Raw genomic sequence first — 144179 nt, forward strand, 5'->3', positions numbered from 1 at the left:
TTTGATAGCTGCTTTAGTATTTATAATTAGATAAATAATTTCGATTTACCAAATGGTTTACTAATAGGAGCTGAGAAACGAGTTAAATCCTCAAGTCCTTCAACTTCTCTTTGCTTCATTATTGCTGGTTGATTGAAACTGAAACCAAGCAGTCTATAGATAAATTAGGAAGTTTTAATCAATCCTAAGAACTCTGGCATCTCTTTCTCTGACTCTGAGAAAGTTTGAGGTGATTGATGTGAACAGCTCCTAGGAGGGAAGCTATTCAGAAAGTAAGGGGTTGCTGATTTTATATATATATATATAATTATATATATAATTGAACCGAGTCCTTCGGGAATAGGGCGGTATATAAATTCAATATAAGTTGAATTTATATACCGCCCTATTCCCGAAGGACTCGGTTCAATTATATATATAATTGCCTAGTACTGGAGACATGCCCAATGCAATCTCTGAATCCATTTTTAAAATGAACTAGTTGGGAACACAACATTTATCAGCCAAGTATTGGCACTATAACTGCAATGGAGTGTATTTCTTGCAAATCTGAGAAGCGTCTCCTTTTTTTTTCTTTAAAACCTAGCCTCTTTCCACTTTCCCTTTTCTTTTTTGTTCTTGTCTGTCACTTCCTTTCTGTCTGTTGTGACCACTACCCATCCTGCGGGCCACCCTTTCCAACCCAAGCTCCTTGCCCTATTTGTAGGTGACAATGGGGCTGCCTTGCCCTTCCCCTGGGAACCATGTCCATCAGAGATCCTCTCCACTATCTACGAAGTAGAAAGTGGTGCTGAAACACCTGGCCCAGACGAAGAGGACGGGAGCAGTTGCTTGCGTGCCGCCTCCCGAGAACAGGCTCTTCAGCTAGGAAACATCCAGGCTACAGTCGTACAGCAGCTAATCAGCCGAGCCCTGCTCTTCCCAACAGAAGCACCTCCTGGGGCTGTCAGTGGGAAGGGGGCCATGAACAGCGAAGCAGAGATTGGCAAATGGACAGAACTGATCTCCCCGTTGGAAGAATCTCGAGCCAGCATCACTTCGGTGACCAGCTTCTCCCCAGAGGACATGTCATCCCCACATGGGGACTGGACTGTGGTAGAGGTAGAATCGTTCCACTGATTATTTCCCCCTCCCCCCTCCCCCAAGTTATTAGTATATAGAAGAAGGCATTTTTTGGAGGTGAACCACTACTTTTCATCCAAGTGTATCTATTAATGTCCAGGAAGGGTCAAGTATTAGCTGACTGGGGATACTGCTCTCCCCTTCATCTTCAGCAGCTAATGGTATGGATAGTTAAGCACTTGTGAATCATGATTACTTTTGTCCCATGCCGTCTTAGCCCTTGAATTGTTTTTGGTTCAGCAGACTGACCAGCCTTCCACGTTTGGAACTTTCAGGGCATAATGTTTATTTCCAGAGGGTAAAGTCCATCTTTACTTAGTCGTAACATGTGATTGTGCCAATTATTGATATCACTATCTGTCAACATGATAAAAATAAAGCTCCCCCTCCCACGTATTTTGATAAACGCTACAGTGTTCTTCATTAATGAAGGCTATCAGTAACAGAAGATGCTAGTGGCCTTGATTACTGATACCTCCTTATGGAAAGCCATTGACATTTGGTTGTCAGGCTGCCAATATATGATTATTATTTTTTTTGTTATAGTAAACTTTCAAAACCAAATTCCCTGGCAAAGGTGTTTTACCTTGAGATTTTTTTAAAGGAAGTAGCACCTCAAAGATTGTGCCCATACAATACAATTAGGATGAGACCTAACAGATGAATTTAAACATTATCAAGCAGCCTGGATTTGCACAGTATGTTTGGTACAAGGACATTGATTAATTCAAAAAATAGCTTAAATGGGTTGTGTGAATGTAGCCAACATGGAAGAGAAATTTACAAATAAGGACATCTTAGTGTTTTTGAATGATTGGTGTATCTGTTATTTAGAATGTGGTCACTCTACTTCTCTTGCCTACTTCTATGAAGTGGACTTCTCAGCAATATATGCAACTTATACAGTGGCTGGAGACTTTGGACTCAAAGGGACATGTACTTTACCATCCTAAACAAGACTAGGTAAGAAAAGACTGCTAAATAATCAGTTTGGGAATTTTCTTCAAAGGTGCAGTTTACAGACCACTTCTGTCTGAAATGGAAAAGTTTAGAAAATGCAGGGACCAAGTTTTGTTTTGATGCAACTGATTCTTATACTTGTGCTAACCCAAGCTCCATGCTGATGCAGCAGTAGATTATTCCATTTTTTCCCCCTTTGTGCCGGTGGTTATGCCTGGCCAAGTAGTATGTGTGTCATTGTGAGGGGCTTTCCTGACTTGATTGTAAGCCAATGCAGTGGTGAGATGAGGAACATCTGGAACAACCCTTAAGTTGTGAATTACAATTCCAAGCAGCCTCTGAGAATTTGCATAACTGTTCGATGTTAGACATTTTTCAGTAGCATTCTAGAGAGTCAAAAATTGGCAGTGCAACCATGATAGTTTTTCTCTGGCATTTGTTAATAAGAGTGATATGAAACTATACAGCAGCTATGAGATGGTATCCAGTAATATGATTAGATAAACCGATTCCATCATACAACAACAATTGCTTAATGGTTCCCTTGAGCTGTGCCATTTTGTTGTTGTTGTTGTTACCACATTTGAGAGTCTATATTAAACTGCATAAATTCAGAGCAAAGATGACTATCTAAAAATTAGGCTGCCTTTCTAACCTACTACCAGAAAAACAATGTGAAAAAGCTTTTTCTAATTGCCATATTTAAGAGGTACTGTACTCATGAAGCCAATACTCCTTCTCTCCTGAAAAATGAAGCTTGTTTCTATAATGTGAAATGTTTTTAAAAATGTTCATCTCATTAACTCTGCTATCTTCCTATACCTGCCTTTCCAGATCACTTGTAGTTCCACTAGTTAACGCTGATATGGAGCCTTTATTGTCTGTAATGAAGTATTGATGTGTGCAACTTTTTTTTTGTAATGTAGCAAAGTGTGATATAGTATTTTTTAAAAATAAAAATAAACTTGAGGTTATTCTGTTGTCCTTCTTTGAAAATTGTTTGATTTTTAATAGTCAGAATGCAGTGCAAAATTGGTTACACTTTTAATGGCTCAGGGCCTTTTGAAACTACCTAAAACAAGGTAGTTAATTACTTAGCTAATTCTTGAGAAGTCACTTGGCAGACTAAAGTTCTGCTGTTGGACCAGAGTCTTGTTAAAATATACAGGGGGCACTTTTATATAGAAAACAAATGGCTAAGCTGCGATGGATGCAACTGTGTTTTAAATTCATAAAAATTCTAGATAGGTTTGAAGAAGTTAACAATCTGAATTTCCAATGCTAGGTACTCATGATTGCATAGACTTATGGCATCAGTCTTCTTCCATGGCTGAGATCTCTCTCTAGCCTTTTCCATTTAAGCTCCTGTACAATTGTAACAATGTCACTTGCTGAGCAAAAGTAGCCGAGATAGTTCTAATTCTTTAACTGGGATTAGTCCATGAACCAGAGCCTAAGGGCAAGTTTAAAAGATACTAAACACACTAAACTTGATACAGCATCTCCACCTCAGCCTGCTGATAGAAGATGAGCATCTTGAACTGCAGGAGGAATGGGCAGTACAGGGGGTCCTTAACTTGAGATCTTTTGAAGGTACAATGGACTCCACCAAAAGATACCACCCAGTTCTGAAGTTTCAATGTCCTACCACATGACCGCATTTTGGGCACTTGGCAGCTGACCCATCTTTGCAGCTGTTTGCAGTGCCACGCGGTCAGATGGCTGCAATTTACTTTTTTGCCAAAAAGGTTTTATTTATGATTTATGGCAAAAATGCCCCATTGGTGAACAATAGGTTTGCTTAACCCCCACAAAAAAGGTTGGGTTGGTGACAGGGGCAAACTGCTTTACAACCATCACAATTTATGACTCTAACAGGCAGGCTCCCATTTCAGTATAGACTATCTATACTGAAATGTTCTGATCTTTGCTATCCACTTTCTTATACTAAACTATATTGTAGTAAACCTTTGTCTGGGACCTAGAATAGTTTTCAGCCTTCTGTATGTGTAAAATCATGCAATAGGTGATATTCACATATAGCTTGCAAAACCTAAGTATTTTTGCATGTTCTACTTCTAATTTTGTGCTTTATTTCCAAAATGTATTCTTTAAAGCAGGGGTCCCCAACCCCTAGTTCATGGACCAGTACCGGTCCGCAGCATGCCAGCAACAGGTCCGCACAAACAAGCAAAGCCCCATCCGCAGGATGCAGGCAGCCCACAAAACCACACACCCTCCGGTCTGTGGAAAAACCTCTGTCCATGGAACCGGTTCCTGGTGCCCAAAAGATTGGGAACTTCTGCTTTAAAGCATGTAATATGCTATGCATGCTTACATAGCCTTTTAATCAATAGGTATTGTCAGGGAAAAGCTCTCTCTAGCAAAATAGGAAATTGTATCATGTTTCCCTATTTCTTGCCTTTTTTCTCACTAAAATCAAGATTGGGCATTATTAATTCTGAGCTGAGATACCCAGAAATTTTGGTTCAGGAAGACTACATCTATGTTTAGTCCATGAATTATAAGTCAGGTTCTGTTAAGGAAGATTGTTGCTATATCTGGCTGCTTAAAAACTGAATCCTCATAAACCAAAAAGTTTATTTCACACCAAGGGGTCATATTACCCAAAGTACTGTTCAAACACTAGAAGGCAATTTCACAAGATGGCTGCAAACACAACCCTACACCTGAAGGTGATCTCCTTTGGAAGCTTAACAGGCATGACATAAGTTGAAAGCTGAGAAATGAATTATATGTTTGAAGTGGAGTTTACCTTTTGAGGCACAGCAAAGGTATTTATTGGACATCTTTGCAAGAGATGGCATCAACCCTATTAATTGTCCATGCTGAAAAATAGAGTAATGAAGAGGAACATAATAGAGTTCTGCTGGATTATATCATAGATAGGCCCATATCAGCATTTTATTTTTGCAGGCAAGTGCTCCAAGACAATCTCCAACCTCGGCCACAACATCCAGTAATGAGAAATGTTCTGCTTCTGAGTTGGGAATTTCTTTAAGTTATTGGGCTAACAACAAGGGAGAATTCTAGTCTCTCTAAAGGTGGCGCATTTTAGGAAAGAAAATTCCACCAATTCATTGTACCATGTGGTAAAATAGTTTTGAACAGTACTGATTGTCCTGCATTGCAATTAGATGCCCCTGAGTAATTTGGGAGGGAAATGTCCATTTTTTTCTATCTCACATAGAATTAACTATTTTTGTCCTTCTCCAGTTCAATAAAAAGTTGCAATGATATCACCTTTCCAACGGAACAAAAGGATAACTCTTTTATCAAGCTGGCTACTTAACTGTTTTTGTAACAAGGTATAGCATGTTGCAGGGACATCTCATAAAACCCCCAAGTCAGTTAATATATGTCCAAAATATTTTTGCTGAAATAAAAAATACACCATTATATTAATTGGGATAACTTCTGCCAGTTCTGTATTTATACACAATGTGCACCAGCATCTGAATTTCTGTAGATAGCCATAAACTCCAGCGCACCCCTTTTTTAAATGACAGAAAGTGATTATTTTAAATAAAGGATGGGTTTTTTAAGGTGGAACCAAAGATGGACACTTAACAGGAACATCCAGATGAACTGGAGATAAAACTACTTATGACTAGATCCATATCTATCTATATGGGAATAAATTCTACTAAACCTGAGATTATCTGGGGTGGGGGGAGGAGAGGGGGAAATGGCAATAAGTGATAGATGGTCCTGAAATCAGCCAATTCCAGCCCTTATTTGCACGTGGAATACCTTATTCAGAAATTAATCTTAAGCACAGATGGGGCTCGTTAGATTCATGTTCCTAAAGAGACACGATCCACTCGTTTAGGAATGTGAGCTTGGATGGCATTGTGGCTTCATTATGAGTAGTCAACATTCAACCATGGTAGCCAGGATTCACATATCAAAAATGACCACCATCCAACCACCACTCCCCAAATACCTCTTTCAGCATTACCCTGAAATTAGAATGGTTTGGATGCAATTGTGCTGATCCGAGACTTAACCAATGCAAAGCAACCTTCGTTAAGTTTTTGAGCAGATAAAACATTTAAAATTTTCTACTAGTGATTACTATGTTTACAAAGGTGCTATAATGGAGATTTGCATAAACCATAAAGTAGCTTTCTCTGTGAAAAAAGTCAGTGAAATGAGTGAAAAAAATCAACACGTGCCCAACTCACAATTCGGTAACAAATCTTTCATCAAACCTATCATTTCATATTTTTCAAGATTTTTTACATTATGATCTGGGCACATGATGAAACTACAAAGTCATTTATCATGTGTGTGTGTGCATACATATATACACACAGAGACATACATATATATGTCTCTGTATATATACAGATGCAAGAAAAAGTATGTGAACCCTTTGGGATTACGTGGAGTTTTGCATGAATTGGCCATAAAATGCGCTCTAAACGTCATGTAAGTCACAACAATAGAAAAACACAGTCTGCTTAAAATAATACTCACAAACATTAGCTGTTGTCATGTTTTAATTGAACATAAGATGGAAACATTTACAGTGCAGGGTGGAAAAAGTATGTAAACCCCTAGCCTAATGACTTCTCCAAGAGCTAATTGGAGCCAGGAGTGAGCGAACCTTGACTCCAACCAGTGTGATGATATTGGATGTGTTGCTGACAGCTGTCCTGCCCTTTAAAAACACACACCTATTTTGGGTTTACTGGTCTCAAGAAGCACTGTCTGCTGTGAACCATGCCTCGCAGAAAAGAGCTCTCAGAAGACCTACGATCAAGAATTGTTGACTTGCATGAAGCTGGAAAGGGTTACAAAAGTATCTCCAAAAGCCTTGATGTTCATGTGTACACGGTAAGACAGACTGTCTACAAATGGAGAAAGTTTAGCACTGTTGCTACTCTCCCTAGGCGTGGTCGTCTTGTAAAAATGACTGCAAGAGCACAGTGCATAATGCTTAATGAGGTAAAGAAGAATCCTAGAGTGTCAGCTAAAGACCTACAGAAATCTCTGGCACATGCTAACATTTTTGTTGACACATCTACAATAAGAAAACATTAAACAAGAATGGAGTACATGGGAGGACACCACGGAGGAAGCCATTGCTGTCCAAAAATAATATTGCAGCATGTTTGAAGCTTGCAAAAGAGCACCTGGATCAGATATGTCAAACACAAGGCCCGGGGGCCAGATCCGGCCCGCGAAGTGGTTTCATGCGGCCCATGAAGCCATCCTGAAAACAGTGAGGGACGGCCCCCACTGCCTTGGCTCTGGCCCAGAGACCCTCCTCCTGCCAGAGACCCTCAGATCTGTCCCACTCCTGCCCAGGCCCCCATAGGCACCCTTGATGTGAACAATATAGAGCTGGCCATACGCACTCTAGCCACGCCCACCCAGTAGGCCATGCCCACCCAGGCCATACCCACCCGGCCCCCTGAGGGCAACTGCAATGCTGATGCGGCCCTCAGTGAAATTGAGTTTGACACCCCTGGATGTTCCACAGCACTACTGGCAAAATATACTGTGGACAGATGAAACCAAAATTGAGTTGTTTGGGAAAAACACAGAAAAAAAGGCACAGCACACCAACATCAAAACCTCATCTCCACTGTAAAACATGGCAGAGGGAGCATCATGGTTTGGGGCTGCTTTGTTGCCTCAGGGCCTGGACAGATTGTTGTCATTGATGGGAAAATGAATTCCATAGTTTATCAGGACATTTTGCAGGAAAACGTACGACCATCTGTCCGCCAACGGAAGCTCCGCAGAGGATGGGTGATGCAACAGGACAATGACCCAAAGCATACAAGTAAGTCAACAAAACAATGGCTTCAACAGAACAGAATACGCCTTCTGGAGTGGCCCAGTCAGAGTCCTGACCTCAACCCGATTGAAATGCTGTGGCATGACCTTAAGAGAGCGATTCACACCAGACATCCCAAGAATATTGCTACACTGAAACAGTTTTGTGAAGAGGAGTGGTCCAAAATTACTCCAGATCATTGTGCAGGTCTGATCTGCAACTACAGGAAACGTTTGGTTGAGGTTATTGCTGCCAAAGGAGGGTCAACCAGTTATTAAGTCCAAAGGTTCACATACTTTTTCCACCCTGCACTGTGAATGTTTCCATCTTATGTTCAATTAAAACATGACAACAGCTAATGTTTGTGTAGTATTATTTTAAGCAGACTGTTTTTTTCTATTGTTGTGACTTACATGATGTTTAGAGCGCATTTTACGGCCAATTCATGCAAAACTCCACGTAATCCCAAAGGGTTCACATACTTTTTCTTGCAACTTTATAAATATATGTATGTGCGTGTGTATACAGACACATATATTTTAAAAAGTGAACTGTCATCAATATATGATTATCGTATTTACATACTAGTCTTAAGTCTAAGAAAAATTCATGTATGTATCAACACAAAGTTTTTTACTCTTTCATTGCAGTTATGCCTTAAGCTGCTCCTTAAACGTTTAAGATACACCAGTACAATACTCATTCCAATTTGGCCTCACTGAGCTTTCAGATCACTATAGTGAGTCAGCTGTATAATTTTTTTTTCAATTTACCTTTTGCAGATTCTTTCATTGTGCATGGAATAGGTTAAGAGTGAACCAAGAGCTCCATATCTATTACCAAAAGGAGTGAGCAGGATCAAAAGCCACTCCAGCTCCTGCTGGATCAGCCACTGTTTCCTACACTGTATTGTGTATTACTTCTTGCACAGCAAGTTTCTAATAGACAAAATACAAGGGGTTAAGACTTGTTAGAACTTAAAAAATTTGGTTTTTTATTCCCAGCTCTGGACAAAAAAATAGGGCCTAATGCAATAGAGATCAATGTGTAGCCAGTATGTAAGCCCCTGAGGCACTTCTGTGCTAAAACATCAAGAACCTCTGTTATCAAAGTTCGAAGTATAAGTTTCTAGCCCTCGTGGGTCAAAGGGAAATGTTGAGAACATAAAATTCAGTGTGCTCATATCTGCATTCTTCCTGGTAAGCGAAATTGAAGTTTCCTTCTCTCTTTGCAATTATGTAGTTTTCTGTTCCTAATGCACAACTAAACAGAGTAGATATAAATTTTTCTCACTCCCAGTAAGATCCCCTTTACTTTCCTAATTTACACCAGTCGACGTGATCTGTTATGATTCTCCGGTGAGTTTTGGAAATGATGTTCTGTATACAGTCTAAGAACCTATTCTAAAGAGTTGTCTATAAAGTTCCCATTGTTTTTAATGCAAAACTGAAACTGACTTCCCATTGTGAAACAGTTGTTTCCTAGCCAACATTAAGTACAATATGTCTTCAAAACCATTGAGAATCTGAAATGGTGCATAATGTGCCCACCAGAATACCTCCATCACCTGATTTTTACAAGTTTACCAAGAATAATTTCTTAATATTGTACAGTGTCCTCTTGGCATTGCAATCTTCCTGCTTAAACAGGAAGAGCCCAATCCTAAGGACAGGAAAGCCATCACCTGGGTTACTGATAAGAGAAAAAAGTGGTTCTGGCCAACTCCATCCCCTATCCTTTTCTACGTCCCCAAAGCATTAATATTGGTGGTATGGTCTACTTATATAGTCCTTATATAAGAACACTCACTGCTAATGAAAATACATACACACGCAAGCACACAGTTATAACTCTCTGCTCACTGGAAAGAGCCCATCTATAAATCCTACATTTATTTTAGACTTTTTTGGTGATTATGTCAAGGTTACCGCGCTTTTATCCCACGGATTACAATACTGAAAATTAAGGTGGAACCCTTAAAGTCTATTCCCATCCATGGACTAGACAGAAGATAATCTACCACCACTTTCTTTCTTTCTTTTTTTTTTCCAAAACTTGATTAGCAGATGACACTTCTCCATAGAGCAGAACCCAAAATCTGGAGCCCTCTTGCACATTTTTGCCCTTTAAACATACAGTCATTTCAGCTGTTCCATTACCCTTTGTAGAGGGCTAAGGTATCTGGGAATACTAAATCATTTTTCCAGTTTAAATATTTATATTTTTAAAAAATGGGGAAGAAAAAAATAATAAAAAGCAATTGACTCTGGGCAACCACCATGAAAATTGGAAGAAAAGGCTACCTGAACAGAAAAGAGAATAAAAAGCTATTTGATTAAAACCTCCTGGCACCTCCAGCAAGCTCTTTTTCTTGCCAATCACCAAAAGAAAGGAGGGGCAATCAGGGCTATCGAATGCTACTGTTGGGGAGAGGGAAGGGAGAAGCCGTTTGGGTGCTGCTGAAGCATAAATCATTTCAGCTCAGGTGAAGATTGGGAAAAGGAGGAAAACCACATTGCCTCATCTTTCCCCCAAACAGACAATGCACTATGGTGAGTGAACAGCTTGGGGTCGGGTCAGACAGGCAAGATGAGAGAAGAAAGTGAGCTTTTAGCCCTCTGAACCCAGTCTTTTGGATCACCAGATAACCGGGATAAGGAAGCCATAAAAGCTGGGTCATTTCTGCCTCCCTCCTCTCACCGGATATGGTCCAAGCCCTTGCCTTTCCCAACGTTGTCTTGTTTTCACAGAGGCAAAGAAGGAAGGCTGAAATGGCTGAGACAGTAGCGTTGACAGAGTCCCTGTTCTCTCCCTCCCCCTCGCTAGCGTGGCCCGTTCTCCTCAGCACATGAAGGAGTCGTCTTCTTCAAAGTGGCACTGCTGGAGGACTTTGATGTGATACTCGTAGATCTTGAGGGCCGGTCCCAGGCGAATAGAGAGGCCAGTAAGCACATCAGTGCGCTGCATCAGCAGCAGAGATTTCCCATCAATCTCCTAGGGAGGGGGAGGGATACACAAAAACAGAACATCGTGAGATTAGTGCACAGCAGCATGCTAGGAAGAGGTTTCTGCCTTTCTATAAAGCAGGAAAAGAGTTCCAAGTATGGTTGATTAAAGCAACACTGAGGCATATATCCATGCATGCATACATACACACGTGCACTGCGTATACGTGTATCTCTCACCAGTCTGTGAGCTGAGAAAAGCCATTACAGAATCACCACCACCTAACTGGGAAGGAGCTTTGTAAGACATTTAGTCCCTTACTTTGCTTAGCACAGGAAATCTACTAAAGAAAATGTGTTCTAGAAATAGATATGGCTGCAATTACTCTCTCAATATATAGGTATTCTTAATTAGATTTTTATATCACCTTTATTAATCCTCCTTTAGTGACCATACTTGGGACCAGTACCTCTTTTGTTAAACAAAGCAGTCGCTAAGCAAAACTATGACTATGCTTATGGTCTTATTTCAAGTTTCCTTTGCTTTAAAGACCTGCAAAGATTGTCAATGCAGTTTTAGTTACTGGTACTTTTATCTCTGTCATAACTACAAACGGTTGCTAAATGAAAACTTTACCTGTATTTACCTTTTATTCACTTGCTAATCTCAAATGTATTTATAATAAAACTAAAAACAACCAACCCAACTGAACTGGCTTGGCCAACCCACCATTAGATAAAGTAAGGCAGGTGAGTGGGGCCCAATACACTTCCTAGCTGCTTGTCAGTGCTTCCCATTTTATTCCTACCCTCTTAAAGTAACCAGGCACCCCAGGTGTGCTGGCAGACTTTGCCAGTGTGGAAGTAAAATTCAATAATCAGTTCTACTGGCTTGTCAAAATGGAATTCAAATGTGCACCTATGATTCCTAAGCATCAAAATGGTTTAATTGCCCAATACCTAAATGTGAGATGCAAATAAGATCTAAAAGATCTAAGCTTTCAGAAAGCACAAAGCTTTTTACAAACTGAAATTTGTATTTTTGAAGAAACCAACAAAAGGCTATCTAACAAAGAGCATAGACCATAGTAAAGAATTAGGGAACATAATTGTGGATGGCTGAAGTCATCAGGAGGTGCAAAATCTCTCAATCTCTCTCTCTCTCTGAAAACATGTTTTGGTGAGAACTACCCAAAACCTGTCACAGCCTGAGCTCAAGAAAACTAGTCATGAAAAGGAGGACCATAAATGACAACGGGGTCTTCGTCCAGGGAGCGGTCGTTTTCTCATCTCAATTTTACCAAGTTTCAAAGTAAATCGCTGGTTTATCTCAGTAACCATATATGTCTTTTATGTCTTATTTTTTTAAAAAGAATAAGACATAAAAGACATATATGGTTACTGAGATAAACCAGCGATTTACTTTTAAGCAGTTGTCCTCTTGAAATACTGAGACTGGAATGGGTAGGAAACAGACAGAAACACTACTTGAAAGAAAGCCATATAACAACTGAAGTTTGGATGTACCCAGATGTACCCAGATTTTTAAAGCAATTTTCCCAAATGGGACCTAAATCCTGGAAAGAGTTCCAGCATATTCTCCATCAAAATGAGAGGCCAAGACTTTTAGGACCCATTTCGTAAGACTTTAGCTGAAGTGTAATCCTCCAATCCCTCTTCTTGGGGTTCTCACCTGCTCCTGAAAGGCTGAAGCTTGCTCAGCAAACCCAGCTTCTGTGAAATAATCCACAACGTCACCGACAGTCCATTCCACAGGGTCAGTAGGCTTCTCTTTCACTGAACTGGAGGAGGGGAGAAAAAGTGAAATTGAGATCAGAGGCCTTGCACGGCTTCTTCTCCATCATCATGAGAAGCCAGGGATTCCTCATCCGCACCAGATCAGGGATACTGTTCATGTGTGCATGTACACTCATACTGCACCGAAGGAATTCATCACAAGTGAATTGTACAGCATCTTTCTGTAGCAGTTTAAATCTGCCTTAAAGCATCCACTGCAGACGCAGAAAAATGCACCAATTTAATACCGGTACACATTTTATTTTATTTTTCAATCACACTTTCAGGAGAGATAATAATTTAAAGTAAAAATTAAGAAGATTAAATACCTCACATCAGAAAACTGTAAGAGTATCACAAAACTGACAACTAAATATAATGGCCTTAAAAACATTGGGAATATAAAAAAATTATTGGCCTGAAGCTGAAAGCAGCTGTTAAGGCTAATCTCTCTTGGGTCAATGTTCCACAACTGGGAATGACTGAAGATACACTCTTTGCTCGCAACTTTTCATTTTACCTTAGCGCTACCTAAAGGAGGCAATGTGAAGTTAAGTATATGTGAGACAGAGTGGCCAAATATTCTAGTCCTTAGCTCTAATGATGTCTAAAAGGCAATGTATAAAGTAGTTGGCACAGTACAGGTGCATGACAACTGTTAACATCCAGCCATGCTTGGTAAGTTTACAGCTGGACTTTGCATCAAATGCCGTTTCTGAACAGCAAGCCAAGACAGTCCAGTATAAGGTAAAGGTTCCCACGCACATGCGTGCTAGTCGTTTCCGACTCTAGGGGCCAGTGCTCATCTCTGTTTCAAAGCCAAAGAGCCAGCGTTTGTCCGAGGACATCTCTGTGGTCATGTGGCCGGCATGACTAGACGCCAAAGGCACACGGAACGCTGTTACCTTCCCACCGTAGTGGTCCCTATTTTTCTACTTGCATTTTTACGTGCTTTCAAACTGCTAGGTTGGCAGAAGCTGGGATGAGTGACAGGCGCTCACTCTGTTACGCAGCACTCGGGATTCGATCCGCCAAACTGCCGATCTTCTGATCGACAAGCTCAGCATCCTAACCCACTGAGCCACCGCGTCCCTATAGAGGGCAATAAAACAGACTGACCAGGGCACAGAGAACTGAAGCCGGGCTAGTCATGAGTCTCCTCCAACAACCGGAAGCAATCACCATATCAAGAGTTCTAGCATGGCATGACACTTTAAGGATAACAAACAAAACAACCCTAATGTGAATATTTCAACTCCACCGCTCTTGTTTTGCAATCTAAAAGGAAGATGAAGCCCACTTCCTTTAGCAACATCACATAGCCAAAGAGTCTATATAGCCTTTCTCCTCTTCAGGCCATCTTCTTCTCATACAACAGTTTCCCTTCCCAATTCAAGCCATATCAGACCCTTGGTATTGTTGCCGTTAGAACTGGCCAATGTGTGGTGGCACTGACCATTATAAGAGTAATGAGCAAGTGAGATATGACCAAGCTGTCCAAGATACCTAAGATATTTTCAACCTACATTAATTACTGAAAACACTGCTGTTTTTATAGATAAGTGATAGCAGCAGAAGATGGGTTCAAATATATCCACTTTTTCTTTACAATAATTAAACCAGGTATAATTGAAGAAGGGACGCGGTGGCTCAGTGGGTTAGGACGCTGAGCTTGTCGATCAGAAGGTCGGCAGTTTGGCGGGTCGAATCCCGAGTGCCGCGTAGCAGAGTGAGCACCTGTTACTCGTCCCAGCTTTTAGCCATGGCAAAAGAGATAAAACATATTGATATTGAATTCTAAGCAGTAAAATCTGCTCTGTAACCAGCTCAGATCCAAAGGCATTGTAAAAATAATGGAGGGGGCGGTCTCTTTGCAATTATAAAGCAAGATACATGGATTAATTTCTTGCACCAGTTTGCAAGATAACTAATTCTGTATACAAGAAACTCTTCTTCCTTCTTCTTTTTGCACATTATTGCATTACTTTAGCAGTTGCCTTTTTGTAATAATTGATTAGTTGCGTACCAGGAATCATCAGAGGTGAAGAGGGGAACAAAGCACTACTTGTTATTATCACTCTTAGTTTATTTCTGCATTCAATTATAGGATAATACAAATCTGTACATGGTGATGGAATACATCCCAGGTGGTGAGATGTTCTCCCACCTACGACGGATTGGCAGGTTCAGGTAGGTGTGTTCCCTCATCACTGCAAGGACGGGACTATGCTAGTAGGAATAGAGGAACTGGGTATTGTAGTTTTTATATTTGATTCCCTGGTATTAAAGAAAGAGCAAACGCAATAATCGTTTCCAGTTTCTTTAACTTTGTATTTGAGTAGATGTAGCTTGTCGGTCAGAAGGTCGGCAGTTTGGCGGGTCGAATCCCGAGTGCCGCGTAGCAGAGTGAGCGCCTGTTACTCGTCCCAGGTTCTGCCAACCTAGCAGTTCGAAAGCACATAAAAATGCAAGTAGAAAAATAGGGACCACTACGGTGGGAAGGTAACAGGGTTCCGTGCACCTTTGGCGTCTAAGTCATGCCGGCCACATGACCACGGAGACGTCCTCGGACAAGCGCTGGCTCTTTGGCTTTGAAACGGAGATGAGCACCGGCCCCTAGAGTTGGAAACGACTAGCACGCATGTGTGGGGGAACCTTTACCTTTTATAATTGAAGAATGGGTTGTGCGATATCTGCACAAAACTTACATGCAACTGAATGGTCTCCCATCTGCCTGGATGCCAGGTCTCCCAGGAGATGAGGGCACAGAGGGATCAGCCCCTGCAACAGCTGGTGACCCTGGAGAAAAAGCAGAGAAACAAACAGGGATAGGTCTTGTTCTGCATCAGTATAACTGGAACTGGACCAATCTGTGCTTGTGGTCCTTTAAACACAATGAAAAATGTCATTATAAAAAGAACATTTTAATTTCCAAGATAGCCAATGCCACTAACCGTATTCCTCCCTTTCACTTGCCCCCAGCTAATTCGAACCTATTCTAGAATGCCAATTAAAAATTCTTGAAACTGAATTAAATGATAGTCTCCATATTTATTGCAGATTTGAACATATACACTGACACACAATGCAAGCATGCAGTACATTGAATTATCATTCAATCCATGACAGAATTATTAGTGTTTAAATGACCCCCAATCTCAGATCTTTTGCCTTACTGCCTATTAGTTTTCCCAGAAAAGTCAAGTTTAGCCAGCTACTTCCCCATTTTCTGCTACTTCTTCCTGCCTAACTCATACCTGCTCTGTCTGGCTGCTGATAGGTGCTGCCATCTTTCTTGCTGCCTCCCAGATGGTGACAGGCACTTTCTCCAGGGCAAGAGGCCTTTGTGTGACATTGCTCATTTCCTTCATGCTGAGAATGCTCCAATCCTTTGTTCAAAGATGTTTCCTCTAGGGAGTGCAGGTCTCTGGGGGTGGCACTGCTGGGTGGGATGTCTTCCCCACCATGCTTGCTGTCCTTACAGTCACCGTTCACCTGGCCTGTCCCAGGTCTGCTGTAGTTGCTGATCTCAAAATCCTGTGCCACTTCTGAGCCTTCAGACATGGTGGAGACTTCATCCTCTTCTTCCTCTTCATCCTCGTCTTCTTCGCCTTTGATCTCCTCTCCTGCCCTCTGTTAATATCACAGAGAATAAATAAGAATAGCAAACAAATTTTAATTTGGCATTCTTCTGACATACTGGGATTTCACCTATCATGAAGGCAAGTACAACCATCACCTGGAAACAAGCACAACTACTGCTTTTGAGACACATCATTGCAGTGTTAATTAGTTTGGCTAAGACATCTCATATCTCAAACCCAAGCTGTTTTTGAGCCATTTTGTTTCAATTTCCTTTACTTGTATACAAGTAAAGGAAACCGATATTTCTGAGGGCAGTTGATGCAATCAGACTAAGTGGTGCTGGGATGGGAAACTTCTTAAATGTCTCCACTACTCTAGCAATGTGATTCAAAGCTCCTTGAAGCAGGAACGGGAAACTTTTTATCCAGGGAGCATTTCATGCTAGTAAATCACTGCCACCTCTATCTTCCACCTGCAGCTTTCATGAAAATCTGTGATCATTCTCATCAATTAAAGATTGCGAAAATAATACAAGAATACAAAAGGGGGCAGGATTTCCCCCCCTTATTGCTAATCCCTCCTTGCTGCTAACTGAATTGGATAACAGCTAACAAGGCTGCTAACTGAATTGGATAGAACATTTCTGAAGTGATTACTTCCTGAGCCAGACTGCATGATCTTTTCCTCCCCACCTCCAGCTTACCCATACTTGCATTCATTCAATACTACACCCACAACCTCTAGACTTTATTGGAGGTTACCAAATTCTTTAGGTCAAGCACAAACTGACTCTTTTGTTCTGTGTTTAGATGGAGCCTGGTACGACTGGAGTGGGGCTAGAAGGGGGCGCTCTTCTGGGCCCAATGTCCACCAACGGCAGCAATAAACTAACCTTACGGAAGGACCACACACAGGTGAGCTAAGAAAGAACCTAGTCCAGGGGTCGGCAACCTCGGCTCTTTTATGACTCGTGGACTTCAACTCCCAGAATTCCTGAGCCAGCTACGCTGGCTCAGGAATTCTGGGAGTTGAAGTCCACGAGTCATAAAAGAGCCGAGGTTGCCGACCCCTGACCTAGTCCTATGTCGGAAGAGTGTCGTCCACCAAGCCCCCCCCCCTCCCCTTCCCCCCCACCTCCCGCGAGTTGACCTTGAAGTTCTCTGAACGCCAAAAGCCAGCCCAAGAAAGAGTCTTGTCTCCCCACCTTTGCCGAAATACTTCGGCAATGTAGGTAGGAGGGAAGATTGCCCCGTTTAAAATCACGCACCAATCCTAGCGCCCCCCTCCAGTGCGACACGATTTGATTGGGCGCTGCCCTCAACTCTTCCTCCCAGACACACGCACACCTGCACGAGAGCCCACTGACAACATCTGTGGGGGGTGGGGGTGGGGGGGGGTGGTTGGGCGCCGTCCGCCCGCCCCCCCCCCAAACGGGCTGCTTTCTGGCGCCCACTGGCGGCCCTCCCCCCCCCCCCCGCCCAGCATTCGGGCACCCCCCCCTGCGCGCGCACTCTAATCGGTCCGTTTCCTTCCTGGAGAGCCTCACCTGTCCTCAGCCGGAGCGTCCCCTTCGGCCCACGCCAGACGCAAGCGCCGCCACCCGCTGTGGCCAACCCATCCCCCCCCCAGAGCGCGCCCCGGCGCCTCGCTCACCTTGTTCCTGTATGGTCTGGCGTTGGGGGCCCGGGCCTGCGCGCCTCTCTCCGCCCTGGGCAAAGCGACGCTGTTGCTGCCGCCGCCGCCGCCACCCAAGCGGGTTCTTTCCAGCCTCTCCTCTTGAAGCAGCCCCTGTGCTCGGCCTCGAGTCACTCGGCCACCCCCCGGCGCGGCGCTGTTCCCGCGCAAGTAGCGCACAATCTCTCCCAGAGTAACGGGGGGGGATTCCTCCTGGGCGGCGGGCGGCGGCGGCGGTCGCTCCCGTCCGGTCCGACGAGGCGGAGGAGGAGGAGGCGGCGGCGGCGGCGGCGGCGGCGCGGCTGGCTCTGCGCGAGGCGCAGCACGCTGGGAGGACCGGGGCGTCGCGGTGGCGGCGGCGGCGGCGGGAGCGCTGGGCGGGGAAGTGCGGGCCGGGCGCTGCGGGGCCGCCGGACTGGCGGCGGGCGCTCCGCCTCGCCGGGGAGGCTGGACCCGCGCGGCGTTGCGGTACGAGATGCTTCCCTTGTAGCTGACTCGGAGCACGGCGCGTTGCTGGATGAGCTTTTCCAGCTCGGCGCGGGTGCGCTCCGGCTCCGGGCCGTGCCGCCGGCGCACCATGCGGCAGATGCGCTCCAGGTCCGGGCGCGCCTTGCGAGAGCGCAGCGAGTCGATGGTGTCTAAGATCCACTCTTGGTAGCGGGGTGCCTCCTGGCCCGGGGGCGGCGGCGGGGGGCCGGCCATGGTCTTGCCGCCTCCCCCGGGGCTTTGCTGCCCCCGTGCGCCGCTCCGCCTTGGCCTCAGCCCTTGTCCGCGCGGCGCGAACTGGACCCTCCACCCGGCAGGCGCTGCTGCTGGCTGGAAGCGGCGGCGGCGGCGGCGCGCGGGCTGGTCCGGGCAGCGCGAGCTCCTCCCTTCCCTTCCCCCAGCCGCACGCGCCGCCGCCTCCAACACCGCCCGAGCGGGACCCGCAGCCGCTTAAGGAGGCGCTGTTGCCTCCCGTAGTCTCCCTACACTTGGCGACTTAAGGTGGAGCAGGAGAATTCTCGGGCTTCCTTAGCGGCCGCTCGGAGGGAAAAGACGCTCTCGGGCCGCCTCCGTCAAAAAGTCAGTCCCAATCCGACGAGAGAGGTCCGAGTCTGTTCTATTTATAGCGGCGGGCGTTTGCGCCGCGTCTTCCAGCGGGCAAGTCAAAAGGGAAGTTTTCCCTCCTAGCCTAGCCGTTTTTCTGCAGTGCTTTTGGCTTTCTCGTCCCACGCCCTTCGTTAGTCCAAATAACAAATCAGAAATCTATCCCCCGCCTCCTCCACAAGCCAAGCGATTCGGCAGCCCTTTTGTCGTCTTACTGTCATAGTTACTTCCTATTCCACGGAAGTTTCTGTTCTGTTGATGCCCAGACGAGTCCACCCCACCGCTGGATGAAATGAGATTCAATTTGGGAGTAAATACTGTAGACAAAGAATGGACTTACAAAAGGTCTGAACAGTTGACGCGGGCGAACTGCCTATCTTTTACAGAAAGATCTGCTGCCTTAAGTTTGTATTTTTCCCCTCTGGTGAACGTGGCCTTCATTTTCTAGATCTGAAGCATTTTTTTTTCCTATCTTGCATTTTGATTACTTTTCCTTAGGACCGAGGCCTAGATGCCTGGTATGAAGAGGCACGAAATAAAAGCGGCAATTTGTTTCTGATTACAAATATGACCACAAAGATAAAAGGTTTCTGTAAAAGGTTTTACTGTAGTGCTCAATTTCATATCCTGCTTCTAGCTTGAAAAATACGTGTTCACCCGTTACCCATTATTGATTTAACCACGGCTTACTGAATTAAAAAGTTTACTGTAACAGAATTAGAGTTACTTAAGTATAAATTAATCATACTGGTTGGGAATCCTACAACAAATTAAGGTAAAATATGGTTGGCTAGTTTGTATTTCAGTGTAGTGTGTAAACACAATCAGAGTAGATGTTTAGTGTATTACAGAAGTGAAACTATACAACTGCTGCATTTGTCAGTTATACATCCGTTCTACCAATCATCACATCTTCAAATAAGGAACCTATACAGAATTGATGACCTAAACAAAAACAAGATATTGAGAGATATGAATTAATTTTTTTATCATGTTAAGTCACAGAAAGTTGAATACTCTTTATCATTTGGTATATCAGGTTGGATACACAAGAGCAACTGAGACTTTCATGTATTAACTCTGTATTCAGTCTGTACTTCTTTGTAGCTAGCATTTTCCCCCCCAGAGGTAGAATTGCTGTTTCCTTCCCATCAAATGATGCAGTATCTTAACACTGATCAAGTTATATTAGCAGTTGGGGGACGAAACGGAAATTCACAAGTATCTCTTCTTAGAATTTCAAGCACAATTAAAAGACTACAGTATATAAAAACTGATACTCCAACTTAGTTGTTCAAACTTCACATGATATATATAGGTGGTCCATGTTCATTTTGGCCTATCAAGAATTGCTGACAAAATGAATATAAACGCTTAGGGCAGGGGTGTCAAATTCGCTGTGTCACGTGATGTGTTACAACGTATCGCAACTTTTTTTCCCTTGCCGGAGCTGGGATGGACATGGCTTCCACGTGACGCATCCAGCCCGCGGGCTGGCAGTTTGATACCCCTGATGTAGGGCTATTACTTAGATTCCCTCCAAATGGGGTTGGGCTAAAGCTCCAGCACTGAACTAATTTTTAGGCAACTTTATAAATGACCAAAATTCAGCATGCTGGTGAAAATTGAGAAAACTTGGAATTCAGTCAGAATTGCAGATCCAAAAGTCCATCAGCCTACAGTAAATTAAAACAATGCCATACAGGTAATCTTTGTTTAGCAACTGTCTCATTTAGTGACCATTCACTTACTATAATAATGAGAAAGTAGCTTTGTTGAAGATTATAAATACAGTCATGGTTTCACTTAGCAAAGGCTTTGCTTAACAACTGAGTTGCCAGTCTGAACTGTGGTTGCTAAAGGACTACCTGTAATTAAACATTTTATATTTATTTTCTGAATTGTGTCTCATTTTACTACCGATAGAACATGACTAGTAGAAAATAATAAAATAATTAAAATAATCTGATTTTATGCCACAAATAAGAAGACACTCTGTGATACTTAATAAATCTATGGAAGGCTCCTTTGCTGCATAATGATTATTACCAAATCTATCCACTGCAGGATGAATAGCTTATTTAGTGAAAGCTATAGACCCAGGGCTAGATGAATCAAAAGTTGGAATTAAGATTGCCAGGAGAAATATCAACAGCCTAAGATATGCAGATGATACCACTCTAATGGCAGAAAGTGAAGAGGAACTAAAGAGCCTCTTGATGCGGGTAGAGTGCAAAATTGGGCTTCAAACTCAACATTAAGAAAACCAAGATCATGGCATCCAGCCCTCTCAATTCCTGGTAAATAGATGGGGAAGAAATGGAGGTAGTGACAGATTTTATTTTGCTGGGCTCTAAGATCATCACAGATGGGGACTGCAGCCAAGAAATTAATAGACTATACACACCCTGCCAACAAAAGTGCGTATAGTCAAGGCCATGGTTTTCCCAGTTGCAATGTATGGGTATGAAAGCTGGACCATAAGAAAGGCTGAGCGCCAAAGAATTGAGGCCTTTGAACTATGGTGCTGGAGAAGAATCCCCTGGACTGCAAGGCGATCAAACCGGTCAGTCCTAGAGGAGATCAACCCTGACTGCTCTTTAGAAGGCCAGATGCTGAAGCTGAAACTCAAATACTTTGGCCACCTAATGAGAAGGAAGGACTCACTGGAGAAGAGCCTAATGCTGGGAAAGATTGAGGACAATAGAAGAAGGGGTTGACAGAGAATGAGGTGGCTGGATGGAGTCACTGAAGCAGTAGGCGTGAGCTTAAATGGACTCCAGAAGATGTTAGAGGATAGGAAGGCCTGGAGGAATGTCCATGGGGTCGCGATGGGTTGGACACAACTTCGCAACTAACAACAACATAGACCCACACCATGCTTGTCCAGTGCAGGTTGATCCTTTTTTAAATTTCCCAAGCTAGGGCTATGAGATGATTATTAATCCAATGTCATCTTACCATCTTACATACTTAAGAAAGGAGAAGAATCTGGATCTCTTCACTACTAGATTATTTCAATCAAAAGGCAGATCCAAAGTTTTCTTTCTGAAATGTGGATTTGGTACGCTGTGAAGTTTCCACAATAATTTTAATATAATTGCATTTATGCTACTAGAAACTGAATTATAGGAGTCAGGATTTAGCAGTTATGAGGGTTGTGAGCAACAGTGGTTACATCTCCACCTACACATAGGAAAAGGAAATGCGTCCCTATTCATAAGCTGATTCAGTGGCAGGAAGTGGTCAAGAATGAACTGCCTTTCTTTTTTTTTCCTTTTCAAAGATGGGAATAAATACATTTTTATCTTTAAATTACCAAAATATCAACTGAATTGATAGATTAACAGCAATTGTTCTGAAGGGTGCTGTAGGATTTTTTTGGTATTCTAATACCAGCATTTTTAATATTATTTTTTTCTCTGAACTCCAGAATCGTACCTAAATATTTGTTAGCAGTAAAACTTTTCCAAATATAAAGATGAACAATTTCACATTCCTCTATAATGTTCAAATCTGTTTAAACATAAATTAAAAAGTTCAACTCAAAGTCTTTTTCACAACACACACACAACCCCTATTATAAAGGTTTTAACAATTTTGATATTGTAATTTGGACATGTCAGTTTCTTAGTAGCTGCCCCTCCCAGCTCATTTTACAAAATAGGAAAACACTCAAGTTCTCAAAATGGTCTGAAAACTAGATAGTCTATTATAGTAAGGTACCATACATGAAACTGATTTGCATAGCACACAAATATGAGATAATCAGTAGCTTGGAAAAGCTGCTGGAATGCTGACCTGTTTCTTAGTTTTCAATACTGGCATCATTGCCTTTCTTTGTAATTTCTGGTCCTTATCAAGAATGATCCATCTTTTTCTTTTTTGAGCAATCATTGCACTAAGGAAGTAGTCTATCCTACACTGTAGCCCAGCTCTAACAAGGTCTATACAGCAACAGAATTAAGTGTAAGAAATACTTCAATTTCCAGACATAGGATGGTGTTCTTGAACTTGACATCAACAAAATGTGTTGGGATACAGCTTCCAAATTAGCATGGTCAGTTTCCAAAATCTGTAAGTCACTAGGCTCAGAAAAGTCGGAACGTGTCAGCTTCTCTTAAATTATTTTTGCGTATTTTTAAAATAATACAATAGCTTGTCACAGCTCCAGAAGCAAACTAGAATTAATTTTCCATAGTTTGGGGAAACCAGTTTCCTATTTTAAATTTTTTAAAAATGAGGGAACTGTGAAGAATCCAATAGGTATTATTTTCTCTGGTAAATCTTGTATATAAACAGCCAACCTGCTGCATTTACTGGCTGAGGTACACTGAAAGAGGAAGTGCACTCAGCTTTTCAGTACATCTCATTCTGTCCCATTGAAAACAGTCCCTCTAAACAAAAATTACAAAATTCAATTATTTAGCATATACAATTTAGCCTTCAATATGTTATGATTCTTTGTAATTTTATTATTGAGATATCTTAACCAGTGATAATGCCTTCTTTCATGGAAAGAGCTCTTCAAATAAAAATTAGAACCCTAAATGCAGATATTCAAAGAACTTGTAGAGTTTTATTTCCAGTTATGATTGTGAGTTTTCTTATTAACAGTTTTTACTACTAACCCATAGGAACTCAATTACTTTTGTTTTGAAAGTATTTTCCATTTTGTCTGCCTATTCTCAAGAGTTTGAATGGCTTTATTTAGTATTTGAATACATTGCACAACAGCATCTGCTTAAGCTGATGCCTGTCGGATGCATTGGACTACCACTCCCAGGATATTATAGGAACAGTACTCCAACATATTTAGAGGGTATTGAGTTGGAGGCTATCGTAGAACATTATGTTACTAGATACATGCCTTTATTTGCTCTGAATAAGGGTTTTTTTTAAAAAAATGCAAAAAGCGGAAGAGCTTTCCATGCACATTAACATGACAGTATGTATGAAATTCTAATATAGAAACTCAAGAATCACAATTCTGGGGTGCTCAAATAAATTTTAGGTAATGGACGTGTTGATTTCACAGCCATTTGATAAATTGCCTCTTTCATTATCAATACTCTCCAGATATAATTTAAAAGTTTCAAAATGTAATGTATATTTGATTATAAAACAAATGCATTTTTCAAAAAGCTAATAATTTTCATTGACTGACACTTAAAATTAAAACAGAGAGCATTTAATGGACATACCTTCAGTTATTTCAATTAATTTTAAAGCCTTATACAAAGGGAGTAGGCTGTATCAATGGTTAATGAAAACTGCATCATGTGAATTCCTAAAAGTTCCATAGCTTTTTATTTCATGTTATCTTTTAGCACCGGCCATCATTACTCAAACACCTTACTGTTGTTTCCCATCTTATCTAAAGTTTAGGAATTAAACTTTATTTTTTAAACAAAACTTTATTGGTAATAGTTTCAAATATGTTTACAACAATGCACACTGTTAAAGAGGAAGTAGGGTTTGTTTTTTCTCAGTGAAACAAGTTTTGTTGGATTACACAGAAGTGGTTTTTGCTTCTTCCAAGACTGGGAGCAGATGGCTTTAGTTCTACCTCTCCCCAACCTCACAAAAATGGGACTGAGGAGCTTCTTGGTGGGAAGGGATGATGAGAAGTAGGGGTTGGGGTGGCAAATAAAGCTTGTCTGATCCTAATAGCACTTCTGTGCAGATTACATCTTTCAATCTAAAGACGCCTGCTCTGCTCTCCAGCCATGGAAGGAGAACAGAAGAAACTTAACTGTGAATTTAGAAAGAGTGTACTTGGAGTCAGGTAGGTGAAGACAAAATACAAGGAGGCATTGCATTGGAAAGGTGAAGGGGAGTATCAGAAAAAATTAGGACAAAACAACAAGCCTTCCCTCCTCATTGTTTGAGTCCAACTCCAACTGCTTTCGTCTTTTCAGAGAAAAGACTCTAAACAGATGCCACTTTATATTTCCAATCTCAACAACAGACCAAAACTGGTCACTCCCTTGTCTGCATGGCACAAGTGAATGGGTTTTGTCTATTTTGTTTGTAAATCTCACCATCTTTATTATCAGGGTTAGGTTTGCCATCCTTCTCTTGTTATCTTAGCATAAAACTAGAGCAGGTGTATAGAGATCTTAAGGATTGGAGTAAAGGAGAGTCCACACCCACAGATCCATGTATCACCAACCTTGAGGTTTGAGCTGGAATAGGAAGACTCCTATCCAGCCAATGTGTCTTGCCAACATCTTTCACTACGCATGTACTTTATCCCCATTTTAATTGCTACTAAAGGGGACAAACCTCTTCTGACAGTGACAAGTAGCTCATCTTTCCCAAATTCTGCTTGTTTCTCATCCATTCAAATACTCCAGCAGTTACCTTAAGCAGTAGAACTGATCTTGGGATACATTTTGGAGGGGGTGAGGTTAGCTGAGGAGAAGGAAAAAGAATGGGTTTTGGAAATACACATTCAAACAGTGTTTCTTCCCATAATATTCCTGTTCCAGCTGCAGCCAGTCATTGTCCCCCTTCAGCAAGTGTGAATATTATTGCCTCTTTCTTTCCCAAAACCAGGGACAAAGATTTAAATCAAGTGTAGAAAGAAAGAAAAGAAAAGAAACCACATATTCTTCATGCTAAAATCCAGCTGTTTTTACAGAATTAAAATTCCTGCTGAATTTCATTTAACTGTGCTGGAAACAGAGCATATAAAAGCATTGCCCCCACCTAGACTGTTAAAACCTTTTTTAAGCCAGTCAACTATGTCTTTAAACTTTTTCTTTAAAGTTAATAAAATGAGCCTTGGAAAGGGATAGGGGAGGAAAGGGCTATTGATAAAAGGAAAGGGTAGTCTCACAGTGGGAGGCGAGACAATTGGGTTGTAACCCATTTAATGCTGGTCTAAACACCAAAGTGTTGTGTGGATGTGTTTACTTTCTGCCTTCCCCAATTCCCTTCCCTTTTTTTTTGCAATGCCCCATGAACCAAATCGTTAAGAGATGGTGATGAATTACAAAGTATTCCCTTTCCCTTAAAAATAAAAAGCCACCAAAAAACCAGGGACTGTCCAATTAGGGTTTGTGTATGGATTGGAGTCAATGTAAGCAGGAAGGGAATTTGTTTTAAAAACTGCCTGAGAGTGGCTGGGAGCCACCTTATAGCTTGCAGTGGATGGTGGATGGATGACATTCAGACTACTGTCTTTTCCACAGTTTCAAATGAATTCCCCTTTTCTCTCTTCTGCCCAAACAGATCCAGGTGAACCCCAACACTCTCCCACCTCCCAAAATTAACAAATAGGCAAGGAACTCTGGCCCTTGAGGCTGATCAAATCAAGCCCTTTCTTTCCCTGGGCACACAAAGCAAAGGGGGCTGGCCCTAAAATTCTGCAAACTCCTTGACGCATTTTTCAGTGATAGACACCCGGATCTCCTCTTCTTCATAGTCATCAAAGTTACTTGTGTCACCGGGTCCTTTGCACTTTGGTATAAAAGGAGCTTCCACCTGTGGAGGAGATAGCACAGTTAAGTATTATTATAATATGGGGACATGTCATCATGTGTTTATAATCAGTAGATCAATTATAACATGAGGCATGAAATAGGGCTACAAGTTTGCTTATTAATCTAAGTAATTTTCTCCCTCTTTAAAGAGGCACGTAAAGGACATAGTGATCTTGACGAAAGAGAAAGCGCAGGTCAATTCTGTTGGCATGGTGAGTGTCAGAGCCTCAACAACGGGTCTTAACAACTTTTACACTCAGATGAATCCAATGAATACTAGACTAAATGTATAGACCCAACAAAAAAACGCTTACCTGTTTATCTACAAAACAGAGTTAAAAGAGGCCCTGGTTCTCCATAGAACAGAATAAAACAAAAAGCTGCTTAAAGCTATTTCTGCTTAAGCTAGCTCACTCCTAATATTAATACAGGATTGGGAAAATTTGCTTAACTTGGTTCCTGCACACTCACTGATGTAAGGGACATGCTTTGTTTTCTTTAACCAGGTAAAGAGGTAAGAATTCTCCAGAAACAAGTGCATCATTATTTTGCTTCAGCTCAGTCGGAGCTCTGCCTAGCTCCTTCCATGTCTGCGGCTCAGCCATTTCTTCCCAAAGTAGAAGTTTATCAGCTGAGTCTCCCATTTCTTGTTTCTAGTTTAGGAAAAGTCAAATTAAAAATTCTCCAGAATTATTTGGGTTCTCCAGAATTACTTGGTTTTATATGCTTTGTTTTAACTAACCACAATATGTGGATTAAGATACTGTGTTTTGTAAATTATAGATTTGGGTTAAGTTAATTAAAAAAAATAAAATAAAACAAAACAGGCTACTATGTCTTGCTTAGGTTAATAAAAACCCTGGTCTAACACAGTGTATAAACCAAGCCAATGTTTATAAATCAATCAGCAAATCTGAGGGTCAGAAATGTAGTGGCAAATACAAGAACCCATTTATTTGTATCTAAAATAGTTTGTCTTTTTTCATGATCTTAAGTCTTATACCACATGCAGAACCTTCCAGCCCATTTTACATCACTAGAATAACCAGTGATATTTGCTGGCAAACAATTTTCCAAAGGGGAATCTTTTTGCCTCTGCTTCCATTATCCTCTTCTCCTTCAAATAATTCACTTCACATAAATAACCATACAACTTTGAGCAATGATGGTGAATCTTTTGGGCTTGGCATGTCAAAAATTTGGAATATGGCCTAACATGATTCTGCTGGCATATCACGTCTCCCCCAAACAAAAGAAAACAATTCTCTATTTCTTTATTGATTTGTATCCCGCTTTTATGATTTTTACAAATAACTCAAGGTGGTGAACATATCCAGCACACATTCCTCCTCCTATTTTGCTCACAACCACAACCCTGTGAGGTGGGTTGGGCTAAGAGTGTGTGTGACAGGCCCATGGTCACCCAGCTGGCTTTTGTGGTTAAGGTGGGACTAGAAGTCACAGTATCCAGCTTCTAGCCACTAGATCAAACTGGCTCCTATTTAGATCATCCTGAACTGTGGCACTTGGCGACAGCACTGAGGTGGGTTTTAAATAGAGGCCTGGGCTTCATCTTCAGCCCTAGTGCCACTGCTGCCACTCAAAAAAGCCATCTTACAACATTGTCCAATGATGGCAAGCCTTGAGGAATAGCATGATTGTCCCCCGCAGCCTACTATTTCCCAGGATCTGCCACATGCTACTAGGCAATGTTCTCTTTTGACAGGCTTTTGGGCCTACTTGAGGCTGTTCTGGGCTCACAAGGCCTCTGCTCTTGAAGTAACTTCAGAGAATGCTCTTCTACATTTCTGCAGTGTCCAAAAAACATATGAAAGCAGGCCCTGTTCTCAGGCAATTTTTGGAGGCTTCAGAAGCAACACAAGAGCAGAGCCCTCTAACAAGACTTCCAGTAGATCCGGAGGCCCCACCAAAGCACAACCCATTCTCTCACAGCCTCCATAGCTCCAGAAATCATAAAAAAGCATGTCCCGTTTTTACACAACTTTTGGAGGCTCTGAAGACCATGCAAAAGCATGGCTCTCTCACATAATATTTGCAGCCTCTGAAAATCACAGAACAGGGTATGCTTCCAAGAATAGTTGTCAGGTGAATTTTGGTGCGTCACCCAAAATATTGCCACCTGTCACCTTTGACATGTGTGTCATAGGTTCGCCATCCCATAACAATAAATAATTTAGTTGCATGCTTAAAATCTGTCAAATTGACGAAGGGCACTAAGAACTATAGTGTGCTATAGCACTAACAACTTTGCACAATTAACTGACCTATTCCAAATCATGGACAATTCAGAGTTTACTGCAAATGCAAATTCAGGAAAAGCTGATTCGTGTCCATACTTCCTAAACACAACAATAATCATTTTGTTGCATTACCACATCCATAGTCGTAATGCAAATTATGAGCAAGTTGTATTATGAGCTCTACCCCAAATCCCACATATGTGCTCATTTTTCATTTTAAAATAGCAGCAACTTAATTGCAATAAGTCTCTAAACTCCTAAACCTTGAAGATAAAGAGCGTCAGAGGTTTGGTCCCCACTGTCTCATCATTGGCATCATGCCATGACTTCCGTCTTTTGGCCCTTCAGTGACTGACATATAGTCAAAAATTGTACAGGCCCTGCTGCCAAAAAACTGCCTTCTATGACCTAAGTGGCAATTTGTAGAGGAAACTAAACTCAGATATGAAGATGAGGAGCCATTGTTTAGCCCGTTCCTAGCTTGCTCTTGCCTTGTGCCTCTGAGGACTGATCAGAGGCTTTATCAAAGCATACAAGCAAGCCAGGAAACCACAAACAACCCATTTTGGCATCACCATTTAGAGTTAGACAACTCAGAAAGTCACAGCTGTAAATAATTCAAAAATAAAGTTTCTAATTAAGGTTTGTTGATCTAGAACAAGCCACTTTTTGTGAAATACTATGGAAGCACTTATGCTGCTGCTAACTTGGTGCTTTAAGAAACTGCTCAATGCATCCACCTTTGTATATGTGCAAATGGCAGCCTTAAGCCTAGTAGGCAATTAACATTAAATAATAATAATAATAATAACAACAACAACAACGTTGGAAAGGACCTTGGAGATCATCTAGTCCAACCCCTCCTCAGGCAGGAAACCCTATACCATTTCAGACAAATGGCTGTCCAGTCCCTTCTTAAAAACTTCCAGTGTTGGAGCATTCGCAGCTTCTGGAGGCAGGTTGTTCCACTGGTTAATTGTTCTAATTGTCAGGAAATTTCTCCTTAGTTCTAGGTTGCTTTTCTCCTTGATTAATTTCCATCCATTGCTTCTTGTCCTACCTTTAGGTGCTTTGGAGAATAACTTGACTCCCTCTTCTTTGTGGCAACCCCTGAGATATTGGAAGACTGCTATCATGTCCCACTTCGTCCTTCCCTTCATTAGACTAGACATTCCCAATTCCAGCAACCGTTCCTTATATGTTTTAGCCTCCAGTCCCCTAATCATCTTTGTTGCTCTTCTCTCTACTCTTTCTAGTGTCTCAACATCTTTTTTACATCATGGTGACCAAAACTGGATGTGGTATTCCAAGTGTGGCCTTACCAAGGCATTGTAAAGTGGTATTAACACTTCACGTGATCTTGATTCTGTCCCTCTGTTAATGCAGCCTAGCACTGTGTTGGCTTTTTTGGCAGCTGCAGCACACTGCTGGCTCATATTTAAGTGATTGTCCACTAGGACTCCAAGATCCCTCTCACAGTTGCTACTATTGAGCAAGGTATCATCTATACTGTACCTGTGCTTTTGGTTTTTCTTGCCTAAATGTAGAGCCTTACCTTTTTCACCGTTGAATTTCATTTTGTTAGATAGCGCCCAATGTTCCAATCTATCAAAATCCTTCTGTATCTTAAGCCTATGTCAAACACAAGGCCCGCCACGTGGTTTCTTCTGGCCCGTGGCACCTCGGTCTGGCCCAGGCCAAATGGGCGCTAATCTACAACCTGGTGCCAGCCATCAAAGCCATATTGTGCCCAGCTTTAGATCCACAAGGCAGCCCTGGAACCAACAACGGGCATTCCTGCTCTGCCCTTTGGACATGTGCACAAGCGGAGTCCAGTGTCTCTGTTGGCTGTCTTGCCCCACAAGCTGACTTCACCCATGGATGCTGGCGCTGGTCGTCTCCTGAGCGCACACTCAGGGGCCGGGGCAGAGGCAGCGGAGCAGTTCCTCGCTGGTTCCAGGGCTGCCCCGTGGATCTAAGGCTGAGCATGTTCTGGCTTTGATGGCTGGAACCAGGTTGTAGATCAGCGCCAACCCCCCTCCCCCACCAGCACCTCCATTGCCCATTCGCTGACCTAGCCTTGCAGCCACGAGGCTTCCCTTTCACCAAGACTGGCCCTGCCTGCCCGTGTGGGATAGTGACAGCCGATGGCAGCATGGACACAGGCAGTGCTGGCAATCTCTCCCCCTTCCATCACCCCTTTCTGAGCACGGAGGAAGAGATGAGAATGGGAAGGGAGGGAGGAAGAAAGGAATGGAGGAAGGAATGGAGAGAGGAAGGGAGGGAAAAAAGGAAGGAAGGAAGGAAGGAAGGAAGGAAGGAAGGAAGGAAGGAAGGAAGGAAGGAAGGAAGGAAGGAAGGAAGGAGAGACATCTTGGTTGGAGATGCCCCAGTTCACACAGTTCTGCTTCAATCCCGGATACATTGAGACTTGGGCTCAAAGGAGAAAGCAATCCAAGTTAACATTGATATTCTTGAGTTGTGAACTCTTAGGAAAGTATCCCCTCCTTGTGTGTTGCAAACAGCCATATCCAGTGGGGAAAACAGGACAAAGCAGAGTGGGGGAAAATATTTTCCTTTGCTATATTTCCAGTCTGAATTAGACCATGGCTGGGTCCCTACAGAAGAGACCTTTTAAGCATTATGTATTAATAGAAAAGCAACTAACTTACCTCTGTTCCTAAATGCTAAAGCTGTTGCACATAAAAAACAGAGGAGCTCTGATCAACTATCCCAGCCACCATTTTGACAGTTTTGCTGTACTGTTGTCTGTGGACGCCCCCACTAAATGCAAGCGTGGGAGAAACCGAGCCTGGTTTGTTCCCGGTCTTTTAAGTGGCCACAGACTACTAGCAAAAGTGGCGTTTGATCACAAGGCAAGGAGGCATCGAGAAATGTTTCCCCTTTTGCATTTGAGCATCCAAGAAGGGACAGGAAAGGAGAAAGGGAAAGAGGAAAGACAAAGAAAAAGAAGGAAAGAGGGGAAGGAAGAAGAATGAAAGGAAAATGAAGAGGGCTCCGGGCAGCCTGCATCACTGGGGCTCCTCCGCATGGCCTGAGAGGGACACAAAGGCTCCTCTGGTGGACAAGGGTGTAGTGCTCGCCCTGGTCTCGCCTTCTTTGGCTGGAGACAATGGATTCCCCCCAGCCCTGCACAGGCCACCACAGGCCACCTCCCCCAACATGAGTGATGTTGAGCAGGCCACGCCCCCTGGTCACGCCCACCTGCCTCCCCAAGGTCAACCACAACCCTGATGCATCCCTCAGTGAAATCGAGTTTGACACCCCTGTTCTGGAGTATTGGCTATTCCTTCCAGTTTGGTGTCCTCTGCAAATTTATGTATTAATACTGTTTACTCTTTATTTTTAAAAAGCCTGTTGGCTGCAGTTGTTTACCTTCCGTTGGTAGATGGCAATCCAATCAGTGGTTGCAAACCACTTGTGATTCTTGATGTCGTTGACTCCATTTTTGAGGTTGCCAAAGCGTTTGGTGAGGTCTACCTGTAGCAGGTTACGCAACAGGTCCTTCAGATCTGAGCTGAAGTGGGATGGGAAGCGGACCTGGATGCAAAAAACCCAAGATTTTCTTCTGTCTCCAGAAAGAAATCTCAAAGCTATAGGAACAGGGTAGGCTATAGTAGTCTATTCCCAAATTTGTGCCCTCCAGGAATATTTGCAATGACTAGGCTGGTGGAGAGCACTCTATCGCTCAAGACATTAACACACTTTTGAAATTAGAGCATTTACCACATAACTACAGTTCCAGGTAGGTTTTCCATATATCTTGTATTTGAATTCCCCAAACCTTATTTTTATGAGAATTTCTGCCTCTCAGGAACTTGAAGATGGGAAAAGTACAGATGTGTAAGAACTACTGACACAAGAGAAGCAGAAGGGTTTTTTAAAAAACAAAAACAAAAAACTAGCAAGCAGTATATGTCTTTTGTGCTTTTTTCAAAGTGCCCTGCTTTTCAAAAATATTCCAGCATAAAACTCTTATAGATTGCCAAACTATTTTACAGCTAAATTTAGTATTTAGCTTTACATCAGGGTAAGCAGAGGGCAGATTGTGTGACTTGAAATATTCCTGTCTCCCAACTGACTGATAATAATCTAACATTATACTACTGTAAAAATAATTTATTTGCCTGGAACTATACAAGCGTTGTTAAGTACTAATATTCAAGAACAAAAGAAAATAAATATTTTGGATTCAGGGCTCTAAAATGTGTATTTTCAGCAATTGGACCTTGGATGTCAGAAAAGTAAAACAAAATAAAAGATTGTTTATATCTGAATTTGGCCCATCTTTTCTCTTTTTCAAGTAGGTAGACTCTAAAGAAGAAAGAGTTGCATCAAGCCGAGTAAGTTAAATGCCTTAAGCCAAATCTAATTTATGCAAGTCATTACATTAACTATTTGCCTACCTAATGCATACAGCTGGAATATTTTTAAGAAACATCTGACATATTTGCAGAAGTTGGTTACTTGATTCATTTAACTTAATTTGCTCCTGCAATAAACTAAGATGCCATACATAAGTATCTGAGTGGAATAAAAAGTTGTTGTTTTTTTTCAGCTGAGAGAATAACTTAACCAAAAATTCAACTGACGGGGGTTGTGGCAAGGAACTGTGAGGAGAACACTGACAAACAAGCTATTGAAAGATAAGAATGTTTTACATCTTATGTATTTCCTAATGCAGATCTGCACTTTCTCCAAAAATATTTTTTTAAAATTGAGAATATAAAATACAATTCAGAGATGACAGATAGGAGACTCTAACATAAAAAAGAAACTCTTTCACTGATTAAATTGAACGGTTACAGTTGAAAAATACAGCACAAAGTTCTGATATATTTTATATTAACCCAACAAGTTAAAAATAATATCACATGTCCAGCCACAATGCTTATGTTATTATTTGGAAAAAGAATTAAAACTATTTCTAAAATTTAGGACACTGCTTTGCTGAAGGACACTGAAGGAACTTGCAATACCTGCATGAATTTCAAATTAAAAGCAAATCAAGACAATGGTCCACACTAAATGAAGTAGTACACCTAATAAAACATTATCCTTGATTGTTTATCAATAAAGGTAAGTTTCCTTACAGTAAGAGTTGTGTTGAAAGGTTGAAACAGTTTAACTTTTGGCTTATATTCTGCCTCAAATGGTAGCTGGTATCAGAGGTAATATTTTTTAGAATAATGTGCATAAGCAGGGCCCTTTGAAACTTTTTCAGGAGAGTGGTAAAGAAGGGAAGAAGTCGAAATAGGTTAGATGCAGGTGATCAAAAAATTAGCATACGAGTTTTGTTTTAGTAACAGTTGATAGTAGAGATTTTTTTGCCTAGGATTGGAGTTTCTTTTCTATTTAGTCCTTCCAAGTGAAATCCTGAAAACACACACCTTTATGGTTACAGTTACAGTAAGACTACCCTTTGCCTGGCTTTACTCTTTTAAACATCATGCAGAAAAAGAGGAGCCATGCAAATTGCCATGCATTTTGTTACTACAGTGAAAGCTGTTAGTAATGCCAAAAAGTTAAATTCAAAATGTTGTCAAAATAATAGTTTAAAGGTGTCCACTCACAATTTACAGAACGACAATTACTCTAATATTTATTTGGTAGGGAAAAGTTATATCCAAGTTTTAGTGAGCATTATAAATGTATATATACTGTATATATTTTTTAAAAAAACATATTTAACCTACACTCAGGGTAAAGTCTGGATTCTATTCTATGTAAAAAAAGACCAATAGTATACAACAGGCAGGTGTAATATCTTGCATGCAGCAAATAAGGCACCTGCTGAAATATTACCTTCCCAGAGACAATTTTCTCATAGATCTGAATGGGCTGGTCTGCAAAGAATGGAGGATAGCCAGCTGCCATCTCATAGATGAGGACACCAAGTGCCCACCAATCCACTGCTTTGTTATAACCCTGCAACAGGAATAAAAACTCAAATCACAACTAGAAGAAGTGGAATATTCAAAAAGCTGGAGAGGGGGTGTGTCACTGAGTCCTCCTCCAGTTTGACCAGGCACAGAACCTGGTCCATGGAGAATACAGATCACTCACCTTACTCAAAATGATTTCAGGAGCCAAATATTCTGGAGTTCCGCAAAGAGTCCATGTTCGGCCTTTCACTCGTTTGGCAAAGCCAAAATCTGTGACCTGAGGGTCAATTTTAAAAACGAGAATTGTCAACAATAAAGATGGCAGGGTGGAAATGTATGTTAAACACAAATCCAACCAGGGTAAAGGGAATGTTTAGGCCAGAACAGGTAGATTAAGGAGATTTGTTTTGCGAAGATCTCTTAAGAGCCAATGCCAAGATTTGTAGTATTAGAAAAATGCTATACAGTATCTAGTTATTCAGAGGATTCAGTTAGACCAGGAGTCTTCAAACTTGGCCCTTTTATGACTTGTAGATTTCCACTCCCAGAATTCCTCAGCCAGGCACGCTGGCTGAGGAATTCTGGGAGTTGAAGTCCACAAGTCATAAAAAGGCCAAGTTTGAAGACCCCTGAGTTAGACAGACTGTTGTTGGACTGATATATTTCTATTAATCGAATACAAATAATTGGAGGACATGTATCTTTTTTTGTCAGCAATTTATTACATTCATACAAAATTGCTTATGTATACTAATATTCATTTACTTATACAGTAGTTCCTACTTACTGACTATTTAGAGACTGTTTGAAGTAACAACAATGGTGAAAAAAAGTAACTCTACAGTCCATTTACAACCTTTATAGTTGTCTCTGTCAGCTGGGAAAACCAGGACCACATGTGAAGTTCCAATAAAACTGATTAATACTCATGCTTATGCAAAGGAATCTACTCAATTAATGGTTAGCAATATTTTGGTGCTAGATAAGGGTCAACGGAATTCAAGAGAGGTTGGTCTTAGTCTATTGTGGCTATATAGATTCTAGGCTGATTCCTCTTTTGACTCTGCCCCCTCCTTCTTCTCAATCATTCCCTCAATCACATGATCATCATTACAATCATTGCACATCCTGTGGCTGACTTATGTCTGTCCCCCCCGTCCCCCCCATCTTAGAAGCTTGATTGGAGAGAAAGGGCTTTGAAGAAAGCAAGCTGTTTCTCTCAAAAACTCTTTCTCTTCAATCTCTCTGCTCTGTGAAGTGGAGGTGGAGGTGGAGAAAAAAAGCAAATGATTTTTCTAGGTCTTTTGTCTGATCCTTTTCTGCTTCCAGTGTGATCACATTGCTGTTGATGTATAGCAGAGCAAACAGTTTACTTTCTTGCAATCTCTTTCTTGCCAACCAATCTGTTCTCTGAGGGAAGGGGAAGCAAGCAGTTACTACAGGCAATCTCTCCCCACTCCACTGAATGAGGAAAAGATTTCAAGAAAGTAGACTATTTGTTTTTCTACATATCAAAATCCATATGACAGCAGCAATGGAAAAAGATCAGGCAAAGGAGAGATTGCCTAGAGAAATCACTTGCTTTTTTTTCTCCCCATCCTCTTCACCAAACAAGGAGGTTGGAGAGAAAGAGATGTAAAGAGAGTACTCTAAGCTGTTTGCATAGCCTGCTCAGGGTTGCCAGTTGCCAGTCCCAGGCTGTGGGGCGACTGCATTCCTTTCAATGTGTATAAGACAATAAGCAGGCACTTGAGCATTCCAAAGGACAGGGGATGGTTAGGAGGCAAACAAAAGCCGAAGGTGTAAAACTGAGTAGTCTTGTCTCTTTCCAGCCGGAAAAGACTCTTGCAGTCAAACAATTTCCCACTTAGAAACCCCTTCACTTAGCAGTGAGGTTATTTATCCCAATTGGGGTTATTTATTTGTTTATTTAGAAAATTTATTTGCTGCCTAATACCCCGAGTTACCAACTCTGGGCAGCTTACAATAATAGAAAAAATTAAAACTGTACAAAGATAAAAGCATAAGTAAAATACATATAAAATAAAACAAATACAGCAGCCCAATTAAAACATGGGGAGGCTAGGAGCAGCATGGGGGTGAGGTGGGATCTGTTGTTAATTGATCAACCACCTCCACCGTGATATTATTAAGTGAGCACTATCTAAAGCCCCTAATAGTCAGATGGAGGAGCTTCGTTCAAATATCATGCCGAGTCAGTTTGTTCAGTCACGGCCTGTTAATATAATCTAGTGGTCACATTTGCACATAATGCTCACTGGGCCAGACTACTGACATGGACAGCAATTCTTAAGAGTGCTGAATATGAATACGTAATTGATGGAAATAGTGTTACCTCAATATAGCCCTGCTGGTCAATGAGGAGATTTTCAGGCTTCAAGTCTCGGTAGATAAGATCTAGTGAGTGCAGGTACTCAAAGGTCAGCACAATCTGAGCGGCATAGAACCGGGCATGAGGTTCACTGTAAAAAACAACAACAGGAAACATTTTCATTACTGATTTCCAAACGATGTCAGTTAGGCTTTCATTCTACAGGCACTAATAAGGAGCTAGATGTTCCTTTCCCCTTTTTCAATACAAACTTAACTTTTCCATCAACTGTCTCCTAAGAGCAACTCTAGACTAAACCTGTGCTGAACCTTTTTTTTATCCCCGATTTTACCAGTGTTATGTCCAAATCAACCAACAGTCATTTGATGAAAAGTATTAAGCTCCTGTGATCCTACCAGGCTTGGCCATCTAGCCATAAAACAGTTTCCATCCTATCTTTTGACTTTATCTCAAAATGTGTAACTCTGTAACAGAGATTAGCAGGGCATGCAAAAAACAAAAAAAATCATAGATTTTTCCCCCCCTAAAGGTAAAGGTTCCCCCACACATGCGTGCTAGTCGTTTCCGACTCTAGGGGCCAGTGCTCATCTCCGTTTCAAAGCCAAAGAGCCAGCGTTTGTCCGAGGACGTCTCCGTGGTCATGTGGCTGGCATGACTAGACGCCAAAGGCGCACGGAACGCTGTTACCTTCCCACTGTAGTGGTCCCTATCTTTCTACTTGCATTTTTACGTGCTTTCGAACTGCTAGGTTGGCAGAACCTGGGATGAGTAACAGGCGCTCACTCTGCTACACAGCACTTGGGATTCGACCCGCCAAACTGCCGACCTTCTGATCGACAAGCTAGATCTACTCAAATACAAAGTTAAAGAAACTGGAAACGATTATTGCGTTTGCTCTTTCTTTAATACCAGGGAATCAAATATAAAAACTACAATACCCAGTTCCTCTATTCCTACTAGCATAGTCCCGTCCTTGAAGTGATGAGGGAACACACCTACCTGAACCTGCCAATCCGTCGTAGGTGGGAGAACATCTCACCACCTGGGATGTATTCCATCACCATGTACAGATTTGTATTATCCTATAATTGAATGCAGAAATAAACTAAGAGTGATAATAACAAGTAGTGCTTTGTTCCCCTCTTCACCTCTGATGATTCCTGGTACGCAACTAATCAATTATTACAAAAAGACAACTGCCTTACTAAAGTAATGCAATAATGTGCAAAAAGAAGAAGAAGAGTTTCTTGTATACAGAATTAGTTATCTTGCAAACTGGTACAAGAAATTAATCCATGTATCTTGCTTTATAATTGCAAAGAGACCCCCCCTCCATTATTTTTACAATGCCTTTGGATCTGAGCTGGTTACAGAGCAGATTTTACTGCTTAGAATTCAATATCAATATGTTTTATCTCTTTTGCCATGGCTAATCTACTAGAGATATGACAAACAATTTAATCTTACAAATGTTCTAACTCAAGAAATTGATTGATCCAATTTTACCAGAAACATTCCAAGCTGGCTTACAGAGTACTCCAATCTTCATTTTGCTATTGGAATAGCAAATTGATCCAAAAATGGAATTTTAGGACGTGTGTGTGTGGGGGGGAGAAGACATGCTGTTCCATAGGGCAGGTACCAAATCAGAGAAAGCATTCTTCCTGGTATGCATCAGATGCCATTGCTTGGTGGAAGCACACAAAGCACGTCAATTCAGTTGGATCTTGTGGACTGAACAGAACTAATAACAGACAGGTAGTTCACAAATATCCTATGCCATGAAGGGCTTTCCAAGTGATAAGAAGGACTTTGAATTCTCCCAGAAGCCTCTGGTAGCCCAATGTAGCTTGCATATGGTGGTGTAATATGGGACATGTCCAGTATGTAATTACCCACTGTCCAAATTCTGAACCAGTTGCACTTCCAAGTACTCTTCAAGGACAGCCCCATGTAGAGTATATTACAGTAATTCAAGCAGGAGTTAACTAAACCATGAGGGGCTGTAAATAGTACCTCCCAATCCAGGAATTAGCACAACTGAGATATAAGATAACATTGGTAAAGATTCTCCAGGCCACAGTTGCTACTTGTTCTTCCAGGAGGAAGAGTTCTCAAACTGCACATACCTTCTGCCTGGGGAAATGCCATCCCATCCATAATGAAAGATTATGGATTAAATAGAAGCAAGACTCCACAGAGCTGGGGTCTAGGGAAGGGCTTTTCAACCAGTGGTACGGGTACCACCTGTGGTACATTGGCACCTGGCAGGTGGCACGTGACCATCCTAGAAAAGTGGTAGTGGGAGAGGGGAATGAGCTGAACTGGTGGCAGCACCGCACAAGCCTGAGCGAGAGATGGCTGGAGCTGCAGGGCTCAGTGGAAGCGCCAGGATCAGCGCCAGGCTCCAGCTGGAGCTCGGTGCTGATCCTGGCGCTTCTGCTGAGCGCAGAAGAAGCGCCAATCAGCTGGAATGTTGCAGCATCTCCAGGGTCTTGTGATTTACATCCAGATGCTTGGCAACTGACTCATATTTATGACAGTCACAGTGTCCCAGGGTCATGTGAAGTGACCAAAACCTGCTGCAACCACCCAGCATAGGGGCAGGGGGGAAATAAAAACCAAACACCACCCCACCCCACCCCCACTGCCAATCCTCAACAGAAATGCTCACAACAATGAAAACCTCAGACAGGAGGAAGAGCGCCGCTGGGCGGGCAGGCAGGTGCCTTGCTCGGCTGTGGCTTGGGGGCACTTTTTTCAGTGCCATATTAACTTCCAACAGTCACTCAGCGAACTGTTGTAAGTCGAGGACTACCTGTACTTCATCACTTTTTTCCTTTTTTGTGGAGAGGGGGGTCATCAAGTTTTTGACACCTGGCTAGGCAACTGGTGGTACTCGGATGTTGCCATATCCTAAAAGTGGTACAATGGGTGAAAAGGTTGAAAAGCCCTGGTCTGGGGCACTAGAATCAACCTTGAGGAAAGAAGGAGAATCACAGTAACTTAAGTCTGTCCAGAAGGCTACCATGATGAATGGTATCCAAAGCTGCTAAGATATCAAGGAAGGTCAGGATGAATGCACTATCCCTATCCCTCCAGAAGTTATCCACAAGTATGATCAATGCCATCTCCTTATTAAGGTCAGTCCTGAAACAGGATCTGAATCCATATCATCCAAAATCCTCTGAAGTTGCAGCCTAACCACCACAATCTTGCCTAAATAGAGAAAATTGGAAACAAGATGAAAGTATCAATGACTGTTTCTTGAGAAGGGGACAGACCTCTGCCTCTTTAATGGCAGACGAACCACCATCTAATTCACCATGGATGAAAACCATGACTTGGACTCAACAACACATCACTTCCCAAGCAGCCTTGGCCATCTAGGAATGACACAGATGTAATACACAGGTGGCCAAGTTCACAGTCCTGAGAACTCTGTCCACTTTCTCAGGACCAACGGACTCGATCTCTTCCCAAATCACATAGTCAGACCATGACTTAGTCAACTCCATGAGATCTGCACAAGTAGAGTTCAACTTGGAGCAGGCAGAAGCAACTTCTTCATCCATTGGATGCTTAGAATGCTCCTCACAGCAGTCCTGCAAACTGTTCTTCATCCTTATTCATTTATACCACATATGTGCACAAACTAAATTCTGGCTTGACAGCAGATTTGTTTTTAAAAGCAGACATTTTTACCTCCATTTTCTATGAACGAGCTCTTCATACTATTATAAGAGTTCTAGAAGAATCTCTTTAAAATGAGTGACTAACCAAATGGCAAACTCAGTTCTATTGAAATAGTGTAAAATGGTGTGCATTACCCCCCAACCCAATAAACTTTTCTTATACAAAAATTGGGTCTCAGCTGTATACAACTAACCAAAAAAAAAGACTCTAAAGTGCTCAGCTGTTTATGCCACACCAACAATATTTGGAGGTCATTATGAAAAACAGAATGTACAAGTAGTCCTCAACTTACAACCAATAGTTTAGTGACCATTTGAAGTTTCAACAACACTGAAAAGTGACGTATGACCATTTTTCACACTTAATGAGTGTTGCAGCATCCCCATGGTCACATGATCAAAATTCGGATGCTTGGCGACTGGTTCACATTTATGACAGTTGCAGTGTCCCTGGATCATATCCAAAGTCAATGGGGAAGCCAGACTTACTTAACAACCAGGAAGAAAGATTGTAAAACAGGGCAACATTCTTGCTTAGGGATGGAAATTTTAGTCAATTGTGATCATAACTTGAAGACCACTTGCATTCTATGTCCTTAATACTATTGCAACTTTAAGAAGTAACATAAGAACCTATTTCATACACTGCTGAAATTGACTACCACCTCTATTTCAGTTCTACACATTATTCTCACCCGCAATGGGATGGATTAGATAAGCACAGATATGTTTTAACGTAAAAAGCTCAGTCCTAAATATTGCTGCTAGGAAGTCACTGCCATAAATTTAAAAGTGAGTACCGGTAATTGCTAAATAAACAAGGGAGTGGGGGAGAGGGATAGGGGTGGGGGAGGGGGGGATTAAAGTCAAAATGTATTGTAAAACTTTTTAAATAAAAAAAAAACAAAACAATTATTTAGAATCAAGGTTCAATCCTTATGTCTAGAGTCAATAGATGTTATACAGTATATCAGGCTTGTCCATCATGTGTCTCACCAAAGAGTTTTGTGCAGCCTGGTGGGTGTTTTTAACAAAATAATAAGTTCACTATTACCCACTACCCCAAAAGATGCACTGCCTAGCATCTCTAAGCCTTACCACCACCTCCAGCCCTGCCATTACTTTGCTAGCTATGGAACAGCAGATTGGCAGGAAGATATTCCTTTAGAGTCCATAGTGATTTTTAATTTATCAATGTGTCCCTTTCCCTTGTACAAGCTGTACAGTTCTGATGCTGTATAAACTACGTACAACATCTCAGACAGATTGAGTCATTAAACAGTGGTATTTTATTGTCAAGGACTGCAATGCTTGGAGAAATAACCAGTGCAGTTCTTAACTGGGCATGATTTCAGGCAAGTATTACACTCATAATCTTAGCTCATAGATGTGCAAAAGGCAGGTCAGGATGTTCTGGTAAGCCTTTTGGTGATTTCCAATAGATACTTGTTGCGTGGAAAGGCCATCCTTCTGCTTCTGGTGGACCTCAAGGTTTTAGTAAAACCCAGACACAATATCAACCCATTTTAACCCATCTTGTTTTAAACATGGAAAATACCAGAAGGATTTTAAAACTCATTTTGTACTTTATAGCCAAAATATGTTGAGCTTAATGGCTTTTTATAATCTGGTCTGACAGGTGGGTTAAATAACAGAAACCCTTAGAGCAGGGGTGTCAAATTGCCGGCCCATGGGCCAGATGCATCATGCTGAAACCGCGCCCACCCAGCTCTGGCAATGGGGAAAAAATCGTGATATGTTACGACATGTCACGTGACGTTGCGAGTTTGACACCCTTGCCTTAGAGCATTTTGAATGGTCAAGCCTTTACAGCAGTACGATGTCATGCTACATATCCTAAACCTACATGCTCACTATGGCAGTTTCATATTCGTCCTTTCAAAGTTTTCCATTTCTAGGCTGCCACGATGAAATTGTCACTAAGATATTTTATGCAAATTTAAGAGTGTTGCACATTCATTTCGGGGGCAGAATTATTTCCAGGACTGGCACTTCAACATTGAGAGCTGTTCTTTCCCTTCTACTACATGCAGGGAATTTATGACGAGCATAGGTTTTGCTAAGTGTCTGTATGTGTTTTAATTGCAGAGGACGCTATGTGAAGATACTCACTCTGTTCATCTGCTCGCTGCCTTTAGAAAGGAAAATTCTTCCTGGGAGCCAAAATTTCTGATCACTTTGGAGTAACAGATGTTCAGAGAATTAGGCATCCAGCAGGTGAGAGAGAAAGACTGTTACTTGACATTACCTACCTTGAAAGAATACTCTAGCTTGACAAGGAATGGGAAGTTCACAGCCTGAAGGATGCGTTTTTCATTGAGGGTGTGCTCAATCTGCTTCAGTTTAACAACCTACAATACAGAAACAAGATCAAGTCAGGCACAACTTCCTCTTCAATCCTGCTTTGCAAAGCAAAGATCATCAGCGTGCCCAGACTCACTTTCTGCTTATCAAGGATTTTCATGGCAAAATAATTTCCAGACTCCTTGTGCTTCACAAGCATCACGCGCCCGAAAGAGCCGGTACCCAGGGTCTTGAGCCGATCGAAATGATCCAAATTGGATGTGTTCTGCAAAAGGAGAAGGAAAGGGGGAGGGGGGAAATGGCTTCATATAACGGGCTACAACTATTACATTTGGGGAGACAAAGGTTTGAGATGCGGAATGATTAGGTTTCATCTGATTGATAGCCCTCTTCCTTTGCTATATTATAGGTGATTTCAAAGGTTCCCCACTTCTGTGTTAGAGCCAAGAGTTCAACTATTACTTTCATCCATTACCAATATCTTATGTAGGATTTGGAAGAGTTGGGATTCCACCACTAGAGGGCACATGATGCAAATCCTTTCAGTGAAAGAAATAACAACTTTCCTGTAGACTAGTAGCCAGAAGCAAACTTAATCCACCAAGAGTAGACTACCAACACCTGAAGTTTGTAGTGTAACTGTGTAACAAATCCCCAATGCACTAGTTAGGCAATCAGGCATAAAGCAGATAGTGAAACTGAGAAAAAAAATACTGCCTCTTTTAGACTCTTGAGGTTGAGAACTACATTTTGCTATTTAGAACATGGTTTGCTGACAACTGAACATTTTTGAACAATTTGTGTCATTTGTCCACTCCTGGTACATACAACCATCCTGATAAATACTGCTGATTCTTAGTGACAGTTAGCGCCCACAAACTATATTTATGGAAAATAATGTCCTTCAAAGAGAAAAAAAGATATATAGATTTCAAGATTATTTACATATAAAACACTAAACAAACTTTAAATCACAAGATCAGGAACCCTAAATATGTAAGTATACTATAATGAGACTGAACATTTAACACAGATTCAAAGCTGCTTTTCCTGCTTTTGAATTTTACGTTTTCAGTCTACTTTTTCACACTTCAGGTATAATCAGTATTCATTTCCTGTGTTGGGTAATTACTGAAATAAAGTTTTTCAATTCATTTCCATAAAAATAGCAAATCTGAAATCAACTGAAAACCTAAACTTTTAACCTCAGAATCTCTATTTCCCTGGATAGAGCAATTTAGTTTTCATATTAACATCAAGACATCAAAATGTTTGCATCTGGTGAAAGTACTACTAACTGAGGAGAGGTTTCTGACAAGCTCTTACAAAGACAAGGTCTTTGAAAACAACACTAGATAGATGGCAGCAATTGTGGGAAAGAAACTATAAACTGACAATGGCGACAGTGTATAAAGAAAATATGTAAAAGATGTTCTACAGATGGCATATGTCTTCAGAAAGACTAGCTAAAATGTTTAAGGACAGATCTATGAAATGTTGGAAATGCCATCAAATACCAGGCTCTTTCTATCATATGTGGTGGACGTCTGCAGAAGCTAAAACCTATTGGAACATAATCAAATCATGGATAGAAAAGATGATACAACAACGTATAGAATTAAGACCAGAAATATTCCTGTTGGGTATTTTACCAGAGAAATATAGCAAAGAGAACACATGTTTGATTATTCATATAACCACTGCAGCTAGGATTGCGTTTGCACAAAACTGGAAGGCACTGAAAGCTCCTCCAGAAGAAGAGGTGATCAGGAAAATAATGGAATGTGCGGAAATGAATAGATTAACAAGGATAATTAAAGATAAGACAGAGTCGGAGTATTATGAAATTTGGGGAAATTTTAGAGTGGGTGAAAAAGAGAATATGCTTAAAAGACGCCTAACACTAATTTAGATGGAAGAAAAATGAGGAGATAAGGATATTATCATACCTAATATAGACATTGGAAATCTAAGGAGAGGAGCTGCTCGGACATTACCCCTGAATTGTATCGGAAGAGGAATGGGAGGGAAGAAAGGAGAGGAGAGAGGGAAGAGAATAGAGGAGGGGGAAGGAAGTAGGAAGGTTGGAGGGCAAAAGGAGGAGAAGTGGGGAGAAACGGGAGGGGAGTGGTGAGAGAAAGAGGAGAGGAGAGGAAGAAGAGGGAAGTAGGAAAGAAAGGAGAAAGAAAGTAGAGAAGAGGGAAAAGAGAGAAGGAGGGTGGATACAGTGAAAGGGGAAATGGACGAGCAGCACCCAAACTTACGTGTATGTATCTATGTATGGCAATATATTTGTTGACTTGTGGAAGAAATGGGAAAATAAAATTGGATATATATTTAAAAAAAGAAAAAAAAAGAAAACACTGGTCACAGTTAAAAAAAATGTTTTCATACATCTAGCATTATACTTTTGTTAAAAAACTATTTGCCACCTTTCAGATTTTCTGGAAACATGCTAACTGCCAGTATGAAAAAATAATGTCCTACATTCAGTGCATTACACTATCTTTAATTTCTGTAATTGCAGTCAAATGTTTCTTGCAATTGGTCATTTAATGCAGCCGTCCCCAACCTTGTCAACTTTAAGACCTGTGGACTTCAACTCCCAGAATTCCCCAGCCATTTAATGTTATCCCATTCCTGGGTCTATTTCTTCATGGCAAATTCCTTCTACTCAACTACATTAAAGGATTTTCTAGCATAAAATGTTTAAGTGTTGCCACAATAGTTTGATGGGGGTTTAGGTATGGACTTTTATTTGACCATTTTAAAATTGAATTTGTTCTTCTTTATTCCATTATCTTGCATTCTTGCTTGCGAGTTTAGGATTACTGTCTTCCTGATCCATTTGTATTTCAGTTTTCAGACAGAGGGCATGATGTTCTCATGTGGAATTTTCTAATATAAACAGAATTCCTGCTTCCTTTTCATGGTGGTCAGTTGTCCTAGTTCTGGGACAAAAAAAATATATTGCAAAGTACTCTGCCACTCTACGTCTGACAGTTGGCATCAGATTCATGAGATAATCATGAATGCAATGAATAGTAACCACTATACTAACATTGAAATTGCCTGAAAAGTCTCACTTTTGACTCATTTGTTCATAGAACATGCCTCCATTAAGTGGGGACAGTTATCCAAATGCTTTCTTTGGCAAAACTAAAGCAAATACTGATGTTCTTCTTAGTGATCAATGGCTTCTGCATGTTACATTCTTATTTGTACTTAGTGCTTTTCTGATGGTGGAACCACGAACTCTAATTTTAGGCAAGTGAGAGAAGCCTCCAAATCCAAATTAATGTTCTTCTAGGGTTCTTTGTGACTTCTTACTGATTTTATTTTGCACTCACAGAGTCATTTTTAACAGGATAGGCACTCTTGGTTATCTCAAATCTAGTTTTCAAGAACTATGTTTCCTTCTGTGAATTGGTGAAACTTCAGCGTTTGAAAATGATTTTGTAACTTTTTCCAAACTAGTTGGGTAAATAAACAATTACATTGTGCAGAGAATTTTGAAAATGTGAGCGTATTATGAGGCATCTCTAAAATCTGTCTAGCGAGAACTTCACAGGGTAATGGGAGCCAAAGTTTGTCAGGTTTATATTGGGCGGAGCTGCTCCCAAATAGCCTCGATTATTTAATGTAGTACTCCCTCCCACCTAGGGGTTTATTTATTTATGAAATTTATATGGCCACCCATCCCATATACACAACTCTGGACAGCTAAGAATGAAAGCAGAATGAAAATAAAAAAACCCAACCAGAACAAATAATAACAGAAATAGCATCAAACAGCAGCCAAGAACTCTCAGTCTAACCACAAAACAGGCTCACACATAAACACTGAAACATAGCCACAGAAAAGGCTTACCCATATTTATCAAGGCCCAAAGCTTAATAACAAAACGATGTTCTCAGGGCCTTGTGAAAGGCCAGCAGGATCATTTCCGAGTGGATGATGTTCCGAAGGGATGAGTACCAAAGCAGAAAAAGCACTTCTTTCTGGGTCCCAACAGATGCCTTTTTTCTCATGGATGGGACCCAGAAAATGCCTCTCTTGCTAGATCTAACAGGATGCATAGGCATCCCAATGGAGAGAGATGCTCTGGTAGGTAACCTGGGCCCAAGCCAGAAAAGGTTTAAAGGCAACTACCAGCAACTCGAAATGCACCTGGAAGCATACTGATATCCTTTCAACTGAACTGACTGATGGGGGTGGGGTGATTATTTTTTTCATACTGACAATACGACATGTTGGACGATTCTGTTATGAAATAAATGAAACGATTTCCAAACTGGTGGGTTTTGTTTCCTTTGTGTAACAGTTGGACCCACGTGAAGCTGTCATAAAGAGAATGCAAAGATTCAAAAAATCCAAAAGGAGATGAGCACCATCAAACTGTACATCTACACTGTGGCACTGATTTTTTTTTTAGGTGTGCAGCATTTTATAAGACATCGTTAGAATTCTTGACAAACTTGTTGAAAGGCAATTTCAGTCCAATGGAAACGTAATAATTTTTGCTTCCCTTTACACACCCATTGTCATTTTAAAATTGGGCTGAAGAACAATTTTCATTTCATTACTCCTACAGAAAAAAAATATGAAAAGTTGACTGTGAGGAATACAAGAGTACCACCATACCTGTGATGGATTCTCCCATTTCTTAAGGAATTCTTCTTTGGCTTTTGCAAGAAACTCCTTCACTGTAAGAGAGCAGAGGGAAAGAAACAATGCTGAAAAGGAAGAAAAATGCTTGAAGACCTTAATTGTTGAATAATATAAATTGAGGAGGCTTCAATGGGAAGCAAGAGTCCCTCTTAAACAAGGCGCTCTCTCTCTCTCCCCTTTGAGTGGCACATTGATGAATACTAGATTCATTCAATAGACCAGGAGCCTCTTTTAACAAGTCTGACTTGTAAGGAGTCATTGTCTCCAGGACTGTAGAAAATAGCATACATGTCTCTCCAGGATTCGGCTATTATACTCTGGATCAGAAATGACCAACGATTGATCAATGGCTGAACACATGATAAAGACTTACCTACTAAATCCATACTACTCTTAAGAGCCCCAAACCCAATCCAAAGAATTAAAAGAGCTACTGCAATCAGCTCTGTTCTGGATTACAATTGCTCATCTACAGGCCTCTCAGAGCATAATACTTAGTGGGTTGAATTCTGTGTGTTACAAAAATATGGATGGCCATTAGATGGCAGAAAACATTAACTCTTCGACACTGATTTTTTGCAGCTCCAATGTAAGTCCCAATATTGGGGAGGTATCAACATTTATTTATTAGAAATTTCTTCAGAGATGCCACCAAGATGATAACTAAACCAAAGTACAGGTAGTCCACAACTTATGACAATTGAGACCAATTTTTTTTTGTTGCTAAGCAAGACATTTGATAAATGTGAGTTTTGCCCCATTTTACAACCTTTCTTGCTACAGTTGTTAAGTTAATCACCTCAGTTGGTAAGTTAGTCATCTGGTTTCCCCATTAACTTTGCTTGTCGGAAGGTTGCAAAAGGCGATCACATGACCCAGGGACACTGCAACTGTTACAAAGAAAAGCCAGTTGCCAAGCATCTGAATTTTTATCATATGACCACAGGGATGCTGCAATGTTCACAAGTGTGAAAACTGGTTATAAGTCACCCCCAAACTATTGATAAAAAGGGAAGTACTTGCAACTAAGATGCTCCTTTTAAGCATCCTGCAGTTACCACAAATTCACGGGAAACGGCAACTACAGTAATGTTTATATGTTTAAAGCAATAATTAGACATCGTATCATAATATGTGTGTGTGAAAATATGCATTCTCTTTCTTTCTCTCTGGTAGCCACATACCACAAACCAGATTACTTGCAACATTTCAGGGTTAAGCATAGGACATAGGAAAAAAGGTAACTCGTCTCACATATGTTCTTTGGTACCAAGGAGTGTACACTTCCTCCGAGTAGTAGCACTTCCCCACTTAAGGTGTGTTGTTTGGGGATCACCCTGAACTCAACAACCCCTGTTCAAAGAGCAGGTGGCAGTTGTAGCCAAAAAAAAAGGCCTCCGCACTTCTCCATCTGGTGTGCCAGATGCACCTCTTCCTAGATCGGGAGGTCCTTCGGGCAGAAGGATGATGCCCTGGTAACCTCATAGCTTCAGTATCACATATTTTTTCATGGGGCTCTTCTTGAAGACCATTCGGAAGCTTCAACTAATCCAGATGTAAAGGAACAGGCAGTGGTGGGCATGTTTGGGGATGAACAGATAAAAGCTCTACTTTGTCACCTGTGTACTTCCAGGTCCGATTCAAGGTGCTGGTTATTATCCACAAAGCCCTACACACTGTAGGGCCAATTATTCGAGAGACTGCCTATCCCCCAAGGTTTTTGCCCGGCTGCTACTCTGTTACATCGTCTGTCTTTGGAATAAGATCCCTCCTGAGATCTGCAAGTATTTATTATCCCAGCAATGCTTCAATTGAAAAAAAAATCTTTCTATCAAATTACAAGACCACACAATTAGGACTGAGTGTCAAAGATTAATTTTGAGAAAGCATACTCAAGATGATCTCCCAATAAAACTGAATCCTGGAAGAATGACGACAGACAAAAGGAAGATTTTTTTTTTATACTGCACGTAATTAAACTTTGGAATCTGCTACAAGCTTGACTGGCTGCAAAAATGGGTTGGACCAATACACAGAAGTCATGGGAATCAATGTCTATTAGCCTTGATAGCAGTGGGCCTGCTTCTGAAGACCATCTGCTAGAAGACTTGTGGGCTTCCTTGTGCAGCTGATTGGCCACTGTGAGAACAGAGAGCTGGACTAGTTGAGCCAGGGATCTCATCCTGCAAGCCACTGGTTATGTGCTTATGTTTCTAAGGCAATGTTTACGGTAGTGGGAATTCCGGAGCCAGACAGGCTTTCCAAAAGCCATTTGAGGGAATGATGGGAGAGTTTTTTCTTTCTTAATGGTAATAATCCAAAAACCTAAGCCCTTTTCTCTGCTGTAATTATACAACAGTAAAATAAAGATAATTAATGTTGTTACCTTCATGGGCAAATCTGGAACAGGAATAGAGCCGAAAACTTAATTACTTAAATTATTTAAAACTACCACTTAAACAATTTGGGATGGTTATAAGACAAATAATCATATCCTCATTCTGTCCATTATGTAAGCTTTATATTGTTCTTGATTATAAAATTTTGGGTCCTGCCATGAAATAGCTCAAAGTTTATGGAGATCTGCCAATATAAGAAGAATGGGCTTTAGAAAGCAAAGGATGTAGCTCCAGGCTGAGTCTGTACAGCTTAAGTAATCAGGCAACTAACTCCTCATGCCAAAGTCTCCATCTGAGCGATGGCATCTTGCCAATGTTACAATTAGGAAATGGAAGACAAATTTAAAAGACAAAACTAAGTAGTACTGCTTGAATAGTAAAGGGTGTCTATTTATGCTCTCGCTGCTGTATTAGGAAAGTCTCCAAACTTCGCAGCCGGAACCACTGTGGTTATATACGAGTGAGCGTGTCATGAACATTCCACAGCTTGACCGTTATAACTATCATATAAGTGTATGTACTGGCTCCGTTATCATTCAGCCCTTGCTCTGATGATGTCAACAACTAGTTGATGAAAGCTCGGCAATAAAGAAGGCTTTTTTCATATATATATATATATATATATATATATATATATATATATATATATATATATATATATATATATATATATATATATATATATATATATATATATATATATATATATATATATATATATATATATATATATATATATATATATATATATATATATATATATATATATAATGTTAAGTATTTTTAGAATAACTTGCAAGGCCCAAATACGGGCCAAATCTTATTGCCTGTATCAGCCTAACCCAAGGCCATCAACAAGCTGTAGTCACAACTGTGACAACTCATTATTTGTGTAAAATAATGTTTTCTGAGGTTTTCGCGGGTGTTTGTATGTGGATCTTTGGTCATTCGGGTTTTTCCCCGCGTAGAACTAAAGGTGTAGGCGCAACGTTTCGACGGAATCCCATATATATATATATATATATATATATATATATATATATATATATATATATATATATATATACATACATATATAAATAAAGTAAAGGTAAAGGTTCCCCCACACATGCGTGCTAGTCGTTTCCGACTCTAGGGGCCAGTGCTCATCTCCATTTCAAAGCCGAAGAAGCCAGCGCTTGTCCGAGGACGTCTCCGTGGTCATGTGGCCGGCATGACTAGATGCCAAAGGCGCACGGAACACTGTTACCTTCCCACCAGAGTGGTCCCTATTTTTCTACTTGCATTTTTACATGCTTTCGAACTGCGTGTGTATGTATACACACACACATACATACGTACATACATATATATATATACGTACATACATACACACACACACACACACACACATGCACGCACACACACTTAGAAGTTGTATCCTCAGGGGCCCTCTCTTAGGGACAAACATATTATGGTTTAGTATAAAATGGACAGGTGCAGTAAAATAAAGCCCTTCTCAGTTCTCTACTGGCTATAGAAACCTGGGCTGGAAGTACATTCCCAGAACCCTGACTCTCAGCTCTTTTTCACACACATACATTTTCTCTTTACTTACTGAAAGAGGTTTGTGCTGCCATTATTATTGCTAGAAAAAAGGGCTTTTCATTCTTTCCCCATATCACAGGAACTGCACTTTCTTTCAATATGAAACCCAGAAGGCAAAATAAATAAATAAATTCTAAAACACACGTTTTTGAAAGAATTGCACTAAGCTACCTGCTGCCTTAAGAACAATGCTGCTGAGCACAATCCACAATGTTTCCATAGCCATCCTCCCAGTGTCTTCACAATGCAAGAGAGGTTTCCCGAGATATGCAGACATGCAGCGGCAGTTCAGCATGTCTGACCTACTTTATCTTTTTTCATTACAGAGAGACAGTAGCATACACTTTTCTGAACAGATCCCTCAGCTCTTTTCTCAGCCCCCACAGCAATTTCTTGTATTACAGAGAAAAATCAGGCAACTTGTTCTCTTCTGCGTGCTATCTCTGTATTAGGCTTAGGCTCCATATGACCATCTAGATTAGCAGTTCCCTTCTCTACTTTAGAGCATTCACTACTTTTATAACCAGAAGGACCTCGGTTTATGGCAAAATATCACAAGCCTTAAGACCAGGCTCAACACTGGGTCCAATTTGACCCCTACCCTTAGGCAGGCAAACATGCTGGAACAACATGAAATAACTCCCAATTAAATCCTCACATTTATTCTCTTGTTACCTTTAGCAGGGGAAGAATTGAACCAATGTGAATCATAAGATTCAGCAGTATATAAATTATAAATGGGTATCCTTAGCAGCTACTGTATTCTTTAAACAGATCAGTTGGACAGAGTGGGAAAGTTGGGATGAAAGACAAAACTCCTCACATTTGAGTTCAGTCCATGACAAAGTTCATGCTACTTTGTTCATGCTACAGCTTCTAGGTTAGAGAAAATTAAAAGTTCATAAACATCATTGTATAAAAATATGCGTCTTCATAGTAAAAATACATTAATAAAGATTTAATGCTTAAGAGTCAGATTTATCCTTTTCCTCCCTTATATATGAGTCTGAATTCTTAAAATTCAGATGGCCAACCAGGACAAAATAAAGTCGTCCCAGAAATCCGATGTGAGCAACTGACCTGCTGCCACTCATTTGCAATTTATTTTTTCTTATATTTTGGAAAAGACTCTTACCTTAAGACACCGATTGTGATCACATAACCCTTCAGCTGGTTCCTGAAAAATCCCTTTTCTTGGTTTGCCCATTTCAATGAATCACTGACCACCCAGAGAGGCTGGTTTTACAGAACTTGCCAAGTCTACTCCTCACCCACAACACAAAGAAAAACAAAGCAACAACCCCACAATCACATATAAGGTTAATAATAAGGAAGCTTGGCTTCCAGTTTGCGCTCGCGGCGCTGGTGTACATGCGGGGAGAGCTCTTCTCTCTGCCGCCCAGCTTTCCTGTTGGGAGACCCTGAAAAGGGTCGAAAGTCGTCTTGGAGGGCCGATGACCGTGAGGAGGCCCTCCGATGGATTGCAGAGGGGCGGCAGCTCCTCCGTTTGATCCGAAGCTGCTGTTTTGGACTGACAAAGAAAAGATGAATGAAGCCCTGATTTCAACTGATGAACTTACAATCCAAAAATCAAGAAAGAAGAAGAAATTAATATCAAGACAGAGGACTTTAAAGAACAAGTACAATCTACTGAGAACTTCGTTAGCCAAACCTTGATTTCAACTATAGAATCAACAACTCAAAAAACAACACAAGTTGAAGAAAACAACACTAAGATGGAGGGGCCTAAAGATTCACAAATACAGCATACTGAAAACTTAGACAGAAGAAGAAGACCAGACCAAACTGATGACAAATACACCAATCCAAATACAGAGATATGAACTATTAGAGCAACAACTCAATGATTACAAAGGGGCCAGCTCCTATGAAAAACTGACAACTGGATGGTCTTCCTTGATTCAAATAAGATCTGTAGGAATGAAGGGAGATCCATTTGAGGATTCTTTAAGAGCACTGGTATGGAAGCCTGCTTGGCACAAAAAGAAAGCCAGAGTTAGACTTTAAAAATGGGGTGTTTTTTATCTATAATGGAAGAGCCTAAAATTTTACTTAATGGGCTAAGGAGAGACTTTAAAAGATATTATTTGATTTAATATTTAGGATTTAGATTTACAAGGGAAATGAAAATTAGCTATTAGAATATAGTTTTGAATTTATTTATTTATTTATTAAATTTATATGCCTTCCTTCTCCCTAAGGACTCAGGGCGGCATAAAAATTAAAAACATAAAATAGAAAATTTTAAAAAAGAATTAAACAATAAATACAATAATTATATGACAATTTAAAAACCAGTAAAAAGCTAATTAAAACTGTAGTCAGTCCAGGCCCCTTGTTGGAACCACGTCTTCAGGTCACGGCGGAAGGACCAAAGGTCAGGGGTCATCCGCAGCTCTGGGGGCAATTCATTCCAGAGGGTCGGCGCGCCCACAGAGAAGGCTCTCCCCCTGGGGGTTGCCAGCCGGCATTGCCTGGCCGACAGCACTCTGAGGAGGCCGACTATGTGGGACTGAATCGGGCGATGGGAGGTTGACAATGGCAGCAAATGGTCTTGCAAGTACCCTGGGCCTAAGCCATGTAGGGCTTTAAAGGTTATAACCAGCACCTTGAATTGTACCCAGAGGGCAACCGGAAGCCAATGCAGCTCACGCAGGACTGGTGTAACATGGGAGTACCAAGATACTCCCATAACCACCCACGCGGCCGCATTCTGCACCACTCTGGGTGCTCTTCAAGGGCAGCCCCATGTAAAGAGAATTGCAGTAATCCAAATGCAGTGGATTATAATATGGAAGTTGGATTGAGACAATAAAGGATACTTTATTAGTAAGTGATGAGGTACTAGGACGACAAATTGAATATATTTTGTGAAATATATTTCTGAAATAAATAAGAATATATTTAATTAAGCATTATGTGTATGTTAGATATGACAACTATTATGTAATGAAATGGGAAATTTGGGTTACCCAAAAATTAAATGCTATGGACCTTAAAGACTAAACTGGAGCACTGTAATTGAAAATTAGTAGAAATTTAAAAAATAGGACATGATAATTATAAGTAAAATATATTGATAAATATCTTAACTGATTGTGTTATAACTAGAAATGTATTAACCTGATTGTGATATAGTAATTATGGGAAACAGAGAGGGAACCTTTGGTGATCTAACCTGAGATATGTACAAATGATTTTGTTATTGGACTATTAATTACCCAATCACCACGTTGCTTTCTAAATATCTTGACATCTTGATGTACAATTGGAAAATAAAACTTGTTTAAAAAATAATAAGGAAGCTTCACACATTGTGAATGCAGTTATTATTTAACTAAACTGGGTAAGCATAATGTATAAACCATGTCAAGATTTATTTCCTATGGTCCAAAAGACTATTTAATAACAGAGAGCTTCCTACACAATCCATATTTTATGCAATGTTCCCCTAGCCTTCATCTACGTTATCACAGTCATTGTGGTGTAGCAGACACAGGAGAACTTGGACCAAGAGTATTTACACCTATGCTCAACCATATTCTCAGGCTAAGGGAGAAGGACATTTGTTAAAGCTACAGCCTTATCCTAAATTGTGAGTCTTGGATGACAAAAATCTGTCCATCTCGCATATGCTGCCTTGACTCTGGGCAGGATAAACATATTCATAAGCAAACACTTATTTTTACTCTTATTATACTATACCTGGGGAAATGGGAGTCTTCTCCCAGATGAAATATGCATTGCAGTCAAATGTGCAATGTACAGTATCATTCTATGTGACTACGATGCACCCTTATTCAGACATAAATATGTTAAGGATTGCCTCTGCAGTATTAAATACAAAGGTGTTATGTATTTGCTCCAAGAGCCACAGCTTGATTGTCAAATAAAGTGCTGGGAGCTTCAGATAATAATGGGCAAGGCCCTACAGTAGGACCTCGGGCTGTATACTCTGATCTAGTCCAATATTGTTTTTCCAACAATGGCAAACCAAAGAAAATAGACTCAGTTACTATTCCACACTGTTTGTCACAGCCTCTGGCAAGCAGAGATATAATTCGTTTATAATCTGTATGATTTATAGCTATTAATAGATTTACCTGCAATACATGATACTGTTTTAAAGCCTTTCGGAAACAGCTAGCCAAATTTCCTGCAGTGAATCCCTTGAGTTTACTATCCATTGCATAAAACAGTAATTAACTAAAAACTGCCCTGAATTTATTTGCTGTCATGTTATTGTTCAGCCTCAAATGATAATGTTTTGAAACATACTCTCTCTCTCTCTTCACAGCATTGGTAAATGGTCTTTAACACTTTCTTTAAAGGAGGTTCCTACCAAAATGCATGGGTATATATTCTATATTTTCCAGTATCTATGCATTTCTTTATTTTTTCCTATACATTCTTCTACAATGTATATTCTGAAATTAGGCTTGAAATTGCATGGTATTCTGAGAGTAAGACTACCAAGGTATAATGTTAAGTTTCATTTGCAATTCCTTTCATAATCAGTCATATCTGTTTTATCATAATCATAATAGTAGTAAAGTTGGAAGGGACCTTGGGGGTCATCTAGTCCAACCCCGTTCAGGCAGGAAACCCTATAACATTTCAGGCAAATGGCTGTCCAGTCTCTTCTTAAAAACTTCCAGTGTTGGAGCATTCACCACTTCTGGAGGCAGGTTGTTCCACTGGTTAATTGTTCTGTCAGGAAGTTTTTCCTTAGTTCTAGGTTGCTTCTCTCCTTGACTAGTTTCCATCCGTTGCTTCTTGTCCTGCCTTCGGGTGCTTTGGAGAATAGCTTGACTCCTTCTTCTTTGTGGCAACCCCTGAGATATTGGAACACTGCTATCATGTCACCCCTCGTCCTTCTCTTCGTTAAACTACACATACCCAATTCCAACAACCGTTCCCTATATTATTATATGTTTTAGCTTCCAGACCCCTAATCATCTTTGTTGCTCTTCTGTCTACTCTTTCTAGAGTCTCAACATCTTTTTTACATCGTGATGACCAAAACTGGATACAGTATTCCAAGTGTGGCCTTACCAAGGCATTGTAAAGTGGTATTAATACTTCACGTGATCTTGATTCTATCTCTCTGTTAATGCAGCCTAGCACTGTTTTGGCTTTTTTGGCAGCTGCAGCACACTGCTGGCTCATATTGAAGTGATTGTCCACTAGGACTCCGAGATCCCTCTCACTATTGAGCAAGATACCATCTGTACTATACCTGTAGATTTGGTTTTTCTTGCCTATATGTAGAACCTTACTTTTTTCACCATTGAATTTCATTTTGCTAGATAGCGCCCAGTGTTCAAGTCTGTCCAGATCCTCCTGTATCTTAAGCCTATCTTCTAGAGTGTTGGCTATTCCTGCCAGCTTGGTGTCGTCTGCAAATTTGATGAGTTCCCCATCTATCCCCTCATCCAAATCGTTGATGAAGAAGAGCACTGGGCCCAGAACAGAGCCCTGGGGCACCCCACTACACACTTCCCTCCATGTAGATGCGGTTCCATTGAGGACCACACACTGAGTACAGCCGGTCAGCCAGCTATAAATCCAGCAGCACAATCAGCTGACCCCCAGGTACTACCTCTCTGTAATTTAGATCCCACAAGTATGTGTATAGAGTAAGGTGTTGTTGTTTTTGTCCTATCAGGGAATAATATGCATTTGCTCACTTTGATCTCACTTACCACTAAGCAGCCTGTGTGAATTATCCAGCTTGAAGACTGCTTTGAAGAAACTTTCATACAGGCTATCCTCAACTTATGACCGGTTGCTTAGTGACTGTTCAAAGTTATGATGGACTCCCAAAAGGTACTTATGACCTGGATTCAAAGTTCATAAGTCTGTCCCTCTCCAAGTTATGTCATCAGATTTTGTGTGCTCAGCAATGGACATTGGCACGATTGTGATAAGTTCTTTGGCTGCAGCAACCAGTCCCAATCTTGACCATATTGGACTTAAATTTACACACACACACACACACAGACACACACACAGAGAGAGATATCCTAGAGAACACAGTTGTCATTGATGAACATATGTAACTTATCTGTTTAGATATTGTTTCAATAGAGAGCCCACATTCCTTACAAGTTGCTACTTGACTAAAATTTCTAAAATTCTTAACTTACAGGTCAATATCTCCATAAATCTAGAGCGGTCCATCTGCAGGAAGGCCAGAGGTGATACATATAAGAATCACATAAATTCTCATAAAACAAATTTTGCATTGTATTTCTAGCTGTAACAGATAACACTGCTGCAGTCCATCTTTATCAGAAAGATTGAGACTCACATATCTTGCTTTCCAACCTACCCCAAATAATCCCCCACTCTTATTAAAAACAGGGTGATTGGGACTGTTTCCAACTTGGAATGGAAGACTTTGGATTCCTACAAGGATTGTTTAATCATTGCCAGCAATCCCATTACTTTATATGTGTGTATGTGTTAGTTCAAGGGATGCGGTGGCTCAGTGGGTTAGGACGCTGAGCTTGTCGATCAGAAGGTCGGCAGTTTGGCGGGTCGAATCCTGAGTGCCGCGTAACAGAGTGAGCGCCTGTTACTCGTCCCAGCTTCTGCCAACCTAGCAGTTCGAAAGCACGTAAAAATGCAAGTAGAAAAATAGGGACCACTACGGTGGGAAGGTAACAGCGTTCCGTGCACCTTTGGCGTCTAGTCATGCCGGCCACATGACCACGGAGATGTCCTCGGACAAGCGCTGGCTCTTCGGCTTTGAAATGGAGATGAGCACCGGCCCCTAGAGTCGGAAACGACTAGCACTCGTGTGCGGGGGAACCTTTACCTTTACCTTTCATGTGTTAGTTTCACATAGTTTACTGATTGTAGGTATGACTCCTTTCTTCCCCAAGGGAGGAGAAAACAATGATTTGAATTTTGGAGAAAGTTAATAACAGTTTATCCCATACTGAATGTGCAAAATCCAGTTAATGGATTTCCAATTTATCTGAAATATAGAAGCTTCTGGATAGTAAAAAAAACAACAACAAAGGGTAACTCAATAGCTTTTATATGCTTAATAAATAAATATCATTAAAACTAAATATATTTTATAATTACTTTTAAAAACTAATTATAGAACAATACCAATATATTCTTAACTATAGAGTCCAATATGCAAATGAGGTGCAAGTGCACTGGTGCTCTTAGAGGCAGAGTAATGCTTTTAGGGTCCTAATAGAGACAGAGATAATAAGCCCATGGAAATAAAATTTATTTCACCACCAGAGGGCTCTTGTGTTTTTTCAGCTAACTGTTGTTATCACTATCCAGGGATGGGCCCTGAACAGGATCTGCCAGCCATTTCAGTTCTAACACGTACCACACATTTTCAACCATTGCCAGAATTGCAAGCGTTACAAAGAAATACCAGCATGACAAATGTTTCAGGAAGAGATTCAACAAGGAAAAGAGCAGAAACATATAACATGTGTCTCATTTCAACATAGTTGCAAAGAAGACTTTCCATAACACAATGTTCCCTGGCTCCAGTGAAGTTGGTGGCACTCCACAAATAAAGGAAACCTATTTCTGTTGGTTTGGCGAGATTCAACAAACCCACCATATAGACTAAACTGACCCTGTTTAATCTCACCAGAACCTAATATAGTGACTTACCCCCAAATAAGCCCCAGGGATAGCAATAATAATCCTTCAAATCCCCCGGTATCTACTTCATGTATCTAAACACAATAACTAGTCCATATACTTATAGACAATGCAATCTAAATAAAAATTACAAGCAATAAAGCAGATAATCACCTTTACCACATTGATGACCATGCAATCCTCTGAACTCATGGTATTCCCCATGGGTATATATAATCTCTCTCTGCACAGAAACTGTCATAATTAGAGATCTAATTTCATCCCTTCTTCCCTTTCCTTCGGCAAAAAAACAAAGCAGAAGCTTTTCATCAAGAGAGAATCTTCTTCAGCATGCAGGGCTACTCCAAGAAAGCTGCTGAAGCTGGTAAGTCCCCAATAATTCACATGTAATTTGAATGTGATTTGCATGAACCTGTTCAATCAAAAGCCTAATTCACAGACTTATTTCATTTTCCTGCACCTCAGTTTGGAAAAACTTCTTTGAGGAGAGAGGAGCAGCCTATCGTACCTTTATTCATTTATGAAATCTGCTGTCCATCTTGCTGTAAGGCGACTCCAGGCAGCTTACAATATTAAAATAAAATATAAAAATAAAATATAAAATATAATATAAAATAAAATATATAAATTTGTGTAAATTACTAACACAAATATATGAATTGTCCGGTGTGACTACTGCCTGTTTGATAGCCTTCAAGATAGGCTGAAAACAGGAAATAAAGATTTGCCCCATGTTTGGGGCCTAGCAAGGTAATCTAAATAGTTAACATTTGAAACATATATATATATATATATATATATATATATATATATATATATATATATATATATATATATATATATATATATATATATATATATATATATATATATATATATATATATATATATATATATATATATATATATATAATTTTCCCAGAAGAAGGAAGCTGAAGCCACCAGCCTGAGGATGACGGATGGGATTCCGTCGAAACGTTGCTCTTACACCTTCAACTCTACGTGGGGAAAAACCCGAATGACCAAAGATACACACACACACACACACACACACACACACACATAGTGTGTGTGTGTATATAATGTGTGTGTCTGTGTTTGTGTGTGTGTGTACACACACATATACATACATGTGTATTAGTATATGTGTGTGTGTACACATGCATACGCACAAACACACATGCACACGTATAAAAATCACATTAAAATTGCAATAAAATACAAGTTATTACTAAAGATGGGGAGGAAGGGAGCAGAATATACAGTGGGGGGGAGGGGGCAAAGTGGGAACTGCTATTCCCACTAGGGGCCCCAAAGACAGCCCACGATGCTGTGGTCTGCACCAGTCCAAGCTTCCAAATGCATGAAGGGTAGCCCCATGTAGAACGCATTGCAGTAGTCCAAGTGTGAAATGACTCGGACGTGAATGTCTGGAAATTGATGCTCTTGACACTTAAGCTGCTGTACAGCTTAAAAGCCATAGTGTTCTAGATAGCATACTGTATTTGGTTAAAAAAAAACAAAAAAACAACCAGCAAACAAAATGAACCTTGCATTATTAATAAAAGTCTCATTTTTTAGAAAAAATAATTTTGTAATAGAGAAGCATCTCCTGACTATTCTGGTATTGAAGTTCATGCTCTAGTTCAAACGCCTGTCATCTCAGAATTAAACTAGAGTACCAATTATTTGCCATGAACCATTTGCAATGCACCAGAACAGGTGCAACAGTACAATACAGTGAATCTGGAAAAAGAAAGTACTGTTTTTATTTATAGGGGTGTGTTGCCTGTTTTTGAGACGGGAATGTTCTTTACTTAATTCCGATTTATAAATCCAACTACATTTATTAAACACTTTGCTCATTTGACTTCAAAAGTGGGATTCGTTCCCAAGGAAGCCCTTACTGCGTGGTTATGTCTAAATTTCTGGCCATTTTATTTCTTCAGGTTTTTCTTGTGACCATCTGTTTCCCTTCAGTCCAGTCTAGAAACTATTTAGATAAAAACCCAGGAGGAAAGATCGTAATAAATACCTGTATGAATTCTATTTTCTGTCACTGAAGTATGCCATAGGCTAGTCCAGGGGTGGGCAACCTCGGCTCTTTTATGACTCATGGACTTCAACTCCCAGAATTCCTGAGCCAGCCATGCTGGCTCAGGAATTCTGGGAGTTGAAGTCCATGAGTCATAAAAGAGCCGAGGTTGCCTACCCCTGCGCTAGTCCATGCTCATCACCTGGCAAAGATGCAATTTGTACAATCCCCAAGGAAAACAAGTGCTTTGCAAAAATACCGAAGTAATTCAGCATTAAGTGGCCTTACTCTTGATCTAGCTTTACTCTGGAACAGAAATAAGACGTTAACATCACGTCACTACTGTTGGCACCTGGAGGGTTAAATAGAGATATTCTTCAACACTGGGGAACGCTTCCTCTAACAAGGTTTCCAAAACAACACCTATAGAAAGTCAACATTTTGGATAACAAGTCTCTTGAGGGGCAAATAATGGCTTTGGTGTGTAACTATTGTTTGATCTCAGAGGGGTGTTTAAACAGCTAAACAGCTCCAGCTCAAAGCAAGCAAAAGTCTTAGCAAATATTCTTAGGATTTTTTTTTTCTTCCATTCAACTGTGTCCAATTCTGAGATCGCCTAGATAACTCCCTTATTTCATGATTTGAAACCGGTATTAGCAGTTCCAATCAACTTACATTAAAAACCATTTCTATTTGCAGACTTCATCTTGGAAGTTGTGGATATTTTTAAAAAGTTGCATACAAAAGTTGCGTACAAGAAACAATGGTTGGAAACTGACCAAAAAGAGAAGCAACCTGGAATTAAGGAGAGACTTCCTAACAGTGAGGACAATTAACCAGTGGAACAGCTTGCCTTCAGAAATCATAGGCACTCCATCACTGGAGATTTTTAAGAAGAGACTAGACCAGGGGTAGGCAACCTTGGCTCTTTTATGACTCGTGGACTTCAACTCCCAGAATTCCTAAGCCAGTGGGGACGCGGTGGCTCAGTGGGTTAGGACGCTGAGCTTGTCGATCAGAAGGTCGGCAGTTTGGTGGGTTGAATCCCGAGTGCCGCGTAACAGAGTGAGCGCCTGTTACTCGTCCCAGCTTCTGCCAACCTAGCAGTTCGAAAGCACGTAAAAATGCAAGTAGAAAAATAGGGACCACTGTACAGATAGTTTGGACTAAATATATAGCTAATACCATTGGTAAGGGTGTACAGGTAGTCCTCAACTTATGACCATAATTGAGCCCAAAATTTCTGTTGCTAAGTGAGACAGTTAAGTGAATTTTGCCACATTTTACAAACTTTCTTGCCACAGTTGTTAAGTGAATCACCGCAATGGTTACGTTAGTAATATGGTTGTTAAGTGAATCTGGCTTCCCCATTGAATTTGCTTGTCAGAAAGTTGCCAAAGGTGATCACATGATTCCAGGACACTGCAACTTTCATAAATATGAGTCAGACTTTTGATCATATGACCATGGGATACGGGCTTTATTTTTTAATGAGACTGGTACAGGAAGTCTACATAAAGGAGGCTGGAATGCACTGTATTGTTTAACATTAATCTGATCTTAGTCATTAGATTTTTGAACACAGGCCCAAGGGGTTAGGAGATAGTATCTAGATAAGTATCCTCATTGCTGAATATATACATAGATTACTTCACAGAACTGTTATTACGTTCCAAAGCCAGAAGATGTAATTTTCAGATAGACAAAAGCAGATATTATTAGCAACATAAAAAAGCTTTCCTAAAAACCAGGAGATATTCATCACTGAAGGGCAAAATAGATGCAGTGCTAAATACAAATTAAGAAGATAGACAATATTAATAGTAGTCAGAGACAGGAGTGATTTTTAATCCTTCTCATTCCACTGGTATCCTAAGTAACATTTTGCCCACCTCTGGGGAGGAGAAATACACTCTATGCCCATGAAATAAGTGACAAATATTAGAACTTTAAAAATCAGAATCTATTTCATTACAAAAAAGAACTACTTTTAAATGCCAAAACTCAGTGCATTATTATTGACAACTATCGTCTTTAGGAAAGAAAGGTGATAAGGTCAAGGATAAGTCGTAGAGAGGTGAAGATTTAAATAACTCAGCTGTGTCTGACAACATACCTGCTGCAGGCAAGGAGTATAGATCTCTTTGTTTCCAACAAAATCTCCTGTTCCAGATTCAGCATGATAAATAGGATTATAAGCACACAAGCTGTTTTAGTGATGATTGCTTTTCAGCATATTCTGCAAGAAGAGGACCTGGCGGGGGAGGGGGAGGCAGGGCAGGGAGGAGAAGCCGAAGCCGAAGCACTTTCATCCGCCTGGAAACCCATTGTTCCTTACCATCCATCTGATAGGATTCAATCCCAGGGTTCCATCAGGTGACCCTGCTGCTTTCCAAGTCACCAGCATACAGTTAACAGGACACAGTGGGTATTCAGAAGGGCCGACCTGATGGCTCACGAAGGACTTTGCTCTGGGAGGCAAAAGCAAACAGGGCCCTTGCCTGCAACGTAATTGTTCTGCAAGCCAAACAGAGCACCATGTCAGCTTAGAGCTAAGCACCGAAAAGGAGACCTGTTGTGCCTTCCTTCTTCTACCTTTTGACTGCACCAGTATGGACCTCCGTGTAAGAAAACGGGGGGGGGGGGAGGGAAATCCGCCATCATGGCTGTAAAAACCACTTTGCAAAGGCCAGCTGGTTCCTTAAACGCAGGAGGTTCTTCCTCGAAGATACACCACGCTTCATTATTTCTATGTCTTCAGCTGGGAAAGCTGAGATATAACTTTAAACTTTAGACCAGGGGTCTTCAAACTCGGCCCTTTTATGACTCATGGACTTCAACTCCCAGAATTCCTCAGCCAGCATGCCTGGCTGAGAAATTCTGGGAGTTGAAGTCCATGAGTCATAAAAGGGCCGAGTTTGAAGACCTCTGCTTTAGACAGATCCACTGTGATCGCTGTACAATCATCTCCCCGATGTCACTCCGCCACACAAGTTCCGAAAACAACCCTTCTGCAAGTGGGGGGCCCAGTTAGTTATAAAAGAAGGATGACCGCGATTAGTGTATCTGCAGAGGTGGTAGGAAAGGGAATTGCATGATGACAATTCAAAGGGGAGAGTTTTCTGGCCAGACACAGGCAGCTCATTCCCTGGCCTATCATAAAAGTTGTGATAGATCCTCCCACGCTCCCTTCAGATTCACCAAGCCAAGAGTAGCTGGCATTGTTAGGCAATCAAGTAATGTAGTATATATCCCTTTGTATTCCCTAGAAACGGAGCAACAATAACTAAAGCACAAAGAGGGGAAAAAAGCTTCATGCTGATGCTGATCCTGTTGTTGTTCTTGTTTTCCCTATAAATGAAAATAGCAAGAAACCTGGTGGGTAAAAACTCCTTAAGTCTTTGTTTTCCCTATTTGTCTCTTTGATTTTTGAATACTGTCACCAAGGTTTTTGTTTTTATATATCCAGTGAATTATAACTGGCCATTGGTCGGATAAAAAGCCCCTGAAAATTAAAAATGAAAATAGAAGAATCCTCCATAAAAGTGACACTATCAAAGACAGCTAACCTTAAACCTCATTTTGGGAAAAGAAAAAGAATAGCATAGATTTAGACTATAGGACCAATTTCTAATCCATATGAGAATGCAAAGGAATAGGTACAGCAACTTGATTAAACCTTCTTCAACAAAGGCCAACAAGATAGCAAGGCATGACAGATATACCTTGACAGACACAACTGTCAGTTTACTACAAGCTTCAGTGCTTAAATCATCACAGCATTCAGTGTCCAAGTTGGTAAAACAATAATACTCAGACCATATCATGTGGTGGAAGTATAATGCAAATGCAGCTAAGTTATGGAAATGAGAAAAGCTTTACCTAGCTTCAGTACATCTGACAGGTAGTCCTTGTTTAGCAGTTACAATTGAGACCAACAACTTGGGTATTAAGCGAAGTGGTGGCTAAATGAAACTGTGACCGTGCTTACCTTACTTCAGCTTTCCTTTGCTTTGCAGACCTGTGAAGATCATAAATGCAAGGATTGATTGCAAAGTTACTTTTTCATTACTGTTGTAACCGTGAACAGCTACTAAGCAAGGACTAAGCTTTTTTTTTTTTAAACGAACCACACAAATGCCTTTCTTTGCATTCCTGTTTGGGAACCAAAATCAAATGATTTGATTTTCTTTCAGTTTTGCTTTAAATATTCTACTTTCTGTCCTAAGAAAAATTGAGAAAAAAACGTCAGGTTTTATTTTTGTCATGTTTTCTTCTCTCAACGTATTTTCCCACCCACTAAAATTTGATTCTCTAGTTTTTATATATATATATTTTAACAAAAAGCATTCTCTATTATTTAGCTGCCCTTCTTCCTACTTTAGCATCATGGTTCATGATGCTAACGGTTCGTAATTATTTTCTCTTAACTTGGTATAGTTTTTAGTCTCAAACATTTCCTTGCTATTAAGTCAGATTCTGATTTAAAAATAGCACACTCCAGTTGTCTCCTTAATTTTTTTGAGGAATACATTTGTTCAAAACAAATAAAGAGCTGTATTTATGCTCCACTAAGGAGAATTTCCAGCAGATAAATCATTTCTACCCTAAGGTTGTGTGTTCCTAATATTTGTTTATAAGATTATTTTATACCCAATAGAAAGAGATGTCAAATGGCTGGACACTATACATTTTACAGTGACAATAGGAAGAATCTATTAACTAATGATCATTCCTAGTTTCCTGACAGAATGAAGGCCAGCCCTGACACACTACAATTTCCATAATTCATTCTGGCCCATCTAATTTGACTGAATGACTGAATGTTATTCAGAACACAAGAACATTATGATCTGATTCCTATAATGCTATTTATTTCTCTTATAATCCAAGTTAAATTCCTATTTCCCACTGAACATTGCAGAAATCCCCTTAATTTTACTTCAGTGCTTCTGCAGTTGTCCACAGTTGTCTTTAGATATATTCTTTGATAGAAATAACAAGTTATCTAACTATTTCATTCATCTTGCAATTTATCTTTGTTTTCAGTTAAATTCCATTGCTAGTACTTACCAAGCAACAGTTGCAGGTGGAAGGAACTGTTATTATCTAGTCTCCATTTCAAATTCCTCTCAATCAAGCAAATTAACATTTCTGTAGAATTTGAGAATCATATAGTTGGAAAGGACTTAAGAAGTCACCAAATCCAACCCCTTGCACACTGCAAGATTCGCTACACCATACCTCATAGATGACTACCCAGCCTGTGTTTGAAACTTCAAATAAATGGGAAGAAATCACACTATGCAGTAACCTTTTCCACAATATCTAGGAATCAGTTATGAATAGCAGCTATTATTACCATATGACTTCTCAGACTGTATTTCTTTAACAGCTCTAGTGATACATTTGATAGTGGTGACAGTGGCATTAAAAAAGTAATCCAGCAGTGATGAACTTCTATAATTTCTCCAGGACTTTATCTTTGAGCTCAAAATACAATCTCTAAATGTTTAAACAGTTCTCTTCTACCCAGATTTACTCAAACCATCTTACTACTCCTTTCACAGTAGTGGCAGTGTTGTCTTACTGCTTCTTTTTTTCTTTCTTAGGAGTTGCCCAATTTTCTGTCCTTGCCAGTATCCTCTTTTAGGTTTTCACAACCTGCAATTCTTTCAGATACATTGTACATACCATTACAGATGGCGTTGTAATGCTATGGGGCTTTCAAGTGGCCAAATGCAAAAACTATGCTGGCTTGCTTGGTTTTGTAAACAGATTGTCAATTGCAAAAACCTCTGAGTCAAAGATAGAAGCAAGTTATTTTTTCCCCCACTTCACTTTTATGTATGTGTTGAGCTGCTGTTGCTTCTTATCATAGTTTGTAGTTGTTTGTAAAGGCAGGATGCAAACAATACATTCAATTGTATCTTACATTATTTGCAATATGAAATTTATGTTATTTTTTTAAAAAAAACATTTCACTCCTTGACCAAGTTTTCTGTATATAGTATTCAGATTGCCACCCATCAGTTTTTGTGGCCCCAGAGGGCAATGACTCATTTCAAGGGTCCATTGTTCTAATGGTGGAATATTCTACTGGTAGTTGTCAGGAGCTCCATCACTGTGGCCTGGTGCCTTGCTGTATCCTGCCATCAAAGGGGAAAGCAGGGAGGAGGCATTTGGGGCAATGGCTCAGTGGGTTAGGATGCTGAGCTTGTCGATCAGATGGTCGGCAGTTTGGCGGGTCGAATCCCGAGTGCTGCGTAACAGAGTGAGCGCCTGTTACTCGTCCCAGCTTCTGCCAACCTAGCAGTTCGAAAGCACGTAAAAATGCAAGTAGAAAAATAGGGACCACTACGGTGGGAAGGTAACAGCGTTCCGTGCGCCTTTGGCGTCTAGTCATGCTGGCCACATGACCACGGAGACGTCCTCGGACAAGCGCTGGCTCTTCGGCTTTGAAACGGAGATGAGCACTGGCCCCTAGAGTTGGAAACGACTAGCACGCATGTGTGGGGGAACCTTTACCTTTACATCTGTGTATCTAATGGTGGGAAATGGGGAGGGGGAGCTGACATGTGAAGAAGAGCAGAGCAGTTTGCACAGGTTACGGGTGGGCATCAAGGCCGCTTCCCTTGGGTGTGACATTCCAGCAGCCTAAACAACCCAGAGTTTCCCACAACATCATGGCGATCCCAGATTGGGTGGCAAAGGACCGGACATTGGGGGGGGGGAGGGATGGGGAACATTGGGTTTGGCTCTCTGTATTGGTGAGCGGGACCTTCAGTTTCCACCTCACCTTCCCGCAACCAACATCTTTAGTAAAAGTCCTTTCCACTGCAATCAATTGGAGCTGAGAGTCTGCTTTCCTAAATTTATTTTATTTATTTATAAATGATTGTTTTGGGGCAGGTCTGACATTAGTATGAATACAACCTGCTCAAAATTATTCTGTTGGAAAATTCTGAGTAGAGCTGTTTTGTTTCAAGTTCAGAACAAAATGATTCTTTTATGCATTTTTTTTGTTACCGTAAATGCTATTTTCAGTGTAAACATAAGCAGCCGCAAGCAAAGAAGCCAGTATAGGGCTTTATAGATGCAGAAAAAAGCACATGCTGGATTTGTTATTTTGTTCACATGGAGCTGGTGATTGGAAAATTGACTATCACTCTCTGGTCAGTTTTAGATTAGTGGTGAGTGTTAAGACTCTGCAGAAAATGGCTAAAATACTCCAATTCCTAACAGATAGGTTCAAAAGGCTTCCCACTATTTGTCAGAGATACTGCTGTAATTCTAGCTAATCTATAGAATACAAAATTAACCCAGAAGATGAACCCAGAAAGTTTCCTAACAAAAAGCTTGAAAAGTTTCTCTTGAAACTCTAATTTTCAAACATTCTGCGACTCCAAAAGCTTTGACCATATTGCTTAAATATCTTCTTTGTCCCTTACAGTGGCTTTCAATACCACACATTGTACTATTCTGAATTACTGAGTAATACTTTGGATATTGTTTTACTGTTATTTCAATAATTGCTGCTAAACTTTGTTCAGAGGGCAGTACTGGGAGGCTACTGTTCAACATAAGGCTACTGATCCATAGTGTCTCATATTTATATGAAACTATTCAGAAAGATATCCTACTGTGGGTATCCTCAGAATAACCACGATACTTAGTTCAACTGCTCTTTGCCATTTGATTTCAAAGATGTATTCTGAAATTCAGTAACAGACTAGATAAACATCTCAAAATCTGAATAAAATTAAATTAAAAGAGGTAGTTAGGAAACTAGACCCAGAGACAGAGAGTTAAGCCAAGTTAATGCATGCTCCCTAAGGGGAAAAAAAAATCAGTGGACTTGAGAGTGCTCCATGATCTTCAGCAGTCAGTGAAAACTATGGAACATACTTCCACAGAAGCTGCATCGAGACTTTGAGCATTTAGAAAATCTGTAATGTCTTTCCTAGTCTTTTAAATATTAATTTAATTTACAGTAATATTTTTAAATGTTTCTATTGTTCCCTAATTTTCTCTGCTGATCAAGAGCTTATCTCTGCGGAAAGGAAGGTGTGTCTCAAATGAATAAATGAACAAATACTGTAAATAAAAGTTTAACATTATTTTGAAAGAATTCAACTCATGAATCAGCAACAGCCTTTCTTATTACAATTTTCCATGCTAGGTGCAAATCTATTATATTATATAAGGGGCTAATTAAGTCCAGTATTTATCAACTTTCAGCTGGTTCCCCAGCCAGTGACAAGTTCTCTAAAGCTGTTTTGTTTGTGAAAAAGTCTGTCAAAAGTGACTTCGTTTGTTTCCAAGGGCAAAGGCCGTATAAAGAGAGGAAAATACATATAGTGAAGCAATGCATGTAACATAGATACAATTTCAGATTTGTTGTATTTTTAAAAAACATTGAAAATTTGCCAGGAATAATTAATATTTGAATATGAACCATGGTGACATAAATTTTGTCAGTATGTTTGAAAGTTCATCTACAAGTAGAGAAGATTGCATACAACTGCCAACTTGCTCAGACCAGTTTTCCCCAGCAGATTCAGCCCAAGAGCAGAAGACTAGATGCCGAAATAAAACTCTAAGGACCCCAGAATTTCATCATATGACCAACAGACAGTTCTCGGCACTACTGCTGAGAAAGAACATTGAGTCTACCTTTGGAAAGAAGTTAGATATCACATCCTCTTCAGATAAATTATTGCTTGAAAACTGTAGACCTAGGTATATACCATATCATTTCCCTGCCTTCCTTTTTTTAAAGGTCACTTTTTGATTTATATAATCATAGTTTACATTGGAACTAACAAACTGTGTCATAAAGGATCACCTAAACTAGTATGCCAAGTTTATCACAATAAAATAATTCATGGATGCCCAACAAGCCACTGTAAAGCTTAATTTTATGACCCTGTGTATACAATAGAACACAGAAAGTAAAACCTAAATAAAACTTAAAGCAATGTATTTGTTAGACATACAATTAAAATTAATATTTTCATTATTGCTTCAAGTTAAATGAATAAGATGGGTAACATCTGGCCTACATGCAGCCCTAACTGCTTTTTTGCAGCTGAATAATTATAGCACAATTTTTTTTCAGAACCAGTGAAGTCATAAATGAAACCTCCAATAGGCTTAACATATATATTTTATTTTTAAAACATCAGAAAAAATGGAAAAGGCAGAAAATTTACCTAGCCCCATCGATATTATGATTGCAATATCGTGTGGTCCTCAACCACCAATGCATAAATAAACAAATTAATACATTAAGACCAGGAAAGGCAGAGAAGCTTGGAATTCTTCAGACTAGAATCTTTGTTAGTTTAATTTCAAATATTCTTCCTGTCTGTGAAACTACTGTACCCTCAATTTCTAACAGTGAATTACTACCGTCAAAACCCTCAGCCATGATACATCAGCTTCATAAAAAATGAAGGACAGGACAATTTTCTCAAAGGCATAGGACATTGTGACCCTAATAAATTTAAGAACAGAATTAGTGTCCATGTCCCTAACACCAATGTCTCAACTGGAATCAGACACTGATTCGGCTCAAAATCACTAACTGAGTAAAATATCACTTTTATGCGGTTTTAATGATAGAACTTCCTTAAGCTAAGCTCAACTCTTGGTGATTAAATGAACTTGTCAGTGTTGTTTCTTGTACCAGATGGAAAAGGTTCACCATCATTTTAAATGGGCTTTTTTCGAAGACTAATTAAAGTATTAGCCAAATCCAATTCTGCTCATCCTTTCAAATATCTCAAGTTGATTAAATACTGTTAAATGCTGTGACCCCCTACTTAGCTTACCTCTAGCTACAAAAGAGCCTTGAATATAGAGCCACTTGGTTAGAAATTAAGTATCTTCATTATTCAGTAGTATGAACACAGCATAATTTATTTATTTATTTATTTATTAGTTTTTATAAACCGCCCTTCTCCCGAGGGACTCGGGGCGGTGTACAGAGGAAGGGAAGGTATACAGACCGAACAATAAAATAATAAGAAACACTAATGCACACAAACTGGGACCCCAATTAACGCTATCATGCCAGGCCAGCCTGCTGGAACAAAAAAGTTTTTAAGTCGCGACGGAAGGTACGGAGGTCAGGGGCCATCCGGATTTCGGTAGGTAAGGTGTTCCAGAGGGCTGGCGCACCCACTGAGAATGCCCTCCCCCTGGGGGCCACCAGCCGACATTCCTTGAGCGGTGGCACCCTGAGGAGGCCCTCTCTGTGGGAGCGCACAGGACGGTGGGGTGCTGACATCGGCAGAAGGTGCTCCCGTAGGTAGTCCGGACCCATGCCATGTAGGGCTTTGAATGTCATTGTTAGCACCTTGAACTTCACACGGAAGGCAACCGGAAGCCAGTGCAGCGCACGGAGGAGAGGTGTGATATGGGAGTATCGGGAGGCTCCCAAGAGTGTCCGTGCCGCCGCACTTTGCACCAGTTGAAGCTTCCGAGTGGATCTCAAGGGCAGCCCCATGTAGAGAGCGTTACAATAGTCTAGGCGAGATGTCACAAGGGCATGGGTGACTGTACGTAAGGAAACCAGGTCTAGATAAGGCCGTAGTTGGCGAACTAGTCGAACCCGGGAGAAGGCCCCCTTGGTCACAGCTCCAATGTGGTCTTCCAGGGAGAGCTGCGAGTCTAGGAGGACATATAAGATGATTGGAAAAGATGTGGCAAAATGGAGGGAAAGAGACTGAGCTAGTTACCCATTAAAAAGTTAAGAATGAAAATCCAAAGTTTTCTCAGTTGAAACATTTCAATATACCTACTGAACAACAACATATAGAGTAAAGAAACCCTAGATTTTTCCATTTTTTCCTCCAAGGATTTTTTTTAAATCTTATTTCAAAAAGATGGAAAAACTAAATTTTGGGAAAAAATAAATCTCCAATGGAATATACTACTACCCTTTACTCACCCCAAAATATTTTTTATTCAATTGCAACAGGAAGTCTTTTACCTAGGTTATCAGGGCACTACAGTTCCTGCATAGAAAAGACAAGCAGTGTAATACAACTTTCAAATGCAAAAGCAAGATGTATTTCTGGTCCCAGCATCATGAGGCATATTGCCATTATCACAAAAGGAAGGAAGTTTTCAGGGTCTGATTTTGATCTCATGCTGATTTTCACTAGAGGTTGGTAGATCTGTTGGGTGAACAGCTGAAATAAGGAGTCTCCAAAGAAATTTTTTGAAATAGTTTAAAATAAATTCAGTTAGTAAATTCAATTACCAAAATAGCAAAGTAAACTTACACCATGAAAGAGAAGTATACAAATGAATGGAATGTATTTCCCCCCCCCCAAAGATCTGCAATTTTTTTAAAAAAAATCAGGAAAATGTAATATATTCCTACCACATTTCCTTGCAAAGGGAGACTCAGGCCTATTATCATTGACATAAAATGCTTCCCTCAACCAAAGCACAATGAGGAAAGGGATGGTGGAGTTGTTTGCTTTCAAAGAAAAGAAAAAGTATGCCTATAAGTATGCAGGACAAAATTGACTGGCTGGATGACTGAGGGAAACTACGAAATGATATGGAGTTTGTGTGGCTGTGTACAAAATATTTCATGAACTTATACTAAAGTGGTCATGTTGATTTTATTAAGCAACAGATGGTATTACAGATGTAAAATGAATTTAAAGTCTTTTAAAATAAACATTAGATGATTCAATTCTAGAATTGGCAAATAATTTTAAAAGTCTGAGGAGTATCTATGATTTTGCTTCTTTGAAAGTTACCTCTTAATCTCTTAAAATAAGGAATCATACATTTAATTTCCATGCATGCAGGTTTAAATACAGAAAGTACCTGCTCACATTTCCCGTCACTTAACAAATCTCCAATAGAATAGAATAGTTTATTGATCAAGTGTCTCCTAATGCTGGCAATCATGAACTTCAACTTTCAGAATTCCCACTCAACTATTTTCCAAACATCTAGAAGTTGCCAAGATTGGAAAACAACACTAGCTTAAACATTGGAACATAAATTATATTACAAGTTAAGGAGACAGATCATACTTCACCGTGGATAACTTTTCATAAAAGTGTTGTATTAGTTGCTTCGTGCAACTTTTTCATAATTTTAAAAATGTATGTGCAACTTCTGTTTTGAGGGAGAAGACAAAAGACTATCTAAAAACCCTTAATAATTTAATTTAATTTAATTTAATTTAATTTAATTTAATAATTTGATTTCTATACCGCCCTTCTCCCGAAGGACTCAGGGTGGTGAACAGGGCAATACACAATAAAAATCGAATACAAAAATTAAAAAGTCATTAAACATCATGCCCATAAAATCAATACATATTAAAGTTAAAACTAGTTTTAAAAACCCAACCCCATCCCGTCAGACCAGGCCAGCTTGTTCAAAAAAGAATGTTTTGAGATCGCGCCGGAAGGAGCGAAGGTCAGGGGCCATCCGGAGCTCGACCGGTAAGCGGTTCCATAGGTCTGGCGCACCCACAGAGAACGCTCTCCCCCTGGGGGTCACCAATCGGCATTCTTTGATCGGCGGCACCCTGAGGAGGCCCTCTCTGTGGGAGCGCACTGGACGGAGGGAAGTTGACGCCGGCCGCAGGTGTTGCCGTAGGTAATCCGGACCCATGCCATGAAGGGCTTTGTAAGTCATAACTAACACATTGAACCTCACCCGGAGAGCAACCGGTAGCCAATGCAGCTCGCGGAGCAAAGGTGTAACATGGGAGTATCGGGAAACTCCCAAGACAACTCGCGCGGCTGCATTCTGCACCAGTTGGAGTCTCCGGGTGGACCTCAAGGGCAGCCCCATGTAGAGAGCATTACAGTAGTCTAGACGAGAGGTCATGAGCGCATGAGTGACTGTGCGCAAGGCATCCCGGTCTAGATAGGGCCGCAACTGGCGCACTAGGCGAACATGGGCAAAGGCCCCCCTAGTCACAGCTCCAATATGCTCTTCCAAAGAGAGCTGTGAGTCTAGAAGGACCCCCAAGTTGCGGGCCCTATCTACGGGGGGTAATAGCTCACCCCCCATGGCCAATGATGGAATGATCGGAATTTCCCGGGATGCCGGCACGAACAGCCACTCAGTCTTGTCAGGGTTGAGTCAAAGCCTGTTCCTCCCCATCCAGACCCAGACCACCTCCAGGCAACGGGACATCACGTCGAGGGCATCACTGGGGTGGTTTGGGGTCGAAATAAAAAGCTGGGTATCATCAGCATATTGGTGATACCCAACTCCAAAACCACGAATGATCTCACCCAGCGGCTTCATATAGATGTTGAACAGGAGAGGCGAGAGAACCGATCCCTGAGGAACTCCACAAATGAGAGGTCTCAGGGTCGATCTCTGCCCCCCTGCCAACACCGACTGCGAACGTCCCAGAAGGTAATAATCAAGATAATCTCAACTTGGACATCATACATTTGACATCTGCACTGTATAACTAACATAGAGGCTCTGGTGAGACTTAAGATGATGTGGAGAAACAAATGGGGCAGCTAATGCTACATTGTAATGACCAACAGAGGAAGTCATTTATACTTGGCTTTAGAAATTCAACTACTCTTTAAATATATGTCCTCCTGACCCTATAGAAGAGATGCTTAAATCTCTCCTATAATCTTAAAAGATTGTGGAATATACAGTAGTTCTCATTTAACATCCACTCGCTCAATGATAGTGCCAAACAAGGGAATACTTACAATATTTTCTTATAGTTGTGTCCAGCACTTTCTCCTGTGGTCACATGAGTGCTATTTATAACATTCAGTGCTGGCTTCCAGTAGGCAAAATCAATGGGGAAGCTGACAGGAGGTTGCAAATGGCAATCATGTGCCACAGGATGCTTTGACCATGTGGTATTCACCTAACAATGGCAACCGGATGGCCAGAACTGCCACTATAAGTCAGCACCATTATATCATGTCATGCCTCATGACTTTGTTGTTTAGCAACATAGTTCTTAGTTCCAAGTGCTCTCAGCAAGGGCTACCTGTACAGGGCTACATGTACAATCCTATTCTCTTTTCCATAGTAACTATTAGGTGGATGACAAACTCTGTATTTGTGTTTAGCCTTTAACTGTCTTAGGTCACAAGACAATGTTATTTGAGGGATTTTCTCCCCCAATTATATCAAACCCCCCCTCCACATTACATCTGGCAGGAAAGGCATGTTTTGCTTCTCATCTATTAGACCAGGAGTCCCCAATCCCCGGTCTATGGACCAGCCCTGAGCTGTGGCATGCCAGAAACCAGGTTGTGCAAACAAGTGAAGACCCATCCCCGGGATGTAGGTAGCACGCAAAACCACACCCCCTCCAGTCTGCAGAAAAACCTCTTTCTGCGGAACTGGTCCCTGGTGCCCAAAAGGTTGGGGGCCACTGTACTAGGCAACTTCAACCAGTGGGGCCCAGGAAGACATTTTTTTCTGTCATGATACCCAGCTTTGGAACATCAACCTACCAGAAGATTGGATTGGTTCCAACCCTGCTGGATTTTTGTAAAATCTTAAAGACATGATTATGTCAAATGTATGGCACCTCCTGCAATAGTTACATTGAGTTGCTGGCTGTTTTGTTTTCCAGCTAGGCTGTCAATTATGTTTATATTGTTATATGCCTTATGGTGTTTTGACTGTTGTTACCCATCCAGAAGTGAATTAGAGATGGACAGCGATACAAATTAATTAAATAATAAATTAATACATTTGAAGCTAGATTTATAGAATGCAAGACATGCTTCTCCCAGAAGAAGGAAGCTGAAGCCACTAGCCTGATGATGACGGATGGGATTTCGTCGAAACGTTGCTCCTACACCTTTAGTTCTACGCGGGGAAAAACCCGAATGACCAAACATCCATACACACACACACACACAGACACACACACACACACACCAACATATTTTCACAAGGCTTATCAGAACCAATCAGACATAGTATTACATTTTTCTCAAGAGAGTTTAATACACTCAGTTGAGGGAACTTACAATAAATTTAAGAACCAAGAAGAAAAAAATGTATCATACTTCTAAACTGCCTAATTGTTAAACATCAATGAAATTACATAACAATTTGTCAAACCTTAGCCATATAAGTGAGCAATGAAGATAAAAATTATCTCGGAAGGCACACTTAGAAATCACATTTTTTAATTCGTATCCCTAGATTCAGTAAAAATTTATTCCTGGATCTTTTGCCTAACATGACCTCCTCCCTTTCTGAACCTGTTTTTCATGTACAACAGGCTCAAATACAGAAAGGAATAGGTACCATTGCCAAAAGATTAAAGGATCAAGAAATCTGGCAATAAAAAACCTTGTTGTGACAATTTTGTTTAAACATGTTTGAGCATCAAAGTTAGCATTCACTCCTTCCTACTTAAAGGAGTCAGTGAATAAAGCATAGGCATTGTAAGGCCTAGTACCTACTACTATCCCATCATTTGAGATAGGCTACTCTGGGAATCAAGACTGAGCCAATGAGATAAATGAAGTACAATTTCAAACAAAATTAAGAATAAAAATTGTAACTTCAGTCCTGGATGACAAAGGACACCATCAAGGCTACATCTGCATGGTGTTCCATCTGCTGTGAACTGAAATTACTGTATCAAAAAAATCAGAGTAGGTACTCAGATTGAAACACAATAAAGTACTTACAAGGCAAGGTAAGAAGAGGCCAAAGGTTAGTTATCAAGGTAGGAATTAACGCTTGAGATATTGAAGGGTAAAAAGAATTTGCTACTTTTTGCTACTTAAAAATGGTTTGTCTGCCAATGAATGGAAAATAACCAGAAACATGCATTATTCTCAGAAACATATTGACACAAGCCAGAGGCCATTATAGAATTGCTGCTGTTGACTGGGAACAACTGGAAGTAGAAATATGAAAAGCAAATATACTTCTTCACCCATCTGCCCATTTTCCAAAGCATTTTTACTATGTCAGAGAAAATTTAGGTTAGAAAATGGTACATGAAACAGAGTTCCATCTTTGTTTTCTTGTCATGGCAATGCACAAGTGGCTTATCACCTCTACTTGGAAACACATATTTGGGGCCTGTCATCCATTTGCTACCTGGCAAGTTATTTATATATTTATCTGAATCAGAATTTTCATATTCCATGCAGATTACTCTTAGAATATTGAATCAATAACAGCTACATTCTAGTAACAGGATGACCAAACTTGAGCAAACAAGTCCTGTGGGTTTTAGAATAAAATGCCACATAACAGTAAGCTCTAGTGTCATTAAGTAGCCTGCCTACCTTTAAAAACTGGGTAATTTGATATAGAGAATGAGGTGGTTCATATTTAAAGCCAGAATGGCCCCCACAGTAGGGGTATCCATATTTATGGGCTAGACTGGGAGAGATCAGAGGCCTGTTTTAATGTTCGGCTCCACACTCAGGCAGTAATTAATACTGGTACTCCACATGTCATTATTAAAGAGCAGCAACGTCTCTAAAGCTTCACTTGAGGAGCAGAGCTGTTGGAAACTCTGCATCAATTCCCACTCCCTTGGAAATCATGCTCAGTTTGTCAACTCACTTTGCTTATTCCAGGCAGCAGTGTGCTCTGATTCAAAGACAGCCTCTCCGGAGCTTGGTGCTCCTGCATCACTCCACGGCCCCCAGTAAAAGATCCGCCCTGCAAGATTCTCCAGTTTCTGTAGCGCTGACATTTTACACCCGTTGTTCTTGTTGGAGTCTTGACTATTTATTTCAGCTCCATAGCTCATGTTTCTCTTAATTTTATCAGTAATTCTTTTGTCATTCCTGGTCTGCTCTCGGAGTAAACGTAATCTGGCAGCTCAGTCAGGATTTAGGAGAGCGCTCTCTTTGATCATTGCTATTTACCCACTGGTAGAGGCAAGCAGGGTGTTTTCCCTGTCCCAAACTGTGAAGTGGAGGCTAAAGGAAGCAACTGGAGAGCAGACACACTTTCCAGCAAAGCTCTTTACATTCCCCCTCAGCTGACGGATACAGACATTTGGCTTGAACTGATAGCTCTCAACTTCTAACCAGGGCAGACTTTCCAACAAACCCACCTCCCTGGACAAAAGCACTCGTGTCAGTTCAGCAACAGCTACATAGCTCTCTAGGGCAATCATCCATAAACATGCCAGATTTTCCCAAACCCCCCCCCCCCACTATGCCCACAAAGGCTCCACTATAGTCCGTTCCATATTGGAAGCTTGATCAGTTGTACAGCTGGTCAGAGGGAGAGCGGCAGACAGATTTGATTAATACAGAAAAAGGGAGGTCTGCCAGATCGAGGGTCACGCAATAAGGCTTAAAATAGCTCAGAGATTCTTTGTATCTCATTTGCTCTGAGTTGAAGGCAGGGCAAATAAGGATCTCATCAGATAGGGAAGTCCTATTTTTAAAAAAAATTGAGTTAATTCTTTAACAGGAGTTAGTTTCACAGACGGAGGTATTTAAATAATAACAGCAGTCCCAAACAAAGAACTGGTGCAATAGATGGGACAAAGCCTGGTGCAGCCCATAAGATACAAGTACAAGTTAAGAGACTGCTCAAGGTCATATCTCTTTCGGCGCTCTACATTCTAGAGATGGAAATTTCCTTTTCTAAATGCTAAATTGAAATATAAACTGCTTAACTGCAGTTGTGCTAACCACAACTTTTGGAATATCCAAGCAATTCCAAAGAACTTACAAGGAAGTAAACAGAAGCATGTATCTCTAATGTATGTACGTATCTCTAATCCAGAATGTGCAACAACTAATCAAATACAAGATGCCATCCTGCTTTTGAAATCAATCTGTTGCTTTGATCATATCCCCAAGCTTTAAAAACCATGCTTAAATAAAGTCATCCATAAAAGAGAATAATGGGTGGGAGAGGAAGGGAGAGAAAAAGATTAAGGTATAAGGCAGGTGTCCCTTTCTAAAAAAAACTGCTTACCAAATAAGATTCAGATTAAAGATGATAATTAAATATGACAGTAGAAATCTGAAGACCAAACTGATTAAAGGGCCGGGAAGAAGTCATTACTTTAGCCCTCTGAAGTTACGAAAGATATAAGTGACCAGCCGACCAAACAAATATATCCACAGAAAAAGTTGGGTCCAAAACTGGAAACTGAATTCAGAGTCACCTTCCCATGTATTTTGAGGACTGCTGGGTTTAGAATCCATATTACCACCTCCAGATTACAGAGAGTTAACACACAGTTGATCCAGATTCAGGCTGCAAGATCAGTTCTTCCAATATTGGATATTCCCCCTCATCTCCAACACAGAATTAGTTTGTGATTAAAAACTGCATAGCAAGGCTGCACTTCTTGACAAGGATAGCATGCAGAATGGCAGAGTAGTTTTGCAGTACTGTTTCAGAAAAAAAACACCCAAAGGGACAGCCTTGAAGCAAGAAGTGGCTGGGCATGATGCCAACTTTGTTCAAAGAGTTTAAAGCAACAGACACCCAATTTCAGATTTTTACAACTGCAAGAGGAAATTTTATACACTACACCCCAATCATTGTACTACAGGGAATAGGTAAACTGCAGAACACAAGTCTCCCCAGAAATATCTACACAGCCATAGGCTAAACTAGAGACCATACTAACTAATTCTGACAGGAGATAGGCAGACTGTTGCAAAATTCTGTTTATGGACTAGTGATTAGAGTAACCAAGTAAGGTGATGAAAGAACATGACATATCTAGAAAATACAAGTCATATGGGTTAGCAAGCAGTTTCTGGAAACCTTTGCGGTTTGTTTCAACACTGACAGAAATATACAAATTTCAAAATATTACTAAAATCAATTAGGTTATATGTTAATAAAATATACTGATAAAATTATTACAGGAAAAACTGCAAAGCAAGTTTGTAGTCAAGTATGTAAAATAAGGGAACCACCAATTCCTCTCTTAGAATTTGACGTACATACAGAAAGAGAATTCAAGTGTGGAAAAACAACAGACGATACAAGTTTCTTAGCTGAAAGAGTTAGAAATCTTAATTGGTTGCATTAAAACAAATGCATTCTCACTTCCCAAAAAAGGAAATTTTTAAATCTTAAAATTGTACAGGTAAAGTTTCATTAGTTTTTTTTTAAATTTTGTGTATTCTTGGAAGTAAATCTTTGGTGGATTCAGCACAAAACCTTAAAGTATTTTTCTAATGATCATGTTGGAATGAATATATTGAGCTAGAACAGCAGAAAGCAAAGGTTGTATAAGTCAAGAAGTGAGACACAAGTAGGACAAACAGAATAATAATCCTTAAAAAGCTTTGCTTTCTCAGCAAGTCTCTGACTTCCCGTGCTTCTACAGGGTTATTTTATTTTATCACTCCAGCTATGGACATACAAGAAGATTAGCAAGAATCTACCTAGAGAAAGGCTACTTAAACTGGAACGACTAGATATATAATCAGTTTGGGAGGAAATAAAAAATATCCCTTTCCTACACCATTACCCTCTTCATAGATTACTGCCTTGCCGTGGCGAAGGGGCTTGCATAATTCAATGAAGCTATGAGCTATGCCATGCAGGGCCACCCAAGACGGACAGGTCATAGCAGAGAGTTCTGACAAAACGTGATCCACTGGAGAAGGAAATGGCAACCCACTCAGTATCTTTGCCATGAAAACCCCAAGGACAGTACAAAAAGGACCTCCTGGAGGAACATTGTCCATGGGATCGCGATGGGTCGGACACGACTTTGCAACTAACAACAACACCACCATTACCAAGTATTGGTACGTGCAAACTCTAATCTTAGGCTCTCCCTCAAAATTCCTATAAAGAAGAGAATTAAGCCAAATATTTTCTAAATTTAGTAAAATTGTTGAAGAACATCACTAATTACTACTAAAGAACATAGTGTTACTTTCATAAATTCTGATGAGATAAAAATGGATATTATAAAATTTAAAAATACAAAGTTGTTTAAAAAACTGATTGTACAAAATAATTATAATTATGCCTTAATGTATATGAAATTCATTCTCAACTGTACAACAGCCCTTTTTCTACAGATGCTACAGAAATTCCAGTTGGAATCTTGGCAGGAGAGGAAAAATATGCATTAAATTTACCTTCATGAATCTCAATGCAGACTTTAAGAACTAAATACTCGATATTCCTAGTAAACAGAAATTTCCAGATTTCATAGGAATTAGCTCAGTTGGTAAAAGGTTGTCAGAAACAGTCAGTTCTATATCAGCTAAATTACAGGGTATTAAGCCTACAGAACCATTTTATCTTACCTTTACCTCTGTTGCTTGCTAGATGTGTAAGTTTAAACTCCCATAATTTCTCAACCTGTACAATCATGCAGGGTAGGAAGCTGTGGAAATTTATGACTCTAAAATTTATGTGCTGTAAAAACACTTCATATACCATACCATGGGATTAACTTATCTGGTAGCATGGCATCCCAATGCAAAATTACTGCATTTTAAGATAAAAAAAATCACTTATAAGATTTTTCTCATTGGTGTAAATCTTCCAATTCAACTAATAATCAATAAAACATTATGTAATAATGTTTTACATAATTATGAAAACTGGGTATTAGAATTCCTCCAAATTTGTTTTTTTCTTTAAAACAAAGCAATGATCTAGCAGAAAATAGCAAATGAAATCAGCCTGGAATATTCTAAGAATTAAAATGGTTAGAGGTTGGCAGCCTCTGTGTAGAAGTTTACAAATGTTACCGTACATTGAAAAACATTATCAGAATATAAGTTAATAAGGTGGTTCAGAAATTATAAATCCCCATTAGAACAAACAGAATATCATAAACAGTGAATACAAATCAAATAAACACTAGCATTAAATTACATTAAAAACAGCAGGGAAAGAAATGTATTAACAAAGCCTTGCTGAAAGAAAACCTAGCCAATATTTTCCTTTCATTTACTTAAGCATAATAGTAATTAGTATGACATAAATTGATACAGACAACTACACCAGCTATCCCATTGAAACTTTGCTGTTGGCTTCATCAGTGGAATGTGATGAAATACGCAAACAGGATACGTTTGGAAGACCAGCGGTCGTCCATAAATCAATAGTCATGAGTATGCACATGCACCATTAACTGCAGAAGTGGCAAAACCAGCCACTTGTTTTTATATTTCATGCCTGACAAAACTACATTTATGAAAATATCTTTAAAGAAAATTTAAGAAACTATCTTTGGAATTTGTTACCCACTGATGTCCAACAATTGAACAGGACTGGAGTACACAGCTATAAATTTCATCTTAATATACTATGGCATTCCAAATAAAGGTTTCTTTGCAGCATATAAAACATATTTTCAGAAACAGGTGAAGTGTTACTGGAAGCTTTAACAGTAGGAAAAATATAATTTTTCTCAATTTAATTTTAAAAATGTTAACTTATATATAAGCACCGCAGTCAAGTGTAGAAATGGTTTTAATCAATATTCCATACCATTGCCACCATCACAGGAGAAGAGATGTCAATATTCTCTGGAGGATTGTTATAGGTTTTGGGCAACCTTTGCTTATTGCATTACCATATATGTGCTTACAATGTGACTTTAGCAAATAAATGAAGAAGTAATATAGTACTGCTTTAGAATTCAGAGATTTGGTGAGCAATTCTAAACTAAGGCTTCTGGATTTTTTTTTAAAGATACTTAAAACAGGTATCAAAATTAAGAATGAATATTTACCCTGAAACTTTTTCAAAATGCTTATCCAAAGCACAGATTTCCTATGCCAAGTGCTGGAGTGATTCAACGTAAAAGGAACCTGAGACGAAAATTTGGAAGTCGGGGTGCTTTGCCTTCTATTCAGTTGTTTAAATCTGATTTTTTTAATGTCACTAGCGCACTAGTGTTGTTAAGGGTAAACTAGTTTCAAAGATCTGACAATGAGAAGCATATTTAATACTAGTCAGAATACCGCAAACCAAATACAGTATATGGCATTTGGTTTACTGATATGCATTCCTTTAAGGATGTGTTGTTCTATAAGAAATAGCACACTGTAGTTTATCTGCTTTTCTATGAATATTTGGAAACATTATTATAAGTAAGAACATACTGCATCTAACCATCACTGAAGCTTACTTGCAAACCTAAATAATACATTTTGCAGTTAATTTAGGTTTACAAAAACATCAATAAACAGCTGTAGCAAGTTGTATCCTTTCCTGGAATAGGTTTCCAAAGTGTGCAGAACTTGTCAGAATCTAAACAAACTATTTACAGCAAAAGGCATAACTGCTCACAATGATGAAAATACATTTACGCTTAATATATTACAATAATTTGCAACATAAAAAAAATCAGAAAATGTATGTTTTGCTTTTTGTGGTATGTTTCTATATGTTATATCTTTTCTCCTTATAGGAAGGAGCAGGAAACCATTATTTTTGTTGACTGATGAGGGAAGATTCAGATTTTTCCAAGCTGGACTAATCCAATTTGTGGCCTCACCTCACATTCAATGTCCACATAGTTTCAAGTTTACATATTAAACAAAACCATTATTTGTTCTTAAAAGTAAAATTCAGTGTGCCAGGCTGCAGTGCTAACCAAAAGCTTACTTCCTGAACTTTCTGTTCCTTGTTTACACTTCAACCTTTTTCTAAGAATATACTTGCAAAGCTATATTTTTGCCCTTGGAGTCACATCAATCTATTTACTTTTCTCAGCGTGAATATTTTCTAATTTATCAGCATACTTGACATCTTTAGTAGGAACATTTCCACTCACTGGAATGTCTGAAGTCATTTAGTACAAATATTTTTATTCTTTCAGTGCTTCTACTGTGCTAATGACTGATGCTGAAAAATATACATTATTTATATACTGGCAGAGGGAATTATCACTAATTTTCTCTCTGTCTCCAATAACTATGTTAAGATTAAGCAAAGTGCAACAACAAAAATAAATGTATGCTCCAAAGCTTGTCTCATTAAAAGAGGGCTGAGTGAACAGAATCTGGGACTGGAAAAGCAATCTTTAATAGAATAGCGTGTTTGGACATAATGTATAATATCCCCCTCTAGTGGCTGGACTATACAGAACAGGACCAAAGTATAGTACAATTGGAAACTAGAGTAAGAGCAACCTATCTTCCTACACATCGTTCACTACACCAAATGTTTTAATCTTTTCATCACACTTGATGATCAAGACTTGAGAGGAAAACAGATTGTATTTAATAATGTTCTGAATTAATATCTTTAATTATATTTACTAATTACAAGCTTTTAATAAAGATTATAGTATGTAATATATTATGTACAGATAATGTAGTGATAGTACTATGTTTCACTCTTTCCACGCATTTGAAGTGGACCCAGATGAAGATTTTCGTTTTTGCCTACCGCTCACCTCCAGCTATCCAAACCGGTTACTAAAAGGCCACGAACCGATACCAGTCCGGGAGATGGGGGCCCCTGTTCTATATGAATACTGAAGTATACAAATTCTTCAGCTGTTTAACATTCTGCAATACTTCCTCATATATTTATATTTCTTCTAGCATTACATTGATAATTACAAGATAATGGCCTTCTCTGTGGGAGCGCCAGCCCTGTGGAACCAGCTCCCCCCTGAGCTTCGGATGGCCCCAGATCTCCAGTCCTTTCGCCGCGGCCTCAAAACACTCCTTTTCCACCTGGCTGACCTGGACTGACAGGGATTTTAATTATGTTTACAATTTTTAACTCTAATTTTTAATTTATTTTAATAATTTTAATTTATTGTACAGAGGCCTTTAATTTTAATTTTATCTTAATTTCTGTATTTATTGTATGTTATTGTTGTTAGCCGCCCTGAGTCCTTCGGGAGATAGGGCGGGATATAAGTCCCAACAACAACAACAATAATAATAATGTAGTTATACTAAACAGTTTTAAAATCTACATCAGTTGTACTTTATATAATAAATATTCCTACATTAGTTTATGACATTTAGTTAAACAAGGTATTTTTTGTGGACCTTGGTGCCGGAAAACTTGCCTGTGTAATATTTTTTGTATACTATATATCCATATATACACTAAAAATAATCTATACTATATTGCATTAGTATAGAGGAAAAAAAGTCAAGAGTTATATAAGACAGCTTCAATTGTTCTGGAAGTCATATATGTATTTTCATTTATTCCATCTGCTTTCTAAGTGTGCTGGGTAACTGAGGGGGAGTGGGAAAGAGCTATTTGTTTTGAACTCACATGAAATTATATTGAACAGAGATGATCCACAATAAAGGAAGCACTTCCCAAAAACTCACTGAAAGATAAAACATTTGTTTTATGAAAGTAGCACCTTTTTTCCTCTTTGAATTGTTATTATCTTAATGCTATTGTTCTTTAATTATGTAATTTGTTTAAGTTTGCTAATACTGTAATTCCAAACTACTCCTTTTTCCAGAGAAATCTGATTTAATATCACACATTTCTGAATAAACTAAAATTTCGCAGTCTATTCCTTTACTGCAATATTTTTGCAATCACAATGGAACTGTTCCTGCAATTCATGTTCAAATCCAAACATTGTTAATTTCTGATTTGTAGCAGATTCCCTCTAAATAGTATTAAAATTCAAATGCATGTGTGTTTGTGTGTATGCGTGCGTGCGTGCACACACACACACACACACACACACACACACACAAACGTAATTACTTACTTGGGGACAAATAAAATATTTAGATTTTAACAATATCCTTCAGAAAGATCACTATTAAAATTATTTCATCCAAAGAATGGTAGATGCAGAGAAAATAGATCACTTCTATTGATAAGATATCTGATAGCTTGCAGCAGCTCTGAAACTTTATAATTTCAGCTGTTTTAACTACTTCGACAAAATAGCTTACCCTCCAAACTTCTGAAATGAAAAAGTATAGATGACAATTGTGTAACCAAATTGGTTTTTCAAGGACAGTTCAGCAATCCAGGCTGTCCTCTAGACTCAAAATTCTTTAATGTTAAGTCTTTTACACTAACTTTAGCTAGTGAATCTCAGGGTTACTAAAAACACAGGAGATTCACAAAGTCACCTCTGACCTAATGAAGTCTCCAGAACTATTAGCACTTGCCTCCCAATCATCTTTATTGATATTCTAAAAAAGTGGGATTAAGATTTTGAATGCCTCTGTTTGCTATGCTCCGCTTTCAGAAAGAATATCCCGAGAACAGTTCACTGCTGTACAGTTTTAGCTCCTTAAGCAGGTTATTGCAAAACAGTAACATCCCATCTCCATTAAAGAACATAAAGCTGAATTAATATAATTTCCAGTTTAGCACAGAAGCAGGTCCATAGACACCAACGAGATAAGAAAGAATAAGATAAGATATAGTAAGCTAAACTGTGTGGCACTGTATAAATCAAGAGGCCTACCTTTTAGGAAAAAAAAACAAGTCTGTAGAAACCAGAAGGAAGTCAGTTCCCAAAAACCATTCTTCACCTTCCTAAACTCCTTGCTGGGCCCAGATTAGATTCACCTCATGGTAATGTGGAAATTTCCAATCAAACCTCCCTCCCAGGACATTTATGACCACAATTACCCATTACTAGACAATGCTACAATATACTTCCTTTGGCCTCCTCACAAACATCAGGCCTACCCTCACATGACCAAGCAACCTGTTACTCCTCCTCACCTCCAGCATCCATCTTGCCAGCCTGGAATGTGGCTTCTCTGCACTCGCCTACGGCTCCCCAGGAGGGTCAATCCAGGCTAACTGCTTGCTGGTGCTCTAAGAAACCAACTTCAGGAGCAAAAAGGGAAACACGTAAACACACACACAGACCTATGGGCACACAAAATGAGATGGACCGTATCCCCCCCCCCATACCATAGTTTGCTTTACCACATATTTCTAAGAAATCTAAGCTAAAACACATTGACTTCTAGCTCTCACTCATCTCTGTAGAATTAGAAAGACGGGTGTGACCAAAATGGGCAACTCGTCATACATGCCTGTAGTTATGCACTTAACAGACTTTTTTCATTTGGATGAGAAAGGGGGATGGATTTCTTCATAATTAGTGGCCCCTGTAATTGCCTAGCATGTTAACTATTTAATTTGGTCACCTAAAGCAGGGGTCCCCTAACCCTAGCTGCACAAATAAGTGTAGCCCCATCCACAGGATGCAGGCAGCATGCAAAACCACACCCTCTGGTCCACAGAAAAATTATCTCCTTGGAACCGGTCCCTGGTGCCCAAAAGGTTGGGGGCCGCTGACCTAAAGCGCTGATTATAGTAATGTTTTTCAGTTGTGTCAGGAATTTCAACTGCACAGAGAACAAATGCAGTGATTTAGGGAAACTTAAATCAAATTTTCAAGAAGATATATAAGCTAGATATAACTCACATGATTACTGTAAAGATACATGGCAACAATAGTGGAAGAACCACATACTAGGTGTTCATTACTTGAAGAAAAGGAGAGAAATAGATGGCTTTAGCTAGCTTTGATAAGCACTGGTTACCCAAATTTACTCTCAAATGTTTTTGGATTCATTACTAGTTTTTATCTCAGCCCAAATGTTTTTACCTCTAATGTCAAAACCCTAAACTTGTCCTAATTTTTTGAAGATATGTTACCTTCAGCATGTGAAATTACACTTTTGAGTTCACTTAAAGGAGTGATGTTAATGATCTCAATATTTGTTGTGGAGTTGTGATTTCTTTGGGACAAAATTTTATAAGTTCTTTAATGAACTCTCAAGAGCTATTTATTTAGAATCTTCATTCTTACATGTTTGAATTAGCATTGGAATACCCAAAGGTTGCTTTCTCTTTATTCTTAGTGTTCTGATTTTGCATTTTGTCTATACATTCCTTTTAAAGCAAAACAAGATGATACCTGAATGTTGCCTCGATAGCAGCTAATGGCAGCATCAATGTACATCTCTAAAAACTCACAATGACCCCACTATAAAGTTGATGTTTTATGCTTTGATCAGCATGTCATAACAAGATAAGTTACCTGAATTTGATAAAAAATTCACCAGCGATGAGCGCTCTTTTCATATCTGACACTTTCTCCAGAAACTGACATATACAGTATTGTCCACCATTTTATTTGTGCAATCATGTGAGATGAGTATTATGAGCCAACATGGATTTGTCAAAAACAGATCATGCCACACAAATCTTATTGCATTCTTTGACCAAGTGACAAAATTAGTGGACCATAAGAATGCTGTGGATATAATTTACTTGGTCTTCAGTAAGGCATTTGATAAAATAGACCACAAACTACTTTAAAGATAAAAAATGTGGGTTAGACAGCATCACCACCAGATGGATTCATAGCTGGCTGACCGACCATACTCAGCATCTGGTCCTCAATGGAGGGATGTGTGTAGTGGGGTGCCCAGGGCTCTGTTCTGGGCCCAGTGCTCTTCAACATCTTCATCAACGATTTGGGTGAGGGGATAGATGGGGAACTCATCAAATTTGCACATGACACCAAGCTGGCAGGAACAGCCAACACTCCAGAAGACAAGCTTAAGATACAGAAAGATCTTGACAGACTTGAACATTGGGCACTATCTAACAAAATGAAATTCAATAGTGAGAAAAGTAAGGTTCTACATTTAGGCAAGAAAAATCAAATGCACTGTTACAGTATAGGCGGTACCTTGCTCAATAGTAGTAACTGTGACAGGGATCTCAGAGACCTAGTGGACAATCACTTAAATATGAGTCAACAGTGTGCTGCAGCTGCCAAAAAAGCCAACACAGTGCTAGAAGAAGAGGGATTCTTCAAAGACTATTCTTCAAAGCACCAGAAGGCAGAACAAGCAATGGATAGAAACTAATCGAGAGAGAAGCAACCATTTTGATTCCAAAATGTTATTTACCAGGAAATACATAAAATCAATCTCAATATTGTCTTAAATCTATACCAGTTAATGAAATTATGCTGTATGTTTCTTATCTGTTCAAAAAAATGTGTAGTTTATAGTGTTACATTTGTTTGAAATAAAGTTTAATGCTTTAAAATTTACTTTTAATACCATACTGAAATTGAAAATATTGCAATGATTTAATATTAAATGAGCATCTTGCTATTAATGTTTTTCTTCCTTTTGAGTAAATATAGGAATAGTATCTTGTATTTTCTATTATATACAACATCATATCTGGAGAGCAACAGCTTTTCACAATTGAGCATTTTATTGCTGTAATTAAATAGGAATGTGAAAATGTTGATGTGAGCTACTTTGACAATATCTACATATCTCTGGAAAAGTTCAAGTGAAATCTAAGTATTATTTGAGAAGAGAAATATGGAACTTCTGGTAACAGCACCCAGCTTAGCAAATAATGATGCAGGAGGGAGAATCAAGAATTTTCTGTTATAGTACAAAAGATCTGACAAAGAAAAATATGAGTATCTCTGCCTATCAATTGGCACCTAGTGTAACCAGTAATAGGCTGGAAGGAAGACCCTGAAAGGGAAAAGTAATGAGCACTATTTTTTTTTTCACAGAAAAATCCTGGAGGTGATGTAGATAGAATGAAACACTGGGTTTTCCCAAGAAATTCAAATATTTTCCTTACCAAGAATTTGAACCTCGATCTCCATTGTATCACAAGTAAATAATACCATAGCTAGCTAGTATCAAATAAAAGGCTGGGTTGATGAAAAACAGAAGGTAGTGTTTGCTCTGTCCTGCAATTTTCTCTCTGGTATATATGAACCTATTCAGGAAACAAGTTAAAAATATGCGGCCCGGTTTCATATTTGCAGTATAGCACAAAATAACATTGTGAGGAAAGACAGAAGGAGAAAGTTATTTTTGTGTGCAAGAAGAGATGCACTTACTTTCTATAAGATATTGGTCCCTGTAGTGCCCAGGCTCACTGTGCTACAAAAGCACTAAGATCCACAGAATAGATTGAGTATAAAGACTAGTAAACCAAGAAATATATCCTTTAGATTTAAAATCAAATTTTCAGCTTGCAGTTTGTAGTCATCTTTAAAAGTATCAAAACTGAACTCAGGAACTTGGATAATAAAGCCTGCTAAAGCCATAAAAAGTATAAGCGTATTGTAAATTTTACTGCACTACCAAAAGACCTGTGAAAACTATATAAAACAAATGGCAATTACATTTGCATAATTTGTAAACACTGTAAAACATGATTATATGCAACAAATATAGATTATCTTTCAGGAATACTGGGCATGGGAATAATTTACAATATGCATAAATCAATCACAAACAATTCTTTCAAGCTGCATTTATTATTATCTGTATAAAGATAACCACGTATGCCCTAAAATTTAAGTGGTGCCAAACCTTAAGGAATGCTTCCCTAAGGAAGATTTGATTGCAACACACTTGGTCTTCAAATGGCAAATTAAAAGCTCTCTTGGGTACATCACTAATGTTTAGATGATTTAGCTGCTAGGAAACTTGAATGTGAGCTATAGTTTTATATTTATTACCTGTTCATTTAATTCAATAATATTGATATTTATTTTTAATATAATGTAGCAGGATCTAACTTCCTATACCTATTCAACTTATTGGACTGCAACTCCCATGAGTCCTTGAAAGCGTAACCAAAGTTCATGCCAACTGGGAACAATGACAGTTGACTTCCAATGAATTTGAAGGCTAACAGGTCTCATCCAGAATAAAATGCACGCTTTACAGTTAGCAATTTCATTAAAAAAAGTCATGAGTCAACTCAGTCATAAAATGCACATCTCTCTGACCAATATTTTGTTGAAGAGATTGTCTATGGTTGCTGTTTTACATTATCAGTCAAAACTGTAGACATCTGGATGTTCCATTTAATTATAATAGTACTGAAACAATTTAAGCCCTGAAAAGCTTCAGGCGCATCATCTATATTTAGTAGTTTAAAAGGCAAAAGATTATTAGTACAGATCCTTCCTGGATCAGATAGCACATCTGTAAGTTCTATGCAACTACAATAAGGAAGGTTCTAATTCTACTTTCTCTACTCAAATTTATTGAACAGAATTGGATGTACTGAGTCAATAAAGGAGCCTATTTTGTACTTTTGCAAATAAAACAGAAATCCAGGCAAACCAACATATATAAGAATTTTCTTCACTAGCTCAGAACCTAATCTTTCCTACTTTTTTAATTTTATACAAATAATGCTAAATTTTACCTGCAATTCATAAACTATATTTTATTTATATCTTGCCTTTCTCCTGCCCACGTAACAGTTTGAAAGCATGCAAATATGAGTAGATAAATAGGTATCACTTCGGTGGGAAGGTAACAGCATTCTGTGTGCCTCAGCTTACAGTCATACTGGCCACATGACCATGGAAATGTCTTTGGACAATGTTGGCTCCTTTGGCTAAGAAACAGAGATGAGCACTGTCCCCTAGAATCGGACACAACTGCACAGGAGTCCTTTACTTTTATCCTGCCTTTATTAGTTTTCCAAATAACTCAAGGCAGTCAAAGTACCTAATGCTCCTTCATCCTATTTTCTCCATTTGTACAACTAGCTCTAAAAAATATACTCTTCTAATCCAAATTTTTTTCTTGGCGTCCAATCTACTGAACAGAGTTCCATAGCAGAGCAGCATATAGAACAGTGAGAGCTACCTAACAAAATGAAGCTCTCAGGTTTGCAGTTTCTGGAGTCAAGTTTAAGCACACTTAATGATTACTGGTGTGGTTGCTTGCCATTTGAAACGATAAACATACAAAGCAGTAATATATGCTCTAAACTAGAGCTAACACATTAATATAACTACAACACATTCTTAAACTATCTCTAAATAAGTCCAAGAAAATAAGCAGACCTAGTTTCACAGATGCATGACATTAACTCTGCATAGAATATAATCATATCCCCTATATTGGGAATTAACTCCATTACCTGGCATGTAAAGTAGTTCAGAGCAAGCCAAAGGTTGTCCATTATTATGAAGAAGTTTGAAGAACTCATATTTTGCAAACTTCATGTAATAACTTCCAAAGGATGTGATGTCCAAAATGTAGATATAATTGCATAGATTAGGAAATGGTTAATATGAAAACTAGAGGACATGTAAGTGTACACACACACACACACACACACTTAAAAAACAATTATAGCCTAACAGACATATAGGATTCCATTTCAATAACCCAAATCAAGTTTAAATTAAAATGCCTATTTTGTTTCTGTAATTAAAAAATTCCACAAATGTGCACTGTAGTCACAAAGGAAAAATTGTGATGTGCTTTTTTCTTAAATTCACAAAATAGCTGAGCTACTATCTATCCATATTCTACAATTCTACACATAAAATATTTTGTCAATCGTTTTTCTATTAAAATATTTCTGAAGATACCCAAATTCAGAATTGAGCATAAATACATACTTTTCAAATTGAACTGTAACTAAACATATCATTGAACTGTACAATTTATTTCTAAGATTTGTTATTTTGCTCTGGCAACTAACTTGGCTTGAGGTTAATAAGGGAAATATGAATCAGGATATTGTTTATAAACTTTTAAAATATGAATTCAACTTGATTTATCGCAGTGAATAAGTGTTGAGTAGGGAAAAAGCAAAATATTGTGTACATTCCAATTCCGTATTAATACAGTACAATTTTATTAAAATAATGAGTAAGGATAGCAACTCATACACCTACTATGGTATGTAGCTGCTCCTTGAACAAGGGTTTGCTTCAGTCTCAACACCAATAGGTAAATTGAGTTAGAAAGTTTATTCCTAGATAAATAGTTATCTGAATTTCACTCATAATTCTGGGAAGAATTCTGAGCCGATATACTGAAGCAGACACTGAGTCAACAACTGCTTAGGAGTAGCAAACAATAGGCAGGGCTATTACTGCACTGCATTAAGAGATATAATTTATTAAGAGATGTGATTTAGTGCTAGTTTACAAGCTTATTCACTTAAAAGTTTTGATCATCTTCTCATGTGACAAGTGATGGGCTTTTCTATTAAACACTAGCATCTAATTGATCTTCTAAAACAGGGGTGGGGAATGATGGCCCCACTTATGGACTTCAATTCCCAGAATTCCTGAGCCAGCCATTCCTGAGCCTACTGGCTCAGGAATTCTGGGAGTTGAGGTCCACAAGTCATAAAGGGACCATTGTTCCCCCCCCCTCTGTTCTAAAGCAGAGCCCCCCAACCTTTCCAGCTTTGCGGACCAGTGAGGGGTGGGGGAAGAGGGGATGGTTTTGCATGAGTGGCAAGCATGTGCACACAGCTCTATTTGTGTGAGCAGCAGGCAGGCATGCATGCCTGCCGCTTGTGCAACTGGGGATGCCACTTCCACAGCCCAGTTCCAAATGGCTCAAAGCCCAGAAATGAGCTGTGGCCCAGGGTTTAGGAAACCCCTATTCTAGAGTATAAAGACTTCATGCAAAATTGCTTGTAATTCTTTTTCCCTCAGATACTTACAGCCCATGAGCACATGCAGTCCTGGACAGCTACCGTAGTACAAGATGATATAAAAAAATGAAGTTTGTTATTTATATAAACTATATATTTCATATGCGGCCCAAGACAAATCCTATTCTCTCAATGCAGTCCAGGCAAGCTAAGATTGGATAACCATGCTTTAAACCAATCCTAGTTTTAAGGATATCGATTTAGTAATTGCACAGAAAAGTATGTTATATTTATATTAAAGACATCTATTATTCTCTATTAATCTAGTATGCTTCCACATAAACAGCTCTTGGTACTAACAGTCAAAAGACATTCATCTGTTTAATGCAGCATGGCAAGCCACACTATGATTTACTAGGTTTGGGTTCAATGTGTTGTGTGAAGCCAGCCAATGTGATTTGTAAACTATAGCTGAAACTACACTGTGAGAACATTAGCAGTGAGAATGCTAACACCTGTGGCTTATTCAATATAATACAAATATGGTTTGGCATGAGGGAATTCTGACACAGTCTAGCTATTCTATCTTGGCCTCAATTGACTTTTTCCAGTCAGAAGGTAGGAACACTGATAGAAAAACATAAGATGAAAAGCAAAAAATGATTTTTGAAACCCTATAAAATTCCATGATTGAAGACATAATTATACAATATAACTTTCATCTGGAATATCCCCATAAAAACAAAAAGGCAAATTTGCATGCATAACCAGCATGAATGCCACCAGTTTCTTAAAATACAGATAAAAGAAGTCAATCAAAAAGGAAAAGGAGGACAGAACCATTTTTGTAAAAGTCTTTGAAATCTGGTCATCATCCTGTGAATATACGCTTGGCTAAAAGATCCTTATCTTCTGCCACTCTCTGCCTTCCATCTAGATATGCTACACACATTGCTTGTTGTTGTAGTAGTTAATAGTTTCCTTCCTTCCTGCCTGCCTGCTCAATTTGCAAGTCCAGTTCTGCATCTTCCTTTATGGGTGGGACGAATACTTCCGGCTGTCTTTCCTGAATTAAGTAGCCTTCACTTGCGTTTTTTTGTCTACAAACAGGAACCTCTCATACCTGCCTAGAAGCAACAGCAAAAAGCGTTAGCAAGAGTATGCAGTATACCGTATATCCTTATCAGAAAACAAAAAAAAAAAAAAACAACCTGAGCTAAGCAACCTGCATAAAACATTACACACAAATGTTTCTACATTCTCGTCACCTTAGGGCAGGGGTCTTCAAACTTGGCCCTTTTATGACTTGTGGACTTCAACTCCCAGAATTCCTCAGCCAGCAAAGCTGGCTGAGGAATTCTGGGAGTTGAAGTCCACAAGTCATAAAAGGGCCAAGTTTGAAGACCCCTGCCTTAGGGCAAGGTGACTACTAACAAAGTATAGCAAAAAAGGCCGTTAAAGAGCTTTAGGTGCAGAAATACGATCCAAGGAAACCGGGCCTCGGATTTCGGGAACACATTAAAAAAAAAAAAATCGCAGAGAGGCTGTCCTGCCCGCGAGCCAAGCCAGGCGCAGCCAGAGCCAGACAAAAGCATCCGGGGGAGAAGGCTTTGCTCCGAGAAGCTAAAGAGCGGCTCCATGTGGGAAAAGCTACGAAAAAGCTGACTCCAAAGGACCGGGGAAGCCTTAAAATCCAGAAGCTGGGCCGCTAGCCTAAAACGGCTGGGTTAGCCAAGCAGGCAATTCCGGGAGCCCCCAAACGAAGAGGCGAAGGCAGCGGCCAAATACCCTCCCTTGGAAGGGCTCCGGCAAAGGCCCTAAAGGGGGATTCGGTGGCAACTGAAGGCTGCTCCCGCCTCCTCTGCTCTCCCCACAGCTGCCAGGGGAGACCGTCCCTGCTCCTCCGCTCCCCCGCCCTCCCCCCGTATTCTTCTCCCTTCTCTTGAGCCGGATTTCCCCAGAGAGAGGTCCGATCCATCGCGACCCCGCATCTTGCTTGGCAGTCACGCCGGACACGGGCTCAGCCCCGACAGCGAAAAGCTCTCGGCCCGGCTTGCCTGCTTGGCTCCTAACCTCGCCCAAACCCGGCTTGCAGAGCACTCGCTACCCCGCACTCACCGCTCTCAATCTCGCCGCCTTTCTTGGCCGTGGCCGCGTTGCCCATGGCCAGGCGGGGCCGGGCCGGGCTTGGGCTGGGCCCACGGGGAGGGGGCGTTCTCCCCGCACAGTCGGTCCCAGGCTGCAGGAGGCTCCGGCTGGGCCCAGCCAGGCCCAATCCCCCCCCTCCCCGGCAGACTCTGCCTTGCCTCCGCCCCCTTCTCCCCTGGCGGCGGCGGCGGCGGCGGCGGCTGCTGCGCAGGCACCGCCCCGACCTCGCATGCTATTGGCTACACAGCTTGCTCACGTTCGCTCACTGGTCTCATCAGCATGGCCCGAGCTGGTATTGGCCTCTCAGATCGTGACGGGTTCTCCTCCTATGCGCTCGCCTCCTTTCCTGCGCAAACGTGCCGGGTTGAAGCGCTGCCTTTCTGCGATTGGCTAAAGTGACGACGTAGAGACCCCGCCCATGCTCGGGAGATCGGCTAGTTGGCTGGGCCGAGAGATGAGGGTCTCAGCTGAGTGCTCCGGCTCTCGAGATTGTCCGTGTTCCAAAGCATTAAAGCAGGGGTCTTCAAACTTGGCCCTTTTATGACTTGTGGACTTCAACTCCCAGAATTCCTCAGCCAGCAAAGCTGGCTGAGGAATTCTGGGAGTTGAAGTCCACAAGTCATAAAAGGGCCAAGTTTGAAGACCCCTGGTATAAAGGGTGGAGCTCGAGGTGGGGTGGAATGTATTTTAAGAAGGGGCGGAGGGGGCCCTTCGGGAAGGAACATTGAAGCAGAAATAAGTGCGGGATTCCCTTATATTGCAGGGAAAGGGATTCCGTTTTTTTTTGCTTTAACTTATTCTCGTGTCCTCAATTGACCCAGTACGGTCAATTTTTTCAAATGATGGTCAAAGTCGGCGGTCGGAGCAGAACTTGATGTTCGGTTGAGCATGTGCTTTACAACTCGGGCTGTAGCTATTAACGCGTAGCAGCACGCTTCATTCGTGCAGTTTAGTGGACAAAGGAAGGATTTTCGGAACAAGCTTTGAAAGCCTCTCTCACGTGTACATCTGGCTTGTTTACTCATCCTGATATTGGGCTTATATTCTAAAAAAAAACAAAAAACGATCAGTAGTCGGTCTCCTTCGCCGTAGCTGAAGAACTATTGTAGTGAAACAAGGAGTTAAAAGTAAATTCGGACGTTTCTGCAGGATTACAGCATTTTTTTTAAAAAAAATTCTTGGTAAAATGGGAGATGGGAGAATAGGATTCAGTGTTTATGTAAGGTGGCTTTCTGGTTTATATATTACATATATAAACCAGCTGCCTGCAATTATTGCAGGTTCGCATCCCACCAGGCTCAAGGTTGACTCAGCCTTCCATCCTCCCGAGGTAGGTAAAATGAGGACCCAGATTGTTGGGGGCAATTAAGCTGACTTTGTAATAATGCCGCTTGGGGGTGTGTGTGAAAGCCCTAATAAGCAGGCATATACATGGAATGAAGGCTACTGCTAAGCTTGTAAGCTGCCCTGAGTCTTCGGAGAAGGGCGGGATATAAATGGAATAAAAATAAAAATAAATAAATAATACAATGCTAGGTTTTGCAGCATACCACTGGTTTATGTTAGCATTTTATTTACAGATGTAAAGATTATGGAGAGTTCTGGCTTTCACATTTCTACTGATTTATACTTGAGTGTTGTTAATTCTTTAACAGGCAACTGTGTATCATTGTCATTACCATCTATTAAAATGAATCGTTCAAAAGTCTGTCTTGTGACACCTTAAACACAGTATATTTAATATTAATTATAATTGGATTGTTCATTGGCATCAAACTCAATGTAGCTAAATGCAGACAGACTCTGGAGTAATAAAAGGAAGTATTTTTAAAACAAAGTATAAAACCTCCAGATGTAATTTAGGTGGCTTTAAAAAGGAACTAGACAGTTTAATTGAGAGAACTGTTAAAAGGCAGTTGGCCTTCATTTCACAGAGTACTTTAAGTCCCATTTGTCAGTAGAATACTGGGACAATTAACTTCTTGTTGACTCATTAGCTGTGGTGAAAATTAGCACAAGATCTCCTTATAATCCTGTGAGGGCACATAAAAAGCTAATGTAAATTATAAATTAATGAATTATTGTGCAGAATATATAAGGATCAGACAGTTGAGATGTGTTTGAATATTGGTAGCTGGGTTGTTGGTTTGATCTCCGGGCTTGGTAATTAGGTTGCAAACTTTTTGTTTTCATGGGGGGGGAAAGACATCTTCAGTGTGTTTTGAATTGTGTTCAGTTTGTTTGGAATGTTGCTTCCAGTATTTCAGTTGAGGTAGCTCTCTCCGTCTCAGTGGTTGGTAGGCGAGGTTGATGTCAATGTGTCTGTTCACTGAGTGGTTGGTTGGTGGAGAACCAGGCCTTGAGGAATTCTCTTTCTCTCCTTGACTTTGCTTGGTTTATAATTGTGGTCCTAGTTAGATCGAACTTGTGTCCTTCTGAGTCCTTGTGTGATTTTGGTCAAGAATACATATATGGTTAGAGAAAGTGACAAAAAACATGTCAATTTTAAGCCAGAATTATTTCTGTTAGGTATAATTGCAGGAAATTATGAGAAAAAATGTGTATATTTAATGTTACATGTATTAATGGCAGCGAGAAATGTACTTGCTCAACCTTGGAAAGATGAATTACCAGCGGAGGAAGAGATAATCAGGAAAATTTTGGAGTGCAGAAATGGACAGACTTACATTGAAAATGAAGGAGAAAGAAGATTCAGAATACTTTAGAACATGGAATACATTTTATCAATGGCTAGAAAAAGGTAGAGAGAAAGGAGTTTAACGTGTATTAGTAAGCTAAATATTGGAATCCAGACAACATGTTGCTGATAAAATATTAATGATTTGTGATTCTAAAAAAATAATAAAATATGGTTATACGTGACGACTGGTTTGTAGGCTACTGTGAAGTCGTGTTGGCATAGTTGTCTTGCTGTCATCTCTGAAATGTTCTGTATGTAAGGGATTATGATTCATTTGGTCGTTGCTGTTCTTGTAGTTGTGTTGTTTTGGGCATTTGTGTTGTTTGTGTGTAGGGATCTCCAGATGAAGCCTCGTGGATATCCATTTCTCTCAAAAACTCTTTATAGGTGTCTCAGTTCTGCTGATCTGGCTTCTGTGGTGTTACAATGGGATTCTGCTCTTCTGAAAAGTGTTCTGACACAGCTTTGTTTATGGCATTTGGGGTGGTAGCTGTGGAAGTTGAGGATTTGGTCTGTATATGTTGTCTTCTGTATACAGATGTTAGAAGTTGGCCATTGGTGGTTCTGGTTACAAGGACACCCAGGAATGGCAGTTCATTGTTCTCGGTTTCTATCATGAATCGGATGTCTGTGAAGATTTTGATTCTTTTGATAGATTTGGTTGCGCTTGATCATCCCGAAGGTGTCATCTATGTAACATACCCATAGCTTGAGGTTTATTTGCGGGCGGATGATTTCTTTGATTTTTTGGCATGATGACTTCTGCAACCAGGCCAGACATGGGGGATTCCATAGGTGATTCTTTCAGTTGTTCATAGATCTCACCATCAAATTTGAAGTAGGTGGTTAGGCATAGTTGGAGTAGTTTGCATGTGTTTTCTGTTGTGAGTGGTCCTCTTGGTGGATGTGTCTTGTCTAGAAGTTCTCTGATTAGGTCGACTGCTAGTTTCAGATCTATTGATGTGAATAATACAGTAACATCGAATGATATCATAGTTTTGTCCTCGTCGATGTGAAGGAGTTTGAGTTTGTCCAGGAATTGCATGGCATTGTTTATGGAGTATTGGGAATTGCTGATGAGGTGTTTTAGGCATTGCCACATTTCTTTTGTGAGGTTATAAGTGGATGTGCCAGGGAGTGAGATGATCGTACAGTATGTTATGTAGATGACATCTTCATAATAAGCACAACCAAATCGATCAAACCTACAAAAAAATCAGTATAATTTCTGTTCTCTGGTGGTCCCAAGAGAGGCAGAAGTTGGTTAAAGCTAAAGATAAGCAAGTGATTATAGAGTAAGAGTAATATATATATTTTATGGAAAATGCATCCAGGTTCAGATTCTCTGGTTGCGTTTAGCTTGTTTTGTGTTATTTCTGGATTGATTTCTCCTCGGGTCTCATGTTTATTTCTGGAATGTTCTACAGAAGGCCTTGTTTTTATTTGCCTCTGTCTCCAAGAGAATGTCAGAAAGCAGTATGACAAATCTATATTCACATGAGAAACTTGTGTTGCAATAGTGCACATATTTATTTAGGAGGGCCAGGGAGGTTAGTTCAGTAGAACATATACTGTATACGAAATGTGGTAAAACTGCTGCCTGAAGTTTATCACATTAGGTTCTTAGAATAGCTATATAATGACATTTCTTTCCTTCAAAAATCTTACTTTGCTGCAAAGCTTTTTTGAACAACTTGTTTCCTTTATATATTATGTGACAGATTATAACTATTGTACTGTTACCTCCTCTTTTATTTACCTTATCTGGAATACTAGGTTTTGATCTCTTTGGAGCATAGACCTACTTTTCATATTTTGCCTAGCATACTTCTACTGTCATATAAATAAGACATTTCACTGCTAATCTTATAAAATCTTAGTTGGTAAATATATTCATTTCCTTTTATCTTTATACAGAGTTCTGACAAAGAATGGAACCTATAGGGAATGGGTCAGTATCACTGATATGCCATACTACTCAATGGGATTCAGTCTTACTTGTGGTGGTTCACAACTCAACCTAAAGATACTACTGTTCTAGTGTGTGCTATTTGTTAATTCAAAGTATGTCCTACCTTTCTACGTTAAGCTTTCAAGACTACCAACAATATTAGCAATTCAATAAAGTAATTTCTAAAAAGATAAGAAAAGACAGATAAGACCAATGCTAGTTTATTCAGTATCCTGTGAATTGGGGTATAGGGTGAATAGGGAGAATTCCCTGATGAGTTTGATCTAGGAATTGGTTATTGCAAGGACAGGGGGAAAAATATTGCACTTAATGCTATGCCATACCCACTGATTAGGCTGGCTACACATAATAGCTCATGATTCTATTTAAATATTAAATGGAATTCCCTGACCCAGATCCCATCCCGTCCTCCCATCTGTTTCTTGCACTCAGAAATAACCAACACTACACTGCTGTGTGTTATAGTAGAAAATATTTGGCTGCTATGGATTAGGTATATTTATTTTTCTCTTTGTTTTTTTAAGGATGTAAATTTTTATTTAGATCTGTGCTTGCTGGAGTTAGGCCATGCATATCCAAAAGACTTAGAGGTTTTTGTCAAAAGTCTTTCATGCAGGATCGCAGTTTCTGTGCAATAGGCCACATTTCTGCTGGTTGCCCTCAAATTCAATCATTAAATGTATTGCTGACAGAGTAAGAAGACGGTTCAGGACTCCCAAGGAAGCATGACATGAATTGAAATGTACTTGCACTCCACAGCAAGGCCAACTTTGAATGAATGGTTGGTGTAATTCAATTCCTTTCTGCTGATTTCAGTGGGAAAAATAAATTCAGGAAACACTGCCCTCTCCTTTACTGCCACCCCAATGGTGAAATAAAGCCTGCCGCATCCAGTCATAGAATGCTACCATCAATACATAAATTCAACATAAGTAGGATTTAACCGGTTACAGGGCACATTGACTGTATCTCTTTAGATCTCGTGGCAATATTCACTAAGGCAGGGGTCTTCAACCTTGGCCCTTTTATGACTTGTGGACTTCAACTCCCAGAATTCCTCAGCCAGCGTGCCTGAGGAATTCTGGGAGTTGAAGTCCACAAGTCATAAAAGGGCCAAGGATGAAGGCCCCTGCACTAAGGTGAACGCTGATATGGGTTAACTATGGTGAAAAGGCATTTTGCCCTTGGTATAGCCTGGAAGTTCGTTCCATCACAAAAAGGAGACTTTGCAAAACAACAACAAAAAAGAATCTACACAATGTTTTCTCTCTTTTCTCATACCTGTGCTTAGAATTTTACTGGTTTCTGATACTAGTATTACCATATAGCTGCCTTGATTAAAAACTCACTCTAGAATCTAGGGCTGTATGTCCACATAGTTGCTCAACAAAATTAGGCAGGCAAAGTGGGAAACCAGCATCATCCGGGTTAATTGGTCTTGTTTTTCTTGCTGCACCTGACTTTAATAGAGAGCATTACTGGAAATGTATTTACTCAGTGCATGAGTTTACTATATTTATCTACCAGCAGCCAAGGACTGTTAAAGAACAGTGTAAGTTTCCCAATTCCACTCACCAGTCAATGTTCATTGTTTTGTGGCTACTTTTCACTACCAGTTTGGAACTGGAGCTGCATAGAAGAAGAACAGTAAGATAGACTGAAAATGATATTGTCTTTAGCTTTCTAAGTGTAGAGATTTGCTTTATCTATTTTTGTTTGCTAGATATGACATTTAAATAGAATACAAGTGTTGTTGTTAGCTGCAAAGTCGTGTCTGACCCATCGCGACCCTATGGACAATGTTCCTCCAGGCCTTCCTGTCCTCTAACATCTTCTGGAGTCCACTTAAGCTCACGCCTACTGCTTCAGTGACTCCATCCAGCCATCTCATTCTCTGTTGTCCCCTTCTTCTATTGCCCTCAATCTTTCCCAGCATTAGGCTCTTCTCCAGTGAGTCCTTCCTTCTCATTAGGTGGCCAAAGTATTTGAGTTTCAGCTTCAGGATCTGGCCTTCTAAAGAGCAGTCAGGGTTGATCTCCTCTAGGACTGACCAGTTTGATTGCCTTGCAGTCCAAGGGACTCGCAGGAGTCTTCTCCAGCACCATAGTTCAAAGGCCTCAATTCTTTGGCGCTCAGCCTTTTTTATGGTCCAGCTTTCACTGCCATACATTGCAACTGGGAAGACCATAGCCTTGACTATACGCACTTTTGTTGACAGGGTGATGTCTCTGCTTTTTAGTGTGCTGTCTAGATTTGCCATGGCTTTCTTCCCCAGGAGCAAGCGTTTTTTAATTTCTTGGCTACAGTCCCCATCTGCAGTGATCTTGGAGCCCAGGAAAATAAAATCTGTCACTACCTCCATTTCTTCCCCATCTATTTGCCAGGAATTGAGAGGGCCGGATGCCATGATCTTGGTTTTCTTAATGTTAAGTTTGAACCCAACCCAAGTTTTGCACTCAGAATACAAGTAATGTATACCAAAAGGAAAAAAATATATATAAGGATGTTGTCTTTTTCCAACAAAGTGACTAATTAAGGAATTAGGCAGTAATTTATACACTGCAGTAAATAATGATTTTAACGTGATTTATAAAAAAAGCCATTGAGATTGAGATTGAGCTGATACATAATATTAAAGTGTTAAAAATAATACTGTAATATTTTATTGATTTGCCATTAGGCCACATCAGAATATAAAATTAAAATACATAATAAAAGATCACATATACAAAATAGAGTAAAAGGTATAACTAAAAATGCAAATCATATTTCTGTGTCATCCCTACAATTCACTATGAGATCCACATAGGCAATTTTCAATTGTCCTGCTTTGTTCAAGTAAAGAGCTGTACTATGTGTAAAATTGTTGGATTTATACAATATGTTAGGCCAGAGATCCCCAACCAGGGACCAGTTCCATGGAGAAAAGTTTTTCCGCGGACCAGAGAGTGCATGGGTTTGTGAGCTGCCTGCATCCCACAAATGGGGCTTTGTTTGGGCGGACCGGTTGCTGGCATGCCATGGCCCAGTACTGGTCCTTGGACCTGGGGTTGGAGACCCCTGTGTTAGGCAGATGGCTAGATGGATGGGCTTACAAATTGTAGGTTTTGAAGCTAAGAAAGAAAGAGTAGGAATTTCTATGGGGCAAAGAAATTTTGCATGCTACCTGATTTTTTAGACCTTTATTAGAAATCCCTTACTTGCATCAACTAGAGAAGAAAAAATATATTACAAAGTACACATATTGCCTCAGAAGTAAATCTCACTATCTTCAGTGGGTTTACCACCTAATTAATGTGCTGGGAATAGCAGTTTTGGGGCCATTTTCGATGTTCCTTAACAATTACTCATGCTAGATCTTGGTCTTCATTCACTGCCTGATACTTAACTGCCCCTGAATAGCTAACATATTGTACTCCAGAGCTTCTCAAATGATGTGTGATAAAGAACCAATTTTTAAAATAATTTCCAACATACTGTGTACTGATTCTTTTGTAAAATACAATATGAATTATTGGAAAAATGAAATAAAACTCCCCAATGACATATAAACTCATCCAAACTGCAAACCCATCCAAACTGCATTTCAAGAAAATAACTTTTCAGAAGATTTAAAGAGGTGATCTCAAGAGCTGGTAGAGCTGAATGCTATTTCATGATGTTCAGAGGGGGAGAAAAAATATCAGATAAAACTCTCCTTGCTCGCTCTTGTTCTACCGCCCTGAAATGACCAAGCTTAGGGTGTGATGTAAATCAGCCCTTCGCCATGGCAGAGCACTATCCATGTATAAGTTTCATGCAGGCAGGGTATAACTTTAGATGATGAGTCGCGCCACAGGTGGTCTCAATCATGTCATGTGCTTTTAAGAGCTTACAAGGGGGAAGCTTTGGTGATGGGAGCCTGTGGAGAAAGGGTACTTTGCACACCACAGGAGAGCACTCCACATTTAAAAACCAGCCTCTTGGGGGGAAAAGGAGTGGGGAGAATATTAATCCTCTTCATTTGAAAAACTGTGTGTTCACCTGTTCTACTAAAACCCCTACAGGTTAGCCTCACCAGGACTATAGCAAGAAGGCCTAAATACCCTCTCCAGGAACAAGGTTCTCTTGACCATGATATCCACACCAGTGAACCAGGGAAGAAGGAAGGAAAATTCTGTCCGCATGAATGGCCAAAGCAATCTTCCTTGGCTTACCTTACATATACTTTATCTTAACACTGTGTACTACTTGTGTGGTATAAGCCAAAGTACAGTGACAGCTATTAATAATTTCTAAGACAGGGGTGTCAAACTCGCAACGTCACGTGACCTGTCACAACGTATCGCAACTTTTTTTCCATTGCCGGCAATTGGGTGGGCGCGATTTTGGCATGACGCATCCGGCCTGCAGGCTGGCAGTTTGACACCCCTGTTCTAAGAGAAGGCTTGGTACAATCCTCTCTTCATTCCTGCAATATCAGGGGGATGGAAGGCGCAGTCTGATCAGAAAGGGGAAAATGGACTATCAGGGTTTTCCAAACTGCCACCACTAGTTCTTCACTTTTTGAAAATTCACCACTGATGGTGTTGAAATGCAGATGGATAACAATTAGTTCTTAACTTGATCATTGTTCCCAAGATTCTATGCATCTCTCCAGAACCTGTAATTAAGTATCACACATTTACATAAGTGTTCTGACACACCATCCATCGTAACACATTAAAGAACAGGAGCCACAGTTTTCCCATTTCATTTTCCCAGCAATAGGCTGTATAAGCCACAAGTACTCCTGTATTCATATACCGTAAATTCATACGCACACTACATTAGTATGTTAGTTCTCTTATAAAACAGCACAGATGACTTCAGTTGTTGTCTTTTCCTCCATTTTTCTTTTCAGACTGCTCTCAATAAATATAAAAAGGTAAAGGTTCCCCCGCACATGCGTGCTAGTCGTTTCCGACTCTAGGGGCCGGTGCTCATCTCTGTTTCAAAGCCGAAGAGCCAGCGCTTGTCCAAGGACGTCTCCGTGGTCATGTGGCTGGCATGACTAGACGCCAAAGGCGCACAGAATGCTGTTACCTTCCCACCGGAGTGGTCCCTATTTTTCTACTTGCATTTTTACGTGCTTTCAAACTGCTAGGTTGGCAGAAGCTGGGACAAGTAACAGGCGCTCACTCTGCTATGCGGCACTCGGGATTCGACCTGCCAAACTGCCGACCTTCTGATCGACAAGCTCAGCGTCCTAACCCACTGAGCCACCGCGTCCCTCTCTCAATAAATATAGGTATTAGCTATTTTATTGTTTTACTAAAACCAGAGCTAGCTGTGTTGAAATATCCTAATGAATCTTTTAATACCCACCCTTTAGCCAGGCTTTTACATTTATATAATCCAACACAAACATTCCATAGATGTAGTATTAGATATCATACTATAGCCCAGTGATGGGATTCAGCCAGTTCGCACCAGTTTGGCAGAACCAGTAGCTAATTTTTTTTGCCCAGGCCCAGAACAGACTTCCGGAAACGGCATCCACAAAGAGAACTGGTTGTTCACATATTTTAATCCCACCACTGCTACAGCCCCTGATCATTCAAATAATGGGATGCATGTTACATAAAATCAAACCACATTTTTTTCTCTTGGTGAGATTATTAAGGAAAGAAACATTTTAATGTTCCATACAAGCTACTCACATCTTGAGTTTGTATAATTAACCCTATACACACATAAAGTCTTAAAGTGTTGGGCTTGGATGACTTATTTGACCATGAAACTCATCAGCTGCCATTGGGCCAATTGTTTTCAACTCATACCTTCTCACAGAATTGTTTTAATTGCAAGATAAAGGCAATGAAGTATTCAGTCAGAGTCCAGCTGTGTTTGTGTTTCCCCCCCTCACCTCAGATTCTTAAGAGATAGTTTCAATTATAGTTTGACCATTGAAAATACCAGCCAGACTGATTGTGTAATGTAAGCCATCTGGCCCTCATGAATCTTCCCTGCCAGAAAATAGATGATTTTCCTGAGGGGGGGGGTTGCCTCCTGAGAGTGAAAACTGTCTCATTGCTCAGATGTGGGCATTGCATATGTTGACACAATGAGAGATACTTGCATCAGGTGGGCTATACCAAGCACATCCTCTTAGCATGGTCTTACTTATCTTTCCTCCATTTGCCTGATAGGACATGTCTGTAGTTTAGTTTAGTTTAGTTTTATTGGATTTTTATACCGCCCTTCTCCCGAAGGACTCAGGGCGGTGAACAGGGCATATAATAAAAATACAAAAATACAAAAGTTAAAAAAAGAATTAAATTAATGCCCAAAATAAAACAATAGGAATATACAAATAATTAAAACCCTAAATTGACTCCCCATCAGGCCAGGCCAGCTTGTTCAAATAAGTGGGTCTTTAACCCGCGCCGGAAGGAGCGGAGATCCGGTGCCATCCGGAGCTCAACCGGTAGTTGATTCCACAGGGCCGGGGCGCCCACAGAGAAGGCCCTCCCCCTGGGGGCCACCAGCCGGCATTCTCTGACCGGAGGCACCCTGAGGAGGCCCTCTCTGTGGGAACGCACAGGGCGGGCCTCCTCAAGTAGTCGGCTTAGTATTTTGCCTAAGGACAACATGGATGTTTTACTTCCCTGACTTGTTCTAGTGGGCTAACACTCTATGCCCACCCCAAGAAGACTGTCTCCATTGTCTGAATCTTAAGAGTAGCATAAAGTTCTAGTAATTATTACTCTGCAGTTATTATTACTGAATTTTTTTTGAATAAGAATAATTTTTGTGACTTAGCTTCAGTTTCAGATAGTGCAGAGCTCCATTTCTTGGTAAAACAAATACTGTGAAGAGTATTTGAACCTACTTTTCTTTTATGGATAAAGAGAACAATAAAATTAATTGCCAACATTCTTGTTTTCTTTTTGCAATGTTAGAATTTCAAGATTAATTTGGAAGTTCAGCAAAAATCAGAGTGATAAGAAAATAGTACAAACGCTGATTGCACTGCTGCTACCTCTTGCTTAATAATAAAGTGGATGGGCTAATAAAAGCAGGTATGGGAGGTAATTGTTTTGAGAGCACCAAAGACAAACATTCAGATGCCAAGAGAGAACTCCGTATCTGTATGGAAAAGGAATTACAGGTAGTCCTCAACTTACAAACCACAATTGAATCCCAAATTTTTTGTTGCTAAGTGAAATATTTGTTAAGTGAATTTTGCCCCATTTTATGACCTTTTGTGCCACAATTGTTAAGTGAATCATTGCAGTTGTTAAGTTAGTAGCACAGTTGTTAAGTGAATCTGGCTTCCCCATTGACTTTGCTTGTAAGAAGGTCGCAAACATGATCACATGATTCTGGGACACTGCGACCAACATAAATATGTCAGTTGCCAAGCACCTGAAATTTTGATGACATGACTGTGAGGATGCTGCAACAGTTGTAAGTGTGAAAAATTCTCATAAGTCACTGCTTCCAGTGCCATTGTAATTTTGGTCTCTAAATGAACTGTTGTTAGTTGAGAACTACCTGTACTTTTGCCTAATGCCCAATGGCTAAAAGGCAGAACAACATTGACAGATGCTGGGTAAAGATTCTGAACTGTTTCTTTTATTCAGACCACTGAAATCATTTAGGAATCATCTGTCATATAAAGTAGGAATTAGCAATGCGGTGCTTGCAGGCACCATATAGTACCATTAACTGCTTCAGATAATATCCACAGGATCCAGTCCTTAAATTAAAAATTTGAAGAAGTGATTAAAATGGCTAACCCTCTATTGTCATAATTCTACTATTTGCAGCTGAAATCTTGCAAGATTTGAGATGATCTATAGTTTTAGTTAACTTCCTTTAAAATAATAATAATGCCCTCTCTAGGGATACCTCCAGTAGCTTCTTGGAACACAGATTAGGATTTATTGCTTGGCTGTAGAGAAATTTTTAAAGACCTGTGACAATTTCAGGGTCATTTACATTATAAAGGAGAAGATGATCATGAGGTGTCCTGAAGATCATCTAGGGAAAAAAAATCAGAACTTTGAATTGGGCTCAGAAACCAATTAGAAAGCATTTATCTTACAAACACTATCATCTTTCTCCAACTTTGAGTCTGTTCCTCTATTAGGTTTGCGAGTTGAAGCAAGATTATTGATTATGAAAAAGTATCACATAATCTGAAATACAATATGAAGGTGAATATCCACTTGTATGTCAGAGATAGCAGTAGAAGACATTTTCTTCATTTATTTGATCAAAGTTTTCAAATTAGAATTTTGCTAACAGATTTTGATGAAAAAAAATCAGGTATCTAAGATACATACAAATGATTAAAGGTCACAAGACCTCTTTTGTAAATCCAATGTGAAAAAATTATTCATGTCATTCTTTTGGTTTGTTATTTCTATGTAGTTTTCAATTATTAAGACAGTACCCAACTTCGTTTGTATATCCAGTGTAGCATCTTTTTCCATATTATTTCTGTAGTCTGTCATTTTTAAAACCCATTTTAGATCATTGTTTTATCCAGTATAACTTGTTCCTCTTCTGTAGTAACTTTTAAAGTCTAGCTATGACACTCTTAAAATTATTTTCTACGTCCATTGTACAAAAATATCCTCCAGTACATTTAATATTAAAGTATTTTGCTCCATTCTTTATTAGTCAGATTTAAATATTCTCCTTTAATTGTAATCTTTAGTTCCTTCTGGTTTCCCCTCATTTTTCAAATCCATCTAGATTTATTACATTTGTGACATTCAAGAATCAATATATTAATGATCCTTTTTCTGTTTAGTATTTTTTAAGTCCTTAAACTTGTATTGAAAACTTGTTTTGCTAAGGATTGAAGAAAACTCACCTGATGCTATAAAAATATCGATCTTAAAGATTTATAACAAAAGAAAATCAGTTAACAAGCAGTTTCCAAGAGTGATCAGAAAAGAAGGTACAGATAGCCCTCGATTTATAACCACAATTGAACCCAAAATTTATGTTGCTGAGACATTTGTTAAGCAAGTTTTGCCGTGTTTTACTACTTTTATTGCCAGTTATTAAGTGAATCATTGCGGTTGTTAAGTTAGGAACAGATTGTTAAGTGAATCTGGCCTCCCCATTGACTTGTCAGGAAGTCGTAAAAGTTGATCATGTGACCCCAGGATACTACAGCTGTCAGAAATGAGTCAGTCGCCAAGTGTCCGAATTTTGATCATGTGACCATGGGGATGCTGCAATAGTCCTAAGTGTGAAAAATGGTTCTAAGTCACTTTTTTCAGTGCCGTTGTAATTTTGAATGGTTACTAAACGAACTGTTGTACATACAGTTGCAAGAAAAAGTATGTGAACCCTTTGGGATTACGTGGAGTTTTGCATGAATTGGCCATAAGATGCGCTCTAAACGCCATGTAAGTCACAACAATAGAAAAACACAGTCTGCTTAAAATAATACTACACAAACATTAGCTGTTGTCATGTTTTAATTGAACATAAGATGGAAACATTCACAGTGCAGGGTGGAAAAAGTAAGCGAACCCCTAGCCTAATGACTTCTCCAAGAGCTAATTGGAGCCAGGAGTGAGCCAACCTTGACTCCAACCAGTGTGATGATATTGGATGTGTTGCTGACAGCTGTCCTGCCCTTTAAAAACACACACCTGTTTTGGGTTTACTGGTCTCAAGAAGCACTGTCTGATGTGAACCATGCCTCGCAGAAAAGAGCTCTCAGAAGACCTACGATCAAGAATTGTTGACTTGCATGAAGCTGGAAAGGGTTACAAAAGTATCTCCAAAAGCCTTTATGTTCATGTGTCCACGGTAAGACAGACTGTCTACAAATGGAGGAAGTTTAGCACTGTTGCTACTCTCCCTAGGCGTGGTCGTCCTGTAAAAATGACTGCAAGAGCACAGCGCATAATGCTTAATGAGGTAAAGAAGAATCCTAGAGTGTCAGCTAAAGACCTACAGAAATCTCTGGCACATGCTAACATTTTTGTTGACACATCTACAATAAGGGAAACATTAAACAAGAATGGAGTACATGGGAGGACACCACGGAGTAAGCCATTGCTGTCCAAAAATAATATTGCAGCACATTTGAAGTTTGCAAAAGAGCACCTGGATGTTCCACAGCACTACTTGCAAAATATACTGTGGACAGATGAAACCAAAATTGAGTTGTTTGGGAAAAACACACACTATGTGTGGAGAAAAAAAGGCACAGCACACCAACATCAAAACCTCATCCCCACTGTAAAACATGGCGGAGGGAGCATCATGGTTTGGGGCTGCTTTGCTGCCTCAGGGCCTGGACGGATTGTTGTCATTGATGGGAAAATGAATTCCAGAGTTTATTAGGACATTTTGCAGGAAAAAGTATAACCATCTGTCTGCCAACTGAAGCTCCGCAGAGGATGGGTGATGCAACAGGACAATGACCCAAAGCATACAAGTAATTCAACAAAACAATGGCTTCATCAGAACAGAATACGCTTTCTGGAGTGGCCCAGTCAGAGTCCTGACCTCAACCTGATTGAAATGCTGTGGCATGACCTTAAGAGAGCGATTCACAGCAGACATCCCAAGAATATCGCTACACTGAAACAGTTTTGTGCAGAGGAGTGGTCCAATATTACTCCAGATCGTTGTGCAGGTCTGATCTGCAACTACAGGAAACGTTTGGTTGAGGTTATTGCTGCCAAAGGAGGGTCAACCAGTTATTAAGTCCAAAGGTTCACATACTTTTTCCACCCTGCACTGTGAATGTTTCCATCTTATGTTCAATTAAAACATGACAACAGCTAATGTTTGTGTAGTATTATTTTAAGCAGACTGTTTTTCTATTGTTGTGACTTACATGACGTTTAGAGCGCATTTTATGGCCAATTCATGCAAAACTCCACATAATCCCAAAGGGTTCACATACTTTTTCTTGCAACTGTACATGACTATTTGTATGTAAAACTAGTATCCCTAAAGGCACCTTGATTTGAATGAAAATGGCTTTTCCTTATCTCTTAAAGCTCTAAATCCACTGGAGACTGCTGACTTACAACCTCCTCATGAGGAGCAACTTTCTGGAGCACTTATGGGTGGTCTCAAGTCCTCTCCTTGTTTGGAAAAGAATTATTAATAGCTGTTCTACTTGCCAGGTTTTCACTCTATTATTGGTTCCATTTTTAACTGAGTGTCTTTGGTTTGCCTTTCCTTCCTCAGAAATCTGTTTAGAACTCTGTTCATTTATTTCTACGAATATTTCTGTTTGCTTACAAAAAGCATTTTATTTTGCGGAAATAAATTTAGATTGAGATTAGTTAGAGAAGCAAGATTCTGATGCACTAGACTAGTGAGTGGACACCAAATAATACCGTAACTTGAATCTAAAGAGGTATTTTAAACACAGCAAACAGGCAAATGTGATTTTTTTTCTTTGAAATACAGAAAGCAAATTAGTTCATCTTGCAGATTCCTCATACTGCTCTGAAATAGCAGAAACATTCTGAGTTCTGGATCATGTAAAAAGTGATATAACCCATCTTGGAAGTTTTGTTTTTAGTGTTATATCTGTAAATTGAATAACGTTAGCATTTTAAAAATTCAAAATTTATATATTTCTGATGTTACTATATTTTGGTAGAATAAACAAGTGTCTTTATTATAGGATAAAAGGATTGGGAGGACAAATCCTGCTGTTGCTCAAGAGAGATTTATATAATATATTGTAATGATGCCAGATAGTATCTAACAAGGAAGAAAATATCCTGTTTTCTGCAGTGCTTATGCCATTTTATCCCTTGGGGAAAGAACCTCCAGAATGATTAGATCCCAGCCATTGTATGCAACATGGATGAAAAAATAATTGGCTTGTTTTTAGCACTGTGGGGCCACCCTATCATTACTGGAGCAGAATGGAAAATACCTACATAAAAATAAGACATTTCCAGAAATCCCTCAATCCTTTCCACTTCTCTATTTTCATTCCTAATGTATGATTGAATGCTCTTCCCCCATTATACTTGTAGCTTGTTTCATTTGGAAACAGCTTAAAAAGAAAGTAACCTTGAAGAAGATTGAAAGGTTTCATAAGAAATATTCTTATTTCTCAGGGGAGCACAAATTCAGGAAAAGCCCGCAGTTTATATTGTCAAAAATGAAAGCAAAACAATGATTGTTTGCCTATATTATAAAAACTGGAAACTACAAAAGCTGCAGATGGCATAAATCAGATATATTTACCTCATTGTTTAATAGAAGACAGGCTGAATAAATAAAAGTATTTCTTAAAGAAATTAAGTTGGAAAAAAGTATTGAAGTTTGGTTCTTGTTCATATACAGTATTTCAGTGAGGAATAGAAGTTAGTATTTCTATCAGGACTGCATTACTTCCACATAGGAACTATCAGTTTAAAAAAATGTAATAATTTTAGATGAATATCCAGCTTCTTGGATCTAAAGAGATTCTTCAATTATTTTTGAGGCTGAAGCATGCTCTTTCATAGAGGTGTCCTTGCTATTGAGATAAGGAACAACTTTTAAAGTAATTATATTTCACATTAACAGATGATTGTTCAGCATCCTGAAATACACTGAAGCAAAATTAAGACATAGCAGTGCACAGCACAAGTGTTTTATAAAGGTAATAAAGCAGTATCTTTCAATAATTGAGCAGTGTAGTTTCACTTAATATATTGAGAGTAGGGTCCTTTCTGGCCATATTTGGCATAAAAACGATGGAATTTTTGATGGACAGCTTATAACAAAATTGCCATAATGAATGAGACAATGGAAAAGTGGCAGAAATGAAGCACAACAGAAAAATAACACATTCATAGCATACAGCATATTTGTTTCATAGTAATAGTCTGTGGCAGATAAAATCCTAGAATCTCTGGAATTCAAAATAAGATCAGACTTCAAAGCTGAGGTTTATTCCACATTGAAGCCCATTGGTTCCCATTTTCTACCTCATTTTTGTCACAATTTTTTTTATATGTGATTGTTTTACAAGATTTATATACCTGTAGCATTAAAGAAACATACTAATTCCAAGATTTTCGATTTCTGTATTTGACAATCTTTTTGCCTCAACTGAAACTCATTCAGTATTTGTATACTTAATTATGCTCATATTCTCAAACTATGGTCACAAAAAATAAAAGCTTGTTTTATATTTTATACAGAAGTACCTCTTGGGTTTAATGGAGGTTCATGTGCCAACTGGTCTTAAAGGGAATATCCAATTTCAGGAACTTTTTCTAGTACCAAGAACAGAAGTCTTCATAATGACATCTCAGTATTTTTAAGTATAAATAGATCTGTCAAATCAGGCATTTTATTCCAAGACCTCATGTCTGTTTCTTTTAAATCTTTATTTTGCTGTTTAATCTTACTTACATGTTATATTGCTGCCTATATTTGCTTTCAAAAATTATATTTTATAGTTTTATTATAAAATGCTTTTAGTGTCCTTGCACAAAGCATACTGGCTTATATCCAAAATATAATTTTGGATTATGTCTGATCTAAGGCAAGGGGGGTTTATTTTTTTTAAAAAAATTATAAAAATAGGCATTAACCTAGCAAACAATACTGACTGCAATTTGAACATAATATTCTGTTTTTAACAACTTCTGGGGATCTAGGAATCTTTGTCATTGAAAGTTAAATACCTCAAAGGAAAAACCTGTCCTCATTTAGCTGACTTAAATCAATACCACTTGACAACTGGCTAAGTCCCACAGATACGAGGTTAGCTTTCCCCAGAAAAATTGAAATATATTTCACCACTCTTGCTTTAAAGAAACAAAACAAAAGTCAGCATGTTTTAACTTTACTAAATATTAACTTATCAGAGGAGACGCTCCATGTTTTATGCCAGAGATGCTATTATGTAAATTCTGTAAGTTTTTTGCACAATTTTTATTGAAAATCCTTTTCATAAAAGACTCCTTTGCAGGATAGATTTATTGTATACCAAGTAAATAGTCAAATACGAAAGAATGTAATCCCTGAAAACAAGTAAGCCAGGTAAAAAACAACAAATACAAATTTGTCCTATCAGAAAGGAAACCCCATCCTAAGAGGTGCAAACAATTATACAGGCGCTTAATATAGTATGGTAAGTGCCTGCATTAACTGTTTGTACATCTTAGGATGGGTTTTCCTTTTTGATAGGACAGGTAGTATCTATTACAAGTGCCTGTATAAACTGTAAATAGCATTTTAGAGTGAAGTTATTATAAGACCACAGGTGAAGATGCATACAAAAAGATGCATAAGTTCAACACTGGCCTATTTTTGCTGACTCAGGAAAAGCCATTCTGAGGTTACTAGCAAATAGTTGTGGCGTGCTAGAACACTCTCAAAAGCAGCATTATGACAGCTATATAACCAGCACAGCTTTCATCTAAAACTCAACTTTCCTAATCTTAGATGCAAGGAAAGTATCTTTGAAGCCAAGAAGAAAATGGTTATAAAACTGGAACCCAAGTAACAGCTATGATGTATCTGGTCATTTATTAAAAGCATGTCCTCAAGAGTCAGCTCTCTGTACTAACAGAAAAAAAGGGGGAGAAAAAAGAAATTCAAACTGTCCAGAAATGAGAGCGCTTGCTGTGCCCACTTTTAGGAAATGGACGATCAGAATAATAAGTTAGTTCCCACTGTTCCGAGTGTTCAGGAATTATGGCACAAGATTTTTCTGTGTCAACTAAGTGTTCATAAGCAGTCAGCACAAGAGGAGCCAAGTTTCAGTCAAGAAATAATGACAGAATTACAGATCTATAATCAGGAAGACACATTTGTTATAAATCCCGATATGAAAAGAGCTCTGATATGTTTGTCTACAGAGATGTAACAATTAGGACTCCCATTGCTTTACTGGCCATAAGAATCCATATCTCTTCACAGATTTTTCAAATAATTCATATGGTTGCAATTTTCTGCATCTTTAAATTCTTCTGCCTGTTTTATATGCAGTCCATTGAGTTTTCAGGTTGCAAGCCTGCAGAAGGGATCAATGCTTTGATGTAGGCACAGCTAGAAGATAGGAAACCGTCAGGCTCTGGCTCTACATTTTCAATATTGTCCATCTGATCTTTAGGACCATCCCAATTGATGTGGAAACGGGTGACTCGGGGATTGGAGGCCAGAATATTCCTCTGCAACTAGAAAAGCAGCAGAAAAATAATCAGCATTATGTAGAATATAAATGTAGGATCCTTGGTGCTCTTTGAGCTTGGCATTTTTTTTCTTGCAGACATTTCATTACCAAACTAGGTAATATCATCAGTGCTCCTGTACTAGTCTGATAACGAAACATCAAGAAAACCACCAAGCTCAGAGAACACCAAGGACCCCCACAGTTCAACCCTGAGCTACAAATATTCTCACATATTTATGAATAGAAATATAAGTACAAATAGAAGCTGATTATAATTCTTACTACTCTACGGTATTCCATCCAAGAAATCCCTGTGCAAGAGAGGTGCATGTTTTGCACAGATTCAGCTTTCTGTTCTGAATATTGAACTCCATCTCACCAAATCAATTTGCTTTAAATGTCTTTGTCAGAGTGTATCCTTTCTTCAATTAAATTACTAAGTTCCTGTACTTTCTTAAGATGATCACTAAACACTTGATATTAACTTTGAGATTTAAAGATCTTTCTCTTAGTATTTAGCAAGCAAAATCATTTAATCACACAAAAAATATTTGCTGTGGCTCAAAGAAAGTCAAAATTCATTCCGTATTGTAAGAACTATACATTTTTCTGCATCCTATTCAAGACATAGTGATTTGCTTAGGAAGCATATAGTAAATTGATACTGAGCAGGAATCATTGTAACCACCTCTGACCAAATTCTGGGATCCTAATTTATATAACAGCTTCTCTATAATTGTGTATTCACCAATACTATATAACTGCTGATTCCAAGGATTACTGACGAGCTAGAGCTGCTATTTGGGGACTGCCTGAATTTTATTTTCCTCAAAACATGTTCTATTTTAATAAAAAAATCTATATATTACTAAAACTCGTGTGTCTGTAATCTTTAACAGGGCAAAAAAGTGCACCATACAGCAAAACTCTGTAGACAAAGGTACTTGAAATGTGCTAACTTACAGGACGCCAGGACTTGTTACTCTTTAAGGAATGAAATTTGGGAAAGTTGTGGTTGTTTGAGCACTGCTGCAGTCCTGTTATCCTCATTTCTGTGACAGCTTCCCAGCAACTTGGGCAATCCCTCATTTCCTCCCCCACACAGCAACAGCCACTTAGCTGTCTGGTGGGAAGGGAAGGAGGAAAGAAGGAACAGGGAGGGAGGGAAGGAAGGAAGGAAGAGGCAGGGAGGAAGAGAGAAAAGAAGCAGGAAGAAATAAGGAAAAGAGGGAGGGAGGGAGGGAGGGAGGAGAGAAAGGAAGATTTCCAATACTCACTGCCATCTCCCCACAGTAAGGAAGCCAACAAGCTGTTAGCTCACCTGTGGTCATTCAGTTTCTCTTTTTTAAGGAAACATCTCTGAAACTATAATATATGATCCTCATTTACAAACTTCCTAGATACCATCCCACAAATAAATGGGGAAGGCTGGAAAGCCTGCAGGGAGAAAGTCAGTGGGGATTCAGTGACCGTGGCTGATGGCAGGAGCATAGCAGTGAGCTTGGTCTTACAATTTCCCTTCTGGGAACCTTGCAGGGAAGGTTGCAAATAGCTCGGGTAAGTCTCCCCAACTCGTGCACCCTCCACCAGTCCCTTTACGCTTGCACTGCATCACTCAGTCTTGACCCACGGATCACAGGTTGCTTAGTTCACTATACTTCCCTAAACAGACATGCAAATAACTACTATACATTTGTACAATGGGCCTTTTATATCAGATAAGCAAAACAACTTATAATTTCCCACCTGACTCCTCATATTTCAGAAAATTATACCAGCCAATTTTCCTTCACCTAATTTCTAGGGAGTAGGTACTGTAATTTGGATGAAGAGCTGTTGCGTTAAACTGGGGGAAAAAAACCCACAATGAGTGTGTTATTAATGTCTCACCTGGGAAAAGTCTGGCTTGAGAGGTGGGTTCTCCCTTAATTCAGGATTTATATATTCATTATTCACATAATACCCAATGCGGATAAACTCTTGACAAAGGTAGGTGCAAGTAATGAGTATTACTGTAACTCCCACAGCATCACTTTCAGGGATTAGATCAGGGTTGGGACTATTTGCCTACAGAAAAAACAAACAAAACAGATCAATGACATTTGTATCTTGCTGTTCTTTCAAAAAATACGAAGCATAAATGAATTCTCCATTTTATTATCAGCAAGCTATACATCACACTCACAAAACCCAAAATTACAACAATTCCTATGTTAAAAGATTTAAATCCATTCCTAAATAGCCCAAATCAGATATAATGTCCAACATATCTCACTGGATTTTAGCACAAAGGAAGCAAAATAGATCTCTGGCCTAATTTAGCACTATCAACATTGCAACAGTTTTCTATGATGTTAATTAGGAATCCTTCCCAGCCCTTATTCTGAGATATCAAACGTTGACCTCAGAACTTCTCCATACAGAACATTCACTGAATTGCTTAGCTATGATTGAATGTATATGGAATTTAGGACATATTCATCCAGAATATTACTAACAGAAATACTAAAGAAATTAATTTTCAAGTATTTGTAGATTTGTAGAATATTTTAATCCCACTTTTCTACTTAAAAAGCACTGCAAGTAATTAGACTTCTTTGCCAACTCATGCTGCGTCCCTGCTTTCCTTCTTTTTTCCAGATAAAAAAAACATAGAGCTTACTTCAAACACAAACATATGTCTCCCAGCTGGAACAGGTCCTACCAGTACAGAATCAAGAATTTGATCATATTCCTCACTCTCTGCAGATCCCACATAGATGATCTTCCATTCCAAATCTGAAAGTATAAAAACAACAGGGATAGCAAGATTATAAATGCTATAATATTAAATCACTGAGAGAAATACACCATTCTCCACCCTTGCAAAGTGAAAATATTGACACAAATCACTGAATTAATGTGTTTGGGGATGTTATACATCTGCAAGAACAAGACTGATGTTGCTCTTATTGACTTCAGTAAGGCATTTGATAAATAGACAACTTTTTGGTAAGCTAGAAAAATGTGGGATGGTTGACCAACTACACTCAATGTATAGTCCTCAATGGAACTACATCTACATCAGGGGTGTCAAACTCAATTTCATTGAGGGCCACATCAGCATGGTGGTTGCCCTCAGGGGGCCGGGTGGGTGTGGCTAGGATGGGTGTGGCCTACTGGGTGGGCGTGGCCAGCTCGACATCACTTGCTTCAGGGGTTCCTGGGTAGGACTGGGGCAGATCTGAGGGTCTCCAGCAGAGGAGGGTGGGACCAGGGTGAGTGCTGGGACATGGTCCCTTCCACCCTCCCTCCCTTCCATCCTCTGTTCTTTTCTCCCTCCCTCCCACCCTCCATTCCTTCCTTCCTTCTTCCCTCCCACTCTCCATTCCTTCCTCCATTCCTTCCTTCCTTTCTCCCTTTTTCCCTCCCTCCCTTCCACCCACCCTCCTTCCATGCTTTCCTTTCTTTGCCTTTTCATCTCTTTCCTTCCCCCCCCCGCACTCAGGAAGGGGTGATGGAAGGGGGAGGGATTGCCAGCACTAATATGCTGCTGCTGGCCATTCCTATATATGTGGGTGGGTGGGGGCGGTCCTGTTGAAAGTGATGCCTCGTGGCTGCAAGGCTGGAGGTGCTGGTGGGGGTGTGTGCTGATCTACAACCTGGTTGCATCCATCAAAGCCAGAACACACTCAGCCTAAGATCGACTGGAACCAGCAAGGAGCTGCCCCGCCACCTCTGTCCTGCCCCCCCGGGTGTGCGCACAGGAGACAACCAGTGCTGGCATCCTGGCTGAAGTCAGCCTGCAGGGCAAGACAGCCAGCAGGGATGCCAGACTCTACTTGTGTGCACACCCAGGGGGTGGGGTGGGGCTGCCCTGTGGATTTAAGGCTGAGTGTATTCTGGCTTTGATGGATGCAATCAAGTTGTAGATCAGTGCCGCCACCCATCACCACCACCAGCAGCAGCTCCACCCTCGCAGCCACAAGGCATCGCTTTCATTGGCACAGACCCCCCCACAGGATAGCAAGACCGGCAGCAACATGGCAGCGCTGGCAATCTCTCCCCCTCCCATCATCCCTTCCTGAGCGTTGAGGAAGGAAAGATGAGAAGGAGAGAATGAAGAAAGGAAGTGTAGCAGAGAGGGGAATTGGGGGGGATCAGCGCTGGCTGGGAGGCTTTGCCAGAGCTCTGGGGATTCAGCAGAGAGGTCGAGAGCTCCAGAGGCCTCTGCGGAGGCTGGGGGCAGGGCAGGGCTCTTGGGGAGGGATTTCTAAAGGGGAAGAGGAGATTGACTGGTGGAAGAAGATTTTAGTTTCTCTTTTCCAGACACAAGCCAGAAGGAGGGTGAGCGAGGTATGAAGGCAAAAAGGTTTTTTATTCTCTCTCCAAAGAATAAAGTTCCTACCTCGCTCTCCCTCCTTCTGGCTTGTCTCTCCAGAAAAGAGAAACTAAAATCTTCTTCCCCCGGTCAATCTCCTTGTACTAATACCACTTTACAATGCCTTGGTAAGGCCACACCTGGAATACTGCATCCAATTTTGGTCACCACAATGTAAAAAAGATGTCGAGACTCTAGAAAGAGTACAGAGAAGAGCAACAAAGATTATTGGGGGACTGGAGGCTAAAACATAGGGAACGGTTGCTGGAATTGGGTATGTGTAGTTTAATGAAGAGAAGGATGAGGGGTGACATGATAGCAGTGTTCCAATATCTCAGGGGCTGCCACAAAGAAGAGGGAGTCAAGCTATTCTCCAAAGCACCTGAAAGCAGGACAAGAAGCAATGGATGGAAACTAGTCGAGAGAAGCAGCCTAGAACTAAGGAGAAACTTCCTGACAGTTAGAACAATTAACCAGTGGAACAACCTGCCTCCAGAGGTGGTGAATGCTCCAACACTGGAGGTTTTTAAGAAGAGACTGGACAGCCATTTGCCTGAAATGGTATAGGGTTTCCTGCCTGAGCAGGGGGTTGGACTAGATGACCTCCAAGGTCCCTTCCAACTTATTATTATTATTATTAATAAGGTGGAAATAGAAATCAAGAGGATCAAATTTAAATTTCTCAGTCCAAGATATAGAATTAAATTGATAGAAAAGTCATCATGCCCCATATGAGAAACTATGTCTTTCCTGATTATATCTCCTGAACAGATTGTAAATTAAGATTTTAAGGGCAGAGAATCATCTTGATGTTACTAAGAAAACCACTAACACATTATTCTCTGTACAGCAATGGATTTTGTTAGTTCATTTTCCACTTGAAGCTAAGTAGTTAGATAGACTTGCCCCTTTAAGAATTGTACATGCATCCATGACAGCAGGAATAAAAGAAAAAATAATAAATGGTAAACAGCAGTGAAATTAACTTATCCCAGAATGTAATGTGCAGATGCATTTATTTGACAATGTAAAGTATCAAATGGGGGAAGGGTTGCTTTGCACGAAAGGGCTAATACTATTGTCAAAAAACCATAGAATAGAGCATAAAGCTTTTGAGCTGATAGTAAAAGCTTTTGTAAGCTCTGTAAATCAGCCCAACAGTTAAACAGAATACTATTTCTGTCTGATTAAATGATCTAAAAGCTTTCTGCGCTGATAAGCCACAAGCAACATTCAACTGAAATCTGAAGTCATTCATGATTACCGGTATTACAGTAGTACTCTGAAAGTTTATAGTTTATAGTTTATTTGATTTATATACCGCCCTTCTCCTTGGTAGGGACTCAGGGCGGTTCACAGGGCATATATAAAAAGAAAGACAATACAAAAATTAAAAAAGGATTAAACCCATGCCCAATTAAAAACAGTAATACAAATTTAAAAAACAATTAAAAGTCCACCTACCTTCCAAAAACATAAGTTTATTATATTCTAAAGCCAGAAAAGCCCTCCTTGTTTGCCACGACAGTACTGTAAGCTTGTTGTGAACATCCCCAGCACGAATATCTATCTATTGAGTTCCTCCAGATCAATACCTCCTCCCCCCCCACCACACCAAATAAAGAGAAGATAATTATTTTTTTTGCTACATACAATATGAAGCACGAAGAACGTGCTATTAAATCTTGGAGGCAAGAAGCATTTAAAATTATTTCTGGGAAGAGATTGGGATAAACAGTCACACTGCAATGCCTCTCCTTCTCCCCCCCCCCAACCTCCACAGTAGGTATTCAGTTTCATTTAAGCCCACTTCTTTCCCAATAAAGCAAGGTAGTACGCTCCGCTTTTTGGGTCCCCAAAGCCACTTTGTAAGAGGCCGGACAGCTACTCTTTTGGCCGAACATCCTAAGACCAAATCTTCCCGCCGTTACGCATCTCCCCGCAGCTCTGCTCCTAGGAAGGCGGTCCGTTGGAGGTAGACGTCGCATGCTGGCTCAACCTAATGCAGGGGTCGGCAACCTCGGCTCTTTTATGACTCGTGGACTTCAACTCCCAGAATTCCTGAGCCAGCACAGCTGGCTCAGGAATTCTGGGAGTTGAAGTCCACGAGTCATAAAAGAGCCGAGGTTGCCGACCCCTGTCCTAATGCCTGATGCTCACCGTGGGGCAACGCCTCTCCGCACTCGAACTGCACCTGGAACCGGAGCGGGTGGTCAAACGGGCTCGGATTCTCCAGCAGCGAAACTCCCAAGACCGACACTCGCGCCATGACAGGTTCCCGTCGGCTTCTCGGTCTTCTGTCCCGCGGGCTCCTTTTCCCAAACCCGCTCCGCGCGCCACCGGCTCAACGTCCCAGTCGCGCCACAACCAATCCTCGCACTTCGCGCCTGAGCAAAATCCGCCTCCCTCCTCCCGAGGAGCCACGCCCACCTTCCCCGCCAACCAATCGCCTTTCTTTTTCTTTTCCCCCGGCGGGAGCTCGCGCTAAAAAACAATCTGTCTTCGACTCAGGTTTCCCGCTCTCGGGCCCGAGACCCGGGTTTAAGCGGTCTGGGTGCTGCGCCTGTTTTGAGCGCCAAACGCTCATAAGCTTATCGGCCCTTTCAGTTACGTGGCCGAACCAAAGAGGATGTGAGCCAGCTAACTCGACACTTCGCCTAGCATGGGGCCTTCTAATGCTGGACTGTGGTGTAGAATAGAACGAAGAGTCCTGGGTAAAGGGGCTCAAGCATTCAAACGCAACTTCGGGGGTAAGACTTCACACGGCCTTGTGGAGTATGGAGAGTGGGTATTATTGGTGTGTGGGCAAAAAATCCAGAGGAATCAGTGAAAGCAAACGGGCAAGTACAAAAGCACACCACGCACGCCATTAGATTCCCACTCCCCTTAATAGATATTTCAATATTTGTTCTCCCACAGAATCTAGTTTTACCACCATGGACTAAACTAAATTTAGTTTTAAATTTTTTAATGAACTAAACTAAATTTTAGTTCATTAAGAATTGACCCCAGTGGGAAATGTCGGGCAAGTACAAAAGCACACCACGCACGCCATTAGATTCCCACTCCCCTTAATAGATATTTCAATATTTGTTCTCCCACAGAATCTAGTTTTACCACCATGGACTAAACCAAATTTAGTTTTAAAATTTTTAATGAACTAAACTAAATTTTAGTTCATTAAGAATTGACCCCAGTGGGAAATGTCGGGCAAGTACAAAAGAACACCATGCACGCCATTAGATTCCCACTCCCCTTAATAGATATTTCAATAGTTGTTCTCCCACAGAATCTAGTTTTACCACCATGGACTAAACCAAATTTAGTTTTAAAATTTTTAATGAACTAAACTAAATTTTAGTTCATTAAGAATTGACCCCAGTGGGAAATGTCGGGCAAGTACAAAAGAACACCACGCACGCCATTAGATTCCCACTCCCCTTAATAGATATTTCAATAGTTGTTCTCCCACAGAATCTAGTTTTACCACCATGAACTAAACTAAATTTAGTTTTAAATTTTTTAATGAACTAAACTAAATTTTAGTTCATTAAGAATTGACCCCAGTGGGAAATGTCGGGCAAGTACAAAAGAACACCATGCACGCCATTAGATTTCCACTCCCCTTAATAGATATTTCAATAGTTGTTCTCCCACAGAATCTAGTTTTACCACCATGAACTAAACTAAATTTAGTTTTAAATTTTTTAATGAACTAAACTAAATTTTAGTTCATTAAGAATTGACCCCAGTGGGAAATGTCGGGCAAGTACAAAAGAACACCATGCACGCCGTTAGATTCCCACTCCCCTTAATAGATATTTCAATAGTTGTTCTCCCACAGAATCTAGTTTTACCACCATGAACTAAACTAAATTTAGTTTTTAATTTTTTAATGAACTAAACTAAATTTTAGTTCATTAAGAATTGACCCCAGTGGGAAATGTCGGGCAAGTACAAAAGAACACCATGCACGCCGTTAGATTCCCACTCCCCTTAATAGATATTTCAATAGTTGTTCTCCCACAGAATCTAGTTTTACCACCATGAACTAAACTAAATTTAGTTTTTAATTTTTTAATGAACTAAACTAAATTTTAGTTCATTAAGAATTGACCCCAGTGGGAAATGTCGGGCAAGTACAAAAGAACACCATGCACGCCGTTAGATTCCCACTCCCCTTAATAGATATTTCAATAGTTGTTCTCCCACAGAATCTAGTTTTACCACCATGAACTAAACTAAATTTAGTTTTTAATTTTTAATGAACTAAACTAAATATTAGTTCATTGAGAATTGACCCCAGTGGGAAATGTAGCACAGATAATAAATTAATTGGTTTAAAACTATAAAGATGGGCTAATATTGTGAAATAAGAGTGGGGATGCAAAAAGGATCAGGTGAATCAAATTTGGTTTCTAAACAACATTGCAAGTAACAATTTTTTTCTATTCACTTCTGTTAGATCAGAGTGGGTAGTTTAAGGACTAAAAAGTAGACCTGAACAGCTAAAGAGTGTAATGCTGATGTGGATACTCTTTGCTGTTATTTTAAAATGAGATGCATGTTTAAAAGAAGGTTAAAATGAATGATAGAGATGGTGGTGGGAGGAACATTTATCCCTTTGTCCTGATTTTGGGATTTAAACTCATAAACCAAGGCAATCAGACTCCAGCCTTGTTGGGCACAGTGCCTTAAGGAGGAATTTCTTCAGAACTATGAAGGATATAATGGGATTGTGTGACTAGTAAACTAGAAGAAGAAATTGATCATGAATGGATTATTTGTGTTACGTTTGTGTTGCAGAGAATGACTGGTGTTCAAGTTCATAGTGACAGCAATTGGCTATTTAGGATACTTAGTGACAAAGCAACAGCGAAAGCTGAAGTGCTGAAAAACAATCCAAATTTCCATCCAGTCAGCCTTCTAAGTGAGGGGTCCTTGGCGCTCCCTGAGCTTGCTTGTTTTCTTGCAGATGTTTCACTACCCAAACTATGTAACATCATCAGTGCTAGTCTAAAGTGCTAGTCTGATGTTAACTAGTTTGGGTAATGAAATGTCTACAAGAAAACAAGCAAGCTCAGACAGCGCCAAGGACCTCTCATTTCAACTCTGAGCTACAAATATTCTCATTTATTGGAGCCTTCTAAGTATCTCAGTAAACTAAACCAAGTATTTTAGCAAACTGAACAGCCTTGTATAGGGTTTTGTCTGAAAATCTAGTTCAATTCATATGAGCTATGTTTAAGCCTAGTGCTACACTATGGAGTACATTTAGTGCTATGCTATGGAGCTGAAACATATTCTTAACATCCAAGAGATACACTGTATGTCCTTTAATTGACCTGAAAGCAGCTTTTAATTCAATTCTTGGAGACAGCCTCTGGGCAAAACAGATCTCCTTGTTTACTGATAGAAATTTAGGCTTCTGATCATGAAATATAATGATTTTTTTAAAAATGCAAATTAGATGTGCAACAGTCCCCTCTCAAAGGGGAGTAAAAAAAAGCTATATACTTTTCCCATTTATTCAATTTTATGTAAGTTCTATGATCTAAAAAAGTGAATTCCAACTTCCTAATTTGGCTAATAAAACTTTTTCAGTCCTCCAATACTGTATATGAATGCTGCAAAAAGCCACCAAGCTCTAGCTTTATATTGTGGAGAGAAAAAGTCAATTACTGCAAAACCAAAGCAATGGGCTTTAACCAAAAGGCAGGCTAGTTATACCTGCTGTTGTAAATGAAATTTATATGGAATAAACTAAGATCTTCAAATACTTGAGAATTATTTTTTTAATCCTCTGCTTTCTGCTACTGGCTAGCATCACAAGGTTAATAATTTAGTTTTAAGGTTTGCTGGCAGCAGAGGTAGTAATTATGTCTTTACCACTACACAGCATCTATAAAGCTAGCATAATGAACTTCCTGCTTTTTATGTGTCACAAATTTGTTCTTACCAAGATTTAAGTTTTGCAAAACTCCAAAATTTTAAGAACTATACTTTCAGCTCCTTGGTGTGTCTAATAATTCTTTGCTGTGCTTGTAATAGGGCCTCATATGTGACCCCCTGAGGCTATGTTGCTTAAGATTTTGGTGAAAACCTATTTTTTATCTGGGATCTTTTGTCATTTTAACTTTGGGGTAGTTAATAGTCAGCTAGAAAGAAAGGAATACTATCAGATGTATGGACTATCAACCCTGTATCTAGTTTAAAAGAGAGTGAAATAAATTAATCTGGATTTGAAATAATGTTTCTTGGAATCTAATCTTGAAAATGATTGGAGTTCCATTCCAATCCACTCCTACTAACTAACTCTTGAGTTTGTAACATTGAAAAGCTTTCTTCCAGGTAGGTTTAGTACCGTGCATCAATTATATCAGAAAGGAGATATAGTAACATTCCCCAAATCTTTAAATACCATTTTTCCCACCATGGAAATCTTTTTAAAATGTATTTGTGATTTTTTGTTTTTACTGTTTTATGTTTTACTTGTACATGCATATACTTCTTTTTGGATATTTTTATTTTATGATTTGATTGATTGATGGATTGCTGCTAAGCCTGTAATTGTAATAATTGAATTAAAACTTCTGAATGATACTGTATGGCATAATTTTACTTATAATATTTCACAACTTCAGTGGTGGATGCTGTTTTGTGCAAGCAAAACATGCTATATCTCTAAGATGGTCCAGGAATGGAGGAAGAAAAAAGTGAAATTTTCACCCTAGCCCTACCTTTTGTCCTTAAGTTACTGATGGTCCTCTGTGATCATGTGACTGGGAACTGTTTATAGATGGATCATCCTTCATTAGTGAGGATGGCCATATGTGCTTTTTCTATTCTGTTGTTACTAATACTTTCATACTGAACTCCTACGCCATCACTTCTGCTGTTCTGTTCAGGTTGCAGAACCTGAACAGTTCTGGCCGTGAGCTTTTCAGTGGTTGGCTGTTTTGACTCTGAGGTATCTTTTTGACATTTGTCATGCATCTGACCAGGTTTCCTTACTTTCTCTGGACACTACATTGCTAATGAATTTACTACAAATAGTCCTTGACAGCAGTTCATTTAGTGACAGTTCAAAGTTACAACGGCACTGAAAAAAAATGACATCGTTTTTCACAGTTACAATCTTTGTAGCATCCCCACGATCATACGATCAAAATTGAGATGCTTGGCAACTGGTTCATATTTATGATGGTTGCTATGTCCCAAGGTCATGGGATCCTGTTTTGCGAACTTCTGACAAGCAAAGTCAATGGGGAAGCCATATTCACTTGACAACCGGCTTGCTTACTTACTTATCAACTGCAGTGATTCACTTAACAGCTGTGACAAGAAAATCCGTAAAATGGGGCAAAACTCACTTAACAAATGTTTCACTTAACAACAGAAAATTTGGGCTCAGTTGAGGTCGTAAGTCGAGGACTACCTGTATTTCCTTATAACCTGAAACTTTTTTTGCCTGTTACCATTTCTGTTTCCTATTACTGAACAAGAATATTCTTAATGTTTTGTGCTAAACATTAATTTAGATGGCATTGCAGTAAAAGCTGGTGCTCTTTCTGGTTTATTATTTTCTTCTTTCTACCTTTTTACTATTGAACTTTAGTTTTTTTTTTCTTTTATGGTCTGCCCTCTGTCAGGAATAATTTATTCTACTTCTTTACTTTCATGTTCTTGAACCTGTAGGCATTGTGCCTACAGATTCATCAATGCAGCTCCTTCCTTCATCCATACTGATATCTCTTCAAGTCTTTCCTCAGCTAGCACTGATGCCTCTTTGGCCAACATGGTGCCAAGAAATGGAAAATCGTGGAATGGAATCCTATGCCCTTTCTGAATAAGTGGCACGCTGCTGATACTTCAGGCAAAATTAGTACCTCATTTTTGCAACTACTGAACAAGAAAAGTTTCGGCAGTGTGGGCTCAGTGGCTGAGGATTTAAACCATGCATTGAATACCTTCCATTGCTTGAAGCAACTTTGACATCTGGCTTTTCACTTCATTTTTTCTTGCTCCTGACTCTTGTTTTGTTCTCAACCTTAACCTGACTAAGTCTCTGGGCTTTTCCCTCAATATCTTGATAGTACATGTTTTTGGATTATAAGCGAGAGTTGTGTTGGGAGTCTCCCGATACTCCCATGTTACACCTCTGCTCCGTGAGCTGCATTGGTTACCAGTTGTCTTCCGGGTGAGATTCAAGGTATTAGTAATGGTGTTTAAAGCCCTACATGGCAGGGGTCCGGAGTACCTTAGGGAACATCTGCTGCCGGCATCAACCTCCCTTCGCCCTGTGCGCTCCCACAGAGAGGGCCTCCTCAGGGTGCCACCGATCAGAGAATGTCGATTGGTGGCCCCCAGGGGGAGAGCCTTCTCTGTGGGCGCTCCGGAACTATGGAATCAGTTACTGGTTGAGCTCTGGATGGCGCCCGATCTTCGCTCCTTTCGCCGCGATCTAAAAACATTCTTATTTGAACAAGCCGGCCTGGCCTGATGGGGGATTGGTGGGTTTTTTTACTGTTGTTTTATTGGGGTTTTAATATTGTATTGACTGTTTTTAGTGGACATGTATTTAATCCTTTTTTAATTTTTGTAATTCTGTATTTTTATTCTTGCCCTGTTCACCGTCCTGAGTCCTTCGGGAGAAGGGCGGTATAGAAATATTATTAAATAAATAAATAAATAAATAAATAAACTGTTTGATCTAGCTTTATGTCTCCTCCTTAGCCTACCAGTAAGCTGTCATGCACACGGACACTGTTCATTCTCCTTTCCTGACTCTGTTATTTTTTTGTCTGCTCCTGCTCTCCTATACATGTGCTCTCTCATGCCTCTGCCTTGCCCTCTTGCCAAGCTTCTCCAGCCTCCCAACCAATAGTTACCTTTCATTCCTGTATTTCCCCACGGTGAAGTCCCATTTGCTCTTTTAAAGACCAAAGAACCCCTTTGATATTTCCCTTAAATGCTATTAGTCTGTGTCAATATTCCCACCCCCTCGGTAATGCTCCCAATTGTTTTTTTCTCCATCTCACATATGTACTGGGTTTTCTCCACTAGCTTTCCTTTGTAGTAAACAAAATCAACCTGCTAGCACCATTCAGTGTCCTGGTAATCCTATGGGTCACGATCCCTTTTGTAATTAAAAACACTAAGATCATGGCATCAAGTCCCATCGCTTTCTATCAAATAGAAGGGGGGGGGGAAATGGAAGCAGTGACAGATTTTATTTACTTAGACTCCAAGATCACTGCAGACGGTGACTGCAGCCATGAAATTAAAAACCACTTGCTCTTGAGAGGAAAGCTATGAAAAACATAGCAGCATAATAAAAAGTAGAGATACTACCTTGCCAACAAAGATCTGTATATCAAAGCTATGTTTTTCCCAGTAGTAATTTATTGCTGTGACAGTTGGACCATAAGGAAGGCTGAGTGCTGAAGAATTGATGCTTTCGAATTGTGGTGCTGGAGAAGCCTCTTCAGAGTCCCTTGGGCTGGAAGGAGACCAAATCAGTCAACCCTAAAGGAAATCAAGGCTGACATATTCTGAAGCTGATGCTCAAATATTTTGGCCACATAATAAGAAGAGAGAACTCATTGGAGAAGACCCTGATGTTGGGAAAGTTTAAAGGCAAAAAGGAGAAGGGGATGGCAAAGGATAGTGTCATCGGTGCAATGAACATACATTTAGGCAAACTCCAGGAGACAGTGGAGGACAGGAGAGCTTGGTGTGCGATGGTCCATGGATCATGAATTATTGGACATGACATAGTGACTGAACAGCAACAACCTGAAAGTCATTTAACTAGAAATGTAAGTACCTCTTCCAGATGCCTTATTCATTTCATCCTTCATAAATGTGATCAAAATTATAGTGAAGTCAACCTTTCTCATTGGTCACTCAGTTTCTGGATGATGCAGTGCCACTAAAGAGAAGAAATGTTTATTCTGTGGGGTTTGCAGGCACATCTTTTGGACCTCTGGGAGTGTTCTGGATTCGTGAATTTTGGCTTAAATCACTTTTACTTTCATTTGGATTGGTACTTGTACTTTGGGCAACTGTGGTCTGGGGTGTGTGCATTATCAGTCTTTAGAACAGATGACTGCCTTGTATTGTTCTATATTCCACTTCAGATCATTTCAAATCCATTTCTAGAAGAGGCCAGTCCATATTGGTTTGCCTTCAGAGTGTTATTTCCTTGGATGGGAGTAAAGGAATTAGAATATGCTATTCAGAACATGTTTAAAGAATTTGAGCTATTTGCCAATACCACCATGAATATTACTTTGGCCTTACAAGATGAAATTAATTCAGTAGCTCAAGAGGTTCTTCAGAATAGATTAGCCTTGGACCATATCCTAGCAGCACACAGTAGAGTTTTTGTTTACTTAAATTGAACATGCTGTGCCTACCACAGTCATTCAGGCATCGTTGAAACAGGTTGATTTATTTTACCTAATATTTCACAGTGCATGCATGTCCTCCCTAACTTTTCGTTGCTATTCCTGGTGTCAGTTGCTTCAATAACTTTTTGTTTGTGGAATTATTTTGCTCTTCTGTTGTTTGCCATGTTGTTGCTCATTGTGGATCCCATTTCTTCCACCATTCCTGAGATCAATTTTAGAGCTTAGGTAAAAGTAAAGGTTCCCCCGCACATGAGTGCTAGTCGTTTCCAACTCTAGGGGACGGTGCTTATCTCCGTTTCAAAGCCGAAGAGCCAGTGCTTGTCTGAGGACATCTCCGTGGTCATGTGGCCGGCATGACTGGACGCCAAAGGCGCACGGAACGCTGTTACCTTCCCACCGTGGTGGTCCCTATTTTTCTACTTACATTTTTACGTGCTTTCGAACTGCTAGGTTGGCAGAAGCTGGGACGAGTAACAGGCGCTCACTCTGTTACGCGGCACTCGGGATTCGACCCGCCAAACTGCCGACCTTCTGATCGACAAGCTCAGCGTCCTAACCCACTGAGCCACCGCGTCCCCTTAGAGCTTAGATTGGTCTAAATATCAACCAAAACCAGAAGGCTGGCTCTTAAGAAAGGATTCCCTTTCTTAAGGGGGAACTGCAAGGGATGAGAAGAACCATACACCCGGCAGCTATTACGAATAACTGTGTGTTTTGTCTAACTTCTTCACAAGGAAGCTGTGATGGTAGTCCCTCATTCTAAGAGAAAAGATGTTCTTGGCCGGATGCAAGAAAAGGGCAGCTCAGGTTTGGCAAAATGCAGCTTATATGATGAAGCAGGTCAGCATGTGTTCTAAGTTACATTTTGATTTGTTACAAATCAAAATAAATAATGGTGTCCCTTTCTTTATTCAGGACCTTCCTTTTACTGAAGGGAACTTTTTCTTAGCACATTTTCCTGTGCTAAGAAAATAAAAGTTACCATATCTCATTGGGTTTAGTTCATTAACTCTTAAGGTCAGACAAATCCAGTCTAGCTCCTCATTCCTGCTCAGAGCTAGGAGCAATCCTATGATGCCTGAGGTTAGGAAAGCAGCCAAATAAATAAGGTAGCACTTAGTAACAAACTTAAGGCTATGATGTGGGTGATCTGCCTTTCTTTAAAAAAAAATCCACCAAATCCTCAACTTTCCAATTTGCTTCCAGGAAAGATCACTTATTCTCTGTAGGTGCTTGCATACACAGGACCCCCAGGTTTATTTTCCTGAAAAACATTTCCTATAGATTATACTTTTCTCAGCATGCATAATTTGGGTTTGAAGAATACTGTATCTCCTGCTTCAGGTGGAGGCACTCCCTGCTTCCACTTAATCTGGAGAGCTAAAATCATGTTGACTGTTACTTGTGAGATTTGTGTGTTCCAAAAGATGTTACAGTAGTGTTCAGTTGTTCAAATTTTTATATTCCAAATTCTGAGTTGAGAGAAAGTAGATGTCTCATTGCATGTCAGTGAATAGCTTTATTAACAGCAGCATGGCTTAACCCAACCAGTTTTCCCACAATTGTATAACACAACAAATCCTAAATTAATTAACAAATGGATTGCACAGCATGCTAGACTTATGTATAGTTGTCCTTTGTGTTAAAAAAGTGCACAATTTACACTGTTTATCAGTTATCTCCTATGGAAATGTATCTAGTTTATTGCTTTAGATATACTCTAATTTGGAATATCATTGAGACTGATTTTTAAAAAAGTAGAGTTCTGTAAAGAAAGCATACTAAATACATGGGCCTTGACATATTTAATACCGTACGTCATTTATAGCATATTCCGTATTAGCATATCCTGACACTACATTGTACTTGGTATGTTAAAATTGCAAATATAGGAATATTTGTCTTATTTTAAAGTAACAATGCAACAGTTGTTAAATTCTACATGGATTTTCATGTGCTTTACTTTAAATTTGAAATTTGTCCTAAGAAAAACAGTTCTCTTTCAGAAATCACTGAATTTTGTTTTGTCATGGCAATTGATAGCTGATGTCTTTAAGAACCTGATCAGTGTTTGGGTAATCCATTAGGAAATCCACATCTCTTCTCCATTTTTGTGTTTTTGCATATGTACATGTAGTATGATCAAATAAACCCTGTTTTGCTGAGCCATCTAGGAGCAGGAGAATTTGTAAATGAAAGATTGAGGGGCACATGGGGATAAATACAGTATATGTAGGAATAGATGAGATCAAGATCTTCATGCTACCTGTTTGGTTTGGTTGTAATTTGGAAAATACAGCTTATGATTTAATACTATCTGTGAGCTTCCAGTTGTCATAGATATACAAGCCACAGATTAGCATGATAAATAAATCCAATCACTGTTGTAAACTAAAAGAAGTTCAAGACTGAACTTCTTAAGTCCAGCAAGTATAGTATGTATAGTATATATGTGGTGTATAGTGTATATACAGTATGGGTGCACACTTGTGTGCAGGCTGAATTGTCCAGTACCAAGTTTGCTTCGTTGACATTTGCTGGAATTCATCCTATACTCCCAGTTCTCAGCGTGACAGCATGAAAGTGCTAAACTGAAGGGGTTTTTGCAAGTTTCAATCCAATCCTGATTCTGCTTGCTCACAAATACATCTAATTGATTTCATTTAGGTTTATTTGTGGGTACTTTGAATTCTTACTTGCTACCAGCCATTCCCGGGCTCCCCCCCCCCCCGTGGGTTAACACGTGTCCCGTCTCAGCTGTCAAACATGTCAGAGGCAGTATTTCTTATGGGTCTGGCTCCTATTCGCTGCCTGCCTGCCTGCAGTGTCATTCAAGTCAATTTCATGGTCTGGCCAGCAGAGAGCAGAAGGAGTCTTTGCCTTGCTACAATAATCGAGGAGACAGAATATGGGCTGGGGCTCAGCTAGGGCAGGATACTGGAAAGGTTTACCGAGGGCTCCATCTGGTTTTCATACAATTGCAACATATGCCAGATGGAATATTTAGACAGACATATGTAATATAGGCAATACACGAACTAACCTTGCTTCTGTGTACCTCTTGCTAATGTTTTCAGCTGCCCATTCTATATATTCATGCCCACAGGCACTTGCATGCAAATATGCTTCCCGTACGCACATTTGCATCCTCCTGTGGTGTGTTCCTATTATGTTAATAGTCGAAATAATCTTGCTTATCTTCAGAGAAACCTTGAGATTCCTCTGTAGTGTTTGTGGTAGCAGATAATTGTTGTATTATTTATACAGCCCCCACCTGTACCAATTGTTGCCTGGAGAGTTTAACATAAAAATTCAACTCAATAAAATAGACTAAGGCTACATTTTGAAATCTATTTTTAACGTGATTTAAATAAAAGAAACACTGTGCGACAAGGCATATGGTTCAGAACCTTACAGCCTTGCAAAGCTGCTTGTGGCTAAAAGCCATCTAAAAGAGACACACTGCAGGCCTATAATATTTGTCAGTAAGTGGCTAGATGGCAGATGTGCAGACCAATTAATATCTCACAGCAAATAAGATGGTAACGTGTGAAGAAGCTTCTTGGACATTCATGCATTTTCCTACATTCCCAATATCATACAACCATATAATACATTCCAATCACAACACACATTAGCAATACACAACACACCCGTCAAACGTATTTCCTAAGGGCTAAAACTGCAGTAAGGCACAGAACTTAATTTTTGGAGGCCAGCTGAAATGGATACTAAATTGTGGATCTGCTTATTGTACTAAGCTAAGCCAAAGTGAGGGCATTTCACAGCCAATGGGCCACAGGTTATCACAGCATCATTTGTGCTACCCAGAGTATCCCTAGAGTGGGCGCTTAAGAGGGCAAAATTAGCATCTCAGTGCCAGGATTTAAGGCACCTATTAAAACAATCTGAAGCCTCAAAAAGCCTTGTTTTTTCTCCTTTGAATTTTAAGAGGCAAAATGTGTTCCTGTTGCTTTTGTAGTCCTTAACAAGCATCTCCTCCCCCACCCCCCAATTTAATCCTTAAGATGGTTTACTTAGTTTTCATTTAGATCCAACCAATTGTAATTCACCAAAATATGTCTATCTAGCTCAGACATTGCAAACACAAGGCCCGGGGGCCGGATCCAGCCCGCGAAGTGGTTTCATGTGGCCCGTGAACCCATCCTGGAAACAGTGAGGGAATGGCCCCCACTGCCTTGGCCCGGGTCCAGGCCGGCTGGGAGCCAATGTACAATTTTTGTGGTGGCCATCTATGCTGAAACGCATTCAGTCTTAGCTCCACAAGGCCGTCTGGAAACAGTGAGGGACCGGCCCCTGCCGTGTCGGCCCCACCCCATGGGTGCGCGCTGGGGAGGTATCACCCTTTGTGAGGAATGAAGAAATGCACCATTGCCTGGAAGTGGCCAGCACATGGCCCTGCCTACTTCGGGCAGGCTAGGGGCTGGGCAGCATTGCACTTCTCTTCAGATTCATGCCACCCGGCTCAGCCTCTCAGCACTGTGAGGAGAGCACCCCGCTGCCTGCTAAAACCGAGCAGGCTGGGGGCTGGGCAGCATTGCGCAGGTAACATCAACTCTCACGCTGCTCATGGCATCCCCTCCCCCAGAGCCCACCAAGCCGGATATGTGAAGTAGGTGAGGACCATGTGCTGGCCACTTCCAGGCAATGGTGCATTTCTTCATTCCTCATGAAGGATGACACTTCCCCAGCTGCGTTTCTTGCCTGTTTTTCTCCCTCCCTCATCTCAAATATTTTCCCACCACTCTTAGGAAGGAAGGAAGGAAAGACAGGGAGGGTCTGAGGGAAGTCCTACCTTAGTCCTTCCCTGCTGCCCTTTCACCATCCCCTTGCCCCCTCCTCCTGGCCTATCCTGGGGGGTCTCCATCCTATTGTTAAGGAAGCTTTGGATACAAAGCCAGGTCTCCTCACGTGGAGAGGGATCTCGTACCCATCATGGGCAACCTGGCTAAAGAGAGCAAGCACAGCAGCAGCAGCCTTGAGGAGGTAAATGCAGCTGGGCGCCCCCTTGGGGAAGTGGGGCTGGGCTTAGTGCCACGGGTGCTTGATGGCTTGGCTGGGCATTTGACCTCCGGACCACCGTCCATCCCCCCTCCCCCGCATGGCCTGAGAGGAGCAGTGAGGCTCCTCCAGTGGATCATGCCTTGGCACTTGCCCCAGTCCCATCTCCTTCTGCCAGAGACCCCCAGATCTGTCCCACTCCTGCCCAAACCCCCATAGGTACCCTTGACACGAATGATGTAGAGCTGGCCATGCCCACCCAGTAGGCCACACGCACTCCAGCCACACCCACCCAATAGGCTGTGCCTACCCTGGCCACACCCACCTGGTCCCCTGCGGGAAACCGCAATGCTGATGCAGCCCTCAATGAAATTGAGTTTGACACCCCTGATCTAACTTTTATATGGAGCAAAAAAAATGGGAGTGGGCAAAGAAGGGAGCTAATAGCAAGAATAAGAATGAGATAGCACAAAGGATATGAATGAGGTAAAAGACCTAAACTGCCAGCATGACACACAAACTATGCCTTGTTTCTTATTCATCTCTTAGATTTTTGGAAGAATGTCAGTTTGCGGTGATTTATTATATATTTTGGAAAAAAGAGGTCCCTCCCATAACTATTTGATTTTAAATGCAAATTTAAAATACATTCTTGCCAAAAATCTGACACACACACCCCCCAAATTTTCAGCACCAGTATTTTGCAAAATCAGAATGGTAGAAAAAGCATGGCATAGAAATATCTATTGTAGTATTCAGGGATTCAAGTGCTCTGGAGTTATGAGAAAAATGTATCTGTAAAGTTTGGAAACAATTAAGTTTCATTGCCATGCTTGAATTGATTTGAAATATAGGACCTGTAAAATGAAAAATTGAAATCTACAGCCCAGTTCTTCTGTGACTGCAGTCCATTCTTGCATTGCTGCAGAAATGCACTCTTAACACATACAAACAGTTTTCTCCATACCTTGAGGGCTGCTCCAATCTGTAATATAATTAACTCTGACATAATCAAAATGTTTTTAATGTCAGTAATAGCTTGGAATAGTGTCAGTTTTGAACCATTTTTCAGACATTCATGGTGGAGGGAAAAATCATTCACAAAGAGCCTGCAATGGTGCTAATTGGCAGAGCTAATACAGGGCACTATGAGGAGAATAGAAGCACCATGCTGAGCTGGATTAATAGCTTACCTAGGGCAAAATTCTGTTACCACAGTGTCCAACTAGGTAACTTTTAAGAAGTTCATAAGCCGTGACATAAGCACAGTAGTGTCTTCCAAGTTTATAGCAAACAGAATGGTAACTGGCTTGTGATGGTGTATAAAAGAGGAGTCCACATTTCCACTCTTGGTAGTTAGAACATATAAGATACTTTTGGTTGAATATTTTAGAGTAATTTTACCACAAATGCTGCAATAAATCTATTAGTGAGCACATGTGAGTATATGATGTACATGTGTAGGAGAAATGTAGGGCCCTTTTCTTGTTTTTAAAGTCTTAGAACCATGGTAGTAAATATTAGCTAATTAACACCACTGAAGGCTCTTCGTTAATGATTTTTCCCACCACCATAAATGTCTGAAAAATGGTTCAAAACTGACACGACACAGAGCTATTAAGCAATGAAGCAGTTTACCATTTGAAGTCATGGCACTCCATTTTTGGAAGATTTTGACAGAAGACTGGACAGTCATTTGTCTGGGATGGTATGAGGATTACAGCACTAAACTGGGTGTTGGAGTAGAAGACTTCCAAGATCTCTTCCAACCCTATAATTCTATGATTTTCAAAATGTACCCAGTTGCCAAACGTTTGGGGATTTCTGATCTTATTTATGACTTATCCTCAAGATTTATTGTTAATTGGCCAGAGTCTTTACAAAACATATTTGAAGAACAGCTTGCCTTCCAGAATTGTAGATGTTCCATCACTGGAGTTTTTCAAGAAAGGTTATTTGTATCAACAGAGACTACCAAGAAAAATGGAATTGTTTTTTTATATAAACCCACAGTTACAACCAAAACTGATAATGAACAATGATCATGGCAGATATGTAAGGGTTGAAATCAGTTGGAATGAAATTAAAACTATGGTATTGCAGAATAAATGACAATAAAGGCATATTTTTCAAGGGACCTCTGGAAAAATTGGTAGAATTGTCCTATGAAAATCAGTGTTTTGGGGGAGATTAGAATGGAGTGGTGTGCCCATAAAAGGAATCTCTGAAAAGAATTAAATCAATACAAGTGTTAATGATCTTGGCTGAAGCCATTTCCACTTCGTTTTAGGTTGCCACAGTAATGGGAGGGGGATGGATGATTTTAACATTAGGCTAAACAATAAATTGTCCCGGGAGAACCAAGGTCATTGCTGCCTGGGTTTTGGCGGGCTGAGCCTTCCGTTAGAAAGTAGTTAATTGGGGAATGTGATTTATGGCATAGTGCTAGGGTGGGAAGTTCAACTTTGTAAAATTGTAACCTTTGGGAGGGAACTCCAGTCTTGGTTTCACTTTTGGCCATGCCAATACTTTGTAGCCAATAAATATGTTTTTAAGGAAACCTCTTGCCTTGGAGTTCTGTTTTTACTGGTCTCATCTATCGGAACCATGACATCAAAGTAAATTATGAAATTATTTTTGAAACAATGGACAAGTTTGAGCTTATAGATGTATAGAGACCAAAAATGGTGATTCCAAAGTATACATATTTTCCTGAAAGGCATAGATATTTCTCAAAAAATAGATCTTTTAGATTTCTAAGGAAGTTTTTATTTATACTAATAAAGTAGAGTAGTTGCTAAAAACTTTTTCAGATCATAATTCAGTGACTTTAGTGTATAAGGGGAGAGGCAGAACTTACATATGAAAGCTAAATTAAGCTTTGCTACAAAAAGAATCAAAAACTGATGACTGCAAAAATTTGAAATAAATTTTTTGAGATGAATCTAAATAAAGGCCTGGATATAAGCCCAGTTTGAGATGCAAGTAACGCTTTTATGGGAGGACAATTTATACAGCAAAATGGTAAATTGAAAAGGCAAAAAGCAAAAGCAAAATGGAGATGATAATGAAAGCAGAAGAATTAAAGAGGAAATTAAATTACAATTTCTGATTAAAAGTGTCTTACAAGAATTTATCCATGAAGATCTATGTGGCTTTTTGCTTAATAGACATTTAAAAAACAATATTACAAATATTCTTAATATTTGATAATATTTGGAACATCATAATGAAAAAATTAAATTGCATTGATGTCTCGATGCAAAAAAGTATTTGATAAGTTGAACTTGACTTTCCTTTCTAAAATTTTGTAAAATGTAGAATTTGGAGAAAAATGGGTAAAACCAATATATTCTTTACAAAGGCACAAATTATAGGTAATGGTGAACTGACAGAACTCTGAAACCCAGGGTTAAGACAAGGATGCCCACTTTTGCTGCTGCTTTTCATTCTGGCACTTGAAGTTTTGAACAAAGATATCAAACAAGATGAGAGACTAACTGGAATTAGGGTTTAAAAAGTACATAAATTAAGAGCATTTGTACATAATTTGGTTTTAATTTGGAAAATCCTATGTAAGGAACAGATACGTTAATGGAAAAATTAAAGGAATTTGATATGTTGTTGGACTTAAAATTAATAAGGAGAAAACAAAGATGTTAACAAAAAATAAAGAATTTATTGCAAAAACAGATTTGTCAGATTGAGAAAAAAAATAAAATATGTTGGCGTTATTATGACTACCGGTAATACCAATTATATGTTACTTCACAATAATTATGTTAAGGTATTTATTTTATTTATTTATTTGCATCCTGACTTTATTATTTTTACAAATAATTCAAGATGGTGAACATATTCAACACACCTATTTTCCTCACAACAGCAACCCTATGAAGTGGACTGAGAGAAAGTGATTGGCACAAAGTCATGCAGCTAGCTTTCATGGCTAAGGCAGGACTTGAATTCACAGTTTTCTGCTTTCTAGCCTGGTGCCTTAACCACTAGACCAAACTAATCTCTCCATAATACAGGAAATGAAATTAAGAAAGAAATATTAAGATGGGAAAAGTTGCAATTATCATTGTTTGGAAGTATTCCTTTGGTTAAAATGAATGTATTATTGAGAGAGATGTTTTATTTCAAACAATATCTGTTTAAAAAGTGATGCATCTTTCAATCAGTGGCAAAAAGACATATCCAAATTTATATGGCAGTGTACGAAATCAAAGATTAACTCTAAAAATCTTCATTTTGCAAAAGAAGGAAAAGAATTACAGTTGCCTGATTTTAAAATGTATTTTGCAGCCTGCTGCTTGGTTTGGATGACAAGAGTGTATTTCGCTGAGAAAAAGAAAGTTAGAATTAGAAGCACATTACCTGAGGTTTGGTTGGCATAAGTTTTTATGGTATGATAACTGCAGCAAGATTATCTATGCTAATGGATGGATAAATGTTGAAGTATCCACAATGGATACTTGGATAATATACATGGCAGAACTGGCAAAGATGGCAAAATGCATCTGTTTGGTCAGGGACAAACTAAATAAGACTAGAAACTTTTTGTGAACTGAAAGTGGGAAAAAGGTGATTTCTGGAGATGGTAATTTCTAATGTGACAATTGAAAAAAGATTTAATAAGGGGGCTGAAGGGATATTAAGGCAGGATAATGAGTTTGATTGTAATTTCCGTACAGAAGGATGGAAGTTCTTTATTTTTCTTTATTGTACTTTTTTCTTCATGTACTTCTGTGTTTGTCTTTTAACTATGTAAACACTTAATAAAAATTAATAAAAACAGATAGGTTTATGATTTCAGGCTTCTGAATTCTATTTCCTTAAGGGATTCCCTCCCTCCAATTTTTGAATTTTGGGAATGGTTACACAAGAGATATATTTTTACTAAGTTAAATCTCTGGAGAATTTAAATCTGATTTGCATGAAGCACAAATTCTTACCTGCCTTTGATATATTTTGAGAGCATAGTAACAGTCATTAGTTTATGTCCCTTTAATCTTTATAAAATTTATCAATAGTTTTCATGAAATTTTATACTGGTTCTTTATTTAGATCAGACATGTCAAACACATTTTTATTGTATTCTTACTTTATTTCTCTGTACACCGCCCTGAGTCCTCCGGGAGAAGGGCAGTATCTAAAACAAACAAACAAACAAACAAATAAATAAATAAATAAGACCCATGGGCCGGATGTGGCCTGACATGTGGTTCCATCCAGCCCGGGGACCTGCTCTGAAAAGAGTGAAGGACTGGCCCGCTGTACCTTGGCCTGGCCCGGCCCAGGCCGACTGGGTGCTGATCTGCAACCTGATTGCATCCATCAAAGCCAGAATGCGCTCAGCATTAAATCCACAGGGCAGTCCCGTCCCTCCCCCTGCGTGCGCACGCAAGCAGAGTCCAGTGTCCCTGCTGGCTGTCTTGTCACACATGCTGACTTCACCCAGGACGCCGGTGCTGGCCGTCTGCTGTGCGCACACTCGGGTGGTGGGGCAGAGGTGCCAAGGCAGCTGCTTGCTGATTCCAGTGGATCTTAGGCTGAGTGCGTTCTGGCTTTGATGGACGCAACCAGGTTGTGGATCAGCACCAACCCCCACCCCCACCAGCACTTCCAGCCTTGCAGCCATGAAGCTTTCCTTTCACTGGGACAGACACCCCCCCCCCCACGCAGGATAGCAAGACCGGCAGCAACACGGCAGCGCTGGCAATCTCTCCTTCTCCCATCACCCCTTCCTGAGCGTGGAGGAAGGAAAGAGATGAGAAGGAGAGAAGGAAGGAAGTGTAGCGGAGAAGGGAATTGGGGGGATCAGTGCTGGCTGGGAGGCTTTGCCGGAACTCTGGGGATTCAGCAGAGAGGTCGGGAGCTCCAGAGGCCTCCCCGGAGGATGGGGGCGGGGTGGGGCTCTTCAGGAGGGATTTTTAAAGGGGAAAAGGAGATTGACCGGGGGAAGAAGATTTTAGTTTCTCTTTTCTGGAGACAAGCCAGAAGGAGGGAGAGCGAGGTAGGAACTTTATTCTTTGGAGAGAGAATAAAAAACCTTTTTGCCTTCCTACCTCGCTCACCCTCCTTCTGGCTTGTGTCTGGAAAAGAGAAACTAAAATCTTCTTCCACCAGTCAATCTCCTCTTCCCCTTTAGAAATCCCTCCCCAAGAGCCCTGCCCTGTCCCCAGCCTCCGCAGAGGCCTCTGGAGCTCTCGACCTCTCTGCTGAATCCCCAGAGCTCTGGCAAAGCCTTCCAGCCAGCGCTGATCCCCCCCAATTCCCCTCTCTGCTACCCTTCCTTCCTTCATTCTCTCCTTCTCATCTTTCCTTCCTCAATGCTCAGGAAGAGCATGTTGCTGCCGGTCTTGCTATCCTGTGTGGGGGTCTGTGCCAATGAAAGCGATGCCTTGTGGCTGTGAGGGTGGAGCTGCTGCTGGTGGTGGTGGGGGGTGGCGGCACCGATCTACAACTTGATTGCATCCATCAAAGCCAGAATAGACTCAGCCTTAAATCCACAGGGCAGCCCCACCCCACCCCCTGGGTGTGCACACAAGTAGAGTCTGGCATCCCTGCTGGCTGTCTTGCCCTGCAGGCTGACTTCAGCCAGGATGCCAGCACTGGTTGTCTCCTGTGCGCACACCCGGGGGGCAGGACAGGTGGCGGGGCAGCTCCTTGCTGGTTCCAGTCAATCTTAGGCTGAGTGTGTTCTGGCTTTGATGGATGCAACCAGGTTGTAGATCAGCACCCCCCCCCAGCACCTCCAGCCTTGCAGCCACGAGGCATCCCTTTCAACAGGACCGCCCCCACCCACCCACATATATAGGAATGGCCAGCAGCAGCATATTAGTGCTGGCAATCCCTCCCCCTCCCATCACCCCTTCCTGAGTGCGGGGGGGGGGGAAGGAAAGAGATGAAAAGGCAAAGAAAGGAAAGGATGGAGGGTGGGAGGAAGGAAGGGTGGGAGGGAGGGAGGGAGGGAGGGAAAAAGGGAGAAAGGAAGGAAGGAACAGGGAGGAAGGAATGGAGAGTGGGAGGGAAGAAGGAAGGAAAGAATGGAGGGTGGGATGGAGGGAGGAAAGAACAGAGGGTGGAAGGGAGGGTGGGAGGGATCATGTCCCAGCACTCACCCTGGTCCCACCCTTCTCTGCTGGAGACCCTCAGTTCTGCCCAGTCCTACCCAGGAACCCCTGAAGCAAGTGATGTCGAGCTGGCCATGCCCACCCAGTAGGCCACGCCCATCCTAGCCACACCCACCCAGTAGGCCACACCCATCCTAGCCACACCCACCCAGCCCCCTGAGGGCAACCACCATGCTGATGTGGCCCTCAATGAAATTGAGTTTGACACCCCTGATTTAGATGATACATTGATTTATTTAGAAGTTTCATTATCCACATGGAATAGATCCAAATAGTATTGAACAGCTTCGCTAGTACAGCTCATATGCTAAAGTTGAGAAATGTGCATTTAGTATACTTGTTTTGGATTCTTTAGAGCATGGGTGTCAAACTCGCCACATCACGTGATGTGTCGCAACATGTAGTGACTCTTTTTGCATTGCCGGCAATGGGGTGGGCACGGCTTCGGCATGATGAAACCAGCCCACGGGCCGGCAGTTTGACACCCCTGCTTTAGAGCACCATAGTTTTTCTGAGAACACTAGAATGTATCGTACCAAAATTGATTTCATTCTGCCTTGCACCACCCTTTCTGTAGCCCAGTCCCTAAATCTGTTTTGTCATCTGAAAACTCTGTCCCCCAGCTATGCTACTGGCCTTGATTGATGCAAGTCTGAGTGATGAGAGGGCATATGCTAAGTTCATCAAGTGAATTTGCTTACAGTAGCAAGACTTATATTTGTGGGCTCTGCTAAATCCATCCTCTTGCTTTTACTGGAAATGGGAAGACTTGTATTCCCTTTTCTCTGAATAATTGAAACTACCACAATAGCATGCTAGTGGGCCATTTTGGCATATTTAAGACTGCTCAACTCTGCTTCTGAACTTTTGGTGGCTTTTGTTTGAGCAGATATCAAAACCTACTTGTTACACCTGCCACAATTCCAAGCACTTAATGTAGAAACCTGGCAATTTAGTGCACCCTTGCCTCCTCTCACAGAAAAGTTGGAAAGTAATTTGGATTTTCTTACTGGCCTCCCATTTATCAGGACACTGTATCTGAGATGGTTCATTTCATCCCATGTTGAGCCTCCTGTGTATGCTAAATAAAACTTGATTATTCAACAGCAGTGGTGTCTGGCATCAAGGTATGCTAGTCATGTTATCTTGGAAAGAGGTACTTTAGGGAGAGTTGTTATTATGCTTTATTTCTTGGCATTTCTCCTTCTATGATTGGGTCCTTGAAGAGATGAAGGGCTTTGTGTGGGTAAATGAAATTTTGGGCTATGTCATCGGACATGTATATGTCCAGAAGTGTCTCCCAAAGCGAACAGGCCATGATGGATAACTCAGACTAACACTGATCACATCCGCCAAACCGCATTGGATCACTGTGGCAGATTATGGTCTATTCCTTCCATATGCCAATACAACCTCAAAAATGGCCCTCATTCTCCGGAGGCCCTAGGGCAATTACCCAGGGCAGTGGGAAGACCTGCCCAAAAGCAGTGTGCTAAGAATCACTGGGTTAAATCAGATTGGCTTTGGACTTT

The 144179-nt window shown here is 40.1% G+C and overlaps 3 protein-coding genes across 6 annotated transcripts; all 3 read right to left on the reverse strand.

Moving 5' to 3' along the window:
* Positions 1-8879: 8879 nt before the first annotated feature.
* On the reverse strand, positions 8880-18712 carry SAMD1 (sterile alpha motif domain containing 1). Its single transcript, XM_083352113.1, has 5 exons — positions 17875-18712; positions 15894-16269; positions 15345-15435; positions 12533-12641; positions 8880-10888 (listed from the first exon to the last, which is right to left on the reverse strand). The coding sequence occupies exons 1-5, from the start codon at positions 18595-18597 to the stop codon at positions 10736-10738; spliced, it is 1452 nt and encodes a 483-aa protein (XP_083208239.1). The 5' UTR covers positions 18598-18712; the 3' UTR covers positions 8880-10735.
* A 4831-nt stretch (positions 18713-23543) lies between these two features.
* On the reverse strand, positions 23544-96056 carry PRKACA (protein kinase cAMP-activated catalytic subunit alpha). Of its 4 annotated transcripts, XM_083351769.1 has the most exons (11): positions 95864-96028; positions 87035-87142; positions 47660-47721; positions 43151-43279; positions 42963-43061; positions 37994-38076; positions 36998-37124; positions 34823-34918; positions 34562-34684; positions 32132-32296; positions 23544-26475 (listed from the first exon to the last, which is right to left on the reverse strand). In XM_083351769.1, exons 2-11 carry the CDS (start codon positions 87045-87047, stop codon positions 26350-26352), a joined length of 1023 nt encoding a protein of 340 aa, XP_083207895.1. In that variant the 5' UTR covers positions 87048-87142; positions 95864-96028; the 3' UTR covers positions 23544-26349. The 4 variants fall into 4 exon arrangements, with proteins under 4 accessions (XP_083207895.1, XP_083207897.1, XP_083207894.1 ...); XM_083351771.1 differs by lacking the exon at positions 87035-87142 and having other exon boundaries at positions 95864-96056; XM_083351768.1 differs by lacking the exons at positions 87035-87142; positions 95864-96028 and adding an exon at positions 92267-92819.
* A 19461-nt stretch (positions 96057-115517) lies between these two features.
* ASF1B (anti-silencing function 1B histone chaperone) lies at positions 115518-122389 on the reverse strand (the record flags this gene model as incomplete). The annotated part of the gene is made up of 4 exons (XM_083351817.1): positions 122232-122389; positions 118374-118489; positions 117602-117778; positions 115518-115715 (listed from the first exon to the last, which is right to left on the reverse strand). The coding sequence occupies exons 1-4, from the start codon at positions 122338-122340 to the stop codon at positions 115518-115520; spliced, it is 600 nt and encodes a 199-aa protein (XP_083207943.1). The 5' UTR covers positions 122341-122389.
* Between the last annotated feature and the right edge of the window lie 21790 nt (positions 122390-144179).

The sequence above is a fragment of the Vipera ursinii genome (assembly GCF_947247035.1).
Source record: "Vipera ursinii genome assembly, chromosome: 2".
NCBI classification, from domain to species: Eukaryota; Metazoa; Chordata; class Lepidosauria; order Squamata; family Viperidae; genus Vipera; species Vipera ursinii.

Coding starts and splice junctions, on each gene's coding strand:
- PRKACA (XM_083351768.1), bottom strand. CDS start 92,351: ATGAAGTTTGCAAAATATGAGTTCTTCAAACTTCTTCATAATAATGGA. Junction 37,125..37,993: donor CGACGGATTGGCAGGTTCAG/GTAGGTGTGTTC, acceptor TGTTTTTTACAG/TGAACCTCATGCCCGGTTCT. Junction 26,476..32,131: donor TTGCCATCTACCAACGGAAG/GTAAACAACTGC, acceptor TCTCCTCCACAG/GTGGAAGCTCCTTTTATACC.
- SAMD1 (XM_083352113.1), bottom strand. CDS start 18,597: ATGGCCGGCCCCCCGCCGCCGCCCCCGGGCCAGGAGGCACCCCGCTAC. Junction 16,270..17,874: donor CCAGACCATACAGGAACAAG/GTGAGCGAGGCG, acceptor TGATATTAACAG/AGGGCAGGAGAGGAGATCAA. Junction 10,889..12,532: donor CTTCAGCCTTTCAGGAGCAG/GTGAGAACCCCA, acceptor CCCCCTCCCTAG/GAGATTGATGGGAAATCTCT.